At 27.2% G+C, this 144179-nt stretch overlaps 2 long non-coding RNA genes across 3 annotated transcripts; one reads left to right on the forward strand and one right to left on the reverse strand.

The window, feature by feature from the left end:
• Positions 1-28701: 28701 nt before the first annotated feature.
• Positions 28702-101499, reverse strand: LOC129958402 (uncharacterized). 2 transcript variants are annotated; one of them, XR_008783222.1, is made up of 4 exons: positions 101318-101499; positions 100962-101019; positions 97567-97622; positions 28702-30562 (listed from the first exon to the last, which is right to left on the reverse strand). It is a non-coding gene; the product is annotated as an uncharacterized LOC129958402 (long non-coding RNA). The 2 variants fall into 2 exon arrangements; XR_008783221.1 differs by lacking the exon at positions 101318-101499 and having other exon boundaries at positions 100962-101259.
• Positions 77245-89019, forward strand: LOC129958401 (uncharacterized). Its single transcript, XR_008783220.1, has 5 exons — positions 77245-77364; positions 77716-77775; positions 80939-80999; positions 84949-84998; positions 88503-89019. It is a non-coding gene; the product is annotated as an uncharacterized LOC129958401 (long non-coding RNA).
• Positions 101500-144179: the final 42680 nt, after the last annotated feature.

The raw sequence follows: 144179 nt of genomic DNA on the forward strand, positions 1-144179 counted from the left end.
GTAATAGTAAATAGAAATTCCCTTATGCTATTACTAAATGGTCACTGTCACTCAAACCACCTTAACATCCTTGTCTTTCAACTAGAATTTTTCATTAACCTTCCTACTTAATCATTTCACCCCATCACAACTACATATTTATGCATATTCTCATATACTCATTCGATCTCATGACCAAAGCTGAATCGTATTAAGCACTTTTTCTCAGGTCTCTCAAATCAGGTTTCACAATTACGCTCATACAAAGAAGAAGTGCACTTGCAATGACGCTCAATAAAACAAACTGATTTCAGTCAGTCAGTCTGGTTATTCAATACTGGCGTGGATGGTTCGTCACCGTCCTAACATTTCCCCCGAGGTTTGATCCTAGCCTTAGTTTCGCTTTCGCAAGTGTCCTAAAGCCTCTATAAATCAATTTTTAGCAATTCTTCCTAATGTTTATCAATCATCATTTTTATAGTAAATCTTTTCATGCTCTTATTTTATTTAAAAAATTGTCTATTTTAATTTCTTATTTTCATTTTAGTCATTCGACTGTAAATTAATTTCTGCTTTCCATATTGTACATGTTTTTCTACACTCAACGGAATTTCACTCATCTCATGTCAAAACTTTTCCGCGAATGCAGGTGAAGGCTCCGGTCGGTGGCCAATGAACTGCAATAAACCTCTATAACGTTGGTTGGTAGTTTTTCAAAACAGTTTTCTTCATTACTACAACCAGTAAGAGTTTGGATTACTGTATCCAGCTTCGAGAAGCAGCGGGACTAGTAAACAGATAGCGATTATTCTCTAATATTAATGTATGCGTGATGATTACACTGTGGAAGCATGAAGTTGTTCGTATCATTGCAGTTACGTGACCATACACACAAGAGATGTTAAAAAGGGGCATGTTCGAAGTACTTAACCTTTTTAACTCATTCTCTTCTTTCTCGAAAAATATGAGAGGATTTTTTTAGAGTATCGTTTTGAGAGCAAGGTGTTTGATTTTATCTATGTTAATTGCAATTTTCCGCAAGGTACATCATTTTTCTATACTGGAGAGTTGATTTTAGGGGATCTTGGTGAAGAATTCAATACTATCCAGTATGAGTGTAGCAAGGACTTCCAAGACAAAGTAATAAAATCTAGTCGATTTGAAGATTTAGTTAGTTTAATCGACGATTGTATTTCAGTTTTCATCAAAAGGTAAAAAATTTCGAGTATGTTACAATTTGAAAAATATTGCTAAGAAAAAAGAAATAAATCTATAAATACTCACGTCAATGTGAAAAATGATACTGTATACTAGTACAAAAAATAATTTTATTGGTTTTGATAAATACGATTAATTCTTAATGAAAGGAGTTATCCTAATATTTCATAAAATTAACACAGTTGTTTTAAATTAGAAAATGTATCTTCAGAATTCTCATTCATATTTAATAAAGCACTATAATGATGTTCTATGCATGTTGCTGTACACACTTCACTCATTTAGTTTATAACGCAAGAGGTTATTAGAGAAAATTCATCATTTTTGCAGTTAAGACTTCAATACATTAAAAATTATCGATTAAAGAATACTTGCTTAAATTACAATTTAAAACAAGTATTAAGCGATTAAAAGATATTTTATGTTATATCAGCTCGTATTTATAAAATGATTTAGAATTTTATTATATTGCAATAAGATAATCATTTCATTTGTTTCACAAGGTGGATTTTTCACCCTCGGAAAGGTTGATTCCTTCTATTAATAGAAAATCGTGGTTATGTTAATAAGAAAAAGCTTATAATTTCGGTTCCAAATAAATAAATAACCTGAGAAAATACATTTCAGAAATATTTTGTTCATTTGAACATATAACAAAGTTAAGCACTTAAAAAGATATATATTATTGAATAATTAAAGCAAAGATTACGGATTGGAATTGCAACTGTGCTAATTAAGTTTTAGCAGGATAATATTAATCTGATTCTATTGAAGGCAGTAAGGCAGTTTCATCAGACAACGATGATTTTGTGATGCCAATTACAATATTTCTGTTAAATAGAATCAAACAGAAATGAATTTACAATAACAGATTGAAACAGCATTCAAAATAATATTTTGCTGTAGTTTTTTTTTTTTTTTTAATTTGAAAGATTTTTGTTTGGATTTTTCAGATTAGGGAAAATTAATCCAGCTTTCGGAATATGGTATTAAAAGTGTACATTTTTATAATTTTACTATAAAAGATTTAATAACCATATATTTTTTCTTTCCTAGATAAATCCTTCATAAATTAAAATTTAATTTGCGATGTAGTGATTGTATAAAATTCTTACCTCATCCTAAAAGTTAATATTTGAAATAACAAGTTGAGTGGCAAAGGGACCTTTATTTGATATTAATAAACAGAAGCTGATATATATAAATAAAGATACTGTATATCGATAAAAGTACTTCAATCTTAGAAGAGACAAAAGGAGAGAAAAAATAAATTTGAGTTGTAGCAAGTAAAATTCTAACCACACCTAGTAATGCTATTTTCTAGAATTAAATTATTTCCAAGAAATAATTTTTATTTTATAATTAGGGCAGATTACTACACGGATTGTTCTCTAGATGTACGAAAATACTGAAATTTCATGAAATTGCTGCAAATTTTTGTGAGATGAGTAACTGTATTGTGAGTGCCTTATTCAAAATTTATCCATGCTTTTTTTTTTTTTTTTTTTTTTAAGGATTGAAAATAGCTTAGAGAAAGAGTTTTATTTAGCTTCAAGAAATAGTTGCTTATATTTCTGTTAACTTTGTGTGCTTGGTGATTTCAGTAAAGCTCTAGACTGGATTTGGAAAAAACATTCTATATTGTGTGTAAATGCATTAGTCTTGTTGATCGAAGCGTATTTATTGCCGTTTGTGTCCAGGATAGGTGGATCGGGGAACATTTCTTGGGGAAAGTTTTTTATTTATTTCGTACAAACATTTAACATTTGGGTAATATCTTTGTCTTTGTCCTTCTAGAGCAGCTATATTTAGCCTTGATATCTGTATCAATGAATTTCATTCCATGTTTCATTTGACTAGTACATTTTTAAATTTGTATTAAGTCAGTTACTATCAAACTGATGCTTTTTAAGCAGTTAATTGCTTATCTTGCCATAAGAATGTATTCAAGTTCAAACATAATTTGATGATTCTTTTTACCGTTTTTTTTTTTTTTTTAATTTTATGTTTTGAATTCTGTTTTTTTAAAACAAAAAATTACTTAAAATGAGACCTTAATGCATGTCTCAATGAGAACAAAGATTAACAATTACTATGTAATATAAATTTGTATGATTTAATTACAGGAAATATTATATATAATTGCTTATGAAAATGTTAAACGTACCTGTATTAAAAGAATTGAGAAAAACTAACAATTTGAAATGATACTATTATTCATGATAAAAAAAGGACCCCTTCTTCTTTAATAATATTTTATTAAACTTTTGTTATGGTGCCTTTTGTGCTTTCTTTGACCTATTAATGTTTTAGATTGAAATATAAACATTTACTGATATAAAATCTCAGTTTTATATATATATATATGATCTGAAATGTAAATGTTAGTTTTTATTAATAAAAATAATTTTAAATATTTTTATTTGCTAACAAAATTTTTAAATCATAGGATCTTTTGATGATGTTTTAGAACTCTGAAATATTAAGATGTAATGAGAATTTGATTATTGTAAAATAAAGCACTCTAAATAATCAGTTCTAGTAGAAGATAAAATATAAATGCCAAAAGTCGTGATTTTGTTCATCAGTTTAGTATAAAAATATAGCCAATAATATATATATATATATATATATATATATATATATATATATATATATATATATATGTTAGAATTTAAAATTATTAACTATTATTTATTAGGTGTCTTGGCCCACATGGCTGGTTTGTCAGGATATTGTTTAATTTTTTATGGTTGTATTTAATTTCAGTTAAATCTCTCAGACATAAATTTATGTTCATGATTTATGTCCCAGACAAAATATTTTTAAGTATCTGATTATTATAGCTATTAAAGCTATGGTACTTTAATAATCTTACATCTCTACCACATATTTTATCCCTCAAAATAAAAGAGTATGAATCACAGTAAATATGATAATGCCTAGTAATCATAATACATCATAAAAGTTTAAATAAAATTTTTTACTATTATTTTAAAAATTTCTATTTACAGTCTTTGACAGATTAATTTCAAGAAAAAATGTGTGGCATCAAAAATGTATAGAAATTTTTTAAAATTTGAGAATTGCATATGAAACAAGTTTGAGGATTTAAAGTCCTTGGATGTTCAGCTTTATTCATTGCTCTCAATTTTCTCCATAGACAGGGAATTGACACTTAACTATAGGCAGTATATCGACATGATGCTGTTCAGATTTTAAGGTAAAATTCAGTTAAATTGAAATGCTGGAATTTTAGAAATATCTCTCAGGCAGGTTTAAAAATAGAGATATGAAATTATTTTCATGTTTGGAAGTACTTATAGGTATGAGCAATTACTTTTGCTTATGACATGAAAATAGTTTATGTCAGATCCAGAACTACTGATATTGATCTTATATCATTTTGAAATTAATCTCTGTAGATGCATATTCCTGGAGATAGGAATGATTGTAGTAAGATTTCGTATGCAATAACAGAAGCATTGATACTTTTGTCTTTAGTTTTTTAATGCCATTTTCTACTAACATTTCCATTTCCATAAAAAAGTATTTAAAAATTTTTTTTTTATTATCTTCCATGTAAACTCAGACCCAACTTCAAGATAGCATTTGAGTTTGATAACTTTGTTTTAAAAAGGGGAGAAGTTAATGAAAAAAATTAATTATTTAAAAATATAAGAGTTTTGAAACTATTTTAAACAAATTATTGAATTCACGTATCAAGCATCCTTTTAATTAAACAATTGTTGGTTTGATGATACCTAAAATTATTTTAGGATTTTAATTTGTTATTAACTAATTTTATTATTTTTTATATTGTACAAATTAGGTTTGAGTGATTCCTAAGGAATATTTAAAGAAGATTGTAAGTAAAACTGATTGCTCAAAATATCTATATATATATATTGGAAATAAAATATCAGCATGTAATTTAAACATAGTAATTAGTTTAATAAGTTTAACCTTCTGATTCTTGAAGGTAGCTAAAATTCTAGTATTTATGGCAGAGTTAAATCTGAGAGGGTTAAGTTACAGAATTATATTTAAACAGTTTGAGTGTGTGTGCACATGTGCATTACATTAAGAATATTTAACTGGCCTTTTAAATACAAAAATAGCTGGTATTTTCAGTATGCAAGAATAGTTGGCATCTGAATTAAAAATAAAATCAATCACATATTTTTAAAAAAGTGAAGTGGAAATTTATTATTGGAAAATGACCAACTATATATATATATACAAATAATTCTTCATGACGTGAAAGATAGTTTCATATTTAATGTCTTTTAAAATACTCAGTAAAAAAGATTTATCTTTAAAAAAATTCTTAGATATAATGCAAATTAAAATGGCATTTAATTATATATATATTCTTTCTGCTCAAATGATAAAAATAATAATTCAGTGCTTTTCTTTTCAGCATACAATGAAATCATTTCTGTTACAGATTAAAAAGAAAATTAATTTTAAATATGTATTCCCATTCGCTAATATGGATTTTTTAATAAATTTTTTTACTTTTGATCGAAATGAAGCATTTTCTTTAAAATTTTAACATACAAAAATCTTTTAATAAAAAGTCTATTGTATTAGGCTTCAGTAATAATAAAAATAATAAATATATTTGAACACTTTTCCTATTTCAATAGAAAATACAATTTAAAAATCTTACAGAAATAAAATATAACAAGATTTTTTATTTTAATAAATGTTTTTACCTAACTAAATGCAAGGAATACATTCAATTCGTTGTTTGATGTGGAATTCATATATACATCATTTGATGATAATCTTTTGCTCATATTCAATGTCATACTTATCAAATGCTAAAAAACTACAAATAATTTATTATTGTATCAATTGTGAATGAAATACTCATTGATATTCATTCACTATACATTAGATTTATAATCAACATATGTAAACTTCTGAAGATATATGGACAAAATATTTCAGGAAGTAAACTCTTTAAATGTAACTTACATGCTTAATAATCTGAAAATAAAAAGTGGCATGGAGGAATGCATAAGAAGTTTTGTAAATAAAGATAAATATTAACTATAATTAGCACTTAATCTTATTCCCGTATACTAGACATGAACAATTTCACAAATAGAAATGTATGACGAGTTGTACACAATTGAAAGGAAAATTGTAGCAGTCTGGTTTCACACAGAGATTATTATTCTTGCATCCATAATATAACACTTAAAAGTTCTGCAGGTCGATAAAACAGCAATTAATTGTAACATACATATATTTTATATAATTCTTAGGTGCAACTAAAATTAAGAGTTGAAAAGATTATTAAAATAATTAATGCTAAAACATTTAATATTAATCATATATACTCACAGTATTAACATATTTAGAAATAATCAAAAGTAGATTCAAAATATATGAGATACATACTAAAATCGCATTCAATATCAATCAAAAATAAGTTCAGAATAATAAGTTCTGTATTTTGAAGTACTTACAGATATGAACAATTATTTTCACTTGACAGGAAATAAATTATCTGTCATCTCCAGAATTACTGATATTCACTTTGCAGCATTTTGAAATGAATCACTGTTGACAACTTATTTCCCAAAATAGGAATGAGGGTAGCTGAAGATGCCTTGTGCAAAGAAGGAAATTTTTTTTATATGACATTTTTGAAATAGACTAACATTTCTAAAAAGAAAACCATCCCCCCCCCTAATATAAACCTTGTTTATTTTGAGTAAGCTAATATACAAGTTTGATATCTTTGCTATAAAGAATGACAGGAATTTATGAAAAAGGTTAGAATTTTAAAATGTAAATGGTGCAAAATTTTGAGTAAATATTTAAATTATTGAATCCATGGGTCAAGCATTATTTTAATTAAATAAATATCAGTTTAATAATACTTATAATTTAATGCCAGCTAATTACATATTTCATTGTTTTCTATTACGTACAAGTTAAAATTTTTTAATGTTTATTCCAGATAATTATGAGATATTTAAAGGAGATTGTAAGTGAAACTTCTAATGCAGTATATCCTATAGTATAAGCATGCAGTATATATATATATAAGCATTATTTTGTTTGAAGCAGAATGCAGTTTCGAAGCCAGAAAGACTCATTGAAGTTTTAAAGTTCACTTTAATCCATCCTGGAAAGGCATAATTTATTTACAAGAAGGTGCGGACAAGGCACATCTGCTCACAGCAACAGATTAGTCAGGAAGTGGCATTAAAAGAGGGAGAAAAAATTATTCCTGTCTTACATACTGTGATGTTTTAATAGGGATTTCCATGGCATGTCAAACAAAGAGCAAGGGAAAAACTGATATCTTTTTGAATAATTTGTAAAGTCAGTGGTATTTTGTAGCTTCATGCAGAACATAGTGAAAAATTCGGCGTTTAGCCGATTCAGCAATTTTTTAAAGCTTCTCTTCAATGAATTAAGTACAGAAAGAGGAATTGGATCAGGAAATATGAGAATGAAATTACTATGTATTAAATTAAGATAAAGCTTTGGAAATTAATTTGAATGAAATTACGATTTTAAAATATCATTACAATTTCCCCCCCACCGCAAGATGGTGGAAGTGCGTCGGGGCCCTTTGACATACAACCATACCCTACAGTGGTGCCCAAGTAAGAGGTTAACATTTAAAAATATATTGAAAGTGATACCCAAGTTTAAATGCATATTAATAGTGATGCCAAGTTTCTCTTACCTTTATATTAATACAGAAATCCCACTCATCATTTTATATATAGAAGTATAAAAGACCAAGAATTACTTTGTGAAAATAATATATAAAAACCTAAATAATCATCAATAATAACAAAATATTAAAAATTAAATGATATGGTGCACACATGTATTCTGGCTATTATTCTGTCGTTCACTTAATTTGGAGAAAATAATCTGACAGGTGTGCTTATATTATTCTTTAATTCTAGAAAGTCTGACTCAACAAAATTATTAAATTAGAAATAAAGTATTAAATATAATATCAATATTGTTATGATTTCACCCAAATGAAATATTAGTATAGTTATGATTTTAAATAAAGTATTTTAGCTGTAAATAAAAACACAAGATCCCAAACTTCTGGTAAAAAACTTGTATATGAAAATAATAGTTGCAAAATTGAAATATTTCATATTAAACACTTGAAACTGAAACCATAAATATAAGATTCAAAAATATCTAATGAAAATCTTGGAAATGAAAATAATACTTGTAAAATTGAATGGTTTCATATAAAATTATTGGAAATGTAAATAAATGCAAGATTCATGTATTTCAAATAAATCATTTGGAAATGATAATAATAATTGCAAAATTCAAAAATATCAAATAGAGCTAAAAGTAATAAATGCAAAATTCAAAGATTTCAAGCAAAACACTTGTGAATGAATGTAACAAACACAAGATTCAAAATTCTCTTATAAGATAAATATTTGGAAAATAATAATATAAAAAATATATTTAGATAATTGAAAAAAAAATTGTATTTGTAAACGTATTTTGACACAGTGATAATAGAGGGTAGCATAATGATTGTCAGAGGTGTAACAATTTCCCCTGAGGCATTTACTACATTTTTCTAATTATCATGTGCCATTATGAAATATATAAAAACCATGGTCTGTTACTTTTTTTTCATTCACAAGGTCTGCATACATATTAAAACATAAAAGCATTCTGACACAATAAATACCAGAGTATTGTTTAATTACAATCTGAGGTGTATTTCTTCTGACTTACTCATTAAATTTCTCTGATATCATGTGCCATGGCCTTTATTTATTTATTTATTCTTTTATTTAACAATAAATTAAATTTATTTGGGGAAATCATCTTTCTTGATTTTAACAGCATATAAATAAATTTCAAATTCAATACACTTTAATATTATGCAGAAATTTTAAATAATAGATATGAAAAAAAATTTAAAATATCATAAAATTTTAAATAATAATATGAAAATATCATTTGCAATTGTATTGTAATTGGAAAATCCAACTTAAAATAAAATCAGAAATACAGAATATAAATCTTGACTTTCACTCGTTGAGTCAGTTGATGAAAGCTTTAAGAAAAAAAAGAAAAAGAAAGAAAGAAAAAGAAAAGAAAAAAAATCACTTTTTGAAGAATTACAAAATGCAGTTTTGAGCACTGTTCTGGTGAGTCTTAGACAGTTAGGATGATAATGTAACACACAAGTGATATTTTCGAAATCTGGTTGATTCAATTTGGCACTGGAGACCACTGGTGAGTAAAGTAGGCGATTATTATATTGTAATAATAATATCTCATCCTCTTTCGTGGAACGGCGTAGCGAAGAAGAAAGGCCGCGATGAAGCTTCGCCGGCTGGCCAGGGGCGAAAAGCACCATTGTTGGAAGGTGCAATTGCATGATTCATTTTTCTTCCCCGCGGATTTAATTTTTATTCTCTCAATTAAGTTGGCAATTTTGCACAGGAAACTATCCCTGTCGGTTAAGTAATATGGAAGCATTCTTTTGTTTGCAGCAGAATGCAGTTTCGAAGACAGAAAGACTCATTTTTAAGACTCAAAAGTTTTAAAGTTCGCTTCCTTTTCTCTCCCAGGAGGCAGGCAGGCATGTTAATTAATATACAAGCGGCGCGGACAAGCATGTCCGCTCACTATAACAGATTAGTTAAGAAGTGGCGTAAAAAGAAGGAGAAACAAATTATCCCTGTCTGTGTGTTTTACTATACTGTGATGTTTTAATAGGGATTTCCATGGCATGTCAATCAAAAAGCAAGGGAAACATAAGAATATTTTAGAAGAATTTATAAAGTCAGCTGTATTTTGTCCTTCACGCAGAGCGTGTGAAAGTGTCATCGTTCAGCCGGTGCAGCAATTTTATAAAGCTTCTCTTGAATTAATTAATAGAGAAAGTGGAATTAGATCAGGGAATAAGAGAATATTTTAGAATGAAATTATTATGGTCTAAATAAAGATAAAACTTAGGGAATTAATTTGGATTTTAATTAGAGTTTAAAATATCATTATATATATATTGTAAATACAGTATAAGTATAGAATTTAAATATTTTAATAAATTTAACCCTGAAGACTAAGATAGTTGTAAAAGGATTAAGCTACAGAATTGTGTAAAAATGCTTTTTTTATGTAAAATAAAATTTCCTATGTATGAAGTCTACACTGTATTATGAATCTCAGAAAAATAACTAATTTAAAAATTATATTTATATAAGATTTTAATAGCGGGAAACATATATTAATACAAACATAGATTGCATTAATGTATAAAAATAATTATGAATAAGCATACCAAATATTACTATAACTTTCACTTTGTAATTTCATCAATAAAGCAAATTCATTCGGTAGATAGATTACAACAAAGGGCTATAGCAACTCCACTTTTCAAATCTAAAATTGAATATGTTTCAAAAATCCAAAGTAATTTTAAATAATTCATAATATTTATGCAATACATAGGTGTTTATATAAAAAAATTATTGGATTTTGACTAATTTACTAACACAAGAGGTTTGATTACTTCATTAAGCTTGATACTATCTAAAAGTTTTACCTTTTTTCAATACCTTATATATATATATATATATATATATATATATATATATATATATTCTAAAATAAAATGCAAGATATTGTTGAATCTCTAAAAAAATTCTTGATTTGTGAAAGTAAAATCTAAAATACTATCAGTCCAGTACAATAAAAAAATCTAAAGCCATTCTAACGTTCAATATACACACATAAGAGGAACGAAAAACAGAAGTATTTATCATTGTTCACTTCACCCAGATTTCATATTATGGATATTTTACTGGCTTTTTTTTAATAATTTCATTGTATAAGAACAGTTGGTATTTGAATTAAATCAATAAAACACAAAAATCATGTGAAGTCAAATTTTAATAGTGGAACATGACTTATTATATATACACACAAATAAGTTTTCATTGCATGATAAGATGGAAAACTTTTTAAAATCATTAAATACAAATCCTTTAAAAAATGAAGTAAAATTTATCTTTAAAAATTTCTCAGATATAATGAAATATACAATGTATTTTATCATTTAAATATTTTCTTTCTGAATACATAAAAATATTTGCAGTGCTTTTCTTTTCAGCATATTATGAAATCATAGCTGTTACAGAATAAAAAGATCCATAATTTTAAACATGCATAACCATTCAATATAAAGGATTTTTTAAAAATAATTTTTACTTTCAAATGAAGAAAAGCCTTTTCTTAAAAAATTTTACAAGAAAAAAATCCTGTAATAAAAGGCCATTGTTTTAGGCTTCAGCAATAACAAAAACCCTTGTATAATTTTCAAAATAATATTTCATATGCAAATACAATTTAAAAATTTTAAGAAAAGATTTTTACCTAGCTGAATGCAAGACATACATTCAATTCCCAGTTTGATGTGGAATTTATTTACACAACTGAGGATAATCTTTTGTCCATCTTTTACATAATTTGCCAATAAAATGCTTTTTTTTTTAAATTATAAAAATAGTTGTTCATTAGATTTATTATCAACATATGTAAACTTCATAAAAATATGTAGGCAAAGTATTTCAGGCAAATTAAGTAGGGCTTTCTATATATAACTTACATGCTTAAAAAAAATGGTGTGGTGGACTGACATTAACAGTTACACAAACAGAAATATGTGATTACAAGATTCCAAATATTTGAGTTGTGTACAGTTTGCAATTCTTGCATCCATATTTAAACACTAATTTATAAAATAATCACATTTGTGTTATTGTTGTTTCTTATGGCACTTGCCATGGTCAAACAAGCTGTTACGAAGACAGCGATTTTAAGCCGGTGGGGGAGCGTCTCTTGTTTTTTTAGTAGCGCCAACTAGGCCCAAGAGTACGACTTCACTGCTCACGCATCACTCATTTGCTTGCGCCACCCCTGTTTACAGGAGGGCACATTCACAAATAGAACAACGGAAGTAACAACCATGCCCAAAACGGGACTCGAACCCAGGACGCCCATATCACGGGGAAGACGCGCTACCCCTATGCCAGGACGCCGGCATTGCATTTGTAAATGATTGAAAGAGAATAGTTTTTTAAATTCGCACTATAATTGTATTTATAAATAAATGAAAACATTTCAAATTGCTATTATTAAATTATGAAGGCTTTTGATGCTGGATTTTATAAATTAACAAAATATAAACACACAATAATAACGCATTTTTAATTAATTATATACATTCAGATTTCTGTCATGCTTAGAAATATTCGAAAGTATATTCAAAATATTTCCTATAGAAACTACAATCATATTTAAGATTTATCGAAAATAGTCTGTGCTACGAGATCGTTTTTGATTTTAAATTAATCATATACATTCAGATTTCCACCATGCTTATGAATATTAGAAAATACATTCAAAATATTTCAAATGCAAACTACAATTATATTTAAAATTCATCGAAAATAAGTTCAAAACAATCTTTCAGCTGCCAAAAAAAAAAAAAAAAAAATGACGGCCACCAGATAATTCTTGAGGTTAGGCGTTTACTATAAGCTATGATTTTCCCCCTTCTTCCGTCGGTGAAGAATTTTTGGACGCTTTTGAGTTTTGCAAGCTTTATTTTGTTCAGAGCCTCCGTGTCTTTATGAAATAATGTATGATAACAGATATTAATGTCTTACCTCAATCATATGGGGGGGGGGTATCACATACGGGGCGCATCGTATTTAATGGTTTGGGAATTTAAAACACTGCGGTCGAGTTTTAATAATATTAATAAGGTGTTGCTTTTATATTTACTGTTTAGTATTGAGCAAAAGCAAACTTGGGTTCCTGTTTAAATGCATTTTTATTAATGAAAATTCCTCTAATCTAACAATTGTCTGTTATGACACAATCTGCTGGATTGTTAAAAATTCCAGTCAAGTTCAGTTAAAAGTTTCGGTTATGCTAAACACTAAGCATTCATTTCGTCAATTTGTGAAATATGTACTAAGTTTTTCTGTTGTAATAGTTGGAAGTGAGCAAGATTTATTTATTTATTTATAATTATTCAAAGCTAAATACCTCAAATAAAAATAATAATAATAAAAATAAACAGAAATTTAATTATAAAAATTTATAAGTATTGGCCTGTATTTATGACATTTTTTAAAAAAATATAATAATTTTTCAATACTATATATTAATATGCTAGTACTATCTTGAGCTTTCATTACAGCAGTAACAGCGATTACACATTTTTGAAGTCCCTCGAAAAGCAAACAACACTTTACTATGCATTAATATATAATATATATCCTAAAGTTTCCAATTTTTGCCACAATTAAAGATTTCTTTTCAAACTTCTTTTTACTTTAGTTAGAGGCTGTTGTATGGGATGAGACTTCCCAAAAATATGTTCACTGCATATAGACAATGCTAAAATGCTATACATTATTTTGCTTTCTATTTGAGTATTCTACTAATATATGAAACAAATAATTTTGGGATGCTAAATAATTATTAATTTTCAATTTATATTTACTTTAATTCCTCATCTATATTCATTATCAAAATAGTATAATTTGGGAGAGATAACAGAATATAAGTAAGAAGTCACTACACTCACCAACTACTTAAGACAATATCTAAATATTCAGTAAAAAGATTAAATTAAAATGTTTCAACAGTTCAAATATTTCCAAAAAAATTAATAAAGTAAACATAATATAATTTTTTTTATTTTGCTGAGAAAAATAATATTTAAATAAATTTTATATTTGTACCTGTTTCGAATTCATTCATTTCAAGCAACATTTATAAATTCATCCATTTTATTCATTCAAGCAACTAATAACTTTTAATAAAAGGGAAAGCATATTCATTTATATAAGCATTTTATATACACAAGCAACTCTTACACCTTGTGACACTCTAAATCATAACATCATCATGACCAGATCATTTCATACAATATTAGCCACAATCTCTATACATAAAATGAAAGTAAATAATGAAAAATATTTATTTTCAATAATTCAAACATTAAAATCAAATTCTCTTTGTTCAAATATATCAGTTTTGATCTAATATCTAATTACTAAAACAAACAAAACACAGGAATTTATTTGTTTTAGTAATTAGATATTAATACAAGATTAAATACAAGATGCAAATAAATCAAATAGCTTGTATTACAGGGGTGTGCAGACTTTTCAAGGGTACGGGCTACTTATAATTTTTTCAAGGTGTTACGATCCACCCAGTGGCGTAGGTGTGGTGAGCTAAAAAAAAAAAAGATCAACAAATATTTATTACAACTTAATAATAAATACGGAATATGTATTTATCTACATAACTACAAACTTAATAATAATAGGCACAGGTATAATAATAACAAATGACTCATTTAATATCAAGCAATTCAAAATGTATTAAAAAATAAATCATTTTCCTCTAAAGTTAGTTCTTTTAGTTATAGTTAGTAAAAGACTTAGTCTATACACTGTCCGCCAATCTTGAATATTTCGGTTTATAATTACTAACTGCTAATCTTGCACTGGATTCTAAGTGGTCATCAGTGAGACGGGAATGATATGTCGTGTTAATTGTATTCATTGCTGAAAATGCAGATTCACACAGGTAGGTAGAGTCAAAGAAAGACGTTAAATATGCAACTTTTTTTAAAATTTGGATACTTCCATTCGATTCTAAAAGAGTTATTCTTAGGTTCTGAACTAGGTGCATTTCAAATTATGTCATTTTGAAAGAGAAAAACTTCGTTTTCCTCAAGAGATAAAGAAAATATATAATTTATATTCTCAGTTATTTGTCCCACATCAACTTTGGCAAATGGGTAACACATGAATTTTGAGAGAGTTGGTTTGAGGCTTATCCTCGGTAATTGCAAATTGCGGAGTCCTTGACGGTCAATCTATTTCCGTGATCGTAAGGGAAACATGAATGTAATATTTGATTTCTTTTATGATCTGTTCGCCGAGTCGAGAGAACGAGTTAACACATGGGTTGCCAAAGAGCTACGTTTTTTGCCTTATTCCCTAATTTGGCGATTTATTTTATTTATCTTATTTTTCCTTATCCTTTTATCGAATTTATCTTATATTTATTTTATTTTTTATTAATTATTTATTTGGGATAAATTTTAAAGCACTTACATCAGAAATCACTTTCAGAAGACGATGTTGAAGAATTCGAGTGGGGGTTGATTGTCACGGAATCTACTATGTTTTTTATAGCATCGTCTAAATCCCACATTTGTTTTTCGACTACATTCGTTACACTTTGGATGCATTTTTTCCATTCTTGGACGGCCCTCGTAATTTTGAACCGCGGTCAGACGAAGAGAACGACACCTGAGGTGGCACCCCCCTCTCCACAACACACCACACTAGCAAGAGGACGTTTGGCCGGCACAGATTCAGCGTACCCGCTTACACGGCAGTTCTTCGGTGGAATCGGGTCTCGAACCTGACACCCTACCGCCATGGCTACTAAACCATGGCCTCTTTGTTTCGAAGCAGTGACAGTACACTACTATAAGGTATACTACTACAGGAGTTTCTTATATGTGCACTGGTAACATTAAACAGGCTGTTGTAATTTGATGAATGCAAGAACTGCCTTTTACACATCTGTGAAAAAGGGGGTTCAAATAGATTGATCTCATAAATTTATAGCCGAGAGAAATGCAATTGTTGGAAAATCCCCCTATCCCCTCAGTTCCGATTGGTTAAATATCTCAAACTATTCCCAAGGCTTCAAGACAATGTTCTTCAAGATAGGGATTAGAATAAAGCAAATTCTTCCAATTGAAGCAGTTACACAAGACGTTGAACTAAAAATACTATAATTTGTATAAATAAATCAAACCTGTTTGGAATGAGGTAAGCAAGACCCTTCTTGTTATTTTTACTCTGAATTTTTAGTATTAATTATTAATTTATAAGAACATGATATTTTTTAAATATATCTAAAAAAGCTCTATAAATATAAATTCCTAGTGGATGTTCATTTAAAATAAGGAGCATTCGTTCTATTTGAATCTCTTGAACATAATAATAATTAAGTTGAATATGTATATGCAGAAAGAGAGAGAAAGATTTTTATCTGTTACAACAATTTTAGCTGTCAGAAATAATATGATTTTACTCTTTTCTAGATAATCATTAAAATAATGATTGAGATTTTGGTAGAAGTTTCCGAAATATTTATTTATTGCCTGTATTATTCCTATTTCTACATGTACAAGCGAAAGGAGTTTCAGTGCTCTGCGCTTGGTAAAAAACTATTTACGAACTACTACCGTAGAGAAAACGCCAAAAAGCCCTAGTGATATTAAGAATTAAAAAAAAAAAAAAAACTAAAATATTTACTTGGATAAGATTATCAAAATATCTGATGAATTATATCATAACAGTAGGATACAGTTACATTAAAATTATTGTATGGAAGTGATAAATATTGTAATGATTATATATATATATGTGTAACATTATTTTGTTTACAGCAGAAGGCAGGTTTGCAGTGAGACGTTGTATTTTTAATTTCGTATTATTCTCTTCCGTGGGACAGGCATAATTTTTTTACAAGAAGGCGCAGCGCGGCACAAAAGCAGAAGTAAGAAAGAAGGGAGGCAAAAAAGGGCGAAAACAAATGATCACTAGTCTTATATAACATAGGACTTCCGGCCACGAGCCAATTCAATACACGTGGTGACCTTTGACACCTTTTCAAGGGTACCGAAGGGATCATTTTCATTTGACACATAGTACTGATGGCGCATTATTTTTGCAAAGGAATTAATTAAACCGAAAGTGGAATTGGATCAAGAAATAAGAGAATATTTTTAGAATGAAATTACTATGGGCTAAATTAAGATAAAATCTTTGAAATTGATTAAATTGAAATTAGAATTAAAATATCATTACATATATGTATATACATGTGAGTTAGATAATATTAATAATTATTTTTTGCTGTTTCAGCAATTGTTTTATTTCCTGATGAGATTTTAATAATAATGTGTAAATTTATTTACAATATTATAGAGGTATATTTTATTTGTTATGATATCTATACTCTAAATTCCACATTTCCTTTTATTGCTGTTCTTTTCGTCAAAAAATTCTTACTGTCTCGATATCAAAATTATTTATAAGCATATATTTACAATAATTATTTGATAAACCGTCGAAATAATTGCTTACTATAATTATTACTTATTATAATTAGCTTATATATTAATTACAATATCTGGAAGACTGAGCATAGCTTGGCAGTTTTTTTTTTTTCGGAGAAAATATTTAGATACGAATCGCATACTTATTACATATAAACTGGTCATTTAAATAAAATTTAAAAAAATAGTGAATACAATTAGTGTAACAGGCTATTCGAAACAATCTGCTATGTTACACTATTCATTTTAAAGTTTATCTATCATTACTTATATTTTTTAACTTATACTCAGTTTTACCGTGATGAAATCGGGTCCGAGATGGCACTATATGACATTGCCAGCATGAGAGCAGATAGAAAAAGGTTAAAATGTTTTTTTTTAAATATAAAATTGCATTTTTTTCAGGAAAGACACCTATATAGATAAACTTACAAAGTAGAAATATTAAATATAAATACATAAGTAAAAAAAAAAAAAAAAAAGAAGCAGAACAGCGCGACTCGAATCGAGGACCAGCAACACATATTTTATTCAAGTTGTTCTGATCACTCTACTATACTTCGAAGATGTTGAATATACTTATACAAATAGTTAGTTATAAAAAAAAAATTGTATAAATTCGCGTCTTTTGGGGGAAGGCTTCTATATAGATAAACTTAAAAAACAAAACCTTATCTAAATATAATATTTGATCCAAATCGTTACAGCTGTTCCAGAAATACATTAAATAAATTTATATATATACAAGAATTACTCGCTTTAAGTTACAAGATAGGTTACTTATTACTTTTAAAATGTAAAATTGATTATTGCGTGATATCTGAAAGCAAAATTTGAGAAATGATACTTGCCTCCCATCGGATATGCTTTGCCCCCTCCTCCAATCGGAAAATTGTTACCGCCGTTTCTGTTGATATATTGGGTTTTTTTCCCAATATTTTATAATTTTTTTATATCTTAGAAATTTTCTGAATATTACTGATTTGAAATAATTTCTTGAACTTGATTTTTTTTTCCGTTTTTATTTATGCTAATTCCCCCCCTGTGTTTCGTTTGATTCTTTTTATTTTCATTCAGTTCCTTTCTTTCTTCCCTTTTTTTTTTTTTAGAGTAAGGGGGAAAGATTAGTGAGTTAATCTACAATGCAGGGAAAAAAAAAAATATATACCGCCAGCTGAGTAATCCAATATAGATCCCTGATCCCCCCCCCCCAAGTTATCCTCATGCTAGTATATACAAACAGCAAGTACAGAACTCAACATTTCAAAACCGACAGTGTTGGGAATATTTTAAAATAATATCTGACATCCATTCAGTATCTGTAGAATCCATGGACTGATACAATTGTTGCATGGACAACTAAACAATCGACGTCTAGAATTTTACAATTGTGTCTTACTTTAGATAAAATCAAACCTCTTTTCTCTGATTAAATCATTTTGAACTGAGGAATCAGCATTTCACTTCATTCCCTTAATTATTGAAATATTTACAAAACCAAACATCTGCTTTAATAATATTTTGTACAGAAGTAGATGTCAGGCATTCTGAAGTCACAATAAATAAAAACAAAAATATATCACCAAGTGAATAAAATTCAAAAAATATTAACTTAAAAGAAAGCATTAAAATGTTTAATATGTGCTGAAATGGGCAAAAATGCACCACTTTATTAAAAGAGGTCTCATAATTTCCATTGCACAGGACCTTAAAATACCTAAATTCGCAACTGCACAATACTATGCTAAAAGGTGACTGATTTATTCAGTTAATTTTGATGGTATTATACCTGCACTATGAGATGAACTGGTTTTGGCAGTGTATACTTTGCAGATCTTTGCCGACGAAATCAAAAAGCCTATCTTTATCATAAGTGATCAATTCTATCGCATATGCAGAAGTATTATTAAATGAATGCAACTCTGCAGAGGGGTCGAAGGCGTTTATTTCGAACAAGTTTATAAGCACTTCAATTAATGTATTATCTAACCATTTTTTTTTTTTTAATTTCATGAAAGTTAATAAATATTCAATTATTTTCTAACTCTGCTCTTTTAATAATCTTCCTTAATATGTAGAAGTTCCCTGAAAATTAATAACAAAAGTCAAGCTCAAACACCGGTCAGAGATCAGAGATAAGTCAATGAAGTTGCATTTTAATATGTCAGAAAATTTTACAAACAGGGATGTGAAACTTTGTGCCGATATAAATGAGTGTCAATAAAATATTTTACTCATTGATATTTTTTCGCTATGGAGGTGGCACAGAAATTTAATTTTTCTAACCTTTTATTAGTTTCCTCAATAAAAATCAAACAATTTTCATATACTTGGGTTCCTTATTTGATGAAACAATACAATTGGAATTATGCACCTGTAAAGAGAAAGAGCTGCAATGCTTAAATATTTTTTGAGTATTTCTACAGAAAAAGAATACTTTCTTGAGAAAATAATTATTAATAAAATGAAACCAAAGATTGGAAATATAATTATTTCTAAAATCTCATTCTGGAGTTCAAATTTCTCTAAATTTCTTCAAAATTTCGTATACATCGATGCGAGGAAAGATTTGTATTGCATTAATATAAATATGGAAAAGAAATTCTCAATAATAAATAAAATTCATGCGTAATAACATTTGTAATGTATGTTTAGACACCACATTAAAAACTTTTTATTTGAAATTTTTTTGGAGTGTCACAAGAAAGAAATATTTTTCCATTGTCTGATGCAACAAACTTCAGAAAAATAAATTATGGAAATGGGAAACAAATCCAGTCTTAAAATCACATGGCAGTTATTGAAAAGTTTAGCTGAAAAGAGACAGCTCTGAAGCTTTAGAATTTTTTATACAAATATTCTGGTTAGAAAATTTAAGTGTATGGAGCATTTAGAAGGTAACGATGAAGGTAAAATAAAAAAATCAGGACAAATAAAAAGGAAAATAAAGGGTTCAGTCATTAAAAAAAATTGCATGTGGTACTAAATCATAGGTAAAAAATAATGTACTGCATCATTTTACCCACCTTCTAAGAAGTTTAATACTATGTAAAATTCTTGAAATTTTGCCGAGTTAATTGAAAAGAGAGTATGCATTGAAAAATAACTCACTGCTAAAAAGAATCAGTGAAAAAAAAAATATAGGCCTGAATCCCGAGTATAAAATAAATAAATTCAAAACTGATATGACAGTTGAAAACAGGAAGTCACATTTAAAAATCATTAAGCATTTTTTTCTCAGAGTTGGTATAAGATAATATTTTTGAAATAAAAAAGAGCCATTAACCAAAGACAGAAACTCGCCAAAATAGAGAAAGTAAGAAAATAATAATAATAATTTTCTAAGAATTTATGCGCCTTTGCGCAACACCCATTAGAAGGTCCCCGATGTAAATGAAATGAATTAGTAATCATTTATAAATCTGGCTTAGTTTATTATACCAAATTTTGGTAAAACTTGAGAACATGATTCGGTTTCTCGCTACGTGCGTCAAAATCGAGCTAACATTCAAGGAATTAAACCAGCATCAATAATTGTGACCTATTAAACCAATTCGGCGAATATACCCTACTTTTTAAGGAAATATCGCGGGGAATCCAATTTTAATATCACACAGAGATCAATTAAGTAACTTTATATAATCTATAATACCAATATCAAGCACATTTTAAATAGAAAAAAAAAAAAAATTTAAAATGGACACAAATGACATATTCATATAATTTGTTAATAGTGAAAGAAAATCCTTTAAGAAAATAAATTAGAAAAATTCATAACAAATCAAATCTTAAAAAAATTTCAATTGTATTTTAAGAGCACGCGCGCGCGCGCGCGCGCGCACACACACACACACACACACACAAAAAAAAAAAAAAACCTTTTTATATTTAAAGTTTACTTTCTTTCCTTGAAATCGAGTACGTTTTCTTTCAAACGGTCTTTACATTCCCTTTCTACAGAAACTGTAATCAAATGAAATTCCCATTTAAATTTCAGAAGATGCTTATGATTAACGACGCAACCTGGCTTTTATCAAACAGTTTCTTAACCCAGTTAAAAATCGTTTGAGCATCCAGTTCTTTATATTTATGAGAATAAGTTAATATAAAAATAATTTAAAAGTTCGCTTCGAAAGTTTAAAACTATCAAATTAACATTTCTTTAATAGAAATCATTTCCACTTGAATTTAAAAATGAAGTGCGTAAATTATTTGGTTATTCAAAGTTATTCGAAATGAATTTAAATACGGAAAAATCAGGAGAAATGAAAATATGCATCTTTATTCAATGTATAGTTAAAGGAATTCGAAAAAAATCGATTTAGAAAGGAAGGAATTATTCTCTAGTAAAAAGTGGCACATAAGAATTGGCTCAATTAAGGATAAAAATAAACTCAGGCTAATTCATATATCCTAAAAATGAATATATCTATTTAAAGAAAATATGTTGTCGACCGGAGTTATTCATCAGGAAAAAAACCGCAATAATGTGCTTGAAAGAGACCATTCATGCACTGCTCATTTAAGAATCCCGGAAACCTATCACTAAATGAACGATTTTGCTCCGCAAGCAGATGATAACAGCGAGAAAGCGCTTTGTTGGTGTATTTGTTATGCACGTTTATTCTTTTAAATACTGATTACAAAGCTGAATTTCATTTTCAATCGTACCATTTAGTTTTGATGGAAACTTGTGTAATATCTCTATACATTGCTCACTAATACATAAATAATTTCTTTCGTTTATCTCCATCCTATTATTGCGACATCAGAATCGATTAGTGCATGCGCAGAAGCATACGTATTCTGGCTCGTAGCAACAAGAGTTATTTTGTGATGGATTTTGTAATTCTAGGAGCTTGGTTGGATGATAAAGACGTCCTCCTGTCTGATCTAATATGATTATGAATTTTATACCGATCCCCAGCGTTTTAAAACCAAAGAGGGGTATTTACTCTCCTCTACAAACAATTTTAGATCAATAATTTTCCATTTAACCAAAGCAAAATATAGAATTTCAACATTTTAATTACTTTTCATCATTATGGCAGTTCAAGTGCCACTTGAAATAAACTAAAAAAATATGACACAAAGAACAAGGGTGAACTCAAAGGGTCATTTAAGACATTTGGAGTAGTATTTCTCCAGAAACAAAAAAAAACAAAAAACAAAACAAAAAACTGATGGGGGCTATGCCACAACATTTGAGAGAAGTGATAAAGGCCGAAGGAAGGCCTACCGATCATTAAATGCAAGTTGCTCAGCATGAAAAAGGTTTTTCGTGTACTATGTAAATACCGCAGGGAAACTTTTTTGTTCCTTATTAGTGGCATTTTTTTTTATTTTTTTCAATTTAAGTATTTAATTTTCTTCATATTTTTTCCTTTATAATATTCATAAATAATAAATGAAATTGTGTTAAACCAATTTCAAAATTTTCATTTTCATAACAAAATATTTTGTGCCAAAGATTTAACTTTTATTAACAATCATAGCTGCGTACGGAAACTTTTTTTTACTCACTGTATCTTTTTTATGAGTGATTTTCAACAAAGCGATACCAATAACCTACATTTAACCTAAGTGTGCTTCTATCAGGGCAATATGAAACTGAAAAATAGCCAAATAATAAATCAAGAGAGAGATGGCGAATCTTTTGTTTGAATGTGTGGAGGAGGAGGATACGAAAATCGGTTGGCTGACTGCGTTTTTCTGTTAGTGATATGTCACTGAACAGAGCCCAATAAGCGAATTTTGATGATTTCAAGAACTATTCATTGTACAACTAGTCGTCTTCTCTTGTACCTTTTGATTCATTTTTTTTGAATATGAGTTATTAAAAATAGAATTAAATGCCATTTATTCTCCTGCGCCTACTTGCCTTTTCAGTTCCAGACCTCACGATGGGGCTACGAATTCGAAGCTGCAGTAATACCGCTATTTTGAGAAGCGACCAATTAGCTAGAGGAGAAATTGTTTGTACTGGAGAGGAGAAATTGTCGCGCCATCTGTTGGTAGCTGCAGTAAACTTGGCAAAAGTATACAGAGGCAAAAGCGAAAGAGCAGTTCTCCTAGTCAAGGGTGAAGTGGTATGGAGGATGGGGTAAAAGAATAAACCAATCAGTGAAGTCCTGGTGGCCTTCTGTGAAAAGGCAGGAATAATTGCCCCTCTCCCCCTCGCTCCAATTTTTTTTTTCCGAGCAGACAAAATTTGAAAGGATAATTAAAAGGAATATTCTCTGTGAAATTTTATGCCTCGTCAGTAGTTTTTCTCTATATATTTGCTGTCATTTAGTTGAAGTAATTCAGTTATTGAAGGAAACGCCTCTTGTATATGAAATCATCATTTGTTATTCAGAGAAAATGTCGATGTAGCTTTCTGTGAACGTATACTCGTATTCACCAAATCTGACGTTTTACTCAAATTAAATATCAGGTATTTTCGATTGATTAGCAGATAGTTTATATTTCTATTTTAAGAATCTATCGATACTTTTCAGTGTCATAGCACATCAGATCAATTAATCAATGCGATTAGTCGACAAATGCTAATGGTGTTAAAAACTAATAAATAATGAAAGTGAGTTGCGAGATATTTTGTAAAAGTAACAAGGAAACGAACGCCGACTGAAAAAAAAAATCAGTCGTAATGCACGCGTAATTTTTGGTAAACAAATGTCGTTTTTATTGTTTGTAGACTGCAGCAACTTTTCGAATTGCATAAAACGACAGATTCTCCGAAAAAAAATCAAAAAGAATTTTTTTAATTGAAAATTTTCAAAAATGACCAAGCAGCACAAATTCAACACCACTCACGCTGAAGTTGTTATTAATTGGTAATCATAATCTTTGGGCATATAATTCTTCAAACAAGAATGCATCCCAAATTCATTAAACTTCTGACGAATATGGCGTTTACAAATCATTTAGATATAGAAATAAGGGGTTACATTTTTTCATTTTTGATCCCATTAGGTGGCAATCAATCAAACTGATCTGTCAGCTTATTCCCTAAGTTTTTAAAATGTACCCTGGCATAATTGAGACTTACAAGATTTGATCCAAAACTTCATATATGATATCTGCATCTAATACAAATTTGGATTTGATAGTAACAATTTTTGATATTCATAAAAGCAAATTGTGCAGACTTTTTTTTTGTCCACTCTCACCAAGTTTCATTCTACTACAAAATTAACTTTTAATAATTCGATATGGGGAACTTTTGAGCCAACATACACATCCTTGGGGCTATATTGACTTAAGTGTAAGGTGATCACTTGCCATCGGGCCAGGTGGCAATCTGACCAGTCCGCCACTGTGGGTACCGTAATGCTAGTTTAACTAAAGAAGAAACAAACTTCGATTTCAGAATTCCCTGCATTATTCTAGGAAGTATTTATAATAGAATGATTAGCGATAAAAAATTACGGAGTCTTTACTTCCCTTTGAAGTAGCCAGAAAAATAAAGCGTTATACAAATTATACAGAAATTGGCATTTGATCTCCATTTTTCAAGTTACCTTCATTCCGGAATTCGAGCATTCAGTTCAGAGCTCAGTATTCCAAAAACCGAGATTGTAGAGCATATTTCAACTTAATAAGTGGTATCCATAGAACTTTCGTGAGGTCCATATACTGTTACATGGATGATCAAATAAAACAAGATTGAAGTTTTGAATTTTGCACTTGGGGTTAGTAGTGTAACTAGGAGGGGCAAGAATTTTTAACATTTTCGACACTTAAGGACTTAAAAATTGTCAGATGTGATGCATCTTTTGTTTTATATGTATATAAATAATTTTTAGTAAAATTTTAGAAAAGTGCAATTTTGTATGTTATACACAAATTAATGTGTTAATTCATTTTTAGATAAAATCTTTGAGTTTTTATGTAATTGCATACTTTTATATTTGGTGTAATGCATTAAATTTTTCAAGGGGTGCTAGATATATTATTAAACATTTTGATTAGTAAATCTTCATAGCTGAATTTAATGAAATGTGTGAAATAATTCTGCATATTATTAGAGATATTAACTTTATTAAAAAGACATATATGTTAACAAAGGATTTATTTCAATAATCAGATATTCCATAATATGCCTAAAGGCAAAAAACCTATATATGTATGTCTTTTTCATTATTATTATTCATGCGTGTGTGTGTGTGTGAGAGAGAGAGAGAGAGATTCGACGGATTAAGAGAAAAGTAAACATTTTATAATTTTTTAAGTATGATGTAAATAGAAATAAATTTTTTTAGTAGTTCTCTAATGTTATAAAAGTTTCATACTAACAACTTTTTTATTTGTGCCTTATGTTAATGATTGAAATAAGAGTGGGGAAAATTCTTTGTGTATATTTAATAAAAATTTTCAGATTAATTTTATAAAAATTGTTTTCCTCAGATTTTTTGAAATATTCTAATGATTCATTTTATATTCACAGACTGTGTATATATAGTCACTGTGAAGTTATTTTTGATCTTTAAATCATATCAATTTCATAATATTTTGTATGTTATTATTTTGCTTCAACTGCTCGGTATAAAGTGGATATATATATATATATATATAAGGAGAAGAAAGGACAAAGTTTTGCTACTTGCCCTTGCCATTCTTAAAATATATTTATAATTACATCAATATCAAAGGGCATATTTATAGTCACCTGAAAAGCTATTAAGAAAAACGACATTCTGACACTTTTATGGAGAGCAGAATAAAGTCCAGGCTGATACAAGCTTTTAATGCACTTGGACTACTGGATGTCAATATAGTTTCCAGGTTAATAAGAAATTCAAAGATCTAATTTGAATTACAATAATTATCAATGAACCTTGAATGATTGTTCAGAATGGAACAATAAATGAAAAGAAATAAAGTAATTCTGCTACATTCCTAAGATACCTGTACCTTAAATAATAAGTCATTGGAGGAGGGTAGAAAATGAGGCTACTAAACTTCATTTAAAGTAAATAGCAGAAAATTTTGAACATGATGAGAAAAACCCATTAAAGATATGAATTTTAATTTGAATCTGCTAAAAATAGACTCAATAAAAACTACCATAATTAAATAACAAAAAATATTGAATAAGGGAAAAAAAATCATTAGAAATTTCAGGAGAATAATATTTTCATATATCTTAGACAAAATGCAATATTTTCATTTCAAATTAATACAAATGAGATAATTCATATGTATTCACATGAAGAAAAGCAGAAAGAAATACATTTTAAAATTATTAGAATAGAGGTAAAAAAAAAAAAAAATTAGTGTAATCTGCTTCAAAGAATGATTCAAGATAAATTTAAAATTATATTACCAAACCAATACTAAAAAAGTATGATTAAAAATAAGAAAAGAAATGTTTAAAATACTATTTTATTGATTGTGTAGAAAAAAAAAAAAATTCAGTGTAATATCAAAACTTACTAAATCATTTCCAAATTACAATATAATTTTTCAAAGAAAAGCAGAATAAAATCTCTGTAAAATTTAGAAGTGATTTCAAAACATAACAATAGAAATATGTACAAATGCATGAAGATAGATGACTGGGCGTTTCTTTACATTTCTCATTAAATACCAATCCAATTAAATTTTATTTAACTAGAGAAAGATATTAAACATTCACCTTTTCCAAGTTATATGATTGTGCGTACTGTTCAACACTGCGTGATATTTCTTGTATAAAAGGGAAAGTAATAAAAGATTGAAAAGATCCTTAAACACGTAGCTCAAAATTTGAATTATGACATCCCTTGAAAGACAGGAAATAACTATCTATAGTGACAATTGAGTTTATAAATTAAATGAACAGAATAGCTGAGACAATCCCAGTTTTTTACTGTTTATTCTGAATTTCCGTTAATTTGAGATAAAATTTTAAAAATTCAACTTCTGAAGAATCATTTTCTACATAATATACTTTTTCAAATGCTAAAACATATAAACCTTTTAAAAGGCATATAATATTAAAAACTTATGTGATATTATTTGGAGCCAATTTAGCCACATCATGCATGGTAACAGAATTATTACTATTATTTGGTGTTAACATCCAGTTCATTGTCCGATTGCAATAAGTTTTAAAAATGGTCTAAAAGCATTCCTGTCAAATGGATGCATTCAGTGGTTGCTGTGAACATGAAAGATCATGCTAATCATACCATTTATCATCATAATAATACAAATAGTTGCGTGGTTATCAAAAAGTAACAGTGCAGGTGATTTCAAATACGACATTTAAATAAAAAAAAATGAGGTTTGTTTTTATTTCACTTAAAAAAAAAAAAAAAAAAAAGAGGAAACATAACCTTACATTCCTAATATAGTAAATAAGACAACTTAATATTACTGCAATTGATATTTGTATCATCCCTTCCACCAATCAAATAAAGATTCACCTACACTTTTTTTATTTCTCATTTGATTCTTTTTCCCCATTTTGTTAGGAGTCACTCACCAAGAAATGATACATCGGTAAATCTTTAATATACAAAACAGATAATTACAGTCACAAATTTTGAATTATACAGAGATCAAGAGGATTTTTTTAACTGTACTTTTCTAAGAAATATCTTTTTAGTAATATCCATTTTTGAGTCAAGGAAGAGAAATTAGCAGTAGAATGCTCTGGATACTGTTTTCAACAAACTTAGTTTTGAAAGAAAGAAGAATAGAGAAAGAAATTGAGAATTTTTTTTCTTCTTCATTACAGATCTAATACATATAATTATTTTATAAAAAAATTAAGCTTTAAAATGCCCTTAAGAATACAAATTTTATTTCATTATCTAATATTTACAAGTAAATAAAAAAACATACTAAAAGAGAAAAAAATAATCCTTGTGAAGTAATTGTATTTGAATTCAGAATGAATTAAAGACAACCATCTAAAGTGATAAAATAGTTTCACATAATATTGTTTTTTAAATAAATTATGATTGATTACTGCAATATTTTCACAATTTATAAAACACAGAAACAGAATAAAACAAGGGAAAAATTTATAAAACCTTTAAATTATTGAAAACATAATAATTTACAAAGTCACAACATCAAAATGTGTTTATTTATTATGTAATTTACAACACTCCTAAGTTAAAAAGCCATAATACAAATTCTAGAAATTGCATATTTATATGAAAACAACATATATTATAATAATAAAAGTTTTTAAGTGCTGAATAATACATAAAACCAAATTTCAAAATGCAAACATTTTTAAATAACTTAAATTAAAAAGCTTCTGTGTGATAATTTTTTTTTTTTTTACTTAAATTAAAGGAATTCAAGAAAACCTACTACAAATGTGGAGCAAATAAATAATTGTCTCCACAAATGAGTGGATCATCTTGCTAATAGAATTTAAGCAGGAATTCATTGGGTTCTAAAAATATTTATTCTTCAAATTCAGTATCCATTAGGAGAAAAGCTGAGTTGAGAGACGTTTTCTGCATCAAATATATAAGATGCAAATGACAAACATAAATTCAGGAAAAGGAGACGAGAAGAATAATCTTAAATCAGAAACTGTTATGAAAGGCAGTTCCACAGCAAAAACTCAAACCCTATCATATATAGAAACATGTCAAGTAAAATTTGCAAAGCACTTAAAAATGGACAAAATATTTAATGACAAAACTAAAAATATAAAGAAACATTAACAGATTTGCTATATATTAATGCCTTGTTTACAAGTTATATGAAATAAATCTTAGGAAGATCACATATTAGTCTATAAATTAAGAAATAACGGATGTAATTATGACACAATACTTAAAAACAGACTATAAAAAACAATATTACGAGAGTATTTTGCCCTAGCATAGAACCAATCGTAGTGTTGACGATATAGATTATAGATTAAATAATTTGTTTAAATCATGATTTTAGTATTCCTACAATTAAGGAAGATTATTACTTTGAGGGTGAATAATCAAATTTTTAAGAAGCTACTTCTGAGAAGATATAAGAAACATTCATATAATAGTTGTGATTATAGAATTAAATGTTACAATGAAATTTATTAAGTTGAGCAAGATTTATACAATATATATATATATATATATATATATAGTATATTACGAACAATTGATGAAATATTTTTCACAGACATTGAAACATATGTTTTTAAAGCACTTTCAACACATCCCTAAAAATATTTTGTTATACCAGCGTTCTTACACTTATATGTACTAAGAAAAGAAACAATATTATACTACCATTTCACTAACATATCAATTCCTTAAAAGAAAGTTAAGGATCTAAGTTAATAAATCTGAAACACAAAAACCTGCATGTTTTATTAATAATACTAACAAAGATTGCCGTTTCATTTAATATTAAATTCTTACAACTGTTTAGTTTTTTCACCAGTAACACTCCAGAACACATTAAATTTTGATAGTAAAGTAAAATATTTGGCTCACTCACTTTGCTGACAGAAAGGATTAGTTCTACATTCGGGTTCAAATATTTCCTTTTCTAAAAAAATTTCCTTTTTATGTAAAGACACCAAGAAACCAGATTCTAATTTTCTTTGCTTTATGTTACTGGCAGTAATTTATTTAGTCCTCTCTTCCTCCAAAAAAAAACCCCCAATATTTTGATTGGTGAAATTTTGATGATATTTTGTAGTAATCTTTATTGCATTACTTTATTTTTTGAATTCCTTAACTATTGTAAGAATATTCACTTTTGTAGTCCACAATACTAAATTCATATTTTCCCTGGCATACTGTAAAAAAAGTTTTAAAACATTTATATAAAAATTTGCATTAAAAATACCAAAATAATTTACTACTAATAATGTTCAAATACAATAAATAAATTCTCTATAAAAAAGTAACCACAAGTAAAAAAAGAACAATAAGCTGAAACCATTTGAAGACAAATTTATGCCATTCCTGGAAATACAAATTTATCTTTGAAGAGACGATTTTTAAAAACTTTTTCTTGCCTTGATAAGTAAAAGGTGAAATAAGAAGAGTCGAGTCAATGAAAAGATTATCTTCCTCACACTACCAGTAGTTCTCTGAACTAAAAGAAGATCTTTTACAGTGGTTGGTCTCAGTACTAAAAACATAAGCACTCTTCAAGAGATGAAAGATCACACACCTCAAGGAAATTTCAGTCATATAATTGACAGTTCTAGAGCAGAGAAAAATATGCATTTTTCATGATTATTATTATCAACAGAAAAAAAAACATCTAGAAAAAAATATAGTTCTAAATAAGTTTTATTGATGCTACACAACTCTATATAAGTGATTTTTGAAATTTAATTTTGAGATTAAAAATAATTAAATTTCATTTAATGAAAAGAATTATTCATCTTCATTTTACTAAATTTAATGTTATATCATGATCAGTTATAACTTACGATTGCTATTTTAGTGCATCTCTACAAATGATCACTTTGATTTCCTGACATTTCTTTCTTTTCATTCATTAATATTTTCAAATTTTAAACTTTAATATACATTTGACACAAATTTAATGCAATTTCTGTATTGATTTACCTTCCAATTTATATTAAACTGATTCATTGTATGATTTAATTATACTGCTGTTTAGCAACTGCTACAGCTGTATTGCAATTTCAGCGCTACATACTCATTACAATGAGAAATATCAACATTATTTTTCAAATTAAAATTAGATAACAGAAAAAAAAAAGGTAGATTTGGAATTAGTACCCTGAAATATTCATATTCATTACTGGTATACCATTAGCAAAAAGATAGTTGCAATTCTAGACAGTTAAAATTTCCTGTCACAAGAGAAGCAAAATCGAGAATGTTCAATAATTATAAGACTTTAGTTGAAAAGGTTGACTGAGAATAAAATTATTTTCCTAAACGCACAGCCCAGTACTTCTACAATCAATTTATTTCTCTACTCTAACTTAAGGAGAATTTTTACCAAATGAATTTTTAAAAGGAAACAATTCTCAACATGAAAAAATAAGAAACAGACATTTAGTCATGCAAGACATTTTATGCTCAGTTTTTATTTGGATTATTTCACAGATATTTATTAACTTTGAAAGAAACAACCAATAAAAAGATTCAATTTAAATTCATTCTCCCATCAAAGGATCAATCTTTTAAACTTGCTTTTCATTAAAATACATTTAACAGATAACATTACTATTTAATCTTTCAAAAAATACTAAGCACATGTTAAATAAAAAAAAAATAGAAATTATCAAAAATTTCTTAAGATAACTATTTTATGATATCTTAGAATAAAATTTCACAATTTCATTTGAAGTGAGGGTAAGAGAAATAATATATGCATTATACAAAATAAGAAGAACAATTATTAGAAGAAACAGGTGAATATGCAGTCTACTCACAAGAATGATTCAAGAAAAACAAAACTTTATATTATATAATCAGTATTTAAAATTGGTCATTAAAAAGAAAAATTTTCAAACAATTCCTCAAAACTTTTTGGGTATTATTAAATATTGTATTAAAAAAAAAGGGGGGGGGGGGAGAAAAAAAAAGGCAAAATTTATGTCCATCTCAAATGTTTAAATTGATTTCAAAAATTATAATAAGATCTATAGTTGTGAAGATGATAATAAGAACTCTACCATCTATCTGCCTAAAATTAAATAATAATTTAACTAGAGAAATACATTAAATATCTTCCATTAAGAAATAACACTTTTTAAAAATCTTTAGATACATTATTATTATTTTAATAATTAAACTTTCCATTACGAATATTTGCAAAATAAATACCAACACACATTGAAAAAGTTGTTTAAGAAATTTATAGAGAATTAACTAAAAATGATAGATATTATATCTAACAATGTTTAAAATTTCGAAAGTTTACTGATGCAGCAGATTTACGTCATTTGTAACTCACATCATTCATTCTGAAACATAAAAGATGTTCATAAGTATTAATCCAATAATTGTCTCAAGGCTAAATGTGATATTAATCATTTATGCAAGGTTTGTTAAAAGAATTGTGCGTATACGTTAAACATATGTGTTCAAAAATATTTTATAATTTTCCAACCAAAAACTATTAGAAATTATGAGTTTGAAAAGAACTTGGAAGTATACAACATTTAAAGGAAGTTCCATCATTAAATATAACAGATAAAATTTAATTTATTACTTGACACTGCTTAATTTTCAAAATATGTCAAAAAGTTCTTAAGTCCATAAGTACTATCTGAAACACTATATATGTTGAGTACAATAAACAACATAAAGACAAATGATATATCACATAAGCAGCTATTATGGCATCATGATATTTTAAAATGTGAAATAAAAGCCCTGCCTGACACAAACAATTAATGCACAGAGATATGAATAAGAATAATAAATAATGAGTGATTAGAGTGGAATAATAAAAAGTAGAATGAAACTAATCCTATTACTTTCCAAAAACTAAATAAAATAAATAAGTCATTTTAAACTATTAAATAATATTGTGGATGTTAAATAAAAATTAAAAAGAAATAAAACAAAAATTTTAGAAAATAACTATTTTCAAATATTTTATAATAAAATCCAACTACTTCATTTGAAGGGAGTAAGTGAAAAAATTTATGCAGTAATCAACATATGAAGGAATGAAGAGCAATATTTATTAATTATTAGAACATACAGTTAAAACAATTTTAATACAATCTACCATCAAGAATGATTCAAGAAAAATTTAAATTGAAAAGCAAAAATATTTGAAAAAATTTATTAAATATTGAAGTAAAAATAAATTAATGAGGGAGATTCAATACCAACTCTAAAGTTTAAAATACATTCCAACAATTAAGACAACATTCCAAAAAAAGTGCACAAATATATTTTTATGAACATTAATGCAGAAAGAGTAAGCTTTTTCTTATTTTTAAAACTCAGCCTATTAAATCTACTTTTAATTTAAGTAGAAATGGAAATTGGCATTCTCCACTAAAATAAAGAATTTTTAATGAACTTTCAGGCATAAAACTGTAAGTCCGCCTTTTATATCATGGGTATTTGCACAATAAATTTCAACACAAACTAGAATTTGTCATTCTTGAACATTCTTTAAAAGTACCTATATTTTTCAATAAAGTATATTATATCCAGCAGTATGTATTTATGAATATTCTAAGAAAAAAAAGAAAGTTTGTATTTTAACTTTGACAAAATTCATTCTACAATTTAAAAGAGATTTTCATAAATATCAATCTATTAATATTTCATAAGTTAAATCTGATGCCGATCATTAATGCCAACTTTTTTTAAAAACACAATTGTGATTTTATGTGAAAAAGTAGAAATCTAATTGTGTTTAAAAATGCTAATTGTGCAAAAAATATTTTAAATGTGTTCAAAAATATATTATAATTTTGTAACCAAGATATTTATCCCCAATAAGAATTCATATATAATAAATGAGAAATAAAAGACCTTGAAGAAAAAAAATATTCGCTTACATTAAATATGTTAACTATTCAAGCAAAATTCAGTTTTTTTACTTATAAATATTGAATACTCAAACATGTCTGAAATTTCTCCATTGAAAAGCAAAAGCATCATCTAAAATAGAAATGTAACCCAATATATTTAGGGCCTTAATATCAAAGGACAAAACAACACTGAGAAATGTTAAAAGACACCTTAGCAGCGATCAAATAATTTATATGGGCAGAGTGTACTTGATGTGCATATGGCTATTTGGATTAAAAATACTTTCAAACATTTCATATGAATTATAAAAATTAGTAATGGGTCATTAAATGAAGGATAAAATGTATTAATACCATAACAAAGTAAAATAAAAGCAATTCGACTATATTCAAAATATTCTGAAGCTCAAAAATAGCTTTCAATATGTAATTAACCTGAATTCCATAGAGCAAACAAATATTATAGGGCAATATATTTTTGGCCAGTATCGGCATGTTATATTCTGTTCAAATATAAAAAAATTCATGCACATTTCTTGTAATTCCAGAAAAATATTTTCTGCCCATGAACAGCACAGTTGTGTCTATTCTATCATAAAAATACTTTACTAGACATTTGCAGGAATCAAATTATCTGTCTATTTCATTACTTCCTGAATCAATATATTTCCCTATGTAATTGAATGAGTTTTTTTCTGAGAGGAAGAGTTTGCAAATAGATACAATTCTCAACCATCATAGAAAATCAGAAACTAAATCACTGAAGTATGTGGGGAAAAGAAGACTTGTAGTGCTCCAAAACATCCTCATAAAGATAATAGCACAGAGTATTTTTTATTTTGAAGTAAACACCAGATGAAAATGTTACATTTTCGTTCATCCTCTCATCATAAAATAAATATCAAGAGTTTTCAAGCATCATAAGGGAAGGGAATGCATTAAAGATGAAGAATTTTAGATTCAAGATCATAAAAATAAGTAGTAAACAATACTAATTTTTTTTGACCAAAAATTAAACTACAAAGAAAAGTGTAAAATAAGAAAAAGATTCAAACTTTCAAAAATTGTGGAAGAAAAAAAAGTATAAAAAGAAGAATATAAAATATGATGAAATGAAGCACAATATTTAACAAGTAATAAAACACATAAAATAAATGACTTTTTCTAGATCAAGTTTTTCTTTCTTTTTTATCAGAAAAGAAAATCGGCATTTAGAAACGGACAGGTTATAAAAAAATTATCTGAATGTTTATTTCTAAACTACAGTACACAGCTCTTTTGAAAATTGCATTTCAGAAACTTAATTTTGCATATCGTTTGAAAAGCATTTTTTATTTAAAAAGAATTTTCTTTGGTATGCTTTTAAAAAGTTATCAAAAACATGATCACATATTTTCGAAATGAAAATGAATTAACAAATCCATGTTATCATAAATAATACAAACAAATCCACAAAGCTAAAAAAATGCCATTTTTGTAGTTAGCAGTAAAATGAAAAGGAAAAACCATTTGATACATTTTAAAAATGTATTTTTTGAAGGCAATACCAGTCAATATATGACACTGGCATGAAAATTTAATGACTCATCAAGTAAAGAATCTTATTCAATGAATTTCTTAATTAAGTTAGATTAAATTATTTTAAAATTAATAAAAGGAGTTCTTATCACGATGCTGACCGCAGTAAAATCACAAGACTGAACGATCTGATTTAGCAATATTAAGGAGTCTTTTGAATTTCATTACATTTAAAACAATTGTCACAAACAGGGTACAAACTTTTCCGAATACTACTATAATTAAATACAAAATACATTGAAATAAAATTGATATCATTCAAAAGTCGCCTTTTTTTTCATCCCTGGAATGCTGCACTGCAAAAATATGCTTTGATATTATGGTGGGAAAATGTTTAAATTCTTGTTTTTAATTTTTAACCATACTTATAATAAAAGTTTTCAGAAATCATTCTGAGAGGATCTGTATTGTCCAAGAAGCAACTTAATGCCAAATTTCATGTTCCTAACTTTTACCAAAATCAATATACAGATTTCACTGCGAAAGAAAAAAACAAAAATCTAAAATCTACAAAAAGAGAAAAAGCAAAAATCGTTAAAAAAAAAGATGGAATCTGAATTCTGAGAAGTAAAAGCTTTGAAAAACAGTTTTCAATTTTAATTTAAGATCTAATCTAGAAATGTTTTAAAAATTAAAATTTGGCAAGAGAGATCCAACAAATTATAACTAACAAAAAAATGGCACATAAAAAAAGACTGCACAAGAAATCACAATCACTGAAAACTTATGACTTCCAAGTTAAAATTTCAGCATACCGGATATTAGGCAATCCACTAATGTATAAATGTCCACAATAAAACTGCTTTAACGAATTACTTTAAAACAATTTTTTAACCAGAACGATGATTGAATGTGTAATGTATTACAGAGGCTCCATTCCAAGTGTTTTTAGAGTAGCTTCCACCATATATTTGAGATGAATAATATTAACCTTGATAATCCATATTCCATTTCCCATTGATAGGCACAATCTGCCTATTCTTTAACAACACATAAAAGGTAGAACATAAATTTGTCCGGCATAAATAAATAAATTCTTTGCTATCTAAAACAATAAAAATTTAATTTTGAAGTTTTTTGAATTGCAAGAATAACTCGGTACATATTTCATACTCCCTCTTTGAGATAATAATTCTAGTGTTTCAATAAACAGTGTTGAAGAAAAAGGGAACTGGGGGGAAAAAAATCTCTGAATTCCTTCTCCAAATTTTCCAATTACTTACCCCCTCCTTGATACATCTGATGAACAAAGCATTACAATGATGCTTTCAATTTATTGTATCCAGTGTCTGGAGGAAACAGAAACCAGAAAGTTTTTACAATTTTAAGAAAATTAAGCACTTCATAGAGATTCTTTTCAAACTTAAGCACGTTTAAGATGCTTAAAAATTATTTTCAAATTTATGCAATTTTCAACAGTATGCACAAGAGCAAAATTTTAATTACAGCAGAAATTATTTTACACATTAATCAAAGTATTCAAATATTGCCCAATTCTTGTGAAGATGGTACAGAGCAACCTTTTCTTAATTTCAACTTTTTGCCTCAAAAATTTGTTTAATTTAACTACAAAAAGACAGTTAATACTTTTAAAAACACTTTTCAATACGCTTTTAAATATAAAACATTAATTTGAATACTCAAGTTATTAGCATCTTCACAATAAATTTCAACACATCCTACCAGCTGTATATAGTAACAATTATATAAAAGAATAGTTTCACTTAAATCTGTACTTAAATTCAACCAACATTCACTATCAGTTTTTGAGACTTTGTCAATGAAATTAAGACATGCAACATTTTATACTGGAGAATAGCATATTTTATAATACTGTTAGATATAAAGTTTCATTTCCATTACCTTTTATATTATAATAATTTGCAAATTAAATATTAATACATACTGGAATAGTTGTTAATAAGCTAAATGCAGAATCACATATAACCCACTAAGAAAGAAATTACATTAATCCATGTGTAGTAGTATTTCTAAAACATTCTGATACATTAAATTTACTTAACCTGCATTCTAAATTCTGCTTAATATTAAAAATAAATTCTTTGAGGAAAGTCCAAAAGCAACACCTGATACAAAAATATATATTTAATTCCATTAGCATCAAGGAACAAAATAATAATGAGAAATATCAAAAGGCTTCCCCAACAGCTATAAATATACATCATTCTATGCAGAGTGAAACAGAATTCTAGTTGATATAAAACTTTCAAGCACACAGTATACTTGATGTACAAATAGTTTTCAAGTTAAAAAGATTTTGAATGATGTAACATGTATTTAAAAAATTAGTAAAGAGTCACAGAATGAGTAGTATGATGCAATGATAAAAAGAGAAATTAAAATGAAAGCAATCCTTTCACATTCAAAATTTTGGAAATTTTTAAAATCTCTTCCGAAATCTAATTAAAACAATTTCCACAAAGTAGGCAAATAATATCATAAGACTGGCTAGTCAGTTTAAATACAGACATCACATACATTATACTGTGCATTTTCAGGAAGAGTAAACTTTGTGTCCAAGGAGTAGCAAAGTCCTGAGAGTTTTATAATGATAAGACTCATAGACCCCACATGAAACCAAATGATCAGTTACAACATCAATTTCTAATATTTTTCCTACACATTTTTTCTGACTTATCTAACCTGATGAGAATATTCCCCAAGACGTAAAATGTTAAACTAGGATAGAATTCTCAACCAGTGAAATATAAATAATGAGATATTTCTATAATAATCCACGAGAGAGTCAACAAAAGAAGGCTTGTAATCCTCATTTACACCTTCTTATGGATAATTAATTATACAATGCTTTTATTTACTCTTTTTAAATAAATACCAGATAAAAAAAGTTCAATCTGAATTGATTCCCTCACTAATACCAGAACTCTTTAAAAGCCATATGGAGATTACAATTAAGTTGCAATATTTTAATTTTCATCTAATAAAAATATATTTTAAACACTACAATTTTAAACCATTCAAACACACTAAGTTGATGTTAAATTTAAAAAAGGAAACCATCAGAAATTTAACAATTTAAATACTTTGAGGTAAGATAATATTCAACAATATCTTTTCAAGTAAGTGCAAGTGAAATAATTTACATGTTGTATACATAACATGAGGGAATGAAGAAAATTGCTTACGAATTATTAGAAAACGTTGGCAAAATATATTAAGTGTAGCATACAAAATATGGAGAAATTATGCACAATAATTAATAAGTATTAGAAAAGAAGAAAAATATATTTAAAATAATGTACTTAAAAGAAAAGAATGATTCAAAAGCAAACTAAAACTTTATATTACATAAACAGAATTGAAAATATATCATTAAGAGAAAAGAAAATTTCCAAATAATTCAAAAGAAATGCTCAAAATAAAATTAGCAAATGCAAAAACAGTAAAAAAAAAAAGTAAAACCTCAGTATTATCTTAAATTTTGGAATTGATTTCAACAATGACATAACATTTAAATTAGTGGCAAAGCAAGATCTTCATTATCAGCAGACATGATTTAGAAGCTAATAAAAGAAGTGTACTAATATATTGATCAATCTTTGAGAAAATTATAGAGAATATGCTTTTTCTTAATTTCAATTCGCTTCTTAAATAATTTAGTTTCAATTTAAGTAGAGAAACACTTTCAGCATTCTTTATTAAAAATTATAGAATTTGAATAAACTTTTGATATAAAATTATTATTTTACCCCTTTTAATCTATTGTTTTTATAACAGTATCTGTAGATACTGTAATAAAAACAATACATGTAGGTCCAAGATGACTTATACAACAAAAAGATTCAATTTGAATAAATTGAAGGAAAAAAAAAATGGTATACAACATTAATTTCAGGAAAACTAAATTATGAATTTTATGTCCAGAAACACCAGACAGTAGAACGTGAAAGGCAACATTCATGTTCCAAGAGTATCTGCACAGTGAACGTCAACACAAAATTGTAATATCATCTTTGATTATAACATGAAAGCATCTATTATTTACTAATAATGAATATATCCAATGATAAACTTACATAATTACTTTTATTCTGATTCTATTCATTCTCAAATTTAAGAAATAATTAAGTTTTATAAATATCTATCTATTAATATTTTCAAAGCTGAATTTGAAAATGAATACTGATGGAGACTTCTTAAAAAGAACTATATTTACATGTGAAAAGAAAAAATACAATTGCATTCACAAAATATATTAATTGTGTCCAAAAATATTTCATAATATAACAAAAAGATATGTCTAGTAAGATTGTACAGTCAATTAATTGGCTTTAAAAGAATACGGAGGCACATTACATTTAATATAAGCAACTTATTCAATATTTCCATATAAAATTTAATTTATTACTGACCACTCTTCAATGTTCTAAACATGCCTGAACTTTCTCAAGACAAAACCAAAAGTAACATCTGAAATAGAAAAGTATTATAATATATACAGTGCCATCAACAACAAAGGACAAAATTATTACGAGCAATATCAAGAGCCACCTTAACAGCAACTGAATAAACTACATTACGATACTTTTAGACAAGTAGAATAAAATTTTAGCTATTACAATTAAATGCACATTGTGAACTTAACATACATATAGAATGCAAGATCAGGATTTTCAATGACGTATTATGAATTGAAACAACAATTGAATAGCCATTCAATGCAAGTTTAATTCAGGTAAAATATAATACAAACAGCACAAAAATATATTTTGCAACTCCAGACAGGAAAACTTCCTATTACATGAACAGCAAAATCAAGAGAGTACAATCACAATAAACCTCTAGTTCATAGGCACCATTTGGACTGAAATTATTTGTTACAATGACACACTTCAGTACTTCGTCAAACTATTTATTTGACTCATCTAACCTGATGAGATATTTTCTCAGATAAAGAATGTATAAAAAGAATTATTGTTATTAAAGTAAAAAAATAAATACTATATGCATGCGGAATAAGAAAATATCTGAAGATAACTATTTCAATATACCTTAGAATAAAAATCAATATCATTTGACTAAGTGTAGGTAATACAAATTATGTCTAGTGTATAATACATGGCAAGATCAAGAAAAAAGAATGAAGAATTTAGAAAATTAAGGTAAAATATACTTAATGCAATTTACTTACAAGAATCATTAAAAAGAAAAATAAACTTTATATTAAATACACAATACACAAAATATGTGATTCAGAGGGTCAAACATCTTCAAAAGAATCACTAGAAATTTACTGAATGATATTGTTGCATGTTCCTGGTGCATTGATATTTATTGTAAAAAAAAAATTTTGAAAAAATCATTCCACAAGTATTTTAAAAATTCTGAACTAATTCAACAAATATTATATAATAAATATATGAATAGGAGAATAGGATTTTCATCATAGGCAGATACGATTTTACATCATAATGAAAGAAAAATGCAGAAAATATATCTTTCTAAACTTGGTACAAAACACTTTTTTATACTTTTTCCTCTCTGCCTATAAAATTTACCTTTCTCTGGAGAAAGGCATTTAGCATTCTCAACTAAAGAATACTACATTTTGAAAAACTTTTAGCCACAAAATATTGATTTAATTACTTATTTTGCATTATGATGATTTGCACAATAAATTTCACTTCATGTCAGAATCATTGTTTTTAAACATTACCCATAAGTATCTATTAACTATCAATAAAGAATGTTATATCCAGCAGCATGTGGTAAAAATCTTCAGATGAAAATTATTACAAGTCAGGGCACAATATTCAAAATATATCAGCAATTCTTCAAGTACAAAAGAACCAGCTGAAATAGAAATATATTTAGTTGCATCAACATCAAAGGCCAAAATGATGATGAGAACTATCAATAATCACCATAGCAGCTATTAAATGACATTACAACACTTTTATGCAGGATAGAATAAACATATAGCTATTACAATATTTTCATGCACATGATGTGCATATGACTTTTCAAATTTAAGAATTACAACAATATAATATATATTATACTAATTTGTAATGAGCCACTTAATTAGTATGAAAATACAATAATTAAAAGAAAATACAGAATGAAAGCAGTCATACAACATTCAAAATTACTCTATATAAGTAAATAAGACTTCTGCTGCATTGCAAGTAAATAGTATGGTGCGACTGTTTAGTCAGGATACATTTCATTCATTTCATATATATGCACCTTGAAATCCCAGGCAGTCAATCTCCTTGCTCCAAGAGCAGGAAAGTTGTGGATATCCTATTGTATGTGTTGTTCATAAAAAATTACACAACATTCTTTGACCTGGTAGATAAATTATAAACCGTTTGCTCAATAATTTTTTTTTTTTTTTTTTTACATTTTATATTAAATATTCTGCACTTTTCTTTGATGAATTTATTATAAGGCAAGATTTCATTTATAAGTCACTTGTGAATCCCATTTTATATATTGTTTTGTTCTTGAATCTTTGAAAATCAAACTAATACTGCTGTTGTTACCTATAAGGAAAAAGGAAATTTCCAGATCCATATTATACTAATTTTTGTCCCACTTTCCAACAGATCATCCTACAGTTTAAGTTATGTACCCTGTTCAAGATTTCCCCAATACAAGAATAAGTCTTGATTTTTGAATAACCTAATCAATTTTGTTTAAGATTTAAAACTTATGGCACTATAAGTTTAACATAAATATTCTAAAAAGTATTTCTTTTTTTACTACCACAGCACGGATCTTCTGAAATATCAGCATTTCAACTGCACATGATAAATCAAATATATATAGAACAAAGCTCTTTTGTTAACTGATCTATTTCATTTGTAAAACTGTCGAGAGAGCATACTGATGAAGTATATAAATTGCACACTGAAAGTTTTATAAAATGTAATCTCAATCAGGAAATCTATATTTTGATTTAATTAATAATCATCTTTATATGACCACCTGTTAAGTGATTTCTAGGACTGTATTCAATTAAAATTTACAGTAAGAATTTGTCAAGGATAATTGCTTAAGCCTAATATCAACAGAACCATTAAAATGTTTTATTTTTCCTTTTGTGTTAACCTTTCAACAATCCCAAACAAGGACTGATCCCAATAATGTAACGGAATAATTGGCTATTCAGATAATGTTATATGAATATGATTATAACTTAGAATGATGCGATTTTATTAACTAATGTTATCTTGCTATATAAATGCTTATTATTATTATTTAAATTCATGCTCTGTTACTCTTTCTTTAACACATGAGTGGCTAAGGTTGCCTATTATAGGTATTTTAGATGAATTTAAATTGACTTAACCACACTCAAATGAACATAATGAAATCTACTAATAATTTTGTAAGACGATATTGAATTGCTTGGTAAATATCAAGTTTAAATTCCTGATACTTATTCTCATCAAACTTGATCAGTCTCCTCTCAGAATCAAATTAGTTGTCTAATGTTATATTCCAATATTTCCTCAATCAATTTATTTCTCTGATATAATCTAATGAGATCATTTCTCAGAGAAGAAATTTAAAAAAGGACACAAACTTCAACTTTTAGCAGAAATAAAGATATTTAAAAGTCAGATATTAAGATATTGAAAGAGCGAAAGAAGGTTTATATATATATATATATATATGTATTAGATTGAATATCATTTTATATTTATATCATTCCTAACATGCACTCTTCAGCGAGAGAAAATTTTGCATTAAAATAAAAGTGGCGAAATGTTTAAACAAAAACTAAATACAACCTTCACAAAATGACCACAAATACCTTGGTCAGACATATACAGACACTAGATTTGAAATTAAATAAAAGTATCATAGGCAAAAGATTTTTTTTGCAAGGTCTGATAAAACCAGCAGAAAAATAATAAAAAACAGACATAAAACCTAATTTTAATATCACATAATAAATAAGGCACAAATACCAAGTGTTTCACATTGCAACAAATATTTTACTTATATGAAAGTTTGTCCAAAATGAACATTAGAAACAAACAGAAAAGTAAAATACTGGTAGACTTAATGCCTTTATATTATGTCAATAACAGAATAACGGTTTCTATTATTCATATTTATCTGAGATTCAAATCCTTTTCCTAAAGTCAAAATTTTGTAGTTCCAGGTTTAAAAGAAACCACTTTAGTGAATAAATTATCTTTAAAAAATTTTAATTAAAGACTAAAAACATATATACATACCATCCAACGGCTACAAAATTTCTGTACTTGCTATGGAAATTGGAAGAAAACTACACAGTTATGAATATATAATAAGAAATTACAAAAAAACTATAAAAAAGTGCTGAAAATGCCCTTTCTCCGAATCTTCACTCACAGCAATGCTAGTAATGGAAGTATTTTTAGCATGGATACATGGGGGGAAGGGGGGTGGGATTTTGTTCTAGCATGAATGCAAAAACTTTGCAGTTACTCCTCATAACAAAAATGTATATGGGACTTTGTTTTGATGTTAAACTGAAAAATGATTATAAACTGCAAAAGTCCTTGCTATGTAACAGAAATTTTAAAAAAAATATTTAGCAAATAGTGTTAATTAGTTTGATGAACAAAATTGTGTTGTGTGATAAAATTTCACTTTTATATTTAATCAATAATAAATGCAAGTTAAATAATTTTGAAAACATTTGTTTCAATTAATAATTATTCTTTGGAAATATCTACTCTTTAACAATCTATTGATACTATATTATTTGTAATACATTGGCAGGAAGTGCTACTGATGACTGGACAACAATATTAGAGAGTATACATATATGTAAAATGTTGCTCTGAAGTCAAATTTTTCTAAATTGAAATGAATTTTTTGTGTGTATCTGAGTGAGAAAAGATTCATACTGAACAAACATACAAATGGAAAAGATTATAATAAATATTCAAAATAATTACTCAAACATTCATAATAATTACATAAATATTTCTTAAATAAAAAATAAATGAAATATGATTATAATAATACTGAATAATAAAAATTCATATGCAATAACATTTTTAACACATGTTTAGTCTACACATTATAAGGTTTTTACTTGAAATTTTTTTCGGAATGTCACAAGTAAGAAATATTTTTTCACCATAGAAGAATATAAATTTTTAAAATGTAAATAATGAAAACGAAAGTCAGAATGAACCTAAATACCACATAGCAGTTATAGAAAAATTTAAAAGAAATGAGAAGAAAGATTTAGAAAATTTATTTTAGTTAGAAAGTTTAAGTAAATAGATCAAATTGATGTAAACCGAGAGAAAAATATATACTATATGTTTCAGGGTAGTAAATAAAATAAAGAACTCAATGAATAAAAAAATTTTCAGTTGAACATGGTATTAAATGTGCAGAAGATTGCATTTACATCATTTTCTAAAAAGTTCAATAGTATATGAAATTAAACAGAATTAATTAAAAAGACAGAATGTGCTGAAAAGTGAAGAATAGCTTGGGGAAAAGGGTGGGGGTGGGGGGTATGTCCAACTCGCGTCCATGAAATAAACTCAAGCCTGATATGACTGGTGAAAAAGAAGTAAAATTTAAAAATCAATTAGCAGTGTTACTCATAGTTGGTATAAAATCAAATAAAAATAAGTTGTTATATAATGAAACATCGTTAATTTCTTAAAAATTTATCAGTCTTTTCGCAAGAAAGTACGGGCTATAGATGAAATGAATTAATAATCTTTTACAAATTTCTTACAAAATCTTTTACTGGTTTATGTCAACAAAATACATTTGTGTACCTTTCGAACTGATCATGAAAATTACATAATGGATAGAAAGAAAAAAAAAAAATGTACGCTTTCACATGCCATTTCGAAAACAAATGGCGGCAAGGTTTAAGAATATAGTTCGATTTATCGTTTTACAAACGTCAAATCGAAACTACAATAGAATTACGATCAGTAAGAATGATTAGTTACAATTACTTTGGCGAACTTAACCTATTTTTAAGAAACTATTAAATAAATCTATCTTAATATCACAGTGGAATTAAAGAAGGTAAAACTCATATCTGTGGTAAATGTATCATGCACTTCTTATTCAGAAATAAAAATTACTTCAACTTAAAAATATGCACAAATGAAATATTCGCGCAATTTGTTAAAGGCCAAAGAAATACCTCCAAAAAAAATTTAAAGAACTTCAAAACAAATGAAATGATAAAATAATTTCATTTCTCCCTAAATAAATACACGCTTCTTATAATTTCAGTTCACTTCGCTACTACGAAATCTAATACGTGTCCGTTTTCCCACTGCATATTTATAATTTTATTTCTAACTATGTAAAAATACGCTCATTATTTTTTTGTTTCTCTTCTGTATACGAAAAAAAAAAAAAAAAAGAATGACTACGAATAAATTTTTTGAAACGACATTTAATATGGGATCATTTATTACAATCAAAATTTCTTGTTTTTTCTTTTCAGCATTTATTTCTGAAGGTTAACTTGAAACCTCACCAGAAATTGTTAATGGTTGCAAAGAAACGAAAAATCCAGAAATGCAAGATGAAAAATCAGTCTTTATTACTTACATGTTCGTTTATACAATTGCATGCGTTTTTATGCAATCTGAATATTTTCCACTTTATTATTTAGAAAAGGTAAATAGCTTTTAAACTAATTTATTAAAAAATATATTATAAAAATCAAGGACGAAGGATATTTTTTCTCATATAATTACTATATCTCTTTCGAAAAATAAATCATTTCTTATATATTTTAGAAAGTAATTTACATAAATATAATGAACTTCATTAAACGAAAAGGTTATGATTTAATCAGATTTTTCTTTATTTCTTTTTGATTCATTTGTTTAATTCAATAAGTTCGAACTGAAATATATGTTATTTAAATATAGACACTTTAAAAAAATGTTTCTTAAGTTTGAAATACAATTAAATGAGGTAATTGGTATTGTAATACGAAGTATGGATATATATTGGAAGAAAGGTATAAGTATGTAGTTTAAATATAGGAAATATTTTTATAAATTTAATCCTGCTGTTATGACTGGGATAGTTGTGAGAGAATTAAGCTACAAAATTGTATTCAAATGCTTTTTTTATAGAAAATAAAATTTCCTATGTGTGAGGTCTACAACGAATTAAGAATCTCAGAATAATAACTATTATGTAGCAGAAAAGTAGCATTCTAAAATGTGGTCTGTATCATAAAGCATTTAAAAAACGCTATTTTAATTTCAGTTTTATTGCAGATGCGACACTTTGGCGATCTTGAACTTTCACAATTCAATTCGTAACAGACTACAGAGTATATGTACATTTTAGCAATCGCAGCACCACTTTAACATAACTAATGAAGAAGGTCAGCACATTTCCCTGGATTAATTAGAATAATTTCATTAAAGTTCCAAGGAAAATTAAATGTTGACAAACATAAACTAAGATATTTAAAATATCACATAGCAGACAACAAAATTTTTATATTACATTATATGTGAAAGTTTGTCATTCATTCTCATTGCCCTCTATGTTCGGGGATGATTTAAATTAGTGGAACTATAATCCTTGCACAACTCCGGAATATCTTTGTTTTTCTGTACCCTGGGCATTCGAAATTAGCATAGATTTTAATTTCTAAAATTAATTATATTTTAAGTAATAAATGAAAATAATTTTATACATGAAATAAATCGTAAATTGCTCGTATGTATATTTTTTGTTATCTCTTTCCAGTGGTACAATTAATGGATTTATAAATAAAGATATCAAAGTAATAATGCTTCCTTTCCCTCTCTCCATGGATTGTCTGATTAAGCGGTGTGAAATACAAAATTATCAAGCATCAAATCATACATAAAGCGAACATAAGAAATATAAAATAAATTTCATTAATCTAGAAAGCATTATTTAATGTAAAAAACATTTCATGTTTCAGCTTACATCTGCAATCTTTGTTCCGGAATAATACTTTTTGCATACAAAATTTATAGTTTGCTGAAATTTTTAAATAAATAAGAATTGTACTATATGCTTTTTCAAATGACCGAAGAGGCAAACAGTAACTATACTTGTGTAATACTTGGGTCAAATATAGACGCAATGAAAATAAATTTCGAAACAAGCAAAAAGTGTAGAGTGTTCTTTGCATAGAGGGTAATGCTAATCTCTCATAAAAACGACAAAGTATGTCAACAACAAATTTCAGCACTTTTATTTCCCATGAAGAATATATTCAGTTATTTCCAAAACTATCAGACATCCATGATTATTAACCAATGGAAATGTATATTCAGAACGAGATGACAATTTATCAAAATTACTGGTTATCTAAATCGAAAGAAGAATATTTTCATTTCGGTAAATCAATTAAAAATAGCGTTTGTAAAGATGCAGGAAAATATTTATTTCACAAACAGAAATATGTGTTTCCTTACCTTAAGAAATTATATACAGATATAAAAAAATAGTATTAAAACATTTTTTCTGATATAATATTATCTACCACTATTTTTAAAATGTTTGATTTTATAAAGTTTTAGCACTATAAATGGAAAGGTTGAAGATTACCAGCACATAATATCCAGGACATGGCTGAATAAGCCGTGATAAATGAAGAATAGTATATCGCCGGTTGAAGAGCATTGGCAGTCGATTCATGGCAACATCATAAAAGTCATGTTATTTAGCTCAGTCTGCTAACAATGTGACGATTGTCCTGTTCCAAGGAATGGAAGAAAGCGATGTTAAAAAATGCCACATTCCTAGTTGACTAAAATTAGTTCATGTGGGGAGGATCTCTGAAAATATTCGTATATTAATGTATATTTAAACGTATATTTTTCATTCCAGTCTGTGTTTATTTCATAAAAAAAAGTAATGAAATGATAATTTTATTTTTTAGAAAATTTTAAAAACTTTTTTTTTTCTGGTACAAAATGCTAAATGTTTTTCTCTGGTTAAAGTAAATTCTACGGGCAAAGGTTCAAAAATTATATATATATATATTCTGTCTTTCCTTTTCATATATTTTAGCCTTTTTTTTTAAAAAAAAAATTCCAATTATACTTCTATATTTAGAATTTAAATACAAATCTATTTTTAAAATGTGTTTGCATAAGTGATCATTGTTAACATTCAGCTCTGAAAATATTGAGGGATTATTGTATGCAAACATAAATTTTAATTCGAGAATGAATAATGGTATAAAAGTAATATTGAGTAAATTTAATGCGTCAGGAGATTTTAGAACTACTACACTTGGATATATACTTTATTTTTTTGCTGGCAGATAATTGATAATTCCCCATTATGCTCACATAAAAAAACCCTCATTCCTTTAAGAGTTTAATTTCATAAAGTAAAAAATAGTAATCAAATTAAAATTTTATATCTCGGAATATTTTGAAAACTTTTTTCACTGTTTAAAACTTCCTGGCACTGATGGATATAATACTTTTTACTGGCAGATAATAGATAATTCTCCATTATGCACATAAACAATCATTTCAGTATGTGTTATTTCGATAAAATAAATTAGAAATTTTTAAAATGGACAATCCTATGATTAAAGATTATTAAATTCTTTCGCATCTTTTCACAATTTTGTTTAAAATAAAGTACTTGCTATTTCGATTTGTTCTAATTTTTTAAAAATAAAAAGCTCTGATTAAAAAATATACTTAAGTAGGTCAACAATTTTTGAATAATTAATTTAGTATATTAAAGAATTTTAAATTATTATTCCTAATAATAAATTTAGTAATTTAAATTAAAAAAAGTTAAGAATAAATTAATTTAATGTAATATTTCGAATCTATTTTTAATATGCATTTTTAATAAAAAATTACCAAACAAATATGTAATTGAATAGAAAATAACACTCAGTCTTGGTAGAGAGTACGGTGATACTATGTATATCAGTACGAAATAGGAATTGGTGTTATTAATGTGGTAAATTAACTTCAAGAGGGCGCTCTGCGTTCTTCCGGTGATAGCCAGAAGTCGGAGGGCAGAGTTCAGAGTTCACTAGACAAGGGGAGAGAACAGACGTCCGCCGAGAAGGGTGCGACCGGAAACCGAGAAGACGCTCTGAAAAAAGGCCGAAACTGGAATTCTTGCGTTGAAGAATTCCTCTGAAAATGCCAGTGTACCATGCGTAGGTGGGAAAGATCCTTTTAAACAACATCAACTATTCATCTTCATGTAATATAAATTTCTTCATCATTGAATTCTCATCTGTAAAGTTCATCAGAATCATCAATTGTTAATCAAGAATAAAAAGATTAAGCTAATCCAAGTGGACTGATGCATTAAGACCCATCACACCCACATTAATTTTTCTTCATAATTTTCGACTCACTGGAGGGAGAGAGCAGCTGCTTTGATATAACGGTTCAGTTACTGGACTGCTAACCACACGGTCCGAAGTTCTATCCTTCGTCCATCACCCACCGCGTCATTGGTGACCCCGGACGCTGAACCTACTACCTTCGTACAGCTGTTGTGGCGCCATCTACCCGCAACCAAAGTCGTCACCCTCACTTGACGCAGCAACCCAAAGCCGTCAGACACACTTGGCGCATCAGCACCCACACACGCTCGCCATAACGCTTGGCGCTATTCAACCGGGTACCGGCCCATTTAGACAACAGCTAATAACAACTACTAATATTACTACACCACTCAACGTCCATATCGTTCGACTCACTGGAGGGAGAGTACTGTGGTGAATAGCATATAAGCCAGTAACAACTCTTCCTAGCAGCTGTTTTGGTAAAATGGTTTAGTTACTGGACTGCTAACCAAAAGGTCCCAGGTCCTATCTTTAGCACATCTCGCTATCGCAAAATTATGCTATTCACCACAGGTGATTCTATAAACAATTCTGGGTTGCTTTTTTTATTTTTGTAATTCGACATCAAATACAAAACACGAAAGAAAATCGCATAACATTGCATCCGACAATGAGCCAGCTATGCCTGATTGCACCAATTTAACATACAGTAGTCACGTTGATGTAAGAAGAAAAACTAAATGCTCGCCATTCACTCTCCAACTGTACAGTAGGAGAATAAATACACCACTTTCACACACATACACAGCATTAATTAGCATATTTAGGATATGGATAATTATACAAAAAATACCAATAAAAAATAACAGAATTGCACAAACACGGTTTATAAAACTCAGTTCTTAAAAAAAAGTCAGTGATATATGAATCAAAGACAAAGTTTTAAAATTAAATTAGTTTCCTTTTTCACACTTAAACAAACAAATAAAAAAAACAAAAAACAAAAAAAAAAACAGAGAATGATGTATTTGTCAAGAATACGCATTTCGATTTTTATTCCTGTTTAAATAAAAATTTGATGTTTTGGACACTCTAAAGTCTATCCTAATTGGAAAATAAACAAGATAAAAAGAAATCACTGCTCATTTTTTTTCTTTTAATAATAAAAATAAAGAGCAGAAACTTTATTCGTTTGATACATATCACATAAATAAAATTGCATATAATTTGTTTTCATACAAATTACAAGTCCACATTATAAGGTAAAGCACTTGTGCTTTTCTTGTCTGGAATTTCGTCAGCGATCTCAGCGCCCCAGTTTATTAAGCTTGGCAAACAATAATTATCCGCAAAATTAAATCGTTATTATAACAAAGCTTTCTAAGCTTATGTAATGGAAAGACATCTTATAAATTATTCTGGCTAATTTTTAATCATAGTATAATGGATCACTCGTAAATAGTAACCAAATTATTTCAGAAATTCCAAACCAAATCTCAACATATAAAGCTGAATACAACTACAGAAAAAAAACTATACGAAAAAAGACAAGAAATTAGCATTAAACCATTAAAATATGAACGTCAATAAGTTTGAAAACTAAGAAAAATACAAAGTATTGCAGCCATCATTTTTCTCATATTCAACACATAAATAAAACAACGGTAAATATATATAACACAAGATATTAATTATTTTATTTTAGTGGTAGCACCATTTTAATTATGTACTGATCTTTTAGAGTTAGCAGAAAAATCAGCTTCTAATGAGAAGCTATCTCCTGTAGTGACGATAGTTTGGAGAAATTTCCATTCGTTGTTTCTATATTTAAATCCAAATAATTAGGGTTCCATATATTTTCGATTTTTCAGTTAACTTGAAATCTTTTGGAAAATAATTAATTATAACATTATAATAACTATTTATAATTATAACAGTAATAAATAATTATAACAGTAATAATTAATTATAACAGTATAGTAATATACCTATAAATACGACCGTGCACCTCTACTACTTGATATAGTATATCATATCAAAATAAAGGAACAATACTAAAGCTTCATAATAAGTTTACATTGTCTGACTGATCATATGCATTAGCATCGTATTAGACGCAGTTTAAGGTCAATAAATTTGAGATATAATTTGAGAGACAATGAAAACAATTTAATATTTAACAATTTTTTTAATAAATAAATTTTCCTTGTATAACAATACAAATCAATTACACTATTCATTCTTTTAATTAATAAAAGTAGGGCAACATTCAATACGGTAAATTCACTATTTTAAAATATTTGAACTAGAAATTCTTCTGTAAAGCAAGATATTTTGTTAATAACTTTTATCTGTAAACAAGCATACCACTATTTTTATAAAATAATATTTTTTATAAAATTCCCTGTGTCCTAGTTACATCCTTCAATATCCAGTAATTGTCAAGCAAAGCGCGGTACTACCCTTTGTGGTTGGTTACAGGCGCTGGTTATAAAAAAAGCTGAATTGATGTGTAGAGATTTTACTACTAACTTTTCAATTGTGACGTTTATCCATATGGGATGCTCGAACCATCGCAAACTTTAATTTCTCAGGTAGGAGTGTCTAAGCGAGAGGGGCACTATCCATTGCCGTCTAGAAACGTTCTTACTCGCGTTCAACAGGGGGCGCTTTCCTCAACATAAGTATTTTTTTTTCTTTTGTTTAAGGGACTCTTAACAAAGAAGACAAAAATTTAATTAAGTAAATTCAATCTTTCGAAATTAAGTTAGTCAGCAATCTCGAAACATCACAATCAATTGCATCAGACTCCAGAAGTGAAACTTTAGTGATTAGACTCATTGTGCGAAATCAGTTATTAATGTTATATGAACGAAGCTGCCCCAAAAGATCGCAAACGAAGTAGCATCAATTACTGAACTTTAAAAAAAAGACAATATGATGTCTGGAGTTTTTTATATTAAGAAGTAAGGAAAATCGCTGACACTCCTTTTTATGTATAACGGAAAATCACACACATTGATCGCAAAATTAATTTCGTTTTGAATCATATAAAAAAAATTACCCCAGTTTCTCAGTACATTATAGCAATTACCAGCATATGGTCAATTTATTCCAAGTTCTTGCAAGAGACCACGAACCATATTTAATCAAGTAGTGGAGAATTTTACAGCTCTCAAAAGATACCATGATCTGAGCACAATCGATGCGAATCTCGACCCAATTATGACTCAAATTTACGCACATTAGATAACTTATTATTATACTGAGTAAATTGTGTGCTTTGCAAAGGACTCTATAATTCTTAAATTAGACCAATTATGAAAATGTTCACTCTAGTTCCTAAATTTGCTTAACCCTTTCAAGGGCCATTTTTTTCTAGTCATATTATACTAAAATATTTTTAGGCTTGAAATTAGAATAAGAAAAGGGATTCATTTAACTTATTAACCATCCGAATAAGCCAACGTCTTCGGCGTCTTTTCCTGAAGCAAGCCCTAAATGTTTCTGTAGTCCAGAACCTTGAAGTGCCAACTGGGACCTATTCTTTTCAGACCATTACCGACAAGCTGAGTTTTTGTTGAGATTATCAGAAAAATGAAATCTCAATGCCAATGATATGGGGTTTTTTAAGTAGCTCCTAGGCTCGATGGCCTTTCATCTGTTCGGCTAATTTGGTGGATAAGTACCAGACAATATATGTTGAACGGAATTTGAAAAGATGCATTATTATAATTTTAATTATAATAATTTAAAAGAAATGAGTGGAATGTAGTGAAAAAAGAAAGAGAAAAAAAAAAGAATTAAAAATAAAAAATAAAGATAAAAATTTATTAATTATTAACTAATATCATTTAATAAATCAGATGAAGAACTGAACCTAGAAAAATTTCTTTCCATAGGGGTACTTCATCTGAAAATTTTTATTTTTTATAGTAGTATATATTCGCATACTAAATGAATAGTACCTTAACACGTTTACTGCCATTACTCACGCCTGATATCCGGACCATTTATCTAATTAGATGACCCCTTCTTTGCTATCTTTTAACTGTAGTAGAGAAGGTTTCATCTAAGAACATAGGTGGTTTGGTAAAATTACATATTATCTGTATTTGCGGCAGTCAATGTGTTAAAAGTTTTTATTTCCATAGTATATATTCGTGGAGTAAATTGGAATAAGTTTAGAAATTTTAACATGTGTATTTCGGCTTCAACTAAAAACCACAAATAAATGTAATTCAAAATTTTTAATTACATTCTTTCTTTTCAAAGGCAATTAATTCTTCTTATAAGGAAAGAAAAATCATAAATTTTGCAATAGTTTTATCCGGAGATACATTTTCCTCTGAATGCAATATTTCGACAATTTTTCTAGTGGTTAGACAGCGCTAACAGCGACCATTCTTAAATTTGATAACAGTAGTTTCAACTGCTTTTATTCAGTTACAATAAATTTACGAATTTAACAGCGCATTCTTTTTTTATGATTAGTTTTCCTCTGTGATTATAGGGGTAATCAATTTTAAATATTCTATTTTATTATTAACAGAGGCGGCTTTCTCTATAAAGGGACCCGGTTCCAAAAAAAACCAAAAAAAAAAAAAAAAAAAAAAACATCTGGGCACTTTTTTTTTTTTTTTTTTGTAAAGTAAAATAAAAGTAAAGTTTTGTAAAGTAAAATTTGGAGCAATTATTCTAGATTGTACACCTTTATATTTTTCCTTTCATAGTGCTAACACTGCCATATGCTTGTCCGCTACGATTCATAACACATAAATCACGCTCACTTAAATCTTTTCAAATTTTTGCTAGACTTTCTCCAGTCACATCAGTTACTTCAATAAATCTTATAAATGATTTTTTATGGTTAATCTTTCCTTTTCAAAATTTGCATACCTAATACGACTGAAGTTCGTTCTTTATGGTAAATATCAGGAGTACAATCCATTTGTATAACGACAGTGCTTAGATGCTTTTATATCATCTTAATAAAAGCATTCACGTACTTTCTTGTGGTTGGATGTACACAAGAAGTACTTGGATACTTTTATATCGCCTTTAATTTTGTTAAAGGCTTCATTTCCTAATGCAGGAATAATTTTTTCTTGTGATCTGTGTGTTAAATGATGCACAATTCTATTTTTCTATTTTTTTATTCTGTTTATATGATTCATGAGCAAAGAGTCCCATTTAGTTAGTAATTCGATTTTAAAAAAATTCATTATTGGCGTTCCTATTATTTCATTGGGTCCTCGAGGTAGTGGGACAAATGCGTACAACCATTTGCGTACAGATCATAAAAGGCCAATAAATCATGCGTAGCTCTTTGAAAAAAAGGGGGTAGGGAGTGATTAGTCTAGGTTTGCTAAAACATATGTTTTCTGTTGGCAAAAGTATTTGGCGAGAAAATGTATTGATATTTTAACTAACTTAACACAAGGAAAAAACTTTTGTCTCTATGTATATATACTAGCTCTATACACAACAGGTCGTCTGCCTATCAAATTTGGCAAATATATACTTTGGATGGTAGGAAAGTGATTTTTTGAATTTTTAATTAGAATTTTAATTAATCAAAAATTAAGAGAAATATTGACTTTTTTCCTTGATCACTTTCTAAAAATTTACAATAAAAAATAGTTTTTACTTGCAAATCATATCAATTCTCAGCATTATTCATTCACAGTCAAAGTATGCTAAATATAGTTCTCAAATGAAAATCAATAAAGTTTAAAAGAAAATCTGAAACAGAAACACCTGAACTTAACTATTACCATCACAAGCGATTCCAATTGTTTTAAGATAAGTGGATTATTTAAATGTGCATTTCAGCTAATTAATAACACACAAGTCAATAAGAGAATTTAACAGTTGATAAATTTGCTACTATTTGAAATTAAATCTGTTCACAACTTTTGATAAATCTGGTAATCAAATAAATATTTCATATACACATGAAATAAATAACTTAAGAAGCCTGATATAGTTATAAAAATACATTTTATCTTATATTTAAAAATCTAGTATTCTCGTTTATATGTAAACTTTATCTTTTCATACGTAAATATAAACGGAAGATCTTGACTATAAAATATACATGCTATCTAAGATCTGTATTATTTTACAGAATAAAAATACGCAAGGACTGATAAACCAATAAAATGAATGTTGTTTTAAAAATTTTAAGATAATTTACATTAGAGATAACATTATTTTTTGTATTAATGTTTTTAAATGCACTGAATTGCACATTTCTTTCTCCCAAATATACGTGTGTTAAATTTAGTATCTCTACATCCAATAGTCGATATTTTAAATAGATTGATAGACGCATATATATACATTCACTTTTATTCTTTGAAGAAAATCTTATTTTGTTAATTAAAACTTCTAGATTAAAGTCTGAATATTCCACCTTTAGTTTTTGAATAATTTTAAACGAAAAATTTGGAAATACCTGTGAAATTTAAAGTATATGCTTCCGTGTTTAAAGTCAATTTTTTCCATTCCCTCCCCTCCTTTGTATGTGTGTGTGTGTGTGTGTGTGCGCGCGCGTATGTTATCAGGTATTTTGTTATTTAAGTTCCTAAATCAGTCCTTATTTTATTTTATGAATTAAAAATAAAGTTCGAGATATTTTAACGGAACATTACAACTGAAAGTGGAATAATAATACTTAAGAAAGCATTTTTTAAACTTTTCCCGAATTTACTATTTGATTTTTATAATATCGCAATGTATTGAATATTATTTTAAAATATTCTTAGTGTGATTTCTTTTATCTTTTGTGACATTGTTACAAATTTAGATAATTTTGAAACGCTGTATTCTCTTATTTTTCCATTGATGATGTAAATTTTGAAAGTAGAATTCATAAGAAGCTTATAAAGAATACTTATGATAAATATTAATTGCAAAATGCATATGCAAGTAAGTTAACATAATATTCTAATTGGATGAAGAAGTATTTAAATATGACAAGTCTGATTAAATGAAAAATCTTAACAAAGAGTAATTAGTTAAAAAAAGCAACAAAGAAAACTACCCTCAGCTCTTGATACTTTTTATTAGTTGTAGAAAGGTATTTAGTTTTATACTTTCATTTATGACAGACGGCCCTGCAGTCAATTTATTCAAGTCATAATCAAGTATTTATTAAATTAATTTTGGAATTTTATTCTAGTAAGATTCCTAATTACCATTTACAAGTTATTCGTTATGCTGTTTTATAATTCTAAAAAATTTGGAGCTTTACAATTTAAAAAAAATATATTTCCTCCATTTACAATATTGTTTAAAGCAGCGGTTCTTAACCTATGGGTCGCGACCCAAAATTGGGTCGCGAAGCATATTTCTTGGGTCGCGCTGAGTCGATCCAAAAAAGTTAGTAATACGCCAAATTTCAGACATTTTAGAAATGACGACTTGAATAAATATCAACAATCGAAAATGAATGTGATTAACAAGATCAAAAAATATCCAAAAAATATAAGATCCCTTTGCAACAACATATATGTGCGAGGCTGGTTTTTCGGCTCTGTGTGTAATCAAAAACAATTACCGGAACAAGTTAAATCCTGAAATAGATATAAGGTGCTCCTTGACAAGCATTCAACCGAGGTTTAAAGATCTTTCAAAATGTATTCAAGCACAAGGTTCTCATTAAAACTGTATGACTTGCATTTAAAATTTATAAGACTTAACATATGTATTGATATTTCTTTTTTTTTAGGAATAAGTTAAAATGTCAATTATTTTCAAAAAGTTATAAATATATTTTGATTTGGTCAATAAAAATTATTAAAAACACTTGATTATTAATTAAATTTTCCTTGGATCGAAAAGTACTTTTGTTTATCTTTATTATTAAAAAAATAAATAAAAAATTTGTAAGTTAAAAAAAATCATCATCGTAGGATTGAAGATTTTTTAAAAATACGATCTAAAATAAAGCAATGAAAAAAAAATTTGACTTTTTTTGGGTCGCGACATGAACATATTTCTCAAATTTGGGTCGCGGCTTAAAAAGGTTAAGAACCACTGGTTTAAAGTGTTATAGAAAGTTGTCTTTTGATATTTTTCGATATTTTGCTTAAAATTAATTTTACATTTTAATTGTGCACTTTTTTTATTTTTACAATATTGAAATGGACTTTTTAGAAAGGGACATAATATTGCGACTTCAGTTTTCAAAATTTACTACTTAAAATTGCCGAATAAAAATTAAATTAAAAACAATTAAAAAATTTGGAGAGAAAAAGGGCTTTGAGATTTGCATTATCTCAGGGCCCCTGGAAGGTTTAAAACGGCCATGAATTCTTCTGAAATAAGAAATAATTACATTGATTAAAATATGGAAAAAACGCATAGCTAATCAGTAAACATTTCAGTTAAGGTGTAGATGTATATTGTTGAAGAGTGTATTACCAGAACTTCATTCAAAACTATTTTTAATGATTTATTGTAAATATAAGAACGATCTTCAATAAAATTAAAGTTACTGAAGAACATATACTATATATATTAATGTAAAAATCATTTTTCTTAATTCTATTTTATTTTTTAACAGCAGATTTGGATTATGGTTTAATAAATAGTGCAACTAGAAGAAAATTAAATTTGAATTCAGCTAATATCTCCTACAAATTTTCGCAGATACAAATGATCATTTAGCAAGATATTAATATACTTCTGATTTAGTAAGTTGCTTATTTTATGCACCGTATACTTACAATATTTCATATACAAAATGCAAAGTCATACAATGAACAAATAATTTATCTTTAACAGAGTACAGATTTTTAAAAAAATGTAACAATATTTAAATTATATCTACGATGACAAACAGAAATTTGTAATTGCTTTCTACTCTGGAAACTGATTTTTTAAAAATTGATATAGCGTGAAAACTTAACATCCGTAATTGGAAGCTTTTCTTACTACTTACGGAATTTCAAGAATTGCTTTTGCAAGTTTTCCCTCTTTACAAATCATTCCAATACCACTAACCTCATTTAATTGTACTTTAAATTTAAGAAACAAATTTTTAAGTGCCTATATTTAAATAACATATTTTAATGTTCGAAATTATTGAATTAAATAAACGAATGAAGAAGAAATAAATCAAAAATTAATGAAACGCAAACTTTTTCGTTTAATGCAAAACGTTATATTTATGTAAAGTAATGCATTTATATCTCAAATCTAGAAAAAATGATTATTATTTCGAAGTGGGTACACTATTTATATGAGCAGAAATATCATTCTTCAATGTTTTTATCTTACATTTTTAAATAAATACATTGAAAAGCAATCCATCTTTCATAAAAAGCAAAGTGGAAATTATATTAATGAACGTATCGTTAAGTATTCGAAATTGTGTCAAACATCAGGCTAACTCTCGCCAAATATGACACTTTTAGATAACGTTTAAGATGTTGTAACCTCTTCTAGAACTGACCCTTATCAGTAACACAACCGCATTGTAAACGAGACAACTGATGGACAGTTTTATGATCCGTACGCAAATGGTTGTACGCAAAAGTCATACAACCGTCCTCGAAGTGGAAGATTATTATATGCTAATAATAGAATCACGTTTAAAATTCTTTGAAATAGTAATTTAAGTAGTTCTGTTTCCTTATGTATAGTAACGATTTGTTTTATCAAGAGTCGAATATAAACTTAGTCGTTTTAATAATTCTTTCCAAGCGATAAACAAATTAAAGTATAAAATAGAACGCTGATGATCTTGAATTACATTTGACAGCTATCTCCAGTTATTATAACCGCTGGGTCGCCACGCACGGCAACACACATGGGGGTATTTGTTGTTCATGAGAAGCAGGAAACAAACAGAGCGGCGACAGCTTCTCATGGGGAGCTCCCTCGCCTACTCTAGAGGGAAAGAAGAAAAAAGGAGACAGCAGAAGGCGCAGTGGAGAGTAAACATAAAGGGAGTGGAGATCCCTGGGTACCACGGGATTGGGACACATGTACTCACCTATAGTAGGTGAGCCCTTGAGGGGGCAAGTGTAAAGGTGTATGGCTTGAAGTATTGAGAAATATCTTAGGTATCATTGCTTTTAGAAGTTATTCTTGATCAGATATTTTCTCTGCACTTCTTTCATCAGCGCTTATTTTCCCTTGCATTTCATTTGTAAATGTTTTAAGATAAATGGGTCATTTAGATGTACATTTCGCTAATTCATAAAGCATAAATTAATAACAGAATCTTACAGATGATTTCTTATTATTTGAAATTAAATATATCCAAAGCTTTAGGATTTTCGGTAATCAAATAATTCATATATATACAAAATCAATCACTTAATAACCCTAATATGTTTATAAAAATACACCAAATCTCATACTTAAAAATCTAGTATTCACGTTTATATTTATATATGAAAACTTTATATTTTCATATGTAAATATAAATGGAAGATTTTAACTATAAAACGCATTTGATATCTGAGACCTATACGTATATTTTTTAACAGTATAAAGACACTTCCTGAAGACTGATTTAAGTTGCGTGTTTAATTTAACTAATTAAAAAAATTAATTAAATTTTTCTAAAATGTATAATAATTTACATTTGACATTATTTTTGTGCGTTATTATTTTTTGATTGCATTCATGACACACTTTTTCTTCCCAAATATATTTATTCTAAATTTAGTAACTCTACGTACAATGGTCTATCTTGTCAAATGGACCATCAAAATCAATGAAGTTTCTGTGAAAAACAGAATTAGTTAAATTTTTTCATATATGCCTGTTTCTAATATTTTTGTGGTTGATAGAAACAAACATGTGAAGGTCTTAGCATAGTTAAAATAATATACACCTAAATACAATTTAATATAATTTCTAAAATATATATTATGCAAATCAAAATGTATTTGCTCATGATCAATCAACATTAAATAAAAGATTATTCTATATTAAAAGAAAAGCATTAAATACTAAATAATCTCTACGCATAATTTCTTTTACATGCACTATAAACAGAGTTTATTTTTATTTTCTTCATTTTGTATCATCATACAAAAATAAAAGAAGAGGGAAAACATTTCTCTACACAAATGATAATTAGTAATAATAGTAATTTATTAATTACTATAATTACTCATTATTATTACTATTATTGCATTAGTAACAATAGTAATTTATTAATTTCAAAATAAATGAATGATGAACAATGATAATTGTATTTTTATACTTTAATAGTGTTAAACATTCTTTGTGATAGGTTATTAATATAATAATTTTAAAATATAAATGTTATGCAAAAATAATTCAAATTATCTTTTATGGGTAGTAGCATTCAAACGTTAATGTTTTGTTAAATATTCCTTCATATTTAATGACAATTTATAAAAATTTTTAGCCTATGTTGAGAAAAAAACTACAACTGTTACATAAGTACTACAATACATTTTTTTTTTATTTAACAATATATTAATAGGAAATTATTCATTTCATGTTGATAACACGATGACAAAAATCTATAACGAAAATATGCCAGAGATTTAATCATGGTTTCATGTATTGCGATTGAAAATAAATTACACAAAAAGAAAGGAATGTCATTCTCATAATTGTGAGGAGAGAAAATATTTTGTTAAAACATTTTTAATGTTAAAGCAAATTTCTCCTGAAATGACGGATTGAGTAACAGATTAAAAGTTTACAAAACATCATAACAGTAATAACTTTATTTGGCAAAAGGTATTCACCTCGGACGCCTTTGCGTTAATATTTTTGGGGGAGGGATTATTTTTTTTTGTTGTTTTCTTGTTATATATATTTTATTCTTTTTTTAATTTATGTATTTTTATACGTTGCATCCATTGCCGTTCCAATGATGAACGGTCAACACTATATTGCCGCTCAGCGGTCAACACAACTTGCCACTCAATGGAAAGATCTCTCGAAGGGGTCACGTCAAAGAGCGGTCGAAACACTACACTGCAAGCACCTCCCAGGCGGACACCTTAATATATAATAGCTTCGATCTTTTTAAATAGCATTGAAAGAAGCATTTACTATGATAGTGGTAGTAACACAGAAAAATGTAATTAGCGGAATCTTACGGATTGTAATATCATTTGCCCTTAAACTATTATTATTGGAAAAAGATGCATACGTAAATTATTTAACTCAGAAATATTATTAATTACTAAATTTAAAAAAGAATTTTGATTCAAACATAATTGAGGTACCATATCCATTATCTCTTTTTAATTTTTAATGAAAGATTGTAGCGCCGACATAAATCAATGAGCAAACTGATTTCTTGCACAACCCCTGACAGCGCCATTTATCGGCACATTTTGGAACTTTTTTTCCTTCTTCAAACAAAATTCCATTACCTCACGATTGTTGTGCTAAAATACCAAATCATTCTGACAAATAACTTTAAAACTATCCATTTTTGAAATCGTAACTTTTATTCCAATCACAATGATGATCATGTCGTTACCGCTGAAAGAGGGATGCAGTAGCTTCTGAGAGTGAAGACCCCTGAGAACCACCGAGAGAGAAGTCAGATTTCCAGCTCATATGATGGTAGCACTCACACGCTCGCTTTCACAACCTCTTTTTACAGGGGGGGGGGGGGGCTCTTTCACACATCTCACAGAAAGAACACAGAGTGAATAATAACCATGTCCGAACCAGGACTCAAACCCGGGACGCCCAGATCACAGGGAAGATGCGCTACTCCTTTTAATTTAATAATAAATGAATACTGAACAATGATAACGGTATTTTTGAGCATTCTTTCTGAGAATTTTATAGTAATTTTAAAACTGAATGTTTTGAAAAAAATAATTTAAACTATTTGTTATGGATATTCGCATTAAAACATTAATGTTTTGTTAATATTTCTTTCAATTTAATACAAAATTACCAAAATTTTAGCCTATGTTGAGAAAAAAAAATTACAGACGTTGAATAAGTGTTACAATACATTTTTTTTTTTTATTTAGCAATATTTTAAAAGGAAATTATTCATTTCATGTTAATAACACGATGACAAATAATGTAATAGTGAAAACATACTGAAAATTTAATCAAGGTTTCATGTATTATGGTTGAAAATAAATTTCATAAAAAGAAGTGAAGGTTCATTTAAATAATTATGAGAGGAGGAAATATCCTTTAAAAAATTTCTTTAATGCGACAGCAACAGTTTTTTCTGCAATTCAATAGCATAAGTCTGATTTTATTACTTTTAATAAAGAAACTAATGCTCTAAATTCAATTGCACTTCTTGAAATTTTATATTGATCCGGATTGGAGTTCTACGATCTGTGAGTTCATTGTGTAGCCAACTGGCCCTTTACCATAGCAAAATGTCTACAATATGCACGTAGTTTTCACAAAAAAGATTTGTTAAAGAACATCCAAATGAACGGGAACATCCGAATGAAATGTATCCGTAAAGCCATTTCTAATAATTATAATTAAATTCCCAAGAGTTTTAAAATTACAATACGGTAGCATTTATGTTAACACACTACAGAAATTATTTAAATAAGTCTAATGAAGAGAGGGGGGGGGGAAAGAGCCGATTTATTAAATAGGAGAAGTTGGCAATTGACCAGAGGCTCCTGAACTGTCAAAATTTTTTAGCGGTATTTTGAAAGTTATTTAATTTTATACTTTCATTTAAGTATAGAGGTCATGTAACTAAACTCTTCAAATCAAAATCAAATATTGCATTAATTAACTTTAGGGCTCTATTCTAAAATATTCCTAATTGCCATTTGCAAGTTATTTATTACGCTATTTTATAACTCTAAAATTTAGGCGCTTTTTAATTTAAAAATATATCCCCTACATTTATAATATTATTTAGAGTATGCTAAAAAAAGTTGTATTTTTTTACTATTTTGTTTAAAGTTGCTTTCAAATTTTAGTTGCGTCCTTTTGTTTATAAGTGAAAATTGAGATCGACTTTTTAGAAAGAGATTTTGAAGAGAGAAAAGAAAGAGAAAATTTGTAGGGAAAAGAGGGCCTAGAGATTTGCATTGAATCACGGCCCCTGAAAGGGTTAATTCAGTCCTGAATTCTTCTGAAATTGGAAATACTCACATGGTTTGAAATATGGAAAGCGAGTGATTAAATTCAGTGTAAATTCATTAGGTCTCTTGTTTTATAAGCCTTGTGGGAAAAAAGCATAGATTATGAATGAAAACTTATAGTAAAAGTGTAGATCGACATTGTTGAAAAGTGCATTACAAAAACTTCATTCATCACGAGTTTTAATAACTCATTTTACATATAAGAACGATCTTTAAAAAAATTTAAATTCCTGAATAATTTAGATTGCATATATTAATGTGTAAATCAAATTTTTTATTCTGTTTTATTTTTTAGCAGTAGATTTCGATTCTTGTTTTATAGTGCATCCAGAAGAAATGTAAATTTGAATTCAGCTAATATCTCATATATTTTCTCAGCAGCAAATGATGAGTTAGTGAAATATTAATATGTTTCGGTGTCATTAAGCTCTCTTTTTATGCGCTCTGTACTTGCAGTATTTCATATACAAAGTGAAAAGTCATATAACGGACAAATAATTTATGCTTATCAGATTACATATTAAAAAAAAAGAAGAAATGTCAGATTCTTGAAATTAAACCTATGGTGATAGCCTGACAGATTTAAATTTGTAATAGCACTTCTACTCTGGAAATTGAATTTCTGAAACTGATATAACACGCCAACTCATGGACACTTAACATCCATATTGGATATTTTCTTACTATTTATGACATTTCAAGAATTGCTTTTGTAACCATTCCCTCTTTACAAATCATTCCAATACCGCTAACCTCATTTAAATGCACAGCAAACTTAAGAAACATTATTTAAGTGTCTACATTTAAATAACATATATTTCTGTGTTCGAACTTATTGAATCAAATAAACGAATCAAGAAGAAATAAAGCAAAAACTGATGAAACCAAACTCATTTAGTTTGATGCAAATTGTTATATTTATGTAAAGTAAATTACTTTCTAAAATATAGAAGAAATGGTTATTGTTTCGAAGTAGATACTTCATTTATATGAGAAGAATAGTCCAATAGTCCTAGATTTTTATCATACATTTTTGAATAACTTTATGGAAAAGCAATTCATCTTTCATAAAAAACAACAGGAAAAGTATTCAGACTGTATTAAAACGCATGAAATTGTATTAACTCTTTCTAAGGCCGTGGGAAGTATGCTTCCCACAAAATTTATGAATCTTTGTATGAAATTATGTAGGTTGGCATAAGTTCTGACAAATTTTTTTAGTAAGTCAGAAACTTAGATGCTTCAGTTCCTTATCTCGGACAAAATGATGAGTCTTGATTTGTTACTTAATTATGAATTGACCAAATTAATTAATTAATCAAATTAAATTTATCTAATAAGCTAAATGAATCCCTTTTCTTATTCTAATTTCAAACCTAAAATAATTTTAACATAATATGATTAGAAAAAAATGGCCCTTTAAAGGGTTAAAGAACTTGTCATTAAGTATTCAAAATTGCGTTAAACATTATCTTAAATTTCGCGAAATCTGACACTTTCAGATAACGTTTAAAATGTTGTAATCTCTTGTGGAACTGATTCTTATCAGTAACTTAACCGGCTTGTGGACAAGGCCATTGATTGACCGTTTTATGATCGGTACGGAAAAGTCATACAACCAATTTATAGTACATGTAAAAGCAATCATTGATAAAGATTATTTAGTATCTAATATTATATAAAATATTTCAAAAAATTCATTAAATATATAAAGAAAAATTATATGGTCAAAAATTTTGTATCATCAATAAGATATACTTTTTAAAATTTTATAATGCTGCAAAAGCTTTTTTCTGTTATAAAATTTTAGAAAGTTATCGCGAAAAAATGCCAACATCTCTTTTAATTTTTGATTAATTATAATTCTAATTAAAAATTTAAAAAATCACTTTCAAAAGCACATTTCTACTTCCCAAAATGTATATTTGCGAAATTCGGTAGATATGCATTCGATACAAGCCAAACTGGGACACCATAGAAAAAAAAACTTGTACTGCCAAAATATTTTAACAAAAATAAATTAGAAAAAACGCGAAAGGCTTTTTTTTTTTTGGCAGTGAATTTATTGCACATCTAAAAACAAAAACAAATAGACAAATAGCGCCAATTCCAAGATTATTATTAATAATTTAGACATAAAATTAAAATTTGTCGAAATGTGCACGTAAGCCAAACTCAGTCATCTCACAATTAGACATCAAATAATTGCGACCCCTGGTAAAAATTACTGCCAATTTTATGATCAACGTTGTAATTATTCAGGGGAATTTCCCAATTGTGTTATTTTTATTTACTGTGGTAGTAAATATTAATTTAATTAAAATGTCAAGGCAAAAGGGCCAAACGAACAGTAAGTTAAGAAAATTGGTTAATAAGCATGCTGAAGATGAAAAGGCTGTCCAGAAATATCAGAAATTATCCACAGAAGTCATTCAACGGTTCATGACAATATAAAACGCTTCAAAACCAATACTCAGGGGGAAAATAAGCCTAAGACAGCCCACAATAAGATTTTCAACGATGTAGATGAGCGATATTTAATAAGGAAAGTGAAAGTAAATCCGTCCCGTAGTACACAAAAGCTAGCTAATATTGCTGAAAAGGAATCAGGAAAAAAAAGTCAGACCATTAACAATAAGAATTGTGCTCCATAAGGCCGATCTCTATGGAAGAAACACCAGAAAAACGCCTTTCATAACTAAGCGAAATCAGACCGTAAAACTTCAATTCATAAAACAAGGACTTAAATTCGCAAGGAGCATGAAAGCAAGTTTTTTTTTTTCTTATTAAAAAAATATCTTATCTACACATTAGAGCAAATTTGACATTTTTTGATCTGATGGCAAGCCTAATGCCTGGAGAAAATCGAACGAGGAATTGTGCACAAAAAAATTTGAAAGCAACTGTGAAGAATGGTGGAGGGTCGTCTGGAGCTCGTTTTCAGCTGCTGTCCCAGGAACCCTACATTTTATTGAAAGGAGAATGGATAAAAATGTAAACCTCGGCATTTTGAAGAAAAATGTACAGCAATGTATGCAGAAGTTTTCCCTTGGCTGCAACCGGCAATTTTATCAGGATAATGATCCGAAACATAAATCTTATCAAGTGCGTTCCTGGATTCTATATAATTGTCCTCATATAATCAAAACTCCATCCCAAAGCCCCGATATAAATCCCATTAAAAATGTATCGGAATACCTTCCAGTAAAGATCAATTAAAAAGAGTATTGTTGCAAGAAAGGGAAAATATTGAACCTAATTTTTGTGAAATATTGGTGCAATCTATGCCTTAAATAAATTAAAAAAATGATTATAAAAATCTTAATTATAATTTCTGGTTACCATATAAGAAATTTATACACACATCAACACAAACCACTTAACGAGTTTAATACAGAAACAAAAATATGCCAAATCTCATACCTAAAGATCCAGCATTCACAAGCTATGGAAAAATTACTTTTTCACATTTAAAAATAAACGGAAAATGATAACTGGAAAACGTATGTGAGATCTAATGATTTTTTTAACGGAAGAGATCAAAGATTTTTTTAACATGATAAAAATGGAATGATAAAAAATGAAATGCAGCAAAAAAATAATTAAGTTTATTTTATTATAAATACACTTCACAGCTAACAATTATATCTGAAATTTTATGTGGAAATTTTTCCGATGGAAAAAATTATATCCGTATATTTTCTAATTTAGACAGGTCATAATGACTATACTTAAATTTTCTTATTCTTGCCGTAAGAAAAGTATTCTTGCCATATTTTTTCAGTCTAAATTGAAATTTTCAATTGACATTTAATTGACACTTCTATATTTTTGCATGAATCATATCTCATCTAAAAAATTTCTTCTATTTTTATAATTCTATATATTTTTAATATTCCACTGAACCACATTTTGAAGCAAAAATGAATAATTTACAACAACACAATACATTCAGAATTTTCTGTATGCCTTAATTATATTTTTTGCGAAATTAAACTCAGATTTTCAAAATTTATGATTCTGCAGATTGCTTTATCAGACCCAACAAGAAAATGTTGTGTTTACTTTTTTTAATGCTATTTCTTTGTTGGTGACTTATATATAGTTTATCTAAATTAAGAGTAATATGATTTTTGAATTGACATTGGATATCTATATGCTTTTTAACCTGTCGCTAAATTATGTTGTGTAGTTTTTTATATACATTCAAAAGTGTTGGAATATTGTAAACAATATTTTTACATATTTATTTCGTGAACAATATAATGTGTTTTATTCTTTTGGAACAAATTTTTGTTATATTATAAAAGTGTTTTTTTCTTTAGTTTTCTAGATATTTGAGAGATTTTTCTTTTTGAATAATTAATTTGATATATGCGTTTTTGTTACATTTTATTCCAACCATCTGAAATTCTTTTTCTGAAACATAATTGTATCTCTTATCTAAATCTGTCTTTTTTTTCTGCTCGGATTTTTATTCTCTGAAAAGGGAAAATTTTCTTTCCGTTTAATTTTTTTGTGATAATATTTATTATTCATTTTATAGTTCCATTTCAATGCAATCTGTGGAATTTAAAAACTCTACCAATAAAATCAACATGAATCATTATCAGATGGAAACTAACCTGCGATCGCAAGTTTTTTTATTGATTTCCCAGAAAATTTATTTAAAATTTTTAATTGAAATTAAACATTATGTTACGTTTTGCTTGCCTGAAACGTTCTCCAAATAGAATGACTACTTTGATTTTTCTCTTACTTTTCATTTTTAAATATCTTTTTAACCAAATTTTCGAAGAGAAAAAAGAAGCACTTATTATTTTTTATTATTTTGCATTAAACAGAACAAAAACTTTTATGTATATGTCACTTCAATATAATTGGAAATCTAATGTGTGTTTGCATCAAACAATGTCGTTTGTATTTTTTTTCTTCTTTTTACTGGTCGTATTAAATTTTTATTTTCTTATGTTCACCTTTATTTTAATGGAATATTAATTTTTCTCTCTATAAAGCATATATATAGTTCATCTTGATTTGCGTTAATTTGGCTTTAGAGTGGTCTGAGAACAATCAGACTATTTTTCCTGTCTTTGAATTAATTTTTGCATTTTCTTTATTTGCAAACAAAATTGTTTTGATGTTAGGAATACTAAATTTTTTTGTATATTATTATTATTATTTTTAAAATCATGAAAAATCTGATTCCCCCCTACTCAAACACAGAAGATTCCCTTTACTCTCTTTACAAAGATAGTTTCTGTAATTTCATACATATATATATATATATTTGCATATTATACAGGATGAGCACAAATGATAGATCCGATTTTAAAAAATCTTATTTTCGAAACTACTGCTTATATTAAAATAAGTTATACATGAATTTAAAGAGAAATATACCAAGTTTTTTTTTTTTTTTTTTCAGTTATAAATGTTTGATGTGTGTCTCTCTTGTTACAGGGTATACGTCCAATCTGTAATCCAGTTCGTTCCAAACATTTTGTAGCATCCCTCTGTCAATGATTCTGAATGCTGAACAAACGTGTTCTTTAAATTCTGAATTTTCTTTTGTGGGATTATGTCAAAGACATTGTTTATGCGCTACCAATGCCGAAAACACTGTCAGAATTTAAAGAACACGTTTGTTCAGCATTCAGAATCATTGACAGAGGGATGCTACAAAATGTTTGGAACGAACTGGATTACAGATTGGACGTATACCCTGTAACAAGAGAGACACACATCGAACATTTATAACTGAAAAAAAAAACTTGGTATATTTCTCTTTAAATTCATGTATCACTTATTATAATATGTGCAGTAGTTTCAAAAATATGATTTTTTTTTTAAATCGGGTGCATCATTTATGCTCACCCTGTATTTCTATGTACCTTCCATTCAATTCTGTTGTTTGTTTCAAATCAAGGAAAACAGGATAATTTTTTAAAAGGTTGCTTTTATTTATTTAAAAATTTTAATAATTAATACGTGTGATCCCTTTGTGTTTGTATAATTAGTACATGCTTGTCGGTAGTATGTGTTTATATATTTTGTATATGTCATTAAAGCAAAGACATTATTATTTTGCAATTTTTGTCATCCATTCTAATTTGTATTTTTCAGTTTTGGTATAAAGTATTTTTATTTATTTATTTATTTTTTTTTTTTTCATTTTCTTGTGCTTTGTAAAATTTACTTAAAATGTTATTTCTTTTTATGATACAATTTTACCTATTTACCTATCTTTCAAGGCAACATGAAAACAAAAATGAAACCAAAATGAGTTGGATGAGAAAGCGAGACAGTTAAAGCAAACCTTTTATGTAAATAAGGAGGTAGGGATAAGAAATATCAGGTTTTTTTTTTTTTTTTTTTTTTTTTTGCTTTTTCTCTTCGCCTGATGTGTCACTTAGTTGTGCACATTGCAGTGGTGGATCTAAGTACTTTGCGAATCTAGGCAATGCACATTATGAGGCACCTCTTTTCTCGACAATTTAGTTTCACATTTCAACATATTTTTAACATGTTAATGATTTTTTCGAGGTGGATGGTTTTTAAAAAATTTTATTAACTTTTTGAAAATGTATTTGTTTTTATTTATCTATTATGATTCTAAACTGTCCACTGTGCCCAAATGTGCACACACTATTATGGAAATAGAGGTTCCGTACTCATAAATATTCTAATAACTAAGTGGATGTAATAAAACATAATAGTCCAGTTATACTGATTAAATATTCGAGTACACGGTTATTTGATTTTTTTGTTTTCATTTGGAGCACATTTAATGTTCTGTGCCTGCAGATTTTTGCAAGAATTAATTTATTTCATACTATTTATGGTATGTATGCCTGCATGATATGGAGATAAATTAAGGCAATTAGTATAGAAAAAAATTAAAAGATAAATACACAGAAATCTATGACTTTCTGATACTTCAACTGTATTACAACCTTCAAATCGAGTATAATTACCCAATGGGTTTTCATATTCGATAAATTGTACTTAATAAAGTATTAATATCATCCTAATATTTTATAATTGATAGAATTTGTATTTTTTACAAACTTATTTATTTGGCAATCAGGAAGATTAAGTATTTTTTTTTGTACAACTCATCCTACGTCTCTCTTACTAGTCGATTTTTTTCTTGGATATCGAATATGTTATTAAAAATTCTAATTAAATTATATTCATTTTCTCACAACTGTCTCTCTTTTAGTTCGAGACGTCACAATAAGAGTCCCGAATTGGAAACAGCAGCAATATCGCCATCTTGGAGAAGAGATCAATCAGACAAGATTAGAGGCAAAATTGTGCTTACACCGCCATCTGTCGTGGCTGAAGATAACTCGCCGGTAGCATGCAGAGAGCGCAGCTTCTCTTCCTGAACTAGAAAGGGTGAAACGGTGTTGAGGTTGAGGTAGAAATGAGGACCAATGAATGAGCTTCAAGATGCCTTCAGAAATCGATAAGAGGCAAGAGGAGCAAGTTTTTAAAGAATTCCGCTCAATTCAAATTAAAAATCAAAACATCCCGTGGTCTAAGGAATGCAAATATTTAGGTGTCATTCTTGACAATAAACTAACATGGAAACCCCATTTTATTTATGTTAAAAAGAAGGTTCGAGACCTAACTCATAAATTCTTTCCCTTAATTTCTCAAACTCCAAAATGAGCAGGGACAACAAAATACTTATTTACACTGCCTATCTGCGTCCAGTTTTAACATACGCATGTCCGGTTTGGGGATACGCTGCTAAATCTAATCTAAGAATAATAGAAATTCAACAAAACAACCTTATCAGAAGATTTTGTAACTGCCACTGGTATATGCCAAACACCAACATGTATAAAGCACTTGATTACCCTCCACTTAAAAAATTTATTAAAAAACTTGCTGAAAAATTCTTGAAAAATATTGACAATCATGATAACAGAGCAGTTCTAGATATTCCTAAATATATTCCTAATCTCCGTATTAAAAGACCTCGTAATATTTTGATTTAGCCCTCCCTAATCTTTTGTTTCTTCCATATTAATTACTTCTCATTTTTACTTACCTTTATTTTTCATAAACTTAATAAATTGCTCGGCAGCGTTTTCCCAATCCATGTTGCACTTCTTATTACATCCTGACAGTCATTAGTTACCTTAGCTTCGTCATGCACCTCACTCCTCATCTCCTGTCTGTTCCTGTAACCCAGTTCATCGTACTTTTTTGCGAAGATGATCACGTCAACTACTGAAAGCCAGGTCCTTTAAAAGTTTTCCATCTACCGGAGATTAAGCCCCAACCCTAGGGGCTAGGCGCTCCGTCAAACATATCATTATCCTGCACCCTCTTCTGCACCTTTTTCCATGCTGTCAAAATTTGGAAGGATATTTTAAAATGAAATTTTATATGTGAAGTCAGTAATTTTTTTCCGAATATTTGCTGACATTCAGTTGAAGAAATTAAATTATTGAAGGAAAAACTTGTTTCTACGGAATCAGCAAAATTATTGCTCGACTGTGGCGTTTTTTAACTATGCAGCTGCCTAAGGTCGCATAGCTAATTAAAATTTAATTAAAGTTTATTATGATGAATTCTAGTCATTTATCTCATGTAAAATTATTTTCATGTATATTTAAATGTGTTTTATATTTTAAGAAAACTCTACTAAAATGCACTTAGAATTTCTAAAAATATTTTTAAATTCATACCTTTTTCAGATGATGAATTTTTATTCATTTGTAGCACAAGAAAATGTTTTGAATAAATATTTGTCGCCATAGAAATCTTTAATATTCAATTAATATATTCAAAACAAATATAGTCATCAAAAATGAAATTTCCTTATCATTTACTGTATTTGAAAACGGTGTGATAAATGTCTCTCTGGTCTTTATAAATTTGTCAGCCAGTAAGAGATAGCACTTAAATTTATGCATTAGTTGCTTATGCTTTGAATTGGATGTTATATTAATAATAAATTTAGATTAGTTCTTAAATTTTAAAATTGACTTCATATAAATTGGTATTCACTAGTATTTTAAAATGAAGGCATTTACAGTGAAAGTAATATATTTATTTCAAAGCGCAGCAAAATAAAGAATTATCATGAGAAAAAATTAATTCTTTAAAAATACAAGCACATTTTTTAAAAAAATGTATTACCAGAATTTATTTTCAGCAGTAGTAGAACTTCTAAAATAAAGATATTCCTGTTTTAGTTTTGTTTGTTTGTTTTAATTTTACAACTCAAGGAAAATTAAATTATTAGCTTCCATTCACTCTTTTTTCTTTTTTTTTCAATGAAATGTACTGCGGTTTTTTGCGGTCTTTTAGTTTACTAACGGGCTTTCGTGTTCAGTTTCTTCATCGGAACAAAATAATTGGAAATATTCACTTAAAACGAATTTCTAGTAATTCCCAATAGAAAGACAAAATTCTATTGGTATCAAAATTCAACCAAGATAGCCGAAGTTCTGATTATTCTGAATCCATTAAAAAGGACAAAATTCATGACAATACTATAAAACAATGAATGATTTGAAAGCAGTGCTGATTGTGGGAAATTTTTTTTATTACAATTTGCAGATATACACAGGCTCCAGGCATTTGAAGAAAATGGTCTCAGTTACGAAGTTCATGCCCCCAATGTGAAATGGAAATAACAAACGAAGACATGAGTCTCCAGGAATATTCAAGCCCTTTGAAGCAAAAAGACATGAGTAGCCCCACCTCCTTGTGAGATGAAAAAAAAAAGGCAGAAAAATTACTTAGATATAAAATATTTTATTTTACAGGTATAGAACTCCAACCATGCAATTTTCAAAGATGAAAAGAAAAGTTTTGTAATATAGACCTTTCAAAATAAATGCAATTGTTCATTCTTTAAAAAAAAAAAAATTAATTCTTGATGCTAAGAAAAGTTACTTTTCTTCTGTTGTTTAATTTATTTTAGGAAAAACTTCATTAGCATTTAATTCATCATTCTTTCATTACTAACTTCTCTTAGTTGCTTTTAACCTTTTCAGACCTGAAATCAATCTTCTCTAAAACATATTTCGTTATCTTTTCCTCTCTACATTTATTTATTGTAATTAGTTACAAAAAGGGCCCAAAACGTATAAACAAAATACTGAAAAAATATTTCTATCTTCTGAAAAAGTTAATAATTCTAATGAAGACATTTGGTCTTATGTTGTATTAAATAGCAAATTTAAATTTATTTTATATTTTAATAATTATTTTAAAACCTAAAAGCATCTCAAAGCACCAAACATTTCATAAAGCTTTGTTTCTTTTATGCCTACCACAGGCAATGGTAGCAGGGTGGATGTTAAAGATTGTGTCTAATCATACATGCACACACATTCATAATAAATTAAGTTTATTTTAAAAAATAATTATTTTCTATTGATTTAAATTTAACCTTAAAACAGGGAATATTCTTTTCTGAGATGTTAAAAATTGTGTACTTATTTTCTTTTCTTTTTTGCTTTGATATTCTTTTTGGTGAAGCTTCATAGTGTTTCTCTCCAATAGTCATGGTTAACTGACAATAATATGTAAACACTACATCCAAGATTCCTCTTTAATTCTTCGAATTTAAAATAAACTGATTTGTGGCCCTTTTTTTTTTTTTTTTCATGGCCGTATTTTCTCTAAGACTTTACAGAAAAGCACTGTTCATCTTATATTAAACACATACATATAAAATTATTGCATAAGACTTGCAGTCTACAAAATTTCCCATACATTATGTTACTAATTAAAAATAAAATAATGAAACATACATGCATACGAAATAAAAAATGAGCCAGATTCTAATAACATTTATTTATATTAATCAGTTAGTATTCAAAATTGTTATTAAAATAAATAACAAAAATTAATTTCTTTTACAAAAATTAAATAAAATTCTTTCCTTTAAAATTTATTTCCAGGGGGAAAAAATACAATCCGTCATTATGTACTGACATGGAACATCGCAAATAAATGGGGTATTTTCATTTATATAAATATCATTCAGCATCAGTATGAATTTGCATTATACTATATACTCCAGTTTAAAATCGAATAATAAGTTACCTATACTGATGTAAAGTTATGCTGAAGAAGAAAATAAGAAATCCTTCAAATATCAGAATAAATATTTCAACATATATCTTTCTAGAAAGGAATACTGAATACTTTATACATTGAAATATAAATTAGTTTCAGAGGGAAGTGAAATTAATTTTTTCACTAATTTTCCTATTATATTCATATGACTTAGTGAATAGAGGTTAGTGACAAAACAATATAATCAGGCTGACTAAAAAATATTATTTAAAATAAAAATGAAAAAGTTGTCCAAGTCAAATTTTTTTAACATATCTTGTGTGTCTATTTATCTATTTTTCAGAGAAGGCAAGGATCCTTTGTCTAAAAGTGTGATCAGCTAAATAATTTTTTAATGGTGTAAGTCATGAAAGGCATTAACCAAATCTCTTAAAAAATACTGCTTATAATTAAGAAGTAAAATATGCTGGAATAAAAATACCAGTCTGTATTCTGATAGTAAGACCATTGAAAGATATTTTTAAAAGTCATAATATTACACAAAATTAATAAAAGAATTCACACTAATTATGTATGACTATTTATTGAGAAATGCCACACACATCAATAATACAAAATAAAACATTTAAATAGTAAGTCAGGAATTATGAAATCATCATTGATTTACAAATATGCAAGTTTTGTTTACATTATGTGATACAAGTCTCCTTCAGTGATGGGCTTATTTGATCATCATATTCATGAATAAATGTGTATGTAAAAAACAATTTTAAAATCTATAAGTAGTTTTGGTGAGTTGAAAGCATAAATGGATATAAAAGAAAAAAGAAAGAAAATAGGAAAATAAAAAAAAATAGTAAAGAGTAGGAAATATATCAGGATGACATACTGTAGTTGTTCTAAACAGCACAGCAGTTCAGGAAACCTGGTGTTGTAATTGCATGTTTTATTGCTGTCAATAAGAACATTAAAAAACTACTCTGTGAAAAGTAAATATTTAGTCAGCATCATCCTGATTATTATATATCTAATGCTACTACTCATGTTCAATATAAAGATGCGAATTTTATCTTAGAATTATGACTTTTATAAAGGTGAAATGCAGTGGACCCCAAAAAGTATTTCAATACTACTTTTTGTTCAATACAACTTTTTGAAGACTCTAGTACTTTGGAAGAAGTAACACATTGTTCCTCGGGAATATAGAATTATTTCTCTCTTAGCAGGAATATCTAATTTCCTCAAGAAATTATCTAAAAAATTGGTGTTAAAGCATTTTGAGTTTTTTCTTAAAGGATATTTTACAATTACTATAATAAGCGTTCGACTAGTTATAAAATTTGAAGTTGAATGTTACTGTGTTTGTTAGAACACCATTTAATGTCTCAAGGTAGTCTAACTTAATTGGCGAGTCGGCTAAAAAATTAGTTTGTAGAAAAAATTCCTACTGAAATTCTGAAATATAGATAAACGATAACAACGCCACTATTTTTGGACGTTAGAACTTAATCAAACACCTCCTAAAGTACTTTAGGAGGTGTTGGTCCCATGCATTTACATTGTATTAGACGCAGTTTAAGGCCATTAAATTTGAGGTATAATTTAAGAGAAAATAAAAACAATTTAATATTTTTTAATTAATACTTAATTTTATTTTTTTTAATAAATCCCCAAATATAATTGAAATATTTGTGAATTCCCGCAAACTGGCAAATTTAATAAGCAGATTTTGTAATTTTATAAGGACAGGCACTGCAGCCCTTCTCGGTCTAGAAAGTTCATTCTAAATAATTTCCTAAAGAAATGTAGCGATTAATGCATTACCACCGGAAATATATCCTATGAAAATAAACAAACAATACTAAAGCTGCACAGTAACTTCTATAATTTCGAATTCTTCACTAAGTTGGGTCAGAAAAATGGACCGAGTCCTATACATTTGCATCGTATTAGACGCAGTTTAAGGTCAATAATTTGGACGTATAATTTAAGAGTAAAAAAGAGCAATTTAATATTTAACAATTTTTTAATAAATGTTCCTGGTATAACCATACAAATAAATTACAGTATTCACTTTGGTTAATAAAAGGAGGGAAATATCCAACCAGTTAATTTCACTATTTCAAATTTTTAAACTAGAAATTCTTCTGTAAAGCAAGATATTAATAATTTTTATCTGGAAACAAATATACCCCTATATTTATAAGAATTTTAATTATTATATTTTCCTTATCCGGGCATTTCTTCGCTACCTCCTTTGAAGTTGGTTATATGCGCTGGGATGGAAAAAAAAAAAAAGAAAGATAAAGAAGGAGAAGAAGAAGGAAGCTTTATCAATGTTAGAAGATTGTAGAGTTGCATTTTATTACTAGCATCTCAGTCGAAACATTTTTCTCTATGGAAGGGACGTTTGAGCGAGAGGAGCACCCAAGAGATATGTATTGTCATTTATATGTTGAGTTGTATCACAACGCTTTTCCTGGTGTGTAGGGAGCGAATAGTATTTTTTTATTCCAAATGATGTGCCGAAATTTTAGCTTAAAACATATTTTTTTAGTAACCTTTCTACTTATTTATTGGATATTTAATACAAATTCCATTTATACAAAGAGATATATTTATATAATCTGTAGTTTTGCAGTTTGTATAAAGAAGAAATTTATTAAGTATTTTATGATGCCTCTTTAATTAATTGGTGAATTTTTTTTATTTTGAATAGTATAAAATTTTCGTAACTATTTTTATATCTGTTATTAGTAAATTATAATTATTTATTCCACGTAATTTTTTCATACAAACTTTATTTAAAAAATTTCAATTTTTTTCCTTTCAGAATTTGTGAGACTGAAAGTGGAGTAGTCTGCATGATCTAAGACTGAAAATGTTTCCTAAGGTTAGCGTTTTTCAAATTCTTTCATGTCTGTAATATTTGCTGGGTTGTATAAATTTCTAGAATCAAAGATAGCAAAGTAAAGTAAATTAGATGAAATCTTCACCTCATTACTAAAATTTATTCATGTTTTATAACGATTTCCTTTTTTTTTCTTCTTCTGATGCAGAAATAGTTCTTATTTCTTGTCATTTCTGTTATTGCCTTTGATAGAAATTATCTCTTAATTCATTTTTTAAATATATATTGTTAATAATTACTATTTAAGTTTTATAATTTTGACAACTTTTAATGCAAGATGCTTACTTTAATATACAGTAATAATATCCTTTATCTCATTTGCTTATTTCTTCCTAATTGAATAAGATTTATGAAATTAATAGAAAATGAACTGCTTAAGTTGCTTTGTTTGCTCACTGAGAGATTATTTTTTGAATACAGTTGTTGCCATGCAGAAATTATTGAAATTTTGTTGTTATGACTTTTGATGTTTCTTTGCACACTTTGCTACTCTGCTGTTTATTAAAAATATAATGTGATTTATTTTTGAGCATGTATTGATTTTAGTTTTTTAGGTTATTCATGTTGAACTGGTTTTAGGGAAGCATTCTAAATATTCTTCTGTTATTGAAACTCCTAAATTTTGTATGTGTAGCACTGTTTTCCTGCCTAATATTTTTAATGTAGTATATTTTTTTCATGATAAATTCTTTTTATATTTGAGCCTTATTTGTTCAAATATTATTTATATTTAGTATCAGTAAAATTTATTATGCATATGATAATGTATATACAATTTGTTAACAGTTTTTATATATTAAATGGTTTAAATATCATAAAAGCATTTTTGTATTTTGTTATTGTTCTTGATTATTGTATTTTTCTATTAGACCAAAGATATTTCTTTGTACAACACTGCTTTTAGTGCTAATTATACTGCAGTGATTTTATAAGTGATTCTGAACTTGGAATTGTTTTTGTAAAATTAGCTCCAATTTTTATACTCAAGTGAAAATGAAATTTCTTGTGAATTCTAATTCTCATTAATTTGTGTTCTTCTATGTGTGTGGCACTCAAACCTCATCAAAACTGTTTAATTAGAAAAAACTATTATATAATTAAATCATTGCAATAAACAATCTTTATTGTGAAAAGTAATCAGTATATAAATCAAAAATTAAATCAATATACAAATCAATGTTACATGTAAGTTAAAGAAAAAAAATTAAAGCAAAATGAATAAATGAAATAAAGCAGTCAATTTACAGAGGTGATGTACCTACAGCTGCATTGATGTTTTTGGTTTATTACTATGGTATCCTGATGGAACTTCTCTTTTTGCATGTTCGTGATATGTCCCAGATTTTAAGAGTTGTCCAAATTGCTTTGTAGAAAATGAACCTTTATGCATATACTGGAATTATTTTTCAGCATACTTTGTAATATTTCTTTATCTTTTTCTGCTTTATTATAACCTAAAATATTCTGAATAACTAATCTGAAACATGGCCATGCAAAAAAATAATAATAATAATAATAATAATAATAAAAAAAAAAAACATTCAGTATCAGACATTGATGTGGAAAATTTTTACTCTTTAAGGAATTTATGAGTTTCTAAAAAGTAAAAAATCTCTGATGCTTGTGAATTCAGTTATTTAGCCTATAGTTCTTATGTTATTTCTGATTCAAATTATGATATTTAATCAGTTTCATTTTTCTTTTCTCTTGTTGTAATTGCCTTTAAAATTTAAAATAAATCTTATGAATTACTTTTTTTTGAGTAAGGGGGATTAAAAACTTAATGATACTTAAGTTAGTAATTTGTAAATTACCATTTAAAATTTAGATATGTTGTTTTGTGAACAAAAATATTTCTTTGATTATACATTTGTTAATATTTTAAGTTTTTACTTGATGTTCTAATTTTGATAATTTATTTTTTTAAATATAATGTTATAGATATTGCAGCTGATTATTTTTGAAAAAATAATATTAAAAGTTTCCATTTCGAAAACATTAATAATACTACAATTTAAAACATATGTATAGTGAAAATCTTTTTGAATATTTTTTTGTTTGTTGTTTGTAATTTTTAAGGTTTGATGAATTAACTGTCATGTTAATTGTGCCCTGAACCCCCATATTTTGATGTGAATAATTGTGAAGACTTCTTTTTTTTTGTCATTGTGTGTAGAATTAGAAATATGAAGTTGATAGAAAATTAAATGCCAATTTGCTATCCTAGTGTATATATGTTTTATTTTTAATTCTTTTTTCGCTAGTGAATTCTTTTATAATCCTTGTTATAAATTTTGCTACTGAACAATTCATTAAAAACTATGATTAATTTTTCCGAAGCAGTAGTGTGTTTGAATTTTTTGGTTTTCCTCATGCTGAAATTGTCAGAAGTAAGAACATTCAAAATCTTTTTCAATTTAAACTATTGAACTTACTTAAATTTTTAATGTGTGCCACTGATTTCTGTCAATTTTTTTTCACACAATATATTTTATGTTCATAAAAAATTTTCTTTCCCTCTTTGACCCAGTTTTGTATTATTGTCTTTACTTCTGATGATATTCATATACTTTAGCAGTAAAATTTATACAGCTTATTACCAGATATCTCAAATTTATCAATAGACTTTTTGTTTAAATTTTTAAAATATACTGTTACTTATATGCAGCTGATTATTTTTTAAAAAGCAAAATGAAAAGTTTCCATTTTTAAAACGTTAATAATATAATTTAAAATATATGTATAGTGAAAATGTTTTTGAATATTTTTTGCTGGTTATTTTTAAGATTTGATGAATGAATTGTCATGTTAATTATGCCATGAACCCCTATATTTATGACTGAATGCCTGTAAAAAAATATTTCACTATATTATAGTTGATACATGTAAACATGCATCAGATGCAAACAGAGTTATTTAGCATCGTAAATATGACTTGTTATTAAAAAACAATATTGATTTTAGATTTTTCCACTGTTTAAATTATAATGATACTGAAGAGACTAAAACAGTTTAGTTGTTTAATTAGCTTGTGGAAGAATTCAATATTTGTTTCATTATTTTACTCTCTACAAAAAATGGGTCCACTTTAATTTTATTTAAATTTACTTTCAGAATAAAATGCTTCATCTTTTTTTCCTTTCAGGCCTAATGTGATTGAAATTGTGTGTTCTCTGCATGATTTGTGGCTGAAAAATACAAAAATGGTAAGCATTTCAGAAATTATTTTAGACATGTTATATTTTTTTATGTACACCAGAAAGTATATCTACTGCTTGGTTACACCACAAAATTATTTATAGTTGAGAATGTTTTCCCATTTATATCTCATGCTTGGATGGGGAAACAAAAGGAAGAAAAGAAACAAACAAAAAAACCCTGATTTATCGGGTTGTTCTTAATAGTTATTGAGCAATTTAAACGATAAGAAAAAGAGTTGTTATATTAACCAATTAATTCCTTCTAACTGTGGCATTTAAAAATATGAAATTTAAGCATCTCTTTTGTATTTTTGAAAATTATATCCTTGTTTGATGATGCTGAGCATTTTAGTAAATATTTATTAAAATTCTTACTTCCAAATATTAAAAATTCCAAACTGCTTGAGTAAGCTTTTGAAGTTAAACCAAATAAAATAATTTTGTAAATCAAATGTTTTTAATGTCATATAGTTGTGAGACTACTATGTACATGAATTATAATTTTTGTTTTTTTAGAAAAAAAATTCAAACATATTTATTTTTTAAAAAAAGTGTCAGCAACTTATTGTTTATTTTTTTGAGTGATGTAGTATAAAGAATGATTATAAATCGAGTTGAATATTATATTTAAAATTATGGTTTAATTTTTTGTGCGATCTCTTTATCATTGTATTGAATTTTCGTATTTTAGTGCATATCATTTCTTTTAATATATTTTAAGATATATTCATCTGCATATTTTGTTTCATTGAATTGATTTGTATGTATTTTATTGTGAAGACTTTTAAATTGCTTTACATTTTCAAGCAGGATAATTAATTATACACCTAGAGCTATCATTTTGTCTTTTTTGCTATATAGAAGTTCTATGATACTTAATTCCTGTTTTGTATACCAGAGTTTGGATCATGCACATCAGTTCTTATAATTGTACTGTATTTATTATGATTACAGTGCTTGTAATTTTGCTTACAAAAAAAACACTTATCACTTTAATTTATGCAAGTTTTGTTGTAAGTACTCAATAGATTAAATTCTGTTCATGAATTATTGAAAATTTCCATTTTTAAAGTGTAGTTATTTCGTAAAAATAATTTAACACCCTATGAAAAGCATTCTCTACTCATATATATTATCAACTTGCTCTCTCTATATATCTGCAATTTTGAAAAATGTAAAAATTTAGTTTATGTATTGTAAAATTATTTTTAATAAAATATCATAAATGACAGAATCAGTTCTCAGACTACATTTCTTATTGATGCAATTTCCTTTTGCATGAAGAGTTTTAAAGTTTTATATCTACTCTATTTTGAAAATTTAGTGAAGAAATTTGTTGCCAGTTTTACTAATATCAGTATGATTCTCTTTGAAAAGAAATTGTTAAATATTTCATTCTTCGTAAAGTTTTAAATTCCATTATGAAGACTTTTTCTGTAAATGTAGAGGATTGCTTATTGAAAATTTCTTGATTCAGTACTAATCACTTCTCCAATCGTGTTTCATTACTTGGTAGAAGTGTGTTACATTTGGGTTTTTTAATTAATTAATACAGTTAACTTAATACATATTTGATTGAATATTACATATGCATTGGAACATAGTAATGAAACATAAGCAAAAAATATTAGAACCTCATTAACTGTAGGCATGCATATGCTTCACCATCTTAATTGTTGCAAAAATTATAAGAAACTAATTCTTATTCAGATGGAAAATCTGGTTACTCTCAAAATGAAATGTATTTAGGCATTTATTTTTTTGGAATTTTGCTAGTACATGAATACTCTGCATTAATGAAAATATTCTGCGTTTCATATAATTTTGTGCAGACACAAAAGCATTTCAACTTTTACATGGTATGCAGCTTATGGGATATGGGTTATAGATGAATTAAAAGTTCTCTTTTTCCTAAAAGTATTTCACTAAAAAAAATTTGTGCCCTATGACTTAAACTTTTTTTCATGATACAATTATTCACAGTAGGCTGTATGAAATCATAAGATATGTACTGTTTAATCTTCAGTTGAAAAGATCTAAAGTACTTCAAACAGATCAATTTTTACTAATATTAGAGATTTTGAACATGCTTAATCAAAATTTTTTGATTTTTTAAAAAGCAATTCAAATCATAATGGCAAACATTTCAAGGATTGGTAAGCAATACGTATAGGGAAACATTGATGAATTCTCGATTAAATTTTGGATGGTAGCTGATGGTCTGTCAAAACATTTGTTGATTGGCTTTCCATAATAAAATAAAAAAAAATCAAACAGGTCCATTCATGATACATATTATAGCAAACTGGTCTTGAAAAATATGTGGTTTTGGATAATTTAAAGAGAGCTGTCAAAATGATTACTTCTGGTCTTTCCAGATATACAGATTACACTGCCTTTATAATGTTGGATTTTGTTTTATTTCTTGTTCTTTATATTTATCTAAAATAAATTTTTTCTAGAGTTTTAAAATGATACATCTTGCTACTTCTGTTTATTCTAGCATCATCCTTAAACGCATTAACTTCTTCCATACTATTAAATAATTCATCTGTATAATGCTGGCAAATTGCAGGTACTTTGCTCAAACCATACATTAATCTCTTATAAATATTTAGTAAATTATGCATATTTATTGTCAAAAGTTTCTGACAGCTCAAATTTCTTTTGCAAGTTTGTATGGTGAAAATCTGATTTTGAGACTTGTTTTCTTCCTTTAATCTAAGAAGAATTTCTTTTAATCTTTTGTTATAGTGTGTTGTGGCTTGATTAAACTGCAATATAAAGTTACTGAATAATTCTCAGCCACCTTGCTTTACTTCAAGTTCTACCGGCATTGCCATGTAGATTTCTCTACTTTTATTATGTTAACCTGTGTTTCAAATCTGTGAATTTCATTTTCGACTTTGCATTTTAAAATAAAGGGTATTGTTTGAACTCTCCAAAATACTGGTTTTAACAGGCTTTAAGTTTGAATCTTACTTCAAAATTAGTTATTTCAGAACTTTATCACGACAATGTCTTTATATTCCTCTAAAAATTCATTTAAGTTTCTTTTGATATTAGTTCTAACTGCTTTAATTGTGCTCCATTCCAAATAGGTTTTATAGAGCTTGAATTGCATTCTGATTTTTCTTTAGCATTGTAAAGATTCAAATTAAAAATTTATTTTTATATTCAATACAGACACCTATTCCACAGGTTTTTATGAGTCTTCCTAAAATTCTTAAAAATTGCATTGGTAAGTGGAATTTTTTATTTGAAATTTTTCTATAAGAAGTAGAATGCTTTATGAATCTAAGTGCTTATGCAGTAGTAGTATTTTAAATGTTTCCCTTGTGTTCTAAATTCATCATAGTGTGTTAAAAAAAAAAATTAAATGCTGCTGTTACTCTTTCCTTGCTAAGGTCCTCCCCCCCCCCTTCAATTGTTTAGAGCATGATAATTCCTTGAAATAAGAAATTTTAGCTTATTTTTTTAATGAATTGTAACATTTTTTGCTCCTTTTCCTACTGAACAGTTCTTGGGAAAAGGAAATTATAAACTGTTATTCATATTGATGTCTGAGGATTTATTCATACTTAAATAATTGCCACAGAAGGGCAATGTTGTGACGTAAAATTTTGAATTTGTTGAAGTTTTCATTCCTGCTATACATTTCCTGTGTATTATTTTATACTTTATATAAAATTTCTCTTATTATTTGATCTGATATTTGTTTATCACCATTAAACAACGCTTGTATTCAACAATTTTAAAACTTTGTTAAATATATTATGATGTATCTGAAATTTATTGATAGAATTTTCTATATTGAATAACAAACTTTTTAAATCCATTTTTTATGGTTCATTTTTATAATTCTATATTTCTATTACACAAAAAATTTGTTCACATTAACTTTATTTCTATGAGTATACAGTAAGAAAAGTCACTTTCTTCCTTTTTTTTTTAGAGTGAAATCAGAAATCTAAAGATGATCCAAGAATGAAAAATGTCCTAGTAGTAAGATTTTTGAAATTATCTTATGCTTAGTGTATTTTTTGGTTTCTATTTAACTTCTGGTATTAATAATAGCAAAACAAATTAATTATATTGCTTGCTTTTTAATTTTTCATTTTTTGTTGAATACGATACCAGAAATTAATAGAAAATGAGCTACAGCAGTTGGTTTGTTTTCCCTCTTGGAAATTATTTTTCAAAATAATAGGTATCCAAATGTGAAATTTTTATAAACTTTATTTTTTTTGAGATATGTTTCTATTTAGTTATCCATTAAAAATATAATTTGATTTACTCATTAATAGACATTGATTTTAGTTCTTACCTTATTCATTCTAAGTTGGTCACATGGAGGCACACTAAATCTCATTCAATAGTTACATTTAGAATTTTCTTAAATTTTAAATACATACCACTGAAGATCCACATCATTTTTTAAAATGCAGTATATTTTATATTCTGCAAAAACTTTCTCTTCTTAGTCAACTTGTGATTAACTTTGGCTATTCAAGTAATGTTCATATTCAATGTCAGTAAAATTCTTTGTGTATATTTAATAAAAATTTTCAGATTAATTTTATAAAAATTGTTTTCCACAGATTTTTTGAAATATTCTAATGATTCATTTTATATTCACAGACTGTGTATATATAGTCACTGTGAAGTTATTTGTCATCTTTAAATCATATCAATTTCATAATATTTTGTATGTTATTATTTTGCTTCAACTACACTTTTAATCTTTGAATTCCTCGGTATAAAGTGGATATATATATATATATAAGGAGAAGAAAGGCCAAAGTTTTGCTATTTGCCCTTGGCATCCTTAAAATATATTTATAATTACATCAATATCAAAGGGCATATTTATAGTCACCTGAAAAGCTATTAAGAAAAACGACATTCTGACACTTTTATGGAGAGCAGAATAAAGTCCAGGCTGATAGAAGCTTTTAATGCACTTGGACTACTGGATGTCAATATAGTTTCCAGGTTAATAAGAAATTCAAAGATCTAATATGAATTACAATAATTATCAATGAACCTTGAATGATTGTTCAGAATGGAACAATAAATAAAAAGCAATAAATTAATTCTGCTACATTCCTAAGATTCATGTATCTTAAATAATAAGTCATTGGAGGAGGAAAGAAAATGAGGCTACCAAGCTTCATTTAAAGTAAATAACAGAACATTTTGAACATGATGAGAAAAACCCATTAAAGATATGAATTTTAATTTGAATCTGCTAAAAATAGACTCAATAAAAACTACTATAATTAAATAACAAAAAATATTGAATAAAGGGGAAAAAAAATACAAAAATGATTAGAAATTTCAGGAGAATAATATTTTTATATATCTTAGACAAAATGGAATAATTTCATTTCAAATTAATACAAATGAGATATTTATATGTAGTACATAAAATATGAAGAAAAGCAGAAAGAAATATATTTTAAAATTATTAGAATAGAGGTAAAAAAAAAATTAGTGTAATCTGCTTCAAAGAATGATTCAAGATAAATTTAAAATTATATTACCAAACCAATACTAAAAAAGTATGATTAAAAATAAGAAAAGAATTGTTTAAAGTACTATTTTATTGATTGTTGTAGAAAAAAAAAATTCAGTGTAATATCAAAACTTATTAAATCATTTCCAAATTACAATATAATTTTTCAAAGAAAAGCAGAATAAAATCTCTGTAAAATTTAGAAGTGATTTCAAAACATAACAATAGAAATATGTACAAATGCATGAAGATGGATGACTGGGTGTTTCTTTACATTTCTCATTAATTACCAATCCAATTAAATTTTATTTAACTAGAGAAAGATATTACACATTCACCTTTTCCAAGTTATATCATTGTGCGTACTGTTCAACACTGCATGATATTTCTTGTATAAAAGGGAAAGTAATAAAAGATTGAAAAGATCCTTAGACACGTAGCTCAAAATTTGAATTATGACATCCCTTGAAAGACAGGAAATAACTATCTATAGTGACAATTGACTTTATAAATTAAATGAACAGAATAGCTGAGACAATCCCAGTTTTTTACTGTTTATTCTGAATTTCCGTTAATTTGAGATAAAATTAAAAAAATTCAACTTCTGAAAAATCATTTTCTACATAATATACTTTTTCAAATGCTAAAACATATAAACCTTTTAAAAGGCATATAATATTGAAAACTTATGTGATATTATTTGGAGCCAATTTAGCCACATCATGCATGGTAACAGAATTATTACTATTATTTGGTGTTAACATCCAGTTCATTGTCCTATTGCAATAAGTTTTAAAAATGGTCTAAAAGCATTCCGGTCAAACGGATGCATTCAGTGGTTGCTGTGAGCATGAAAGATCATGCTAATCATACCATTTATCATCATAATAACACAAATAGTTGTGTGGTTATCAAAAAGTAACAGTGCAGGTTTTTTTCAAATAAGACATTTAAATAATAATAAATAAAAAAAATTGAGGTTTGTTTTTATTTCACTTAAAAAATGAGAAAACATAACCTTATATTCCTAATATAGTAACTAAGACAACTTAATATTATTGCAATTGATATTTGTATCATCCCTTCCACCAATCAAATAAAGATTCACCTACACTTTTATTTCTCATTTGATTCTTTTTCCCCATTTTGTTAGGAGTCACTCACCAAGAAATGATACATCGGTAAATCTTTAATATACAAAACAGATAATTACAGTCACAAATTTTGAATTATACAGAGATCAAGAGGAGTTTTTTAACTGTACTTTTCTAAGAAATATCTTTTTAGTAATATCCATTTTTGAGTCAAGGAAGAGTCATTAGCAGTAGAATGCTCTTTATACTGTTTCTAATAAACTTAGTTTTGAAAGAAAGAAGAATAGAGAAAGAAATTGAGAATTTTTTTTCTTCTTCATTACAGATCTAATACATATAATTATTTTATATAAAATAAATTAAGCTTTAAAATGCCCTTAAGAATACAAATTTTATTTCATTATCTAATATTTACAAGTAAATAAAAAAAAAAACATACTAAAAGAGAAAAAAATAATCCTTGTGAAGTAATTGTATTTGAATTCAGAATGAATTAAAGACAACCATCTAATGTGATAAAATAGTTTCACATAATATTGTTTTTTAAAAAAATTATGATTGATTACTGCAATATTTTCACAATTTATAAAACACAGAAACAGAATAAAACAAGGGAAAAATTTATAAAACCTTTAAATTATCGAAAACATAATAATTTACAAAGTCCCAACATCAAAATGTATTTATTTATTATATAATTTACAACACTCCTAAGTTAAAAAGCCATAATACAAATTCTAGAAATTGCATATTTATATGAAAACAACATATATTTTAATAAGTCAAGTTTTTAAGTGCTGAATAATACATAAAACCAAATTTCAAAATGCAAACATTTTTAAATAACTTAAATTAAAAAGCTTCTGTGTGATATTTTTTTTTTTTTTTTACTTAAAGGAATTCAAGAAAACCTACTACAAATGTGGAGCAAATAAACAATTGTCTCCACAAATGAGTGGATCATCTTGCTGATAGAATTTAAGCAGGAATTCATTTGGTTCTAAAAATATTTATTCTTCAAATTCAGTATCCATTAGGAGAAAAGCTGAGTTGAGAGACGTTTTCTGCATGAAATATATAAGATGCAAATGACAAACATAAATTCAGGAAAAGGAGACGAGAAGAATAATCCTAAATCAGAAACTGTTATGAAAGGCAGTTCCACAGCAAAAACTCAAACCCTATCATATATAGAAACATGTCAAGTAAAATTTGCAAAGCACTTAAAAATGGACAAAATATTTAATGACAAAACTAAAAATATAAAGAAACATTAACAGATTTGCTATATATTAATGCCTTGTTTACAAGTTATATGAAATAAATCTTAGGAAGATCACATATTAGTCTATAAATTAAGAAATAACGGATGTAATTATGACACAATACTTAAAAACAGACTATAAAAAACAATATTACGAGAGTATTTTGCCCTAGCATAGAACCAATCGTAGTGTTGACGATATAGATTATAGATTAAATAATTTGTTTAAATCATGATTTTAGTATTCCTACAATTAAGGAAGATTATTACTTTGAGGGTGAATAATCAAATTTTTAAGAAGCTACTTCCGAGAAGATATAAGAACAAACATTCATATAATAGTTGTGATTATAGAATTAAATGTTACAATGAAATTCATTAAGTTGAGCAAGATTTATACAATATATATATATAGTATATTACGAACAATTGATGAAATATTTTTCACAGACATTGAAACATATGTTTGTAAAGCACTTTCAACACATCCCTAAAAATATTTTGTTATACCAGCGTTCTTACACTTATATGTACTAAGAAAAGAAACAATATTATACTACCATTTCACTAACATATCAATTCCTTAAAAGAAAGTTAAGGATCTAAGTTAATAAATCTGAAACACAAAAACCTGCATGTTTTATTAATAATACTAACAAAGATTTCCGTTTCATTTAATATTAAATTCTTACAACTGTTTAGTTTTTTCACCAGTAACGCTCCGCAACACATTAAATTTTGCCAGTAAAGTAAAATATTTGGCTCACTCACTTTGCTGACAGAAAGGATTAGTTCTACATTCGGGTTCAAATATTTCCTTTTCTAAGAAAATTTCCTTTTTATGTAAAGACACCAAGAAACCAAATTCTAATTTTCTCTGCTTTATGTTACTGGCAGTAATTTATTTAGCCTCTCTTCCTCAAAAAAAAAAAAAAAAAAAAAAAACCCAATATTTTGAATGGTGAAATTTTGATGATATTTTGTAGTAATCTTTATTGCATTACTTTATTTTTTGAATTCCTTAACTATTGTAAGAATATTCACTTTTGTAGTCCACAATACTAAATTCATATTTTCCCTGGCATACTGTAAAAAAAGTTTTAAAACATTTATATAAAAATTTGCATTAAAAATACCAAAATAATTTACTACTAATAATGTTCAAATACAATAAATAAATTCTCTATAAAAAAGTAACCACAAGTAAAAAAAGAACAATAAGCTGAAACCATTTGAAGACAAATTTATGCCATTCCTGGAAATACAAATTTATCTTTGAAGAGACGATTTTTAAAAACTTTTTCTTGCCTTGATAAGTAAAAGGTGAAATAAGAAGAATCAAGTCAATGAAAAGATTATCTTCCTCACACTACCAGTAGTTCTCTGAACTGAAAGAAGATCTTTTACAGTGGTTGGTCTCGGTACTAAAAACATAAGCACTCTTCAAGAGATGAAAGATCACACACACCAAGGAAATTTCAGTCATAATTAACAGTTCTAGAGCAGAGAAAAATATGCATTTTTTATGATTATTATTATCAACAGAAAAAAAAACATCTAGAAAAAAATATAGTTCTAAATGTGATACATTGATGCTACACAACTCTGTATAAGTGACTTTTGAAATTTAATTTTGAGATTAAAAATAATTACATTTCATTTAATGAAAAGAATGATTTATCTTCATTTTACTAAATTTAATGTTATATCATGATCAGTTATAACTTACGATTGCTATTTTAGTGCATCTCTACAAATGATCACTTTGATTTCCTGACATTTCTTTCTTTTCATTTATTAATATTTTCAAATTTTAAACTTTGCATTAAATTTGCGTCAAATGTATATTAATATCTGTATTGATTTACCTTCCAATTTATATTAAACTGATTCATTGTATGATTTAATTATACCGCTGTTTAGCAACTGCTACAGCTGTAATGCAATTTCAGCGCTACATACTCATTTCAATCAGAAATATCTACATTATTTTTCAAATTATAATTAGATAACAGAAAAAAAAAGGCAGATTTGGAATTAATACCCTGAAATATTCATGTTCATTACTGGTATACCATTAGCAAAAAGATAGTTGCAATTCTAGACAATTAAAATTTCCTGTCACAAGAGAAGCAAAGTCGAGAATGTTCAATAATTATAAGACTTTAGTTGAAAAGGTCGACTGAGAATAAAATTATTTTCCTAAACGCACAGCCCAGTACTTCTACAATCAATTTATTTCTCTACTCTAACTTAAGGAGAATTTTTACCAAATGAATTTTTAAAAGGAAACAATTCTCAACATGAAAAAATAAGAAACAGACATTTAGTCATGCAAGACATTTTATGCTCAGATTTTATTTGGATTATTTCACAGATATTTATTAACTTTGAAAGAAACAACCAATAAAAAGATTCAATTTAAATTCATTCTCCCATCAAAGGATCAATCTTTTAAACTTGCTTTTCATTAAAATACATTTAACAGATAACATTACTATTTAATCTTTCAAAAAATACTAAGCACATGTTAAAAAAAAAAAAAAAATTATCAAAAATTTCTTAAGATAACTATTTTAAGATATCTTAGAATAAAATTTCACAATTTCATTTGAAGTGAGGGTAAGAGAAATAATACGTGCATTATACAAAATTAGAAGAACAATTATTAGAAGACACAGGTGAATATGCAGTCTACTCACAAGAATGATTCAAGAAAAACAAAACTTTATATTATATAATCAGTATTTAAAATTGGTCATTAAAAAGAAAAATTTTCAAACAATTCCTCAAAACTTTTTGGGTATTATTAAATATTGTATTAAAAAAGGGAGGGGGGGGGGAGGAGAAAAAAAAGGCAAAATTTATGTCCATCTCAAGTGTTTAAATTGATTTCAAAAATTATAATAAGATCTATAGTTGTGAAGATGATAATAAGAACTCTACCATCTATCTGCCTAAAATTAAATAATAATTTAACTAGAGAAATACATTAAATATCTTCCATTAAGAAATAACACTTTTTAATAATCTGTAGACACTATATTATTATTTTAATAATTACGCTTTCCATTACGAATATTTGCAAAATAAATACCAACACACATTGAAAAAGTTGTTTAAGAAATTTATAGAGAATTAACTAAAAATGATAGATATTATATCTAACAATGTTTAAAATTTCGAAAGCCTACTGATGCAGCAGATTTACGTCATTTGTAACTCGCATCATTCATTCTGAAACATAAAAGGTGTTCATAAGTATTAATCCAATAATTGTCTCAAGGCTAAATGTGATATCAATCATTTATGCTAGGTTTGTTAAAAGAATTGTGCTTATACGTTAAACATATGTGTTCAACAATATTTTATAATTTTCCAACCAAAAACTATTAGAATTTATGAGTTTGAAAAGAACAGTCAAGTATACAACATTTAAAGCAAGTTCCATCATTAAATATAACAGATAAAATTTAATTTATTACTTGACACTGCTTAATTTTCAAAATATATCAAAAATTTCTTAAGTCCATAAGTACTATCTGAAACACTATATATGTTGAGTACAATAAACAACATAAAGACAAAATTATAAAGACAAATGATATATCACATAAGCAGCTATTATGGCATCATGATATTTTAAAATGTGAAATAAAAACCCTGCCTGACACAAACAATTAATGCACAGAGATATGAATAAGAATAATAAATAATGAGTGATTAGAGTGGAATAATAAAAAGTAGAATGAAACTAATCCTATTACTTTCCAAAAACTAAATAAAATAAATAAGTCATTTTAAAGTATTAAATAATATTGTGGATGTTAAATAAAAATTAAAAAGAAATAAAAAAAATTTTTAGAAAATAACTATTTTCAAATATTTTATAATAAAATCCAATTACTTCATTTGAAATGAGTAAGTGAAAAAACTTATGCAGTAATCAACATATGAAGGAATGAAGAACAATATTTATTAATTATTAGAACATACAGTTAAAACAAATTTAATACAATCTACCATCAAGAATGATTCAAGAAAAATTTAAATTGCAAAGCAAAAATATTTGAAAAAATTTATTAAATATTGAAGTAAAAATAAATTAATGAGTGAGATTCAATACCAACTCTAAAGTTTAAAATACATTCCAACAATTAAGACACAACATTCCAAAAAAAGTGCACAAATATATTTTTATGAACATTAATGCAGAAAGAGTAAGCTTTTTCTTATTTTTAAAACTCAGCCTATTAAATCTACTTTTAATTTAAGTAGAAAAGGAAATTAGCATTCTCCACTAAAATAAAGAATTTTTAATGAACTTTCAGGCATGAAACTGTTTAAATCCGTCTTTTATAGCATGGGTATTTGCACAATAAATTTCAACACAAACTAGAATTTGTCATTCTTGAACATTCTTTAAAAGTATCTATATTTTTCAATAAAGTATATTATATGCAGCAGTATGTATTTATGAATATTCTAAGGAAAAAGAAAGTTTGTATTTTAACTTTGACAAAATTCATTCTACAATTTAAAAGAGATTTTCATAAATATCAATCTATTAATATTTCATAAGTTAAATCTGATGCTGATCATTAATGCCAACTTTTTTTAAAAACACAATTGTGATTTTATGTGAAAAAGTAGAAATCTAATTGTGTTTAAAAATGCTAATTGTGCAAAAAATAATTTAAATGTGTTCAAAAATATATTATAATTCTGTAACCAAGATATTTATCCCCAATAAGAATTCATATATAATAAATGAGAAATAAAAGACCTTGAAGAAAAAAAATATTCGCTTGCATTAAATATGTTAACTATTCAAGTAAAATTCAGTTTTTTTTACTTATAAATGCTGAATACTCAAACATGTCTGAAATTTCTCAATTGAAAAGCAAAAGCATCTTCTAAAATAGAAATGTAACCCAATATATTTAGGGCCTTAATATCAAAGGACAAAACAACATTGAGAAATGTTAAAAGACACCTTAGCAGCGATCAAATAATTTATATGGGCACAGTGTACTTGATGTGCATATGGCTATTTGGATTAAAAATACTTTCAAACATTTCATATGATTTATAAAAATTAGTAATGGGCCATTAAATGAAGGATAAAATGTATTAATACAATAACAAAATAAAAGCAATTCGACTATATTCAAAATATTCTGAAGCTCAAAAATAGCTTTCAATATGTAATTAACCTGAATTCCATAGAGCAAACAAATAATATAGGGCAATATATTTTTGGCCAGTATCGGCATGTTATATTCTGTTCAAATATAAAAAAATTCATGCACATTTCTTGTAATTCCAGAAAAATATTTTCTGCCCATGAACAGCACAGTTGTGTCTATTCTATCATAAAAATACTTTACTAGACATTTGCAGGAATCAAATTATCTGTCTATTTCATTACTTCCTGAATCAATATATTTCCCTATGTAATTGAATGAGTTTTTTTCTGAGAGGAAGAGTTTGCAAATAGATACAATTCTCAACCATCATAGAAAATCAGAAACTAAATCACTGAAGTATGTGGGGAAAAGAAGACTTGTAGTGCTCCAAAACATCCTCATAAAGATAATAGCACAGAGTATTTTTTATTTTGAAGTAAACACCAGATGAAAATGTTACATTTTCGTTCATCCTCTCATCATAAAATAAATATCAAGAGTTTTCGAGCATCATAAGGGAAGGGAATGCATTAAAGATGAAGAATTTTAGATTCAAGATCATAAAAATAAGTAGTAAACAATACTAATTTTTTTTGACCAAAAATTAAACTACAAAGAAAAGTGTAAAATAAGAAAAAGATTCAAACTTTCAAAAATTGTGGAAGAAAAAAAAGTATAAAAAGAAGAATATAAAATATGATGAAATGAAGCACAATATTTAACAAGTCATAAAACACATAAAATAATTGACTTTTCCTAGATCAAGTTTTTCTTTCTTTTTTATCAGAAAAGAAAAGCGGCATTTAGAAATGGACAGGTTATAAAAAAATTATCTGAATGTTTATTTCTAAACTTCAGTACACAGCTCTTTTGAAAATCGCATTTCAGAAACTTAATTTTGCATATTGTTTGAAAAGCATTTTTTATTTAAAAAGAATTTTCTTTGGCATGCTTTCAAAAAGTTATCAAAAATATGATCACATATTTTCAAAATGAAAATGAATTAACAATTCCACGTTTTCATAAATAATACAAACAAATCCACAAAGTTAAAAAAATGCCATTTTTGTAGTTAGCAGTAAAATGAAAAGGAAAAACCATTTGATACATTTTAAAAATGTATTTTTTGAAGGCAATACCAGTCAATATATGACACTGGCATGAAAATTTAATGACTCATCAAGTAAAGAATCTTATTCAATGAATTTCTTAATTAAGTTAGATTAAATTATTTTAAAATTAATAAAAGGAGTTTTTATCACGATGCTGACAGCAATAAAATCACAAGACTGAATGATCTGATTGAGCAATATTAAGGAGTCTTTTGAATTTCATTACATTTAAAACAATTGTCACAAACAGGGTACAAACTTTTCCGAAAACTACTATAATTAAATACAATATATATTGAAATAAAATTGATATCATTCAAAAGTCCCCTTTTATTTCATCCCTGGGATGCTGCATTGCAAAAATATGCTTTGATATTATGGTGGGAAAATGTTTAAATTCTTGTTTTTAATTTTTAACCATACTTCTAATAAAAATTTTGAGAAATCATTCTTAGAGGATCTGTATTGTCCAAGAAGCAACTTAATGCCAAATCTCATGTTCCTAACTTTTACCAAAATCAATATACAGATTTCACTGCGAAAGAAAAAAACAAAAATCTAAAATCTACAAAAAGAGAAAAAGCAAAAATCGTTAAAAAAAAGATGGAATCTGAATTCTGAGAAGTAAAAGCTTTGAAAAACAGTTTTCAATTTTAATTTAAGATCTAATCTAGAAATTTTTTAAAAATTAAAATTTGGCAAGAGAGATCCAACAAATTATAACTAACAAAAAAATGGCACATAAAAAAAGACTGCACAAGAAATCACAATCACTGAAAACTTATGACTTCCAAGTTAAAATTTCAGCATACCGGATATTAGGCAATCCACTAATGTATAAATGTCCACAATAAAACTGCTTTAACGAATTACTTTAAAACAATTTTTTAACCAGAACGATGATTGAATGTGTAATGTATTACAGAGGCTCCATTCCAAGTGTTTTTAGAGTAGCTTCCACCATATATTTGAGATGAATAAAATTAACCTTGATAATCCATATTCCATTTCCCATTGATAGGCACAATCTGCCTATTCTTTAACAACACATAAAAGGTAGAACATAAATTTGTCCGGCATAAATAAATAAATTCTTTGCTATCTAAAACAATAAAAATTTAATTTTGAAGTTTTTTGAATTGCAAGAATAACTCAGTACATATTTCATACTCCCTCTTTGAGATAATAATTCTAGTGTTTCAATAAACAGTGCTGAAGAAAAAGAGAACTGGGGGGAAAAAATCTCTGAATTCCTTCTCCAAATTTTCCAATTACTTACCCCCTCCTTGATACATCTGATGAACAAAGCATCACAATGATGCTTTCAATTTATTGTATCCAGTGTCTGGAGGAAACAGAAACCAGAAAGTTTTTACAATTTTAAGAAAATTAAGCACTTCATAGAGATTCTTTTCAAACTTATGCACATTTAAGATGCTTAAAAATTATTTTCAAATTTATGCAATTTTCAACAGTATGCACAAGAGCAAAATTTTAATTACAGCAGAAATTATTTTACACATTAATAAAAGTACTCAAATATTGACCAATTCTTGTGAAGATGGTACAGAGCAACCTTTTCTTAATTTCAACTTTTTGCCTCAAAAATTTGTTTAATTTAACTAGAAAAAGACAGTTAATACTTTTAAAAACACTTTTCAATAAGCTTTTAAATATAAAACATTAATTTGAATACTCAAGTTATTAGCATCTTCACAATAAATTTCAACACATCCTACCAGCTGTATATAGTAACAATTATATAAAAGAATAGTTTCACTTAAATCTGTACTTGAATCCAACCAACATTCACTATCAGTTTTTGAGACTTTATCAATGAAATTAAGACATGCAACATTTTATACTGGAGAATAGCATATTTTATAATACTGTTAGATATAAAGTTTCATTTCCATTACCTTTTATATTATAATAATTTGCAAATTAAATATTAATACATACTGGAATAGTTGTTTATAAGCTAAATGCAGAATCACATATAACCCACTAGGAAAGAAATTACATTAATCCATGTGTAGTAGTATTTCTAAAACATTCTGATACATTAAATTTACTTAACCTGCATTCTAAATGTCATTATTCATTCTCTAATAAATAATGATCTCAAATTAATATTTGTATACATTATAGTATTAATATATTCAGAGCAGAATGTGACAAAGATCACTTATTTAAATTCCGCAAAATTGTATTTAAATATGAAAAGTATAGATTTAATTGTGTTTAAAAATATTTTATAATTTTGAAACCAAGAAGCACATGCCCAGTAAGAATTTGCTTATAATATTTGGGCTCTAAAAGAATATGGATACACAGTAAATAAAATACAAACTACTATTTTTAATAATTCAGAGAAAACATAATTTGCAACTTACCACTCCTCAATATACAAAATATATCAGAATATTCTCAAATGAAATCAAAAAGTAATCTGAAATAAAAACATAACTATCAATATCAAAGAACAAATTATTATAAGGATTATGAAATATAAAAAGTATTGAATACAGAAGTATTTACAGCAATTTACTTCAAAAAATTATGAATAACAAAACTAAACTTTATACTGCCCAATTAATATCGAAAATATGCCATTCAAAGAGAAGAGAATTATCAAACCATTGAAGATAAATATTTGAAATAAAAAAATTATTAAATATTGCAGTAAAAAAAGTTATACGAGTAAAATTTAGTAACATCAAAAAAGTCTGAAATTCATTTCAATAATTATCACACAACTTTTCAAAGAATAACAAAATATAATTTTCATTATCAGCAGAAATGACTTTATATATCCAAAAAAGAAAATATTCAATTACTGATGTAGCTTGGTGAAGATTGTTGAGATCTTGCATTTTCTTATTTTTAACTTTATGCTTATAAAAATTTAATTTTAATTATCTAGAGAAAGACATTTACCATTCACGAATAGAAAATAATTCTTTCAAATATTTTTAGACATAATTCTTTTTTTATTTCAGTACTTTACAACATGAACACACAACACATTTCTGCACATACTGGAACAGATGCTTTGAATATTATGGAGAATTAGCACTTAGTAAATAATACAAAAATTATATGCAGCACCATCTACTAGTTCTAAAATTTCCTGGCCCAGTAAATGTAATTCGTAATTACAAACATAAAAGAGATGTTCATGAGTATTAATCCTAAAATATTTAAAAAACTGAATGTTACAATGATCAATGATGCAAGCCTTCTTAAGAGAATTGTGTTTTAAATGTGTTCAAAATCAGTTCATCACAGCAACAAAACTTTTATGCCTTGAAAGAATTTTAAAACAATATTTGATTTTCAAAGTACATGGAACCGTAGCACATTTAATGCAAGCAATCGTCTTTAATAATTAAGTAAAACTTAATTTATTACTTACCATTGCTTAATATTAAAAATAAATTCTTTGAGGAAAGTCCAAAAGCAACACCTGATACAAAAATATATATTTAATTCCATTAGCATCAAGGAACAAAATAATAATGAGAAATATCAAAAGGCTTCCCCAACAGCTATAAATATACATCATTCTATGCAGAGTGAAACAGAATTCTAGTTGATATAAAACTTTCAAGCACACAGTATACTTGATGTACAAATAGTTTTCAAGTTAAAAAGATTTTGAATGATGTTACATGTATTTAAAAAATTAGTAAAGAGTCACAGAATGAGTAGCATGATGCAATGATAAAAAGAGAAATTAGAATGAAAGCAATCCTTTCACATTCAAAATTTTGGAAAATTTTAAAATCTCTTCCGAAATTTAATTAAAACAATTTCCACAAAGTAGGCAAATAATATCATGAGACTGGCTAGTCAGTTTAAATACAGACATCGCATACACTATACTGTGCATTTTCAGGAAGAGTAAACTTCCTGTCGAAGGAGTAGCAAAGTCCTGAAAGTTTTATAATGATAAGACTCACAGACCCCACATGAAACCAAATGATCAGTTACAACATCAATTTCTAATATTTTTCCCACACATTTTTTCTGACTTATCTAGCCTGATGAGAATTTTCCCCAAGACGTAAAATGTTAAACTAGGATAGAATTTTCAACCAGTGAAATATAAATAATTAGAAATTTCAATAATAATCCAGTGAAAGATTGAACAAAAGAAGGCTTGTAATCCTAATTTACACCTTCTTATGGATAATTAATTATAGAATGCTTTTATTTACTCTTTTTAAATAAATATCAGATAAAAAAAGTTCAATCTGAATTGATTCCCTCACTAATACCAGAACTCTTTAAAAGCCATATGGAGATTACAATTAAGTTGCAATATTTTAATTTTCATCTAATAAAAATATATTTTAAACACACTACAATTTTAAACCATTCAAACACACTAAGTGGATGTTAAATTTAAAAAAGGAAACCATCAAAAATTTTACAATTTAAATATTTTCAGGTAAAATAATATTCAACAATATCATTTCAAGTAAGTGCAAGTAAAATAATTTACATGTTGTATACATAAAATGAGGAAATAAAGAACAATACTTACGAATTATTAGAAAACGTCGACAACATATATTAAGTTTAGCATACAAAATATGGAGAAATTATGCACAATAATTAATAAGTATTAGAAAAGAGGAAAAATATATTTAAAATAATGTACTTAAAAGAAAAGAATGATTCAAAAGCAAACTAAAACTTTATATTACATAAACAGAATTGAAAATATATCATTAAGAGAAAAGAAAATTTCCAAATAATTCAAAAGAAATGCTCAAAATAAAATTAGCAAATGCAACAGTAAAAAAAAAAAAAAAAAAAAAAAAGTAAAACCTCAGTATTATCTTAAATTTTGGAATTGATTTCAACAATAAAATAACATTTCAATTAGTAGCAAAGCAAGAACTTCATTATCAGCAGAAATGATTTACAAGCTAATAAAAGAAGTGTACTAATATATTGATCAACCCTTGAGAAAATTATAGAGTATATGCTTTTTCTTAATTTCAATTCGTTTCTTAAATAATTTAGTTTCAATTTAAGTAGAGAAACACTTTTAGCATTCTTTATTAAAAATTATAGAATTTGAATAAACTTTTTGATATAAAATTATTATTTTACCCCCTTTAATCTATTGTTTTTATAACAGTATCTGTAGATGATACTGTTATAAAAACAATAGATGTAGGTCCAAGATGACTTATACAACAAAATAAATCAATTTGAATAAATTGAAGGAAAAAAAATGGTATACAACATTAATTTCAGGAAAACTAAATTATGAATTTTATGTCCAGGAACACCAGACAGTAGAACGTGAAAGGCAACATTCATGTTCCAAGAGTATCTGCACAGTGAACTTCAACACAAAATTGAAATATCATCTTTGATTATTACATGAAAGCATCTATTATTTACTAATAATGAATATATCCAATGATAAATTTACATAATTACTTTTATTCTGATTCTATTCATTCTCAAATTTAAGAAATAATTAAGTTTTATAAATATCTATCTATTAATATTTTCAAAGCTGAATTTGAAAATGAATACTGATGGAGACTTCTTAAAAAGAACTATATTTAAATGTGAAAAGAAAAAATACAATTGCATTCACAAAATATATTAATTGTGTCCAAAAATATTTCATAATATAACAAAAAGATATGTCTAGTAAGATTGTACAGTCAATTAATTGGCTTTAAAAGAATACGGAGGCACATTACATTTAATATAAGCAACTTATTCAATATTTCCATATAAAATTTAATTTATTACTGACCACTCTTCAATGTTCTAAACATGCCTGAACTTTCTCAAGACAAAACCAAAAGTAACATCTGAAATAGAAAAGTATTATAATATATACAGTGCCATCAACAACAAAGGACAAAATTATTACGAGCAATATCAAGAGCCACCTTAACAGCAACTGAATAAACTACATTACGATACTTTTAGACAAGTAGAAAAAAATGTTAGCTATTACAATTAAATGCACATTGTGAACATAACATACATATAGAATGCAAGATTAGGATTTTCAATGATGTATTATGAATTCAAAAAACAATTAAATAGAAATTCAATGCAAGTTTAATTCAGGTAAAATATAATACACACAGCACAAAAATATACCTTACAACTCCAGACAGGAAAACTTCCTATTACATGAACAGCAAAATCAAGAGAGTGCAATCACAATAAACCTCTAGTTCATAGGCACCATTTGGACTGAAATTATTTGTTACAATGACACACTTCAGTACTTCCTCAAACTATTTATTTGACTCATCTAACCTGATGAGATATCTTCTCAGATAAAGAATGTATAAAAAGAATTATTGTTATTAAAGTAAAAAAATAAATACTATATGCATGCGGAATAAGAAAATATCTGAAGATAACTATTTCAATATACCTTAGAATAAAAATCAATATCATTTGACTAAGTGTAAGTAATACAAATTATGTGTAGTGTATAAAACATGGCAAGATCAAGAAAAAAAGAATGAAGAATTTAGAAAATTAAGGTAAAATATACTTAATGCAATTTACTTGCAAGAATAATTAAAAAGAAAAATAAACTTTATATTACCTACACAATACACAAAATATGTGATTCAAAGGGTCAAAGATCTTCAAAAGAATCACTAGAAATTTATTGAATGATATTGTTGCATGTTCCTGGTGCATTGATATTTATTGTAAAAAAAAAATTTGAAAAAATCATTCCACAAGTATTTTAAAAATTCTGAACTAATTCAACAAATATTATATAATAAATCTATGAATAGGAGAATAAGATTTTCATCATAGGCAGATACGATTTTACATCATAATGAAAGAAAAATGCAGAAAATATATCTTTCCAAACATGGTAAAAAACACTTTTTTATACTTTTTACTCTCTGCCTATAAAATTTACCTTTCTCTGGAGAAACGCATTTAGCATTCTCAACTAAAAAAATACTACTTTTTGAAAAACTTTTAGCCACAAAATAATGATTTAAATACTTATTTTGCATTATGATGATTTGCACAATAAATTTCATTTCATGCCAGAATCATTGTTTTTAAACATTACCCATAAGTATCTATTAACTATCAATAAAGAATGTTATATCCAGCAGCATGTGGTAAAAATCTTCAGATGAAAATTATTACAAGCCAGGGCACAATATTCAAAGTATATCAGCAATTCTTCAAGTACAAAAGAACCAGCTGAAATAGAAATATATTTAGTTGCATCAACATCAAAGGGCAAAAATGATGATGAGAACTATTAATAATCACCAATAATTTAAATTACAACACTTTTATGCAGGATAGAATAAACATATAGCTATTACAATATTTTTATGCACATGATGTGCATATGACTTTTCAAATTTAAGAATTCTAACAGTATAATATATGATATACTAATTTGTAATGAGAAACTTAATTAGTATGAAAATACAATAATTAAAAGAAAATACAGAATGAAAGCAGTCACACAACATTCAAAATTACTCTATACACGTAAATAAGCCTTCTGCTGCATTGCAAGTAAATAGTATAGTGCGACTGTTTAGTCAGGATACATTTCATATATATGCACCTTGAAATCCCAGGCAGTTAATCTCCTTGCTCCAAGAGCAGGAAAGTTGTGGATATCCTATTGTATGTGTTGTTCATAAAAAATTACACAATATTCTGTGACCTGGTAGATAAATTATAAACCGTTTGCTCAATATTTTTTTTTTTACACTTTAATTTAAATATTCTGCACTTTTCTTTGATGAATTTATTATAAGACGAGATTTCATTTATAAGTCACTTCTGAATACCATTTCATATATTGTTTTGTTCTTGAATCTTTTAAAATCAAACTAATACTGCTGTTGTTACCTATAAGGAAAAAGGAAATTTCCAGATCCATATTATACTAATTTTTGTCCCACTTTCCAACAGATCATCCTACAGTTTAAGTTATGTACCCTGTTCAAGATTTCCCCAATACAAGAATAAGTCTTGATTTTTGAATAACCTAATCAATTTTGTTTAAGATTTAAAACTTAAGGCAGATATAAGTTTAACATAAATATTCTAAAAAGTATTTCTTTTTTTACTATCACAGCACAGATCATCTGAAATATCAGCATTTCAACTGCACATGATATATCAAATATATACAGAACAAAGCTCTTTTGTTAACTGATCTATTTCATTTGTAAAACAGTCGAGAAAGCATACTGATGAAGTATATAAATTGCACACTGAAAGTTTTATAAAATGTAATCTCAATGAGGAAATCTATATTTTGATTTAATTAATAATCATCTTTATATGACCACCTGTTAAGTGATTTCTAGGACTGTATTAAATTAAAATTTACAGTAAGAATTTGTCAAGGATAATTGCTTAAGCCTAATATCAACAGAAAAATTAAAATGTTTTATTTTTCCTTTTGTGTTAACCTTTCAACAATCCCAAACAAGGACTGATCCCAATGATGTAACGGAATAATTGGCTATTCAAATAATGTTATATGAATATGATTATAACTTAGAATGATGCGATTTTATTAAATAATGTTTTCTTGCTATATAAATGCTTATTATTATTATTTAAAATTCAGGCTCTGTTACTCTTTCTTTAACACATGAGTGGCTGAGGTTGCCTATTATAGGTATTTTAGATGAATTTAAATTAACTTAACCACACTCAAATGAACATAATGAAATCTACTAATAATTTTGTAAGACGATATTGAATTGCTTGGTAAATATCAAGTTTAAATTCCTGATACTTATTCTCGCCAAACTAGATCAGTCTCCTCTCAGAATCAAATTAGTTGTCTAATGTTATATTCCAATATTTCCTCAATCAATTTATTTCTCTGATATAATCTAATGAGATCATTTCTCAGAGAAGAAATTTAAAAAAGGACACAAACTTCAACTTTTAGCAGAAATAAAGATATTTAAAAGTCAGATATTAAGATATTGAAAGAGCGAAAGAAGGTTTATATATATATATATATGTATTAGATTGAATATCATTTTATATTTATATCATTCCTAACATGCACTCTTCAGCGAGAGAAAATTTTGCATTAAAATAAAAGTGGCGAAATGTTTAAACAAAAACTAAATACAACCTTCACAAAATGACCACAAATACCTTGGTCAGACATAAACAGACACTAGATTTGAAATGAAATGAAAGTATCATATGCAAAAGATTTTTTTGCAAGTTCTGATAAAACCAGCAGAAAAATAATAAAAAACAGACATAAAACCTAATTTAATATCACATAATAAATAAATCACAAATACCAAGTGTTTCACATTGCAACAAATATTTTACTTATTTGAAAATTTGTCCAAAATGAACATTAGAAACAAACAGAAAAGTAAAATACTGGTAGACTTAATGACTTTATATTATGTTAATAACAGAATAAAGGTTTCTATTATTCATATTAATCTGAGATTCAAATCCTTTTCATAAAGTCAAAATTTTCTAGTTCCATGTTTAAAAGAAACCACTTTAGAGAATAAATTATCTTTAAAAAATTTTAATTAAAGACTGAAAACATATACACATACTATTCAACAGCTACAAAATTTCTGTACTTGCTATGGAAATTGGAGGAAAACTACACAGTCATGGATATATAATAAGAAATTAAAAAAAAAACTATAAAAAAGTGCTGAAAATGCCCTATCTCCGAATCTTCACTCACAGCAATGCTAGTAATGGAAGTATTTTAAGCATGGTTACATGGGGGGAAGGGGGGTGGGATTTTGTTCTAGCATGAATGCAAAAACTTTGCAGTTACTCCTCATAACAAAAATGTATATGGGACTTTGTTTTGATGTTAAACTGAGAAATAATTATAAACTGCAAAAGTCTTTGCTATGTAACAGAAATTTTAAAAAAAATATTTAGCAAATAGTGTTAATTAGTTTGATGAACAAAATTGTGTTGTGTGATAAAATTTCACTTTTATATTTAATCAATAATAAATGCAAGTTAAATAATTTTGAAAACATTTGTTTCAATTAATAATTATTCTTTGGAAATATCTACTCTTTAACAATCTATTGATACTATATTATTTGTAATACATTGGCAGGAAGTGCTACTGATGACTGGACAACAATATTAGAGAGGATACATATATGTAAAATATTGCTCTGAAGTCAAATTTTTCTAAATTGAAATGAATTTTTTGTGTACATCTGAGTGAGAAAAGATTCATACTGAACAAACATACAAATGGAAAAGATTATAATAAATATTCAAAATAATTACTCAAACATTCATAATAATTACATAAATATTGCTTAAATAAAAAATAAATGAAATATGATTATAATAATACTGAATAATAAAAATTCATATGTAATAACATTTTTAACACATGTTTAGTCTACACATTATAAGGTTTTTACTTGAAATTTTTTTCGGAATTGCACAAGTAAGAAATATTTTTTCACCGTAGAAAATAAATTTTTAAAATGTAAATAATGAAAACGAAAGTCAGAATGAACCTAAATACCACATAGCAGTTATAGAAAAATTTAAAAGAAATGCGAAGAAAGTTTTAGAAAATTTAAGTAAATAGATCAAATTGATGGAAACCGAGAGCAAAATATATACTATATGTTTCAGGGTAGTAAATAAAATAAAGAACTCAATGAATAAAAAAAATTTCAGTTGAGCATGGTATTAAATGTGCAGAAGATTGCATTTACATCATTTTCTAAAAAGTTCAATAGTATATGAAATTAAACAGAATTAATTAAAAAGACAGAATGTGCTGAAAAGTGAAGAATAGCTTGGGGAAAAGGGTGGGGGTGGGGGGTATGTCCAACTCGCGTCCATGAAATAAACTCAAGCCTGATATGACTGGTGAAAAAGAAGTAAAATTTAAAAATCAATTAGCAGTGTTACTCATAGTTGGTATAAAATCAAATAAAAATAAGTTGTTATATAATGAAACATCGTTAATTTCTTAAAAATTGATCAGTCTTTTCGCAAGAAAGTCCGGGCTATAGATGAAATGAATTAATAATCTTTTACATATTTCTTACAAAATCTTTCACTGGTTTATGTCAACAAAATACATTTGTGTACCTTTCGAACTGATCATGAAAATTAAATAAAGGATAGAAAGAAAAAAAAAATGTACGCTTTAACATGCCATTTCGAAAACAAATGGCGGCAAAGTTTAAGAATATAGTTCGATTTATCGTTTTACAAACGTCAAATCGAGACTACAATAGAATTACGATCAGTAAGAATGATTAGTTACAATTACTTTGGCGAACTTAACCTATCTTTAAGAAACTATTAAATAAATCTATCTTAATATCACAGTGGAATTAAAGATGGTAAAACTCATATCTGTGGTAAATGTATCTTGCACTTCTTATTCAGAAATAAAAATTATTTATATTTAAAAATATGCACAAATGAAATATTCGCGCAATTTGTTAAAGGCCAAAGAAATACCTCCAAAAAATAAATTTTAAAAACTTTAAAACAAATGAAATGATAAAATATTTTCATTTCTTCCTAAATAAATACACCCTTCTTATAATTTCAGTTCACTTCGCTACTACGAAATCTAATACGTGTCCGTTTTCCCACTGCATATTTATAATTTTATTTCTAACTATGTAAAAATACGCTCATTATTTTTTTGTTTCTCTTCTGTATACGAAAGAAAAAAAAAAATGACTGCGAATAAATTTTTTGAAACGACATTTAATATGGGATCATTTATTACAATCAAAATTTCTTGTTTTTTCTTTTCAGCATTTATTTCTGAAGGTTAACTTGAAACCTCACCAGAAATTGTTAATGGTTGCAAAGAAACGAAAAATCCAGAAATGCAAGATAAAAAATCAGTCTTTATTACTTACATGTTCGTTTATATAATTGCATGCGTTTTTATACAATCTGAATATTTTCCACTTTATTATTTAGAAAAGGTAAATAGCTTTTCAACTAATTTATTAAAAAATATATTATAAAAATCAAGGACGAAGGATATTTTTTCTCATATAATTACTATATCTCTTTCGAAAAATAAATCATTTCTTATATATTTTAGAAAGTAATTTACATAAATATAACGATCTTCATTAAACGAAAAGGTTATGATTTAATCAGATTTTTCTTTATTTCTTTTTGATTCATTTGTTTAATTCAATAAGTTCGAACTGAAATATATGTTATTTAAATATAGACACTTTAAAAAAATGTTTCTTAAGTTTGAAATACAATTAAATGAGGTCATTGGTATTGTAATGCGAAGTATGGATATATATTGGAAGAAAGGTATAAGTATGTAGTTTAAATATAGGAAATATTTTTATAAATTTAATCCTGCTGTTATGACTGGGATAGTTGCGAGAGAATTAAGCTACAAAATTGTATTCAAATGCTTTTTTTATAGAAAATAAAATTTCCTATGTGTAAGGTCTACAACGAATTAAGAATCTCAGAATAATAACTATTATGTAGCAGAAAAGTTGCATTCTAAAATGTGGTCTGTATCATAACGCATTTAAAAAACGCTATTTTAATTTCAGTTTTATTGCAGATGCGACACTTTGGCGATCTTGAACTTTCACAATTCAATTCGTAACAGACTACACAGTATATGTACATATTAGCAATCGCAGCGCCACTTTAACATAACTAATGAAGAAATTCAGCACATTTCCCAAGATTAATTAGTATAATTTCATTAAAGTTCCAAGGAAAATTAAATGTTAACAAACATAAACTAAGATATTTAAAATATCACTTAGCAGACAACAAAATTTTTATATTACATTATATGTGAAAGTTTGTCATTCATTCTTATTGCTCTCTATTTTCGGGGATGATTTAAATTAGTGGAACTATAATCCTTGCACAACTCCGGAATATCTTTGCTTTTCTGTACCCTGGGCATCGAAATCAGCATAGATTTTAATTTCTAAAATTAATTATATTTTAAGTAATAAATTAAAATAATTTAATACATGAAATAAATTGTAAATTGTTCGTATGTATATTTTTTGTTATCTCTTTCCAGTGGTACAATTAATGGATTTATAAATAAAGATATCAGAGTAATAATGCTTCCTTTCCCTCTCTCCATGGATTGTCTGATTAAGAGGTGTGAAATACGAAATTGTCAAGCATCAAATCATACATAAAGCGAACATAAGAAATATAAAATAAATTTCATTAATCTAGAAAGCATTATTTAATGTAAAAAACATTTCATGTTTCAGCTTACATCTATAATCCTTGTTCCGGAATACCACTTTTTGCATACAAAATTTATATTTTGCTGAAAGTTTAAAATAAATAAGAATTGTACTATATGCTTTTTCAAATGACCGAAGAGGCAAACAGTACTATACTTGTGTAATACTTGGGTCAAATATAGACGCAATGAAAATAATTTTCGAAACAAGCAAAAAGTGTGGAGTGTTCTTTGCGTAGAGGGTAATGTTAATCTCTGATAAAAACGACAAAGTATATCAACAATAAATTTCAGCACTTTTATTTCCAATGAAGAATATATTCAGTTATTTCCAAAACTATCAGACATCCATGATTATTAACCAATGGAAATGTATATTCAGAACTAGTTGACAATTTATCAAAATTACTGGTTATCGAAATCGAAAGGAGAATATTTTCATTTTGGTAAATCAATTAAAAATAGCGTTTGTAAAGATGCAGGAAAATATTTATTTCACAAACAGAAATATGTGTTTCCTTACCTTAATAAATTATATACAGATATTAAAAAAATAGTATTAAAACATTTTTTCTGATATAATATTATTTACCACTATTTTAAAAATGTTTGATTTTATAAAGTTTTAGCACTATACATAGAAAGGTTGAAGATTACCAGCACATAATATCCAGGACATGGCTGAATAAGCCGTGATAAATGAAGAATAGGATACACGCCGGTTGAAGAGCGTTGGTGGTCGACTCATGGCAATATCATAGAAGTCGTGTTATTTAGCTCAGTCTGCTAACAATGTGACGATTGTCTTGTTCCAAGGAATGGAAGAAAGCGATGTTAAAAAATGCCACATTCCTAGTTGACTAAAATTAGTTCATGTGGTAGGAGGATCTCTGAAAATATTCGTATATTAATGTATATAAACGTATATTTTTCATTCCAGTCTGTGTTTATTTCATAAAAAAAAGTAATGAAATGATAATTTTATTTTTTAGAAAATTTTAAAAACTTTTTTTTTTCTGGTACAAGATGCTAAATGTTTTTCTCTGGTTAAAGTAAATGTTACGGGCAAAGGTTCAAAAATTATATATATATATTCTGTCTTTCATTTTCATATATTTTAGCCTTTTTTTAAAAAAAAAAAAAAAAATTCCAATTATACTTCTATATTTAGAATTTAAATACAAATCTGTTTTTAAAATGTGTTTGCATAAGTGATCATTGTTAACATTCATCTCTGAAAATATTGAGGGATTATTGTATGCAAACATAAATTTTAATTCGAGAATGAATAATGATATAAAAGTAATATTGAGTAAATTTAATGCGTCAGGAGATTTTAGAACTACTACACTTGGATATATACTTTATTTTTTTGCTGGCAGATAATTGATAATTCCCCATTATGCTCACATAAAAAAAACCTCATTCCTTTAAGAGTTTAATTTCATAAAGTAAAAAATAGTAATCAAATTAAAATTTTATATCTCGGAATATTTTGAAAACTTTTTTCACTGTTTAAAACTTCCTGGCACTAATGGATATAATACTTTTTACTGGCAGATAATAGATAATTCTCCATTATGCACATAAACAATCATTTCAGTATGTGTTATTTCGATGAAGTAAATTAGAAATTTTTAAAATGGACAATCCTATGATTAAAGATTATTAAATTCTTTCGCATCTTTTCACAATTTTGTTTAAAATAAAGTACTTGCTATTTCGATTTGTTCTAATTTTTTAAAAATAAAAAGCTCTGATTAAAAAATATACTTAAGTAGGTCAACAATTTTTGAATAATTAATTTAGTATATTAAAGAATTTTAAATTATTATTCCTAATAATAAATTTAGTAATTTAAATTAAAAAAAGTTAAGAATAAATTAATTTAATGTAATATTTCGAATTTATTTTTAATATGCATTTTTAATAAAAAATTAACAAACAAATATGTAATTGAATAGAAAATAACACTCAGTGTTGGTAGAGAGTACGGTGATACTATGTATACCAGTACGAAATAGGAATTGGTGTTATTAATGTGGTAAATTAACTTCACGAGAGGGCGCTCTGCGTTCTTCCGGTGATAGCCAGCAGTCGGAGGGCAGAGTTCAGAGTTCAATAGACGAGGGGAGAGCAGACGTCCGCCGAGAAGGGTGCGACCGGAAACCGAGAAGACGCGATACTCTGAAAAAAGGCCGAAACTGGAATTCTTGCGTTGAAGAATTCCTCTGAAAATGCCAGTGTACCACGCGTAGGTGGGAAAGATCCTTTTAAACAACATCAACTATTCATCTTCATGTAATATTAATTTGTTCATCATTGAATTCTCTATTGTAAAGTTCATCAGAATCATCAATTGTTAATCACGAATAAAAAGATTAAGCTAATCCAAGTGGACTGATGCATTAAGACCTATCACACCCACATTAATTTTTCTTCATAATTTTCGACTCACTGGAGGGAGAGAGCAGCTGCTTTGATATAACGGTTCAGTTACTGGACTGCTAACCACACGGTCCCAGGTTCTATCCTTCATCCATCACCTACCGCGTCATTGGTGACCTCGGACGCTGAACCTACAACCTTCGTACAGCTGTTGTGGTGCCATCTATCCGCAACCAAAGTCGTCAGACTCACTTGGCGCATCAGCACCCACAAACGCTCGCCATAACGCTTGGCGCTATTGAACTGTGTACCGGCCCATTTAGACAACAGCTAATAACTATTACTAATATTACATCACCACTCAACGTCCATTTCGTTCGTCTCACCTTCGATACACTGGAGGGAAGAGTACTGTGGTGAATAGCATATAAGCCAGTAACAACTCTTCTACCCGAGCAGATGTGTTAGTAAAATGGTTTAGTTACTGGACTGCTAACCAAAAGGTCTCAGGTTTTATCCTTAGCACATCTCAATATCGCTAAATTATGCTATTCACCACAGGTGATTCAATAAACAATTCTGGGTTGCTTTTTTTATTTTTCTAATTCGACATCAAATACAAAACACGAAAGAAAATCGCATAACATTGCATCCGACAATGAGCGAGCTATGCCTGATTGCACCAATTTAACATACAGCAGTCACGTTGATGTAAGAAGAAAAACTAAATGCTCGCCATTTACTCTTCAGCTGTACAGTAGGAGAATAAATACACCGCTTTCACACACATACACAGCATTAATTAGCATATTTAGGGTATGGATAATTATACAAAAAAAAACCAATTAAAAATAACAGAATTGCACGAACGCGGTTTATAGAACTCAGTACTGTTCTTAAAAAAAGTCGGTGATATATGAATCAAAGCCAAAGTTTTAAAATTAAATAAGTTTCCTTTTTCACACTTAAACAAACAAAAAAAAAAAAAAAAAAAAACAGAGAATGATGTATTTGTCAAGAATAAACTTTTCGATTTTTATTCCTGTTTAAATAAAAATTTGAAGTTTTGGACAATCTAAAGTCTATCCTAATTGGAAAATAAACAAAGATAAAAAGAAATCACTGCTCATTTTTTTCTTTTAAATAATAAAAATAAAGAGCAGCTACTTTATTCGTTTGATACATATCACATAAATAAAATTGCATATAATTTGTTTTCATACAAATTACAAGTCCACATTATAAGATAAAACACTTGTGCTTTTCTTGTTTGGAATTTCGTCAGCGATCGCAGCGCCCCAGTTTATTAAGCTTGGCAAACAATAATTATCCGCAAAATTAAATCGTTATTATAACAAAGCTTTCTAAGCCTATGTAGTGTAAAGACATCTTATAAATTATTCTGGCTAATTTTTAATCATAGTATAATGGATCACTCGTAAATAGTAACCAAATTATTTCAGAAATTCCAAACCAAATCTCAACATATAAAGCTGAATACAACTACAGAAAAAAACTATACGAAAAAAGACAAGAAATTAGAATTAATCCATTAAAATATGAAGGTCAATAAGTTTGAAAACTAAGAAAATCACAAAGTACAGCAGCCACCATTTTTCTGTTATTCGACACAAATATACAACAACGGTAAATATACATAACACAAGATATTAATTATTTTATTTTAGTGGTAGCACCATTTTAATTATGTACTGATCTTTTAGAGTTAGCAGAAAAATCAGCTTCTAATGAGAAGCTATCTCCTGTAGTGACGATAGTTCGGAGAAATTTCCATTCGTTGTTTCTATATTTAAATACAAATAATTAGGGTTCCATATATTTTCGTTTTTTCAGTTAACTTGAAATCTTTTGGAAAATAATTAATTATAACAGTATAATAACTATTTATAATTATAACAGTAATAAATAATTATAACAGTAATAATTAATTATAACAGTATAGTAATATAACTATAAATACAACCGTGCACCTCTACTACTTGATATAGTATATCATATTAAAATAAAGAAACAATACTAAAGCTTCATAATAAATTTACATTGCCTGACTGATCATATGCATTAGCATCGTATTAGACGCAGTTTAGGGTCAATAAATTTGAGATATAATTTGAGAGACAATGAAAACAATTTAATATTTAACAATTTTTTTAATAAATAAATGTTCCTTGTATAACAATACAAATCAATTACACTATTCATTCTTTTAATTAATAAAAGGAGGGAAACATTCAATACGGTAAATTCACTATTTTAAAATATTTGAACTAGAAATTCTTCTGTAAAGCGATATTTTATTAATAATTTTTATCTGTAAACAAGCGTACCACTATTTTTATAAAATAATATTTTTTATAAAATTCCCTGTATAATTAGGTGATATTCAATTTTCAAAGCATTCAAGCAAAACGCGGTACTACCCTTGTGGTTGGTTACCGGCGCTCGTGATAGAAAAAGAAGCATGATCGATGTGTAGAGATTTTACTACTAACTTTTCAATTGTAATATTTATCTATATGGGAAGGGCGAATCCATCGCAAACTTTATTTTCTCAAGTAGGAGTGTCTAAGCGAGAGGGGCACTATCCATAGCCGTCTAGAAACGTTCTTACTTGCGTTCAACAGGGGGCGCTTTCCTTTACATAAGTATTTATTTTTTTCTTTTGTATAAGGGACTGTTAACAAAGAAGACAAAAATTTAATGAAGTAAATTCAATCTTTCAAAATTAAGTTAGTCAGCAATCTGGAAACATCACAATCAATTGCATCAGACTCCAGAAGTGAAACTTTAGTGATTAGACTCATTGTGCCAAATCAGTTATTAATGTTATATGAACGAAGCTGCCCCAAAAGATCGCAAACGAAGTAGCATCAATTTCTGAACTTTAAAAAAAAGGACAATATGATGTCTGGACTTTTTTATATTAAGAAGTAAGGAAAATCGCTGACACTCCTTTTTATGTATAACGGAAAATCACACATATTGATCGCAAAATTAATTTTGTTTTGAATCATATAGAAATTTTTTTTTTTTAATTACCCCAGTTTCTCAGTGCATTATAGTAATTACCAGCATATGGTCAATTTATTCCAAGTTCTTGAAAGAGACCACGAACCATATTTAATCAAATATTGGAGAATTTTGCAGCTCTCGAAAGATACCATGATCTGAGCACAATCGATGCGAATCTCGACCCAATTATGACTCAAATTTACGCACATTAGATAACTTATTATTATACTGAGTAAATTGTGTGCTTTGTAAAGGACTCTATAATTCTTAAATTAGACCAATTATGAAAATGTTCACTCTAGTTCCTAAATTTGCTTAACCCTTTAAAGGGCCATTTTTTTCTAGTCATATTATGTTAAAATATTTTTAGGCTTGAAATTAGAATAAGAAAAGGGATTCATTTAACTTATTAACCATCCGAATAAGCCAACATCTTCGGCGTCTTTTCCTGAAGCAAGCCCTAAATGTTTCTGTAGTCCAGAACCTTGAAGTGCCGACTTGGACCTATTCTTTTCAGACCATTACCGACAAGCCGAGATTTTGTTGAGATTATCAGAAAAATGAAATCGCAATGCCAATGATATGGGGTTTTTTAAGTAGCTTCTAGGCTCGATGGCCTTTCATCTGTTCGGCTAATTTGGTGGATAAGTACCAGACAATATATGTTGAACGGAATTTGAAAAGATATATTATTATAATTTTAATTATAATAATTTAAAAGAAATGAGTGGAATGTAGTGAAAAAAGAAAGAGAAAAAAAAAAGAATTAAAAATAAAAAATAAAGATAAAAATTTATTAATTATTAACTAATATCATTTAATAAATCAGATGAAGAACTTAACCTAGAAAAATTTCTTTCCATAGGGGTACTTCATCTGAAAATTTTTATTTTTTATAGTAGTATATATTCGCATACTAAATGAATAATACCTTAACACGTTTACTGCCATTACTCACGCCTGATATCCGGACCATTTATCTAATTAGATGACCCCTTCTTTGCTATCTTTTAACTGTAGTAGAGAAGGTTTCATCTAAGAACATGGGTGGTTTGGTAAAATTACATATTATCTGTATTTGCGGCAGTCAATGTGTTAAAAGTTTTTATTGCCATAGTATATATTCGTGGAGTAAATTGGAATAAGTTTAGAAATTTTAACATGTGTATTTCAGCTTCAACTAAAAACCACAAATAAATGTAATTCAAAATTTTTAATTACATTCTTTCTTTTCAAAGGCAATTAATTCTTCTTATAAGGGAAGAAAAATCATAAATTTTGCAATAGTTTTATCCGGAGATACATTTTCCTCTGAATGCAACATTTCGACAATTTTTCTAGTGGTTAGACGGCGCTAACAGCGACCATTCTTAAATTTGATAACAGTAGTTTCAACTGCTTTTATTCAGTTACAATAAATTTACGAATTTAACAGCGCATTCTTTTTTTATGATTAGTTTTCCTCTGTGATTATAGGGGTAATGAATTTTAAATATTCTATTTTATTATTAACAGAGGCGGCTTTCTCTATAAAGGGACCCGGTTCCAAAAAAAAAAAAAAAAAAAAAACATCTGGGCCCTTTTTTTTCCTTTTTTTTTTTTTTTTTTTTTGTAAAGTAAAATAAAAGTAAAGTTTTGTAAAGTAAAATTTGGAGCAATTATTCTAGATTGTACACCTTTATATTTTTCCTTTCATAGTGCTAACACTGCCATATTCCTGTCCGCTACGATTCATAACACATAAATCACGCTCACTTAAATCTTTTCAAATTTTTGCTAGACTTTCTCCAGTCACATCAGTTACTTCAATAAATCTTATAAATGATTTTTTATGGTTAATCTTTCCTCTTCAAAATTTGCATACCTAATACGACTGAAGTTCGTTCTTTATGGTAAATATCAGGAGTACAATCCATTTGTATAACGACAGTGCTTAGATGCTTTTATATCATCTTAATAAAAGCATTCACGTACTTTTTTGTGGTTGGATGTACACAAGAAGTACTTGGATACTTTTATATCGCCTTTAATTTTGTTAAAGGCTTCATTTCCTAATGCAGGAATAATTTTTTCTTGTGATCTGTGTGTTAAATGATGCACAATTCCATTTTTCGATTTTTTTATTCGGTTTATATGATTCATGAGCAAAGAGTCCCATTTAGTTAGTAATTCGATTTAAAAAAAATTCATTATTGGCGTTCCTATTATTTCATTGGGTCCTGGAGGTAGTGGGACAAATGCGTACAACCATTTGCGTACAGATCATAAAAGGCCAATAAATCATGCGTAGCTCTTTGAAAAAAAGGGGGCAGGGAGTGATTAGTCTAGGTTTGCTAAAACATCTGTTTTCTGTTGGCAAAAGTATTTGGCGAGAAAATGTATTGATATTTTAACTAACTTAACACAAGGAAAAAACTTTTGTCTCTATGTATATATACTGGCTCTATACACAACAGGTCGTCTGCCTATCAAATTTGGCAAATATATACTTTGGATGGTAGGAAAGTGATTTTTTGAATTTTTAATTAGAATTTTAATTAATCAAAAATTAAGAGAAATATTGACTTTTTTCCGTGATCACTTTCTAAAAATTTACAATAAAAAATAGTTTTTACTTGCAAATCATATCAATTCTCAGCATTATTTATTCACAGTCAAAGTATGCTAAATATAGTTCTCAAATGAAAATCAATAAAGTTTAAAAGAAAATCTGAAACAGAAACACCTGAACTTAACTATTACCATCACAAGCGATTCCAATTGTTTTAAGATAAGTGGATTATTTAAATGTGCATTTCAGCTAATTAATAACACACAAGTCAATAAGAGAATTTAACAGTTGATAAATTTGCTACTATTTGAAATTAAATCTGTTCAAAACTTTTGATAAATCTGGTAATCAAATAAATATTTCATATACACATGAAATAAATAACTTAAGAAGCCTGATATAGTTATAAAAATACATTTTATCTTATATTTAAAAATCTAGTATTCTCATTTATATGTAAACTTTATCTTTTCATACGTAAGTATAAACGGAAGATCTTGACTATAAAATATAAATGCTATCTAAGATCTGTATTATTTTACAGAATAAAAATACGCAAGGACTGATAAACCAATAAAATGAATGTTGTTTTAAAAATTTTAAGATAATTTACATTAGAGATAACATTATTTTTTGTATTAATATTTTTAAATGCTCTGAATTGCGTATTTCTTTCTCCCAAATATACGTGTGTTAAATTTAGTATCTCTACATCCAATAGTCGATATTTTAAATAGATTGATAGACGCATATATATACATTCACTTTTATTCTTGGAAGAAAATCTTATTTTGTTAATTAAAACTTCTAGATTAAAGTCTGAATATTCCACACTTTAGTTTTTGAATAATTTTAAACGAAAAATTTGGAAATACCTGTGAAATTTAAAGTATATGCTTCCGTGTTTAAAGTCAATTTTTTCCATTCCCTCCCCTCCTTTGTATGCGTGTGTGTGTGTGTGCGCGCGCGTATGTTATCAGGTATTTTGTTATTTAAGTTCCTAAATCAGTCCTTATTTTATTTTATGAATTAAAAATAAAGTTCGAGATATTTTAATGGAACATTACAACTGAAAGTGGAATAATAATACGTAAGAAAGCATTTTTTAAACTTTTCCCGAATTTACTATTTGATTTTTATAATATCGCAATGTATTGAATATTATTTTAAAATATTCTTAGTGTGATTTCTTTTATCTTTTGTGACATTGCTACAAATTTAGATAATTTTGAGACGCTGTATTCTCTTATTTTTCCATTGATGATGTAAATTTTGAAAGTAGAATTCATAAGAAGCTTATAAAGAATACTTATGATAACTATAATTCTCAAAATGCATATGCAGGTAAGTTAACATAATATTCTAATTGGATGAAGAAGTATTTAAATATGACGAGTCTGATTAAATGAAAAATCTTAACAAAGAGTAATTAGTTAAAAAAAGCAATAAAGAAAACTACCCTCAGCTCTTGATACTTTTTATTAGTTGTAGAAAGGTATTTAGTTTTATACTTTCATTTATGACAGACGGCCCTGCAGTCAATTTATTCAAGTCATAATCAAGTATTTATTAAATTAATTTTGGAATTTTATTCTAGTAATATTCCTAATTACCATTTACAAGTTATTCGTTATGCTGTTTTATAATTCTAAAAAATTTGGAGCTTTACAATTAAAAAAAAATATATTTCCTCCATTTATAATATTGTTTAAAGTGTTATAGAAAGTTGTCTTTTGATATTTTTCGATATTTTGCTTAAAATTAATTTTACATTTTAATTGTGCACTTTTTTTATTTTTACAATATTGAAATGGACTTTTTAGAAAGGGACATAATATTGCGACTTCAGTTTTCAAAATTTACTACTTAAAATTGCTGAATAAAAATTAAATTAAAAACAATTAAAAAATTTGGAGAGAAAAAGGGCTTTGAGATTTGCATTATCTCAGGGCCCCTGGAAGGTTTAAAACGGCCATGAATTCTTCTGAAATAAGAAATAATTACATTGATTAAAATATGGAAAAAAAGCATAGCTAATCAGTAAACATTTCAGTTAAGGTGTAGATGTATATTGTTGAAGAGTGTATTACCAGAACTTCATTCAAAACTATTTTTAATGATTTATTGTAAATATAAGAACGATCTTCAATAAAATTAAAGTTACTGAAGAACATATACTATATATATTAATGTAAAAATCATTTTTCTTAATTCTATTTTATTTTTTAACAGTAGATTTGGATTATGGTTTAATAAATAGTGCAACTAGAAGAAAATTAAATTTGAATTCAGCTAATATCTCCTACAAATTTTCGCAGATACAAATGATCAGTTAGCAAGATATTAATATACTTCTGATTTAGTAAGTTGCTTATTTTATGCACCGTATACTTACAATATTTCATATACAAAATGCAAAGTCATACAATGAACAAATAATTTATCTTTATCAGAGTACAGATTTTTAAAAAAATGTAACAATATTTAAATTATATCTACGATGACAAACAGAAATTTGTAATGGCTTTCTACTCTGGAAACTGATTTTTTAAAAATTGATATAGCGTGAAAACTTAACATCCGTAATTGGAAGCTTTTCTTACTACTTACGGAATTTCAAGAATTGCTTTTGCAAGTTTTCCCTCTTTACAAATCATTCCAATACCACTAACCTCATTTAATTGTATTTTAAATTTAAGGAACAAATTTTTAAGTGCCTATATTTAAATAACTTATTTTAATGTTCGAAATTATTGAATTAAATAAACGAATGAAGAAGAAATAAATCAAAAATTAATGAAACACAAACTTTTTCGTTTAATGCAAAACGTTATATTTATGTAAAGTAATGCATTTATATCTGAAATCTAGAAAAAATGATTATTATTTCGAAGTGGGTACACTATTTATATGAGCAGAAATATCATTCCTCAATGTTTTTATCTTACATTTTTAAATAAATACATTGAAAAGCAATCCATCTTTCATAAAAAGCAAAGTGGAAATTACTCCTATAGTATTAAAACGCATGAAATTATATTAATGAACGTATCGTTAAGTATTCGAAATTGTGTCAAACATCAGGCTAACTCTCGCCAAATATGACACTTTTAGATAACGTTTAAGATGTTGTAACTTCTTCTAGAACTGACCCTTATCAGTAACACAACCGCATTGTAAACGAGACAACTGATGGACAGTTTTATGATCCGTACGCAAATGGTTGTACGCAAAGGTCATACAACCGTCCTCGAAGTGGAAGATTATTATATGCTAATAATAGAATCACGTTTAAAATTCTTTGAAATAGTAATTTAAGTAGTTCTGTTTCCTTATGTATAGTAACGATTTGTTTTATCAAGAGTCGAATATAAACTTAGTCGTTTTAATAATTCTTTCCAAGCGATAAACAAATTAAATTATAAAATAGAACGCTGATGATCTTGAATTACATTTGACAGCCATCTCCAGTTATTATAACCACTGGGTCGCCACGCACGGCAAACACATGGGGGTATTTGTTGTTCATGAGAAGCAGGAAACAAACAGAGCGGCGACAGCTTCTCATGGGGATCTCCCTTGCCTACTTTAGAGGGAAAGAAGAAAAAAGGAGACAGCAGAAGGCGCAGTGGAAAGTAAACATAAAGGGAGTGGAGATCCCTGGGTACCACGGGATTGGGACACATGTACTCACCTATAATAGGTGAGCCCTTGAGGGGGCAAGTGTAAAGGTGTATGGCTTGAAGTATTGAGAAATATCTTAGGTATCATTGCTTTTAGAAGTTATTCTTGATCAGATATTTTCTCTGCACTTCTTTCATCAGCGCTTATTTTCCCTTGCATTTCATTTGTAAATGTTTTAAGATAAATGAGTCATTTAGACGTACATTTCGCTAATTCATAAAGCATAAATTAATAACAGAATCTTACAGATGATTTCTTATTATTTGAAATTAAATATATCCAAAGCTTTACGATTTTCGGTAATCAAATAATTCATATATATACAAAATCAATCACTTAATAACCCTAATATGTTTATAAAAATACACCAAATCTCATACTTAAAAATCTAGTATTCACGTTTATATTTATATATGAAAACTTTATATTTTCATATGTAAATATAAATGGAAGATTTTAACTATAAAACGCATTTGATATCTGAGACCTATACGTATAATTTTTAACAGTATAAAGACACATCCTGAAGACTGATTTAAGTTGCGTGTTTAATTTAACTAATTTAAAAAACTAATTAAATTTTTCTAAAATGTATAATAATTTACATTTGACATTATTTTTGTGCGTTATTATTTTTTGATTGCATTCCTGACACACTTTTTCTTCCCAAATATATTTATTCTAAATTTAGTAACTCTACGTACAATGGTCTATCTTGTCAAATGGACCATCAAAATCAATGAAGTTTCTGTGAAAAACAGAATTAGTTAAATTTTTTCATATATGCCTGTTTCTAATATTTTTGTGGTTGATAGAAACAAACATGTGAAGGTCTTAGCATAGTTAAAATAATATACACCTAAATACAATTTAATATAATTTCTAAAATATATATTATGCAAATCAAAATGTATTTGCTCATGATCAATCAACATTAAATAAAAGATTATTCTATATTAAAAGAAAAGCATTAAATACTAAATAATCTCTACGCATAATTTCTTTTACATGCACTATAAACAGAGTTTATTTTTATTTGCTTCATTTTGTATCATCATACAAAAATAAAAGAAGAGGGAAAACATTTCTCTACACAAATGATAATTAGTAATAATAGTAATTTATTAATTTCTATAATTACTCATTATTATTACATTAGTAATAATAGTAATTTATTAATTTCAAAATAAATGAATCATGAACAATGATATTCGTATTTTTATACTTTAATAGTGTTAAACATTCTTTGTGATAGGTTATTAATATAGTAATTTTAAAATATAAATGTTATGCGAAAATAATTCAAATTATTTTTTATGGGTATTAGCATTCAAACGTTAATGTTTTGTTAAATATTCCTTCATATTTAATGACAAATTTAAAAAAAATTTTAGCCTATGTTGAGAAAAAAACTACAGCTGTTACATAAGTACTACAATACATTTTTTTTTATTTAACAATATATTAATAGGAAATTATTCATTTCATGTTAATAACACGATGACAAATATCTATAACGAAAATATGCTAGAGATTTAATCATGGTTTCATGTATTGCGATTGAAAATAAATTACACAAAAAGAAAGGAATGTCATTCTCATAATTGTGAGGAGAGAAAATATTTTGTTAAAACATTTTTAATGTTAAAGCAAATTTCTCCTGAAATGACGGATTGAGTAACAGATTAAAAGTTTACAAAACATCATAACAGTAATAACTTTATTTGGCAAAAGGTATTCATCTCGGAGGCCTTTGCGTTAATATATTTGGGGGAGAGATTATTTGTTTTGTTGTTTTCTTGTTATAAATATTTTATTCTTTTTTTTTATTTATTTATTTTTATACGTTGCATCCATTGCCGTTCCAATGATGAACGGTCACCACTATATTGCCGCTCAGCGGTCAACACAACTTGCCACTCAATGGAAAGATCTCTCGAAGGGGTCACGTCAAAGAGCGGTCGAAACACTACACTGCAAGCACTTCCCAGGCGGACACCTTAATATATAATAGCTTCGATCTTTTTAAATAGCATTGAAAGAAGCATTTACTATGATAGTGGTAGTAACACAGAAAAATGTAATTAGCGGAATCTTACGGATTGTAATATCATTTGCCCTTAAACTATTATTATTGGAAAAAGATGCATACGTAAATTATTTAACTCAGAAATATTATTAATTACTAAATTTAAAAAAGAATTTTGATTCAAACATAATTGAGGTACCATATCCATTATCTCTTTTTAATTTTTAATGAAAGATTGTAGCGCCGACATAAATCAATAAGCAAACTGATTTCTTGCACAACCCCTGACAGCGCCATTTATCGGCACATTTTGGAACTTTTTTTCCTTCTTCAAACAAAATTCCATTACCTCACGATTGTTGTGCTAAAATACCAAATCATTCTGACAAATAACTTTAAAACTATCCATTTTTGAAATCGTAACTTTTATTCCAATCACAATGATGATCATGTCGTTACCGCTGAAAGAGGGATGCAGTAGCTTCTGAGAGTGAAGACCCCTGAGAACCACCGAGAGAGAAGTTCAGATTTCCAGCTCATATGATGGTAGCACTCACACATTCGCTTTCACAGCCTCTTTTTACAGGGGGGGGGGGGCTCTTTCACACATCTCACAGAAAGAACACAGAGTGAATAATAACCATGTCCGAACCAGGACTCAAACCCGGGACGCCCAGATCACAGGGAAGACGCGCTACTCCTTTTAATTTAATAATAAATGAATACTGAACAATGATAACGGTATTTTTGAACATTCTTTCTGAGAATTTTATAGTAATTTTAAAACTGAATGTTTTGAAAAAATAATTTAAACTATTTGTTATGGATATTCGCATTAAAACATTAATGTTTTGTTAATATTTCTTTCAATTTAATACAAAATTGCCAAAATTTTAGCCTATGTTGAGAAAAAAAAATTACAGACGTTGAATAAGTGTTACAATACATTTTTTTTTTTATTTAGCAATATTTTAAAAGGAAATTATTCATTTCATGTTAATAACACGATGACAAATAATGTAATAGTGAAAACATACTGAAAATTTAATCAAGGTTTCATGTATTATGGTTGAAAATAAATTACATAAAAAGAAGTGAAGGTTCATTCAAATAATTATGAGAGGAGGAAATATCCTTTAAAAAATTTCTTTAATGCGACAGCAACAGTTTTTTCTGCAATTCAATAGCATAAGTCTGATTTTATTACTTTTAATAAAGAAACTAATGCTCTAAATTCAATTGCACTTTTTGAAATTTTATATTGATCCGGATTGGAGTTCTGCGATCTGTGAGTTCATTGTGTAGCCAACTGGCCTTTTACCATAGCAAAATGTCTACAATATGCACGCAGTTTTCACAAAAAAGAATTGTTAAAGAACATCCAAATGAACGGGAACATCCGAATGAAATGTATCCGTAAAGCCGTTTCTAATAATTATAATTAAATTCCCAAGAGTTTTAAAATTACAATACGGTAGCATTTATGTTAACACACTACAGAAATTATTTAAATAAGTCTAATGAAGAGAGGGGGGGGGAAGAAGAGCCGATTTATTAAATAGGAGAAGTTGGCAATTGACCAGAGGCTCCTGAACCGTCAAAATTTTTTAGCGGTATTTTGAAAGTTATTTAATTTTATACTTTCTTTTAAGTATAGAGGTCATGTAACTAAACTCTTCAAATCAAAATCAAATATTGCATTAATTAACTTTAGGGCTCTATTCTAAAATATTCCTAATTGCCATTTGCAAGTTATTTATTACGCTATTTTATAACTCTAAAATTTAGGCGCTTTTTAATTTAAAAATATATCCCCTACATTTATAATATTATTTAGAGTATGCTAAAAAAAGTTGTATTTTTTTACTATTTTGTTTAAAGTTGCTTTCAAATTTTAGTTGCGTCCTTTTGTTTATAAGTGAAAATTGAGATCGACTTTTTAGAAAGAGATTTGAGATTGCATTTTGTCAAAATTTGCTACTTGAAACTGCTGAATAATAATTAACTTAAAATCAATAAAAAATACTAGGTTTTAAAAATTTGTAGGGAAAAGAGGGCCTAGAGATTTGCATTGAATCACGGCCCCTGAAAGGGTTAATTCAGTCCTGAATTCTTCTGAAATTGGAAATACTCACATGGTTTGAAATATGGAAAGCGAGTGATTAATTCAGTGTAAATTCATTCAGTCTCTTGTTTTATAAGCCTTGTGGGAAAAAAGCATAGATTATGAGTGAAAACTTATAGTAAAAGTGTAGATCGACATTGTTGAAAAGTGCATTACAAAAACTTCATTCATCACGAGTTTTAATAACTCATTTTACATATAAGAACGATCTTTAAAAAAAATTTAAATTCCTGAATAATTTAGATTGCATATATTAATGTGTAAATCAAATTTTTTATTCTGTTTTATTTTTTAGCAGTAGATTTCGATTCTTGTTTTATAGTGCATCCAGAAGAAATGTAAATTTGAATTCAGCTAATATCTCATATATTTTCTCAGCAGCAAATGATCAGTTAGTGAAATATTAATATATTTCGGTGTCATTAAGCTCTCTTTTTATGCGCTCTGTACTTGCAGTATTTCATATACAAAGTGAAAAGTCATATAACGGACAAATAATTTATCCTTATCAGATTACATATTAAAAAAAAAAGAAGAAATGTCAGATTCTTGAAATTAAACCTATGGTGATAGCCAGACAGATTTAAATTTGTAATAGCACTTCTACTCTGGAAATTGAATTTTTGAAACTAATATAACACGCCAACTCATGGACACTTAACATCCATATTGGATATTTTCTTACTATTTATGACATTTCAAGAATTGCTTTTGTAACCATTCCCTCTTTACAAATCATTCCAATACCGCTAACCTCATTTAAATGCACAGCAAACTTAAGAAATATTATTTAAGTGTCTACATTTAAATAACATATATTTCTGTGTTCGAACTTATTGAATCAAATAAACGAATAGAGAAGAAATAAAGCAAAAACTGATGAAACCAAACTCATTTAGTTTGGTGCAAATTGTTATATTTATGTAAAGTAAATTACTTTCTAAAATATAGAAGAAATGGTTATTGTTTCGAAGTGGATACTTCATTTATATGAGAAGAATAGTCCAATCGTCCTAGATTTTTATCATACATTTTTGAATAACTTTATGGAAAAGCAATTCATCTTTCATAAAAAACAACAGGAAAAGTATTCAGACTGTATTAAAACGCATGAAATTGTATTAACTCTTTCTAAGGCCGTGGGAAGTATGCTTCCCACCAAATTTATGAATCTTTGTATGAAATTATGTAGGTTAGCATAAGTTCTGACAAATTTTTTTAGTAAGTCAGAAACTTAGATGCTTCAGTTCTTTATCTCAGACAAAATGATGAGTCTTGATTTGTTACTTAATTATGAATTGACCAAATTAATTAATTAATCAAATTAAATTTATCTAATCAGCTAAATGAATCCCTTTTCTTATTCTAATTTCAAACCTAAAAATATTTTAACATAATATGATTAGAAAAAAATGGCCCTTTAAAGGGTTAAAGAACTTGTCATTAAGTATTCAAAATTGCGTTAAACATTATCTTAAATTTCGCGAAATCTGAAACTTTCAGATAACGTTTAAAATGCTGTAATCTCTTGTGGAACTGATTCTTATCAGTAACTCAACCGGCTTGTGGACAAGGCCATTGATTGACCGTTTCATGATAGGTACGGAAATGTCTCGTACGGAAAAGTCATACAACCAATTTATAGTACATGTAAAAGCAATCATAGATAAAGATTATTTAATATCTAATATTATATAAAATATTTCAAAAAATTCATTAAATATATAAAGAAAAATTATATGGTCAAAAATTTTGTATCATCAATAAGATATACTTTTTAAAATTTTATAATGCTGTAAAAGCTTTTTTCTGTTATAAAATTTTAGAAAGTTATCGAGAAAAATTGCCAACATCTCTTTTAATTTTTGATTAATTATAATTCTAATTAAAAATTTAAAAAATCGCTTTGAAAAGCACATTTCTACTTCCCAAAATGAATATTTGCGAAATTCGGTATATATGCATTCGATACAAGCCAAACTGGGACACCAAAGAAAAAAAAACTTGTTCTGCCAAATTATTTTAACAAAAATAAATTAGAAAAAACGCGAAAGGCTTTTTTTTTTGGCAGTGAATTTATTGCACATCTAAAAACAAAAACAAATAGACAAATAGCGCCAATTCCTAGATTATTATTAATAATTTAGACATAAAATTAAAATTTGTCGAAATGTGCACGTAAGCCAAACTCAGTCATCTCACAATTAGGCATCAAATAATTGCGACCCCTGGTAAAAATTACTGCCAATTTTATGATCAACGTTGTAATTATTCAGGGGAATTTCCCAATTGTGTTATTTTTATTTACTGTGGTAGTAAATATTAATTTAATTAAAATGTCAAGGCAAAAGGGCCAAACGAACAGTAAGTTAAGAAAATTGGTTAATAAGCATGCTGAAGATGAAAAGGCTGTCCTGAAATATCAGAAATTATCCACAGAAGTCATTCAACGGTTCATGACAATATAAAACGCTTCAAAACCAATACTCAGGGGGAAAATAAGCCTAAGACAGCCCACAATAAGATTTTCAACGATGTAGATGAGCGATATTTAATAAGGAAAGTGAAAGTAAATCCGTCCCGTAGTACACAAAAGCTAGCTAATATTGCCGAAAAGGAATCAGGAAAAAAAAGTCAGACCATTAACAATAAGAATTGTGCTCCATAAGGAAGATCTCTATGGAAGAAACACCAGAAAAACGCCTTTCATAACTAAGCGAAATCAGACTGTAAAACTTCAATTCATAAAACAAGGACTTAAATTCGCAAGGAGCATGAAAGCAAGTTTTTTTTTTTTTTTCTTATTAAAAAAATATCTTATCTACACATTAGAGCAAATTTGACATTTTTTGATCTGATGGCAAGCCTAATGCCTGGAGAAAATCGAACGAGGAATTGTGCACAAAAAAATTTGAAAGCAACTGTGAAGAATGGTGGAGGGTCGTCTGGAGCTCGTTTTCAGCTGCTGTCCCAGGAACTGCTGTCCCAGAAAAATCTTATCAAGTGCGTTCCTGGATTCTATATAACTGTCCTGATATAATCAACACTCCATCCCAAAGCCCCGATATAAATCCCATTAAAAATGTATCGGAATACCTTAAGTAAAACGTCATTAAGACACGTCATTTCCAGTAAAGATCAATTAAAAAGAGTATTGTTACAAGAAAGGGAAAATATTGAACCTAATTTTTGTGGAATATTTCTGCAATCTATGCCTTAAATAAATTAAAAAATGATTATAAAAATCTTAATTATAATTTCTGGTTACCATATAAGAAATTTATACACTCATCAACACAAACCACTTAACAAGTTTAATACAGAAACAAAAATATGCCAAATCTCATACCTAAAGATCCAGCATTCACAAGCTATGGAAAAATTACTTTTTCACTTTTAAAAATAAACGGAAAATGATAACTGGAAAACGTATGTGAGATCTAATGATTTTTTTAACGGAAGAGATCAAAGATTTTTTTAACATGATAAAAATGGAATGATAAAAAAGGAAATGCAGCAAAAAAATAATTAAGTTAATTTTATTATAAATACACTTCACAGCTAACAATTATATCTGAAATTTTATGTGGAAATTTTTCCGATGGAAAAAATTATATCCGTATATTTTCTAATTTAGACAGGTCATAATGACTATACTTAAATTTTTTTATTCTTGCCGTAAGAAAAGTATTCTTGCCATATTTTTTCAGTCTAAATTGAAGTTTTTAATTGACATTTAATTGACACTTCTATATTTTTGCATGAATCATATCTCATCTAAAAAATTTCTACTATTTTTATAATTCTATATATTTTTAATATTCCACTGAACCACATTTTGAAGCAAAAATGAATAATTTACAACAACACAATACATTCAGAATTTTCTGTATGCCTTAATTATATTTTTTGCGAAATTAAACTCAGATTTTCAAAATTTATGATTCTGCAGATTGCTTTATCAGACCCAACAAGAAAATGTTGTGTTTACTTTTTTTAATGCTATTTCTTAGTTGGTGACTTATATATAGTTTATCTAAATTAAGAGTAATATGATTTTTGAATTGACATTGGATATCTATATGCTTTTTAACCTGTCGCTAAATTATGTTGTGTAATTTTTTATATACATTCAAAAGTGTTGGAATATTGTAAACAATATTTTTACATATTTATTTCGTGAACAATATAATGTGTTTTATTCTTTTGGAACAAATTTTTGTTATATTATAAAAGTGTTTTTTTCTTTAGTTTTCTAGATATTTGAGAGATTTTTCTTTTTGAATAATTAATTTGATATATGCGTTTTTGTTACATTTTATTTCAACCATCTGAAATTCTTTTTCTGAAACATAATTGTATCTCTTATCTAAATCTGTCTTTTTTTTTTTTTCGCTCGGATTTTTATTCTTTGAAAAGGGAAAAATTTCTTTCCGTTTAATTTTTTTGTGATAATATTTATTATTCATTTTATAGTTCCATTTCAATGCAATCTGTGTAATTTAAAAACTCTACCAATAAAATCAACATGAATCATTATCAGATGGAAACTAACCTGCAATCGCAAGTTTTTTTAATGATTTCCCAGAAAATTTATTTAAAATTTTTAATTGAAATTAAACATTATGTTACGTTTTGCTTGCCTGAAACGTTCTCCAAATAGAATGACTACTTTGATTTTTCTCTTACTTTTCATTTTTAAATATCTTTTTAACCAAATTTTCGAAGAGAAAAAAGAAGCACTTATTATTTTTTATTATTTTGCATTAAACACAACAAAAACTTTTATGTATATGTCACTTCAATATAATTGGAAATCTAATGTGTGTTTGCATCAAACAATGTCGTTTGTATTTGTTTTCTTCTTTTTACTGGTCGTATTAAATTTTTATTTTCTTATGTTCACCTGTATTTTAATGGAATATTAATTTTTCTCTCTATAAAGCATATATATAGTTCATCTTGATTTGCGTTAATTTGGCTTTAGAGTGGTCTGAGAACAATCAGACTATTTTTCCTATCTTTGAATTAATTTTTGCTTTTGCTTTATTTGCAAACAAAATTGTTTTGATGTTAGGAATACTAAATATTTTTGTATATTATTATTATTATTTTTAATATCATGAACAATCTGATTCCCCCCTACTCAAACACAGAAGATTCCCTTTACTCTCTTTACAAAGATAGTTTCTGTAATTTCATAAATATATATATATATATATATATATATATATATATATATATATATATATATATATATATATATATATATATATATATATATTTGCATATTATACAGGATGAGCACAAATGATAGATCCGATTTTAAAAAATCTTATTTTCGAAACTACTGCTTATATTAAAATAAGTTATACATGAATTTAAAGAGAAATATACCAAGTTTTTTTTTTTTCAGTTATAAATGTTCGATGTGTGACTCTCTTGTTACAGGGTATACGTCCAATCTGTAATCCAGTTCGTTCCAAACATTTTGTAGCATCCCTCTGTCAATGATTCTGAATGCTGAACAAACGTGTTCTTTAAATTCTGAATTTTCTTTTGTGGGATTATGTCAAAGACATTGTTTATGCGCTACCAATGCCGAAAACACTGTCAGAATTTAAAGAACGCATTTGTGCAGCATTCAGAACCCTTGACAGAGGAATGCTACAAAATGTTTGGAACGAACTGGATTAAAGATTGGACGTATACCCTGTAACAAGAGAGTCACACGTCGAACATTTATAACTGAAAAAAAAAAAAAACTTGGTATATTTCTCTTTAAATTCATGTATCACTTATTATAATATGTGCAGTAGTTTCAAAAATATGATTTTTTAAAATCGGGTGCATCATTTATGCTCACCCTGCATTTCTATGTACCTTCCATTCAATTCTGTTGTTTGTTTCAAATCAATTAAAACAGGATAATTTTTTAAAAAGTTGCTTTTATTTATTTAAAAATTTTAATAATTAATACGTGTGATCCCTTTGTGTTTGTATAATTAGTACATGCTTGTCGGTAGTATGTGTTTATATATTTTGTATATGTCATTAAAGCAAAGACATTATTATTTTGCAATTTTTGTCATCCATTCTAATTTGTATTTTTCAGTTTTGGTATAAAGTATTTTTATTTATTTATTTATTTTCATTTTCTTTTGCTTTGTAAAATTTACTTAAAATGTTATTTTTTTTATGATACAATTTTACCTATTTACCTATCTTTCAAGGCAACATGAAAACAAAAATGAAACCAAAATGAGTTGGATGAGAAAGCGAGACAGTTAAAGCAAACCTTTTATGTAAATAAGGAGGTAGGGATAAGAAATATCAGGTTTTTTTTTTTTTTTTTTTTTTTTTTTTTGCTTTTTTTCTTCGCCTGATGTGTTACTTAGTTGTGCACATTGCAGTGGTGGATCTAAGTACTTTGCGAATCTAGGCAATGCACATTATGAGGCGCCTCTTTTCTCAATTAGAAACAATTTAGTTTCACATTTCAACATATTTTTAACATGTTAATGATTTTTTCGAGGTGGATGGTTTTTAAAAAATTTTATTAACTTTTTGAAAATGTATTTGTTTTTATTTATCTATTATGATTCTAAACTGTCCACTGTGCCCAAATGTGCACACACTATTATGGAAATAGAGGTTCCGTACTCATAAATATTCTAATAACTAAGTGGATGTAATAAAACATAAAGGGCCAGTTATACTGATTAAATCTTCGAGTATACGGTTTTTTGATTTTTTGTTTTCATTTGGAGCACATTTAATGTTCTGTGCCTGTAGATTTTTGCAAGAATTAATTTATTTCATACTATTTATGGTATGTATGCCTGCATGATATGGAGATAAATTAAGGCAATTAGTATAGAAAAAAATTAAAAGATAAATACACAGAAATCTATGACTTTCTGATACTTCAAATGTATTACAACCTTCAAATCGAGTATAATTACCCAATGGGTTTTCATATTCGATAAATTGTAATTAATAAAGTATTAATATCATCCTAATATTTTATAATTCATAGAATTTGTATTTTTTACAAACTTATTTATTTGGCAATCAGGAAGATTAAGTATTTTTTTTGTACAACTCATCCTACGTCTCTCTTATAAGTCGATTTTTTTCTTGGATATCGAATATGTTATTAAAAATTCTAATTAAATTATATTCATTTTCTCACAACTGTCTCTCTTTTAGTTCGAGACGTCACAATAAGAGTCCCGAATTGGAAACAGCAGCAATATCGCCATCTTGGAGAAGAGATCAATCAGACAAGATTAGAGGCAAAATTGTGCTTACACCGCCATCTGTCGTGGCTGAAGATAACTCGCCGGTAGCATGCAGAGAGCGCAGCTCTCTTCCTGAACTAGAAAGGGTGAAACGGTGTTGAGGTTGAGGTAGAAATGAGGACCAATGAATGAGCTTCAAGATGCCTTCAGAAATCGATAAGAGGCAAGAGGAGCAAGTTTTTAAAGAATTCCGCTCAATTCAAATTAAAAATCATAACATCCCGTGGTCTGAGGAATGCAAATATTTAGGTGTCATTCTTGACAATAAACTAACATGGAAACCCCATTTTATTTATGTTAAAAAGAAGTTTCGAGACCTAACTCGTAAATTCTTTCCCTTAATTTCTCAAACTCCAAAATGAGCAGGGACAACAAAATACTTATTTACACTGCCTATCTGCGTCCAGTTTTAACATACGCATGTCCGGTTTGGGGATACGCTGCTAAATCTAATCTAAGAATAATAGAAATTCAACAAAACAACCTTATCAGAAGATTTTGTAACTGCCACTGGTATATGCCAAACACCAACATGTATAAAGCACTTGATTACCCTCCACTTAAAAAATTTATTAAAAAACTTGCTGAAAAATTCTTCAAAAATATTGACAATCATGATAACAAAGCAGTTCTAGATATTCCTAAATATATTCCTAATCTCCGTATTAAAAGACCTCGTAATATTTTGATTTAGCCCTCCCTAATCTTTTGTTTCTTCCATATTAATTACTTCTCATTTTTACTTAACTTTATTTTTCATAAACTTAATAAATTGTTCGGCAGCGTTTTCCCAATCCATGTTGCACTTCTTATTACATCCTGACAGTCATTAGTTACCTTAGCTTCGTCATGCACCTCACTCCTCATCTCCTGTCTGTTCCTGTAACCCAGTTCATCGTACTTTTTTGCGAAGATGATCACGTCAACTACTGAAAGCCAGGTCCTTTAAAAGTTTTCCATCTACCGGAGATTAAGCCCCAACCCTAGGGGCTAGGCGCTCCGTCAAACATATCATTATCCTGCACCCTCTTCTGCACCTTTTTCCATGCTGTCAAAATTTGGAAGGATATTTTAAAATGAAATTTTATATGTGAAGTCAGTAATTTTTTTCCGAATATTTGCTGACATTCAGTTGAAGAAATTAAATTATTGAAGGAAAAACTTGTTTCTACGGAATCAGCAAAATTATTGCTCGACTGTGGCGTTTTTTAACTATGCAGCTGCCTAAGGTCGCATAGCTAATTAAAATTTAATTAAAGTTTATTATGATGAATTCTAGTCATTTATCTCATGTAAAATTATTTTCATGTATATTTAAATGTGTTTTATATTTTAAGAAAACTCTACTAAAATGTACTTAGAATTTCTAAAAATATTTTTAAATTCATACCTTTTTCAGATGATGAATTTTTATTCATTTGTAGCACAAGAAAATGTTTTGAATAAATATTTGTCGCCATAGAAATCTTTAATATTCAATTAATATATTCAAAACAAATTTAGTCATCAAAAATGCAATTTTCTTATCATTTACTGTATTTGAAAACGGTGTGATAAATGTCTCTCTGGTCTTTATAAATTTGTCAGCCAGTAAGAGATAGCACTTAAATTTATGCATTAGTTGCTTATGCTTTGAATTGGATGTTATATTAATAATAAATTTAGATTAGTTCTTAAATTTTAAAATTGACTTCATATGAATTGGTATTCACTAGTATTTTAAAATGAAGGCATTTACAGTGAAAATAATATATTTATTTCAAAGCGCAGCAAAATAAAGAATTATCATGAGAAAAAATTAATTCTTTAAAAATACAAGCACATTTTTAAAAAAAATGTTTTACCAGAATTTATTTTCAGCAGTAGTAGAACTTCTAAAATAAAGATATTCCTGTTTTAGTTTAGTTTGTTTGTTTTAATTTTACAACTCAAGGAAAATTAAATTATTAGCTTCCATTCACTCTTTTTTTCTTTTTTTTTTTCAATGAAATGTACTGCGGTTTTTTGGAATGCCCCAGGGTCTCTTTTAGTTTACTAACGGGCTTTCGAGTTCAGTTTCTTCATCGGAACAAAATAATTGGAAATATTCACTTAAAACGAATTTCTAGTAATTCCCAATAGAAAGATAAAATTCTATTGGTATCAAAATTCAACCAAGATAGCCGAAGTTCTGATTATTCTGAATCCATTAAAAAGGACAAAATTCATGACAATACTATAAAACAATGAATGATTTGAGAGCAGTGCTGATTGTGGGAAATTTTTTTATTACAATTTGCAGATATACACACGCTCCAGGCATTTGAAGAAAATGGTCTCAGTTACGAAGCTCATGCCCCCAATGTGAAATGGAAATAACAAACGAAGACATGAGTCTCCAGGAATATTCAAGCCCTTTGAAGCAAAAAGACATGAGTAGCCCCACCTCCTTGTGAGATGAAAAAAAAAAGGCAGAAAAATTACTTAGATATAAAATATTTTATTTTACAGGTATAGAACTCCAACCATGCAATTTTCAAAGATGAAAAGAAAAGTTTTGTAATATAGACCTTTCAAAATAAATGCAATTGTTCATTCTTTAAAAAAAAAAAAATTAATTCTTGATGCTAAGAAAAGTTACTTTTCTTCTGTTGTTTAATTTATTTTAGGAAAAACTTCATTAGCATTTAATTCATCATTCTTTCATTACTAACTTCTCTTAGTTGCTTTTAACCTTTTCAGACCTGAAATCAATCTTCTCTAAAACATATTTCGTTATCTTTTCCTCTCTACATTTATTTATTGTAATTAGTTACAAAAAGGGCCCAAAACGTATAAACAAAATACTGAAAAAATATTTCTATTTTCTGAAAAAGTTAATAATTCTAATGAAGACATTTTGTCTTATGTTGTATTAAAAAGCAAATTTAAATTTATTTTATATTTTAATAATTATTTTAAAACCTAAAAGCATCTCAATGCACCAAACATTTCATAAAGCTTTGTTTCTTTTATGCCTACCACAGGCAATGGTAGCAGGGTGGATGTTAAAGATTGTGTCTAAATGGATGTATGCACATACATAAATAATAAATTATTTTCATTTTTAAAAATGAATTATTTTCTATCCATTTAAATTTAACATTGAAAAACACTTTAATTTTAATAATTGCACAAGTTTCCCAAACTTCTTGGGATATAAGAGCTGTAACTTTTTCTTAAACTGCTGTCTCAGCCTACCTCCAGGTTAATTTCATAACAGGGAATATTCTTTTCTGAGATGTTAAAAATTGTGTACTTATTTTCTTTTCTTTTTTGCTTTGATATTCTTTTTGGTGAAGCTTCATAGTGTTTCTCTCCAATAGTCATGGTTAACTGACAATAATATGTAAACACTACATCCAAGATTCCTCTTTAATTCTTCAAATTTAAAATAAACTGATTTGTGGCCTTTTTTTTTTTTTTTTTTTTTTTTTTTTTTTACCATGGCCGTATTTTCTCTAAGACTTTACAGAAAAGCACTGTTCATCTTATATTAAACACATACATATAAAATTATTGCATAAGACTTACAGTCTACAAAATTTCCCATACATTATGTTACTAATTAAAAATAAAATAATGAAACATACATGCATACGAAATAAAAAATGAGCCAGATTCTAATAACAATTATTTATATTAATCTCTTAGTATTGCAAAATTGTTATTAAAATAAATAACAAAAATTAATTTCTTTTACAAAAATTAAATAAAATTCTTTCCTTTAAAATTTATTTCCAGGGGGAAAAAATACAATCCGTCATTATGTACTGACATGGAACATCGCAAATAAATGGGGGTATTTTCATTTATATAAATATCATTCAGCATCAGTATGAATTTGCATTATACTATATACTCCAATTTAAAATCAAATAATAAGTTACCTATACTGATGTAGAGTTATGCTGAAGAAGAAAATAAGAAATCCTTCAAATATCAGAATAAATATTTCAACATATATCTTTCTTGAAAGAAATACTGAATACTTTATACATTGAAATATAAATTAGTTTCAGAGGGAAGTGAAATTAATTTTTTCACTAATTTTCCTATTATATTCATATGACTTAGTGAATATAGGTTAGAGACAAAACAATATAATCAGGCTGACTAAAAAATATTATTTAAAATAAAAATGAAAAAGTTGTCCAAGTCAAATTTTTTTAACATATCTTGTGTGTCTATTTATCTATTTTTCAGAGAAGGCAAGGATCCTTTGTCTAAAAGTGTGATCAGCTAAATAATTTTTTAATGGTGTAAGTCATGAAAGGCATTAACCAAATCTCTTAAAAAATACTGCTTATAATTAAGAAGTAAAATATGCTGGAATAAAAATACCAGTCTGTATTCTGATAGTAAGACCATTGAAAGATATTTTTAAAAGTCATAATATTACACAAAATTAATAAAAGAATTCACACTAATTATGTATGACTATTTATTGAGAAATGCCACACACATCAATAATACAAAATAAAACATTTAAATAGTAAGTCAGGAATTATGAAATCATCATTGATTTACAAATATGCAAGTTTTGTTTACATTATGTGATACAAGTCTCCTTCAGTGATGGGCTTATTTGATCATCATATTCATGAATAAATGTGTATGTAAAAAACAATTTTAAAATCTATAAGTAGTTTTGGTGAGTTGAAAGCATAAATGGATATAAAAGAAAAAAGAAAGAAAATAGGAAAATAAAAAAAAAATAGTAAAGAGTAGGAAATATATCAGGATGACATACTGTAGTTGTTCTAAACAGCACAGCAGTTCAGGAAACCTGGTGTTGTAATTGCATGTTTTATTGCTGTCAATAAGAACATTAAAAAACTACTCTGTGAAAAGTAAATATTTAGTCAGCATCATCCTGATTATTATATATCTAATGCTACTACTCATGTTCAATATAAAGATGCGAATTTTATCTTAGAATTATGACTTTTATAAAGGTGAAATGCAGTGGACCCCAAAAAGTATTTCAATACTACTTTTTGTTCAATACAACTTTTTGAAGACTCTAGTACTTTGGAAGAAGTAACACATTGTTCCTCGGGAATATAGAATTATTTCTCTCTTAGCAGGAATATCTAATTTCCTCAAGAAATTATCTAAAAAATTGGTGTTAAAGCATTTTGAGTTTTTTCTTAAAGGATATTTTACAATTACTATAATAAGCGTTCGACTAGTTATAAAATTTGAAGTTGAATGTTACTGTGTTTGTTAGAACACCATTTAATGTCTCAAGGTAGTCTAACTTAATTGGCGAGTCGGCTAAAAAATTAGTTTGTAGAAAAAATTCCTACTGAAATTCTGAAATATAGATAAACGATAACAACGCCACTATTTTTGGACGTTAGAACTTAATCAAACACCTCCTAAAGTACTTTAGGAGGTGTTGGTCCCATGCATTTACATTGTATTAGACGCAGTTTAAGGCCATTAAATTTGAGGTATAATTTAAGAGAAAATAAAAACAATTTAATATTTTTTAATTAATACTTAATTTTATTTTTTTTAATAAATCCCCAAATATAATTGAAATATTTGTGAATTCCCGCAAACTGGCAAATTTAATAAGCAGATTTTGTAATTTTATAAGGACAGGCACTGCAGCCCTTCTCGGTCTAGAAAGTTCATTCTAAATAATTTCCTAAAGAAATGTAGCGATTAATGCATTACCACCGGAAATATATCCTATGAAAATAAACAAACAATACTAAAGCTGCACAGTAACTTCTATAATTTCGAATTCTTCACTAAGTTGGGTCAGAAAAATGGACCGAGTCCTATACATTTGCATCGTATTAGACGCAGTTTAAGGTCAATAATTTGGACGTATAATTTAAGAGTAAAAAAGAGCAATTTAATATTTAACAATTTTTTAATAAATGTTCCTGGTATAACCATACAAATAAATTACAGTATTCACTTTGGTTAATAAAAGGAGGGAAATATCCAACCAGTTAATTTCACTATTTCAAATTTTTAAACTAGAAATTCTTCTGTAAAGCAAGATATTAATAATTTTTATCTGGAAACAAATATACCCCTATATTTATAAGAATTTTAATTATTATATTTTCCTTATCCGGGCATTTCTTCGCTACCTCCTTTGAAGTTGGTTATATGCGCTGGGATGGAAAAAAAAAAAAAGAAAGATAAAGAAGGAGAAGAAGAAGGAAGCTTTATCAATGTTAGAAGATTGTAGAGTTGCATTTTATTACTAGCATCTCAGTCGAAACATTTTTCTCTATGGAAGGGACGTTTGAGCGAGAGGAGCACCCAAGAGATATGTATTGTCATTTATATGTTGAGTTGTATCACAACGCTTTTCCTGGTGTGTAGGGAGCGAATAGTATTTTTTTATTCCAAATGATGTGCCGAAATTTTAGCTTAAAACATATTTTTTTAGTAACCTTTCTACTTATTTATTGGATATTTAATACAAATTCCATTTATACAAAGAGATATATTTATATAATCTGTAGTTTTGCAGTTTGTATAAAGAAGAAATTTATTAAGTATTTTATGATGCCTCTTTAATTAATTGGTGAATTTTTTTTATTTTGAATAGTATAAAATTTTCGTAACTATTTTTATATCTGTTATTAGTAAATTATAATTATTTATTCCACGTAATTTTTTCATACAAACTTTATTTAAAAAATTTCAATTTTTTTCCTTTCAGAATTTGTGAGACTGAAAGTGGAGTAGTCTGCATGATCTAAGACTGAAAATGTTTGCTGGGTTGTATAAATTTCTAGAATCAATGATAGCAAAGTAAAGTAAATTAGATGAAATCTTCACCTCATTACTAAAATTTATTCATGTTTTATAACGATTTCCTTTTTTTTTTTTTTCTGATGCAGAAATAGTTCTTATTTCTTGTCATTTCTGTTATTGCCTTTGATAGGAATTATCTCTTAATTCATTTTTTAAATACATATTGTTAATAGTTACTATTTAAGTTTTATAATTTTGACAGCTTTTAATGCAAGATGCTTACTTTAATATACAGTAATAATATCATTTATCTCATTTGCTTATTTCTTCCTAATTGAATAAGATTTATGAAATTAATAGAAAATGAACTGCATAAGTTGCTTTGTTTGCTCACTTAGAGATTATTTTTTGAATACAGTTGTTGCCATGCAGAAATTATTGAAATTTTGTTGTTATGACTTTTGATGTTTCTTTGCACACTTTGCTACTCTGCTGTTTATTAAAGATATAATGTGATTTATTTTTGAGCATGTATTGATTTTAGTTTTTTAGGTTATTCATGTTGAACTGGGCTTAGGGAAGCATTCTAAATATTCTTCTGTTATTGAAACTCCTAAATTTTGTATGTGTAGCATTGTTTTCCTGCCTAATATTTTTAATGTAGTATATTTTTTTCATGATAAATTCTTTTTATATTTGAGCCTTATTTGTTCAAATATTATTTATATTTAGTATCAGTAAAATTTATTATGCATATGATAATGTATATACAATTTGTTAACAGTTTTTATATATTAAATGGTTTAAATATCATAAAAGCATTTTTGTATTTTGTTATTGTTCTTGATTATTGTATTTTTCTATTAGACCCAAGATATTTCTTTGTACAACACTGCTTTTAGTGCTAATTATACTGCAGTGATTTTATGAGTGATTCTGAACTTGGAATTGTTTTTGTAAAATTAGCTCCAATTTTTATACTCAAGTGAAAATGAAATTTCTTGTGAATTCTAATTCTCATTAATTCGTGTTCTTGTATGTGTGTGGCACTCAAACCTCATCAAAACTGTTTAATTAGAAAAAACTATTATATAATTAAATCATTGCGATAAACAATCTTTATTGTGAAAAGTAATCAGTATATAAATCAAAAATTAAATCAATATACAAATCAATGTTACATGTAAGTTAAAGAAAAAAAAATTAAAGCAAAATGAATAAATGAAATAAAGCAGTAAATTTACAGAGGTGATGTACCTATAGCTGCATTGATGTTTTTGGTTTATTACTATGGTATCCTGATGGAATTTCTCTTTTTGCATGTTCCTGATATGTCCCAGATTTTAAGAGTTGTCCAAATTGCTTTGTAGAAAATGAACCTTTATGCATATACTGGAATTATTTTTCAGCATACTTTGTAATATTTCTTTATCGTTTTCTGCTTTATTATAACCTAAAATATTCTGAATAACTAATCTGAAACATGGCCATGCAAAAAAAAAAAAAAAAAAAAAAAAAAACCTTCAGTGTCAGACATTGATGTGGAAAATTTTTACTCTTTAAGGAATTTATGAGTTTCTAAAAAGTAAAAAATCTCTGATGCTTGTGAATTCAGTTATTTAGCCTATAGTTCTTATGTTATTTATGATTCAAATTAGGATATTTAATCAGTTTCATTTTTCTTTTCTCTTGTTGTAATTGCCTTTTAAAATTTAAAATAAATCTTATGAATTACTTTTTTTTGAGTAAGGGGGATTAAAAACTTAATGATACTTAAGTTAGTAATTTGTAAATTTACCATTTAAAATTTAGATATGTTGTTTTGTGAACAAAAATATTTCTTTGATTATACATTTGTTAATATTTTAAGTTTTTACTTGATGTTCTAATTTTGATAATTTATTTTTTTAAATATAATGTTATAGATATTGCAACTGATTATTTTTTAAAAAATAATATTAAAAGTTTCCATTTCGAAAACGTTAATAATACTACAATTTAAAACATATGTATAGTGAAAATGTTTTTGAATATTTTTTGCTGGTTATTTTTAAGATTTGATGAATGAATTGTCATGTTAATTATGCCATGAACCCCTATATTTATGACTGAATGCCTGTAAAAAAATATTTCACTATATTATAGTTGATACATGTAAACATGCATCAGATGCAAACAGAGTTATTTAGCATCGTAAATATGACTTGTTATTAAAAAACAATATTGATTTTAGATTTTTCCACTGTTTAAATTATAATGATACTGAAGAGACTAAAACAGTTTAGTTGTTTAATTAGCTTGTGGAAGAATTCAATATTTGTTTCATTATTTTACTCTTTACAAAAAATGGGTCCACTTTAATTTTATTTAAATTTACTTTCAGAATAAAATGCTTCATCTTTTTTTCCTTTCAGGCCTAATGTGATTGAAATTGTGTGTTCTCTGCATGATTTGTGGCTGAAAAATACAAAAATGGTAAGCATTTCAGAAATTATTTTAGACATGTTATATTTTTTTATGTACACCAGAAAGTATATCTACTGCTTTGTTACACCACAAAATTATTTATAGTTGAGAATGTTTTCCCATTTATATCTCATGCTTGGATGGGGAAACAAAAGGAAGAAAAGAAACAAACAAAAAAACCCTGATTTATCGGGTTGTTCTTAATAGTTATTGAGCAATTTAAACGATAAGAAAAAGAGTTGTTATATTAACCAATTAATTCCTTCTAACTGTGGCATTTAAAAATATGAAATTTAAGCATCTCTTTTGTATTTTTGAAAATTATATCCTTGTTTGATGATGCTGAGCATTTTAGTAAATATTTATTAAAATTCTTACTTCCAAATATTAAAAATTCCAAACTGCTTGAGTAAGCTTTTGAAGTTAAACCAAATAAAATAATTTTGTAAATCAAATGTTTTTAATGTCATATAGTTGTGAGACTACTATGTACATGAATTATAATTTTTGTTTTTTTAGAAAAAAAATTCAAACATATTTATTTTTTAAAAAAAGTGTCAGCAACTTATTGTTTATTTTTTTGAGTGATGTAGTATAAAGAATGATTATAAATCGAGTTGAATATTATATTTAAAATTATGGTTTAATTTTTTGTGCGATCTCTTTATCATTGTATTGAATTTTCGTATTTTAGTGCATATCATTTCTTTTAATATATTTTAAGATATATTCATCTGCATATTTTGTTTCATTGAATTGATTTGTATGTATTTTATTGTGAAGACTTTTAAATTGCTTTACATTTTCAAGCAGGATAATTAATTATACACCTAGAGCTATCATTTTGTCTTTTTTGCTATATAGAAGTTCTATGATACTTAATTCCTGTTTTGTATACCAGAGTTTGGATCATGCACATCAGTTCTTATAATTGTACTGTATTTATTATGATTACAGTGCTTGTAATTTTGCTTACAAAAAAAACACTTATCACTTTAATTTATGCAAGTTTTGTTGTAAGTACTCAATAGATTAAATTCTGTTCATGAATTATTGAAAATTTCCATTTTTAAAGTGTAGTTATTTCGTAAAAATAATTTAACACCCTATGAAAAGCATTCTCTACTCATATATATTATCAACTTGCTCTCTCTATATATCTGCAATTTTGAAAAATGTAAAAATTTAGTTTATGTATTGTAAAATTATTTTTAATAAAATATCATAAATGACAGAATCAGTTCTCAGACTACATTTCTTATTGATGCAATTTCCTTTTGCATGAAGAGTTTTAAAGTTTTATATCTACTCTATTTTGAAAATTTAGTGAAGAAATTTGTTGCCAGTTTTACTAATATCAGTATGATTCTCTTTGAAAAGAAATTGTTAAATATTTCATTCTTCGTAAAGTTTTAAATTCCATTATGAAGACTTTTTCTGTAAATGTAGAGGATTGCTTATTGAAAATTTCTTGATTCAGTACTAATCACTTCTCCAATCGTGTTTCATTACTTGGTAGAAGTGTGTTACATTTGGGTTTTTTAATTAATTAATACAGTTAACTTAATACATATTTGATTGAATATTACATATGCATTGGAACATAGTAATGAAACATAAGCAAAAAATATTAGAACCTCATTAACTGTAGGCATGCATATGCTTCACCATCTTAATTGTTGCAAAAATTATAAGAAACTAATTCTTATTCAGATGGAAAATCTGGTTACTCTCAAAATGAAATGTATTTAGGCATTTATTTTTTTGGAATTTTGCTAGTACATGAATACTCTGCATTAATGAAAATATTCTGCGTTTCATATAATTTTGTGCAGACACAAAAGCATTTCAACTTTTACATGGTATGCAGCTTATGGGATATGGGTTATAGATGAATTAAAAGTTCTCTCTTTCTTAAAAGTATTTCACTAAAAATAATTTGTGCCCCATGACTTAAACTTTTTTTCATGATACAATTATTCACAGTAGGCTGTATGAAATCATAAGATATGTACTGTTTAATCTTCAGTAGAAAAGATCTAAAGTACTTCAAACAGATCAATTTATACTAATATTAGAGATTTTGAACATACTTAATCAAAATTTTTTGTTTTTTTAAAAAGCAATTCAAATCATAATGGCAAACATTTCAAGGATTGGTAAGCAATACGTATAGGGAAACACTGATGAATTCTCGATTAAATTTTGGATGGTAGCTGATGATCTGTCAAAACATTTGTTGATTGGCTTTCCATAATAAAATTTTAAAAAATCAAACAGGTCCATTCATGATACATATTATAGCAAACTGGTCTTGAAAAATATGTGGTTTTGGATAATTTAAAGAGAGCTGTCAAAATGATTACTTCTGGTCTTTCCAGGTATACAGATTACACTGCCTTTATAATGTTGGATTTTGTTTTATTTCTTGTTCTTTATATTTATCTAAAATAAATTTTTTCTAGAGTTTTAAAATGATACATCTTGCTACTTCTGTTTATTCTAGCATCATCCTTAAACGCATTAACTTCTTCCATACTATTAAATAATTCATCTGTATAATGCTGGCAAATTGCAGGTACTTTGCTCAAACCATACATTAATCGCTTATAAATATTTAGTAAATTATGCATATTTATTGTCAAAAGTTTCTGACAGCTCAAATTTCTTTTGCAAGTTTGTATGGTGAAAATCTGATTTTGAGACTTGTTTTCTTCCTTTAATCTAAGAAGAATTTCTTTTAATCTTTTGTTATAGTGTGTTGTGGCTTGATTAAACTGCAATATAAAGTTACTGAATAATTCTCAGCCACCTTGCTTTACTTCAAGTTCTACCGGCATTGCCATGTAGATTTCTCTACTTTTATTATGTTAACCTGTGTTTCTAATCTGTGAATTTCATTTTTGACTCTGCATTTTAAAATAAAGGGTATTGTTTGAACTCTACAAAATACTGGTTTTAACAGGCTTTAAGTTTGAATCTTACTTCAAAATTAGTTATTTCAGAACTTTATCACGACAATGTCTTTATATTCATCTAAAAATTCATTTAAGTTTCTTTTGATATTAGTTCTAACTGCTTTAATTGTGCTCCATTCCAAATAGGTTTTATAGAGCTTGAATTGCATTCTGATTTTTCTTTAACATTGTAAAGATTCAAATTAAAAATTTATTTTTATATTCAATACAGACACCTATTCCACAGGTTTTTATGAGTCTTCCTAAAATTCTTAAAAATTGCATTGGTAAGTGGAATTTTTTATTTGAAATTTTTCTATAAGAAGTAGAATGCTTTATGAATCTAAGTGCTTATGCAGTAGTAGTATTTTAAATGTTTCCCTTGTGTTCTAAATTCATCATAGTGTGTTAAAAAAAAAAAAAAAAATTAAATGCTGCTGTTACTCTTTCCT

This window comes from Argiope bruennichi, chromosome X1 (assembly GCF_947563725.1).
Source record: "Argiope bruennichi chromosome X1, qqArgBrue1.1, whole genome shotgun sequence".
NCBI lineage: Eukaryota > Metazoa > Arthropoda > Arachnida > Araneae > Araneidae > Argiope > Argiope bruennichi.